This window comes from Chenopodium album, chromosome 25 (assembly GCF_948465745.1).
Source record: "Chenopodium album chromosome 25, dcCheAlbu1.1, whole genome shotgun sequence".
NCBI lineage: Eukaryota > Viridiplantae > Streptophyta > Magnoliopsida > Caryophyllales > Amaranthaceae > Chenopodium > Chenopodium album.
In genome coordinates, this window is record NC_137858.1 from 35426690 (window position 1) to 35570868 (window position 144179).

General features: G+C 34.5%; 11 protein-coding genes and 2 pseudogenes across 12 annotated transcripts; 9 read left to right on the plus strand and 4 right to left on the minus strand.

Moving 5' to 3' along the window:
- Positions 1 to 733: 733 nt before the first annotated feature.
- LOC145614422 (G2/mitotic-specific cyclin-2-like) lies at positions 734 to 4463 on the minus strand. The gene is made up of 12 exons (XM_081669477.1): positions 3994 to 4463; positions 3788 to 3851; positions 3528 to 3663; positions 3333 to 3389; positions 3186 to 3231; positions 2938 to 3093; positions 2692 to 2838; positions 2003 to 2092; positions 1689 to 1910; positions 1502 to 1600; positions 1215 to 1393; positions 734 to 1116 (listed from the first exon to the last, which is right to left on the minus strand). The coding sequence occupies exons 2-12, from the start codon at positions 3840 to 3842 to the stop codon at positions 960 to 962; spliced, it is 1344 nt and encodes a 447-aa protein (XP_081525603.1). The 5' UTR covers positions 3843 to 3851; positions 3994 to 4463; the 3' UTR covers positions 734 to 959.
- A 14449-nt stretch (positions 4464 to 18912) lies between these two features.
- LOC145615633 (U-box domain-containing protein 15-like) lies at positions 18913 to 21772 on the plus strand (annotated as a pseudogene).
- Positions 21773 to 26515: 4743 nt separating this feature from the next.
- Positions 26516 to 28849, plus strand: LOC145614061 (protein NUCLEAR FUSION DEFECTIVE 4-like). Its single transcript, XM_081669064.1, has 3 exons — positions 26516 to 26851; positions 27386 to 28170; positions 28363 to 28849. The coding sequence occupies exons 1-3, from the start codon at positions 26516 to 26518 to the stop codon at positions 28847 to 28849; spliced, it is 1608 nt and encodes a 535-aa protein (XP_081525190.1).
- Positions 28850 to 32623: 3774 nt separating this feature from the next.
- On the plus strand, positions 32624 to 37577 carry LOC145613079 (catalase-like). Its single transcript, XM_081668135.1, has 8 exons — positions 32624 to 32783; positions 32971 to 33067; positions 34832 to 35109; positions 35522 to 36298; positions 36389 to 36478; positions 36805 to 36872; positions 36980 to 37073; positions 37186 to 37577. Exons 1-8 carry the CDS (start codon positions 32769 to 32771, stop codon positions 37243 to 37245), a joined length of 1479 nt encoding a protein of 492 aa, XP_081524261.1. The 5' UTR covers positions 32624 to 32768; the 3' UTR covers positions 37246 to 37577.
- Positions 37578 to 43059: 5482 nt separating this feature from the next.
- On the plus strand, positions 43060 to 43710 carry LOC145614062 (auxin-binding protein ABP19a-like). Its single transcript, XM_081669065.1, has one exon. It carries the CDS (start codon positions 43060 to 43062, stop codon positions 43708 to 43710), a length of 651 nt encoding a protein of 216 aa, XP_081525191.1.
- Positions 43711 to 51608: 7898 nt separating this feature from the next.
- On the minus strand, positions 51609 to 55037 carry LOC145615332 (phosphopantothenoylcysteine decarboxylase HAL3b-like). Of its 2 annotated transcripts, XM_081670400.1 has the most exons (4): positions 54487 to 55037; positions 53214 to 53361; positions 52985 to 53135; positions 51609 to 51905 (listed from the first exon to the last, which is right to left on the minus strand). In XM_081670400.1, the coding sequence occupies exons 2-4, from the start codon at positions 53327 to 53329 to the stop codon at positions 51897 to 51899; spliced, it is 276 nt and encodes a 91-aa protein (XP_081526526.1). In that variant the 5' UTR covers positions 53330 to 53361; positions 54487 to 55037; the 3' UTR covers positions 51609 to 51896. The 2 variants fall into 2 exon arrangements, with proteins under 2 accessions (XP_081526526.1, XP_081526525.1); XM_081670399.1 differs by having other exon boundaries at positions 52985 to 53361.
- Positions 55038 to 62258: 7221 nt separating this feature from the next.
- On the plus strand, positions 62259 to 63248 carry LOC145614063 (auxin-binding protein ABP19a-like). The gene is made up of 2 exons (XM_081669066.1): positions 62259 to 62376; positions 62656 to 63248. Exons 1-2 carry the CDS (start codon positions 62259 to 62261, stop codon positions 63246 to 63248), a joined length of 711 nt encoding a protein of 236 aa, XP_081525192.1.
- Positions 63249 to 64240: 992 nt separating this feature from the next.
- Positions 64241 to 70125, minus strand: LOC145614064 (germin-like protein; annotated as a pseudogene).
- A 6225-nt stretch (positions 70126 to 76350) lies between these two features.
- Positions 76351 to 77074, plus strand: LOC145615545 (germin-like protein subfamily 3 member 3). Its single transcript, XM_081670616.1, has one exon. The coding sequence runs from the start codon at positions 76384 to 76386 to the stop codon at positions 77008 to 77010; it is 627 nt and encodes a 208-aa protein (XP_081526742.1). The 5' UTR covers positions 76351 to 76383; the 3' UTR covers positions 77011 to 77074.
- Positions 77075 to 101209: 24135 nt separating this feature from the next.
- On the plus strand, positions 101210 to 102263 carry LOC145615346 (auxin-binding protein ABP19a-like). The gene has a single exon (XM_081670415.1). The coding sequence runs from the start codon at positions 101307 to 101309 to the stop codon at positions 101931 to 101933; it is 627 nt and encodes a 208-aa protein (XP_081526541.1). The 5' UTR covers positions 101210 to 101306; the 3' UTR covers positions 101934 to 102263.
- A 17862-nt stretch (positions 102264 to 120125) lies between these two features.
- Positions 120126 to 124421, plus strand: LOC145614841 (catalase-like). The gene is made up of 8 exons (XM_081669902.1): positions 120126 to 120289; positions 120488 to 120584; positions 121199 to 121476; positions 122213 to 122989; positions 123233 to 123322; positions 123494 to 123561; positions 123809 to 123902; positions 124041 to 124421. The coding sequence occupies exons 1-8, from the start codon at positions 120275 to 120277 to the stop codon at positions 124098 to 124100; spliced, it is 1479 nt and encodes a 492-aa protein (XP_081526028.1). The 5' UTR covers positions 120126 to 120274; the 3' UTR covers positions 124101 to 124421.
- A 5694-nt stretch (positions 124422 to 130115) lies between these two features.
- On the plus strand, positions 130116 to 138393 carry LOC145614842 (elongation factor Ts, mitochondrial-like). The gene is made up of 9 exons (XM_081669903.1): positions 130116 to 130346; positions 130622 to 130901; positions 131003 to 131175; positions 131520 to 131609; positions 131710 to 131884; positions 132118 to 132302; positions 133170 to 133295; positions 133449 to 133537; positions 138070 to 138393. The coding sequence occupies exons 2-9, from the start codon at positions 130622 to 130624 to the stop codon at positions 138110 to 138112; spliced, it is 1161 nt and encodes a 386-aa protein (XP_081526029.1). The 5' UTR covers positions 130116 to 130346; the 3' UTR covers positions 138113 to 138393.
- Positions 138394 to 138922: 529 nt separating this feature from the next.
- On the minus strand, positions 138923 to 140734 carry LOC145614843 (photosystem I chlorophyll a/b-binding protein 3-1, chloroplastic-like). Its single transcript, XM_081669904.1, has 3 exons — positions 140473 to 140734; positions 139801 to 139862; positions 138923 to 139680 (listed from the first exon to the last, which is right to left on the minus strand). Exons 1-3 carry the CDS (start codon positions 140620 to 140622, stop codon positions 139065 to 139067), a joined length of 828 nt encoding a protein of 275 aa, XP_081526030.1. The 5' UTR covers positions 140623 to 140734; the 3' UTR covers positions 138923 to 139064.
- Between the last annotated feature and the right edge of the window lie 3445 nt (positions 140735 to 144179).

Consider the following 144179-nt stretch of genomic DNA (forward strand, 5'->3'; position numbering starts at 1 on the left):
TCTATTGGCTGGACTGACGCGCCCTGTCAGCCGATAAATGTAATTTTTTTTTTGCTTTGCTGCCTTCAAAACGACGCGTTTTGGAGGATGGTTGTTCAGACCAAACCCCAAAACTCGTCGTTTTGAGGGTGCGAAAAGTAAAAAAAAAATTGACGTTTAGTGCTTGCTGTGGGCCCCACGCTATCACTGTTCACTATCAGTTTTGCTCATAGGATGAGCAAATTTCAATATGCTCATGAGCATATTTTGTAATGCTCATTGGTGGGAAAGCAAATAATGCAATTTTGCTCATGAATTTTGCTCATGAGCAAATTTCTCCTCACTAATGGGAATGCTCGTATAACAAAGTCAATGGATTGAGAAGAATCCTCCAATATTAAATTTTGTATCAGATTCATACTTCAAGATTCTCATTTCAAATCCATGGTTTAAAGCGGATCACATATAGACTCATCAATGGGCCGGGTCAAGTCAAGACTAGCGTAGCCCGGTTCAGCCAGGCCCATTCACAAAATCAGGTGATGTCTCTTATTTGAAAGATGTTCTTGCAGCCTATCATCAGCCTATGTGACTCGTTTATATTGTTCTTTCACTACCATTATATGTTATTGCCTAATATGAAAGAAAGATCAAAGATGGGAAACTGCCAAGTCATGAAAGATATAGCAATGGGAAAAAAAGGCAGAACTAAATTCAGAGAACTTTTGGAGCAAAGTAACAATTTTATAACATAATCACAGTGAATAACTATGACATGAACTACAAAGATAATGAGTTTGTCTTAAAGATGGCTTTCAGAGGAAAGCATTTCGATCTAATATGGAACAGAGAAATTAACACAATGATCCAGCAAGAAAATATGTTCAAGCAGAAGAGGCGTAACTTCAGTGACTTTAAAGCCCTTGCGCCTGACTCCCACAAAATGTTGGATTTATTCAACTCAACCACAAGGTCGGTCCCTATGTCCACCCGCTGAACCCAATCTCTAAGAGAAAATGAGCAGGTTCGCATTTTGCAGTGTACCCATATTTGGATGTGTTGTACTTCCGATGCACACCAGTAAGTTTTCCCGTTGAAGATTTCTGATGGAAAGTAACCATCAGCCTGGAGCATTCCCTGTAGTAACCCAAAACAAAACAATAAACATGACAATTTGTCGGCTTACTCTGGCAACTTGAGAATTGAGATAACAGGAATGGAATACAAATGCTTACAGCAATTGGTCTAGAGCATAACCAGTGTGCCACTCACAGGTCTTACTCCAATACTTAGACCCACTCAGAGTGCACATAGCACTAAATACTGCAGCTGCTGCAAGAAGAGAAGGCGGGAATCTCAGCATTTCATGCTCCACCAAGCAAAGTTCAATCAAAAAGAATGACAGGAGTTCGATCTGGTTAAATGTCCACCCATAGAAAAACCAAGAGTCAGAAATTAATCACCAGTAAAAAATTGCAAGATGCTAATAAATAAGTTGAGTTCCCCCCACTTGGAAAAATACCTTCTTGTCTGCTTCAGCTGCTTTAAGGTACCGTTTCATGAAGACATATGGGGTTGGAATCGACAAATTAAATTGTAAAGAGTTGATCATCAGTTTCTCCTGTTACAGGACATGGAAGCAATCAATGATATATTTGCTTGTAATGCCGAATTTACAGCAGCAGTAGCACCAATCTGCATATGCTTACCATTTCAAGTACTTCTTGCCTGCTGTAAGCTTTGTCAGATATCAGTATAAGATCTTCAACAACTGGAACCGATACCTCTTCATATTTGCTTGCCAGAAGCATAGCTGTTACACCTACTAGTTGGAGTTTCTTTCGCACTACTGGCTTAAGAGCTAAAAAGCGATCAATCAGGTTGACTGTCAGATATAGCGTCTCCTCCATGAGCTCAAACTTGTAATGGACCTTTAGTTCAACATCAGACAGTTAGTGGGGCCATTAGATATAGTCAACTCCCTCTGGACTATAGGAAACTAAGTAATGCTTTGCAAAATTACCTCAATCAGCCAATCGATGAGAATGGCTCTCATCTTTTCGTTAATGTCAGGTTGCCTGTCCATATAATTCGAAGGAACACAGCTAGTATTCTGCATAACAAAGATAGCAGTAAGCGTGATTTACAGTCATCAATAGAAATTAGAAAGCACATAATCCATACTAGCTTTGTCAAACACACATTAATGCAGAATAATGCTCAACCAACACAAGATTGCTATTCCACCTAAAATACATTATATTTCTAAATCAATCAGTAAATTGAAGAATTCAGTAGATAGTCTTTGCATAATGCACCCTATCAGTTGGGTCTTTCCCAGAATAACAATTACAGATTGACTAAGGCTGTAACCTGTGCAAGAAACTACTAAGTCAGAACTCGTGCAAGATAGGATCGCTAATTATACCATTGGATTTCACAGCACTGCCTTATTTCCACTAGCAATAGTTAAACATCCCATCACTTGAAAAAAATATTTCGAATAACAGAACATACATGATAAACTATGTGCATTTCAGGGAGACATCAGAAGTAACCTTAGTGGCCTTGTCCTATCAAACACAGGATGATCTATGAGCATTTAAGGAAAACTAAAGCCAACATTAGCATCCTAACAGCAAATGTTCACATCTCGAAATAGTCGGAGAAGAACTGATCTAGAATGAATGAATGGTAGAACAGGCTATATACCTCCACTTTCTTGTAATAGGTATAGATATCATCAACATATTCGGTTACTGCTAGCGGATTATTCTGATCACCACTATCAATGTCTAATATTGACCCATCAATGTCCAGCATCGGCCCATCAATATCCTCCATTTCAACTTCTTCATCCTAATATCAATGCAAATAATAGACCAACCAATCTAAAGTCAGATCATACAGTGTATAAGTTGACTAGTATCGCGTTCTGACATGAGTGTCGGATCATACCATACGATCAATTTCATCGAGCATTGCTTCAGTGTGTTGCACAAACATTGGTACAGATGTATCATTATTCACCTTAAAATCATCCACATCTATAATCTCACAATCATTTAGCTCCTCTCTTGCACTTGTTTCACATCCAATTGGTTTCTTGATCTCCTTAATCAATACAAATCATTACCACAAATTCAGATTTCACTTCAATTATAATTACCATTGAAAGTAATCCTATGAAATGTACAAATAGGCACCTCAATCACATAATGCTGTGTATTAGCCATCTCCGCCGCAAACTTCCTAAACATACAAAAATTCACAACCAACACTAACATGAATATTTACACACTATGATTAATCCACATTGGCAAAACAAATGCACTAGGAAATCAGAAATTAACCTAGTGACCGGGCGGTGACCTGGAATTGCCGGAATCTTTCCAAAACCATCACCTTTCCTGTATTGCCCCAATGACAAAAACCCAATTTATTAAACAAGAAACAAACACAACCCCAATTGCTAAAACCCCAAAATAAAAAATTAAAATTATTTAAAAAAAAAAAAAAAATCTGTTAGGGTTTAGGAAATTAATTACTCAGAAATGGTTCTTTTGTTGATTCCACAAGGATTATTAAGTGGAGCTCCAATAATGTTGCGATTAATGTCTCTCAATGCCCTCCTGTTATGCCCAATTGGTGGCATTACCTTTCCACTTCTTGCTTGCATCCCTCCTTAAATCATCGAACAAGAAAAACCCAATTGCCAAATTTAGGGTTTTCAATTCCAAAATCACAAGAATTTAACAAAAAAATTTAGAAAAATTGTAAAGTTCAAAATTTTAACTTGATTGAATACCTTGAACAATTGAGTGATTGATTATTGTCGGATTGTTCTCATCTGATCCCGCCATCTTCCTCTTCTATTACATCAAAAAATCCGCCCAACAAATCAAAATGATGATCGCAAAAATGGGCTTAATGCAGAAAAATTCAATCAAGAAAAAAAGTCTAAACAAATCCAAAAACCCCAGAAAATTTAAACTAAGAAAATTAATTACTCACCCAAAAACAACAATTTAATGATGTTCAAGAATAAATGTTCAAATCAAACAGTCCGTTTTTTTTTCTTCCCAGAATTGATTGAAGAAGAGAGAGAAAGAAATCAGTCAGAAAAATTCAAACCCCATTTAAAAATCAAATTAAGATTGAACAAATTGGGAGTGTAATTCTTATTCTCTCTCTAGATTTCTCTCTCTCTCTCACTCTATTCTCTCTTTCAAATAAGGAAGACTCTTTCGAAATTTTAGGGTTCATAAACGAGAAGAAAAAAAAAAGAGAGAGGAAATTAAAGAAAAAAAAATTAAAAAAAAAGGAAGAAGAAGAAGAAAAAAATTATGGACTAACAGAAAAATAAGGCAAATTGATTAAATTATGTCGGCGAATAAATTTTTGAAACTAACGGCTAGTAAATGAGAACCGTTGATCTTGGGCTTGTGCCCTTTCTCTAACGGTTATCTCTGATCTGCTTTCAAATGTCCGCCCTCAGGTTTATTTCCGTTTTCTTTCTTTTTTTATTTAATTTAATTTAATTTAATTTTTTTTTTATTTAATTTTTTCTGATTAAGTTTGATGGTAAGAAACTTCGTAATTTAATTGGATCTAATGTTATGCGTAACACCATTGTTTCCATGTGGTCCGATGTGTGTTAGGGTCTTAGATGTTGCCATGTGTAATTGATCCGTTATCAAAATTATGATTTTGTTTTTTTCTTTAAAAAGGAGAAGAATAAGAAAAGCAATAGAATACGAAGTACCTCTTGGCCACTAAAAGTCTTAATTAAAAGTCCTTAATGAATTAATTTTTTTGAGCATATTTCTTGTCTTAGTAGAGTAGAGAATTCAATGAACTTTTTGATTGTTGGTTGCCTTTTAGTACTTTGCAAAAAAAAAAAAAAAAAAAAAAAAAAAATTAAAAATTGACAAAAATAAAAAGGACTTCATTAATAAAATATAGTTAAACGACACTTATAAACAATTTCTAGAAAATCTAAAATTTCAATAAAAGTACAAATCACCTTATACCTAGTTACATTGCAGATTCGATCAACGATCGTCTTAATAAAAACCTTCATCCAAAACAATACAATCTGTGAGTTAGCACTAAGGCTTGAGATCCACTGATTTACAATTGTTTGGATGAACTAGTACTTTGCAAATTGTGAATTTAGTTTTTGCAAATTGCATTATAATTATTCGATTATGACAGAAAGGAAAAAAAAAATAGATATTTAAGTTGTTCTTTTAAAATTTTTACGGTTTTATCCATATATAGAGAGTTGTGCGGAAAGTGTAGAAAAAGGGGTGCTAATTGAGTTAAGCAGCTCGCGAGCAACTCGTACTCGACTCTGTCAAAACTCGATCCGAGTTAGCTCGACTCGAATTCGACTCAACGACTCGAGATGTTAATAAGCACGAGTTGAGCAAGTTCTAACTCGACTCGATAAGCTCGTGAGCAACTCGATAAACTCGTGAGCAATTTGATAATATATTATTAATACAATTTGCAAATAAAGTTGCTATCTTTAAACAAATTTGACACTTATTAAGCCTTCGGTTATATTATAAAAAAGAAAGAGTAAATATTTAATAATATCTATATATATTTAATAAGGAAAACAATATAAATTGAACAAAAAAATAATAAATAAAGGCATATAATAATATAAAGACCAAAAATTTTAACGAGCAGATTGTGAGCTACTGGACTCGACTTGAAACTTTAACGAGCACGAGTCAAGCGGGTTTTATTTGCTCGAAACTTTAGCAAGCACGAGTTGAGCACGTATAAAAAGTTTTCGAGTTGAGTCGAGCACCTACCTACCCTCACCTTGTGATCAACTCGCTCGATAAGCACCCCTATTTATTAATTGGATCGCAAACAAGAATTTTAATTTTTTTTTTTTATTTTGACGAAGTTTGAAAATTTTCTTAGACCAAATTTGAAATATATTAATGTTACAACTTTTCTCTATCAACATCAAGATACTGACCCTGAAACAATACATTTTCTTCGAGCTTTTAGATAGGCTAGTCTTGAGAGAAGACGAACATATTCTAGTCTGTGCATAGTGTCTTTACGTATATGTACGAAGTACTTAGCATCCTCCATTCTTTTTTACTCGTACTTGAAACGTTATAACTTTTAACATAATAAAATTTGTACTCTGAATATCGTTTTTTTAATTAATAATTATGATAAAACATAGAAATGTGGGTCGAAAACATATCATAATAATCTTGATGTATCATATTATCAACTTTTTATAATTTTTGTAAATAAAAAATATAAACATTAATCGCTGAAACTTTTTTTTTAAAAAACAAATGAATTCATTAATTAAAAGTTATATGACATCTACAAATAAAATCTAAATTCTAAATACATAACAATGAATCAAATAATAAGGCAAGATTTCCTTCATCAAAGATACGATCGTTGAATTTAATAGATCTTGCACAGTGGTACATCTCTCGCACACATCGTTGGAATATACAATCTTTTTGGAAAGACGATATAATGATTTGTTGTAGCCGTAAGGATAATTTTCATCTAATACACTTGAGCGCATTTGAACATTTGATAACCGTTGCAATACTATACGAATTTTTTACCAACGAACAAATAATAGGGCAAAAGATGATTACTTTTTTATAAATCCTAACACACAAAATGTAACACTCCCAAATCTCCTTCTACGTAAATACTATAATAATACGTATACAAATACCGTAGAGATAGACTTGGACATATTTCCGCCATGTGAAAACGTAAGGCTTAATAAATTACTCAAATTGCAGCGGAAAAATAACTAACTTTTATTAAATAATATGAATAACTATAATAACTGTTTCAAATAACTTTAATAAAACTTGTCTAGTCATAAATAAAATTTAACTCCTAACTATGTGATCCCATCCCGACTCTAGCATGCGCACGAATAACTTCACACCTGAAATCAAGACTGCATACCAGTAATGGTAAACAGGGCGAACCAAAACAAAAAGGAAAACGGATTAGCTAAATCGCTAAGTACATATATATAAGTGCAAGACATATAAATACATTTATTTGGCAAACTTGCTTTCGAAATTACCGTTTAAAGTTAAACTTGCCACAAGTCATTTTCCAAAATTAGACTTTCTAAAATTAAACCTTCCAAAGGTAGTAATGTTCATCAATAAAAGCTTTCCAAACCAATAGATTTCCAATTTAAAAATATAATTCCAAACCAATTTTCCTAACCTAATGTAATACCCCGTATTTTTATACGTTTTTTATTTAAAATATGTATTTTTCGAAGTATTTAAGTAATTTGAAATGTTTTTAATTATGATATTTTAACTATTTATTTCAATAAGTTTGAAATATTTTATAAAAGGAAGTTTATTTAATTAATTATTTTATTAGAGTTGGGGTTTATTTTAGGAAAGTTTTTTTTTAATAAAGTCATATTAGGAAAGGGATTAGGAAGCAGTAAAGAAGGAAAGTTTAGGTAAGAAGGGTTTCTAGAGAAAAGGAGATTAAATATTCAACACTTGAGGCAAATCAAACTTTACCCAGAGTGGCGATAACCCAAGGTAAATTTTCTCTCCCTTCTCCTTATTTTTCTTTTTCTTTCTTTTTCCCCTTCCCCTTTCTTTTGTCCTCACCACCGCCGACCACCACCACCACCACCGGTGGGCCACCGGCCACCACCACCAGCCGGCAGCAGCGGCATCCACCGGCGCTGGCAGCAGCCGGCAATGGTGACGGCCTACTGTCTGCAGCTCTCCTTCGAATAAAAAAAAATTGTTCTTTGTTTTAATTTTGATTTAATCCTAGATCTAATTGTTAAATATGGGTTTTATGATTTAAAATTATGATGTTTGATCATAATTAGTATGTAATTTAATTTTCAGATTTTAATTCTAATAAAAATACCCCAATTTTGAAACCTTAGATTCATAAATTAATATATATTAAAGGATTATGATGTAGCCTGGATTAAACCTTTAATTTAAGTGTTTTAAAGTATAATTATAGCAAGTTTTCATTAACATTTAATACTGGAATTTTTGGTAGTATGATAAAAGTCAAGTTTCTTTAAGGAATTTTAATTGCCCATTAATTGGGATTAAAGTGTGTATGAGGTTTTAAATAAAATTTCAGCTTGTTTTAATTAATTTTGAGTGGTTTAATAGGAGTATATATTGCTGGAAATTTGTATGGAGCAGATATTAAAGCCACCTTATGATTTTGGTTTGTAGGAGAATTCCAATTAAGTGATTTCGCTTAGTCGTGGCGATTTTTAGATCATATTCACGGTACGTTGGCGTACTTGGCATATTTATGGATGATGTAGTAGCATGCTAGGTTTGGTTAATTGAATTACAAGTAGTATCATGCTAAGACTTATGTTTATTGTGGATTATTGATGTTGGCCTAGTGATTGAATTATGAAGCATGATTTATTTGTGATGGATTATGGATTGGAAATTATATTTTGGCATGTCTTATATGAACCACACTTTTATTGATGGCATGTTAGAATGCATGTTTAATTAAACTAAATGTTTAATTTGGTTTAGAATATTGAAAAAGGAATTTTATTATGGTTCATATAATTTTTATTGATGCTTTAAGCATGAGGAAAGAGCTATTTAAGTGTTTTTGTACACGAGAAATAAATTGTATGTTGGTACCTTAGTGGACTTAAGGTGTTTCTAACACCGACGGATAGGATTTATGGCGCTTTATGCGTTTAAGGTGTTTTTGACACCGAGGTAGATTTAAAAAGAATTCAACATTTAATTTTATGTGGTCACTAATTATTCAAGAATTAAATTGGTATGTTTGATTTTTTTGAATAATTATTGTTGATTGAATGATTATGGTTTAAGAGTCATCACCAAGTTTAATATGTAAATAACGTAAAATGAAAGAGATTACGCAACACAACTCTTGGAATGTATATACCTTGAGTATGAACATATGAGGGGAGTTATGGGGTTTTATATTTAACCATAACTTCTACTAGAGTACGAGACACTATACATTTCTTTTTATTATTATTATGCGCAGAAATTCCGCCACTTACGAGTGGTTATTGATATTGGCACGATTAGCTCCCGTGTCAGCAACCCATTATTGGGGGAGGTTAGGTGGGAAACTCGTTCGATGCATAATCAATGCTAAATAAATTATTTAGTTGTCTAGTTGAGAAGTATTGTTAAATGTTGTGTGCTTGTAAACAGGTGCATCAGGGGTGAAAGTTCGGTTTTCGGTTTGGTTTTTTGCCCAAACCGAAACCGAACCACCATAATTCGGTTTCTTGATTTTGCAAACCACACCGCACCACTTTAGCTTTGAAACCGAACCAAACCAAACCACCTAAATTTCGGTTTTCTTAAAAAAAAACCGAACCGCACCGAATTTTCATATCAAACATCATAAACATCAAATTTTGCAAAAAAATCCAAACCAAAACACACCAATTAAAACCAAACCAAACCCATTTATACAAACATAATAAAACAAGTTTTAAACCCAGATCCGCAAACATTCCTAGACATAATTACTATAATATCGAATTGCTATAATTTCGAAAAATTTAAGATAAAACCCTAATTTCATTGAACTAAAAATTGGAACAAAAATCATCGAAATATCAGAAAAAATTGGACAAAAATTAGTAGGAAAAAAAAAACACAAACCAAATTAAAAGAAAGAAAAAGAGGACAAACCTCACATTCCACCGAAAAAACGTCTAATTTGGGTTTTTAATGGTCAAATTCGACCATGAAAACTCTAGATCTAGAGTTTTCATAGTCGAATTTGACATGAAAAACCTTTAGTTGATGGTGTTCGAAATCAAAACCTTTAATATAGTTGATGGTGTTCGTTAATGGTGAAGCGAATTCGGAATTTATTAATCAAAAGCTCGATGTTTTCGTTAATGGTGGCGAGGAGAGACAAGAAAAACGAAAAGAAAAGAGGAGAATGAGACAATGAAAGCGAAGAAGAGGAGAGAGAATGGGCAATTGGGCGAAATCCGGGAAAGAGGAGAAGAGGAAAGGAGAGAGAAAGGGTGGAAAGAGAGAGAGGGAGGCTGAGAGTGATTAGGGTTTTCTTATTTTTCATTATATACCTAGGGTATTTAGTTTTGGGCCAGGGGTTTTGTAGGATTGGGCTTATAATTCAGTTTGGTTCGGTTTTGTTCGGTTTTACAATTTCCCGAACCGAAAACCGAATTTTTTTTATTTTTGACACCGAAACCGAACCACCCTCCCAAAAAACCGAACCACATTCCTTATTCGGTTCGGTTCGGTTTTACACCGATTCACTTTCACCCCTAAGGTGCATTGAGGTAAGTGTGTGTTGATAAGTGAAAGCATGTTAGTGTGTTTAAATATGCTTATGTACTCAGCTTTGCTGATTGTGTGTTTATTGGCCTTGTCTTTACCTTGGCCCTATGATGACCCATTTTTAATGGAGAGTAGTGGAAACAAGTAGAGAGAAGCTTTCAGGTGATTGAAGCATATTCATGACGGGGCATGAGTGAAGAGCGAATCATGCTAGTTTCTATTAGTTTATGATGTGTTTAATATATGTTTTGATTATTTATGATATTATTATTTGTGAGACTAACGCTCTGATACCACTTTGTAACACCCCAATAATTCTCCCTTTTCCAAACCACTTACTTTAAATAAAATAGTGGAGAACTATTGACATGTTACCGCCACGTGTTAAAACGTTAAGGCTTTATCAAAGTATCGCAGCGGAAAAACAAACTTAAGTCTTTAAAATAACATAGTTTAGAAAATGAATAAGTCAAAGCTTACAAATTGGAACCATATAAGGCCCTTATTTAAAACCAAACCAACATTCAAAATCCCAAAACATAATTAAAATAGTAAAACATAAATAAGTTCAACACAAAGAACGAATACTCTCAATCACACTAATCCCTTGACAATGCGTATGTCAAATCCCCGAACTTCACATCATCAAGCTAACCTGTGCAATACTGCTCCCCAATAATACAAGTGTAATAATTGGATCATCACAGGGTCATTGAAAGGCGAAGGCCATGACCAAAAGAAAGCACACAAAAGCACGCAATCAGCAAAGCTGAGTACATACAAGCTACAACGTACCAAACCTAGCATGCTCAATTAATTAAAGTAAATAACATACAATGTGAATTCAATAATCAGGACTCCACACTTAAACAATTCAATTGACTCAACATACTTACTAACTAATTCCAAACACTTGACTCTTTATATATAATTTAATTAATTTAATTAATTTAGTTTGGAGTAAGCAATAGACCAAGTTGTCCAATCCACCAAATCATTTTGGTCCCAAATGACCATTTGAAATAAAAGTTTAGCGCGATGCAAGAATGGGCGCGACTCCATTCTCACAAAGTTAGTCTAGGATCCCATCTAACTTTCATTATAAAATAAAATGTAAATACCAAAAGAGAAGAGGACATGTTGATCAAACAAGCCTCGAAAAGCCACGGGCTACCACCGTATACCCCAACCCATAATTGTCAATACTCTAGAAGTGCACGCTTTCCAGAGTTTTATTGCTCATCCATGTTTCACTTTACGTGATTACAATTTTAATTAATAGCCGACTCATTCAAGAAGACCATACATAACATTCATACATCAATTCACTTTTAATCTTATTTAGGACAGTGGTGATCACAACACAAATTGACCTTTAATTCCATTAAACTTCCAAATTATCCAAAATTGTTGAACATAGTCAACCCACCTAGCCATTTCGGCTTAATCCACCTTTACTCAGCATACTAACAAGTCATGATTGAGTAATAAATAAATAAATAATAACCTTGCGGAATAATTAGTAAATTCATTCCACTTAAACCATTCAATTCCAATCCTTTAATAATCCAAATGTGGTTAACAAACCAGTCCAATAAAATATGTTTGTATCAACATTCCATACAAACAATTAATCCAATATAATTTCACATACTTGCATCCATAATTCCATACAAGCATAATTAATTCACCAAAACATGCCTCATAAACATAAATACATGATTTAATTAAATATATAACCAAACAATTTCCATCCAAGTGTTCTCTAATCATGAAACTAAGTTCTTTCCTTTTGATACCTAAACATGATACTACTTGCAACGAAGTAGACATGTACGTACCTCGTATAAACAATCCTTTGTGCCACTTTTAATCACTTAAAATTTTCCTAGGGAATAATCACTTCCTAGAAAACAACCAACAATTAATATTACTAACCCAAGTAATTTCCAACAATATAATATGATAAAAAAACTTATTAGAATAAAAAAAAACATATTTATATGCTTAATTAACTTTAAACATAATTAATTTTATTAATCAAACTCAAGGATAAAATTTTAAGCATAAAAAACTTCGTTAAAAATGAAAAACTGCCCGAAAATCATATTTAGAGGCAGAATTTGGCCACGAGAGGGTGGTGCTCACTACCAAAGGTAGTAAGTCTTTCTTAAAACATTGTTTCCACATGGAAAACACTACTTTTTTTTGTCAAAATCGGATGAGTTCAGAACCTGATCGGGATTAAAATGGGATTAATATTAACGAACCGAAATCTAAACATTAAAACACGAATTTACGAGTTCAAAATAATCTGGAAACTAATTAGTAGTATAATCACCAAAATATCAAAACATCATTACTATAAAATCCCTAAATCAATTGTTCATAAAACCCTAAAATCATGATTTTCAATAATTAAAAACCCTAGGTTATTAAATTTACAAAATCTGAAAATTATAACATTTATAAAATCTGAAATTATAAAGTTTAATCATCAAAATACAATTTGATACTAATTAAATTAATTTCAAACAATAAAATCAAAACCCATAATCAATAATTATAATTACACAAATTTATAAAACAAAAGAGAAAGAAAATAAGACTAACCTTTTGTGTGGGGAAATTTTGGGGATGTATGGGGTATTTATAGGAGAGAGAGTGGTGTAAGGTTAGTTTTAAGATTGGGCCTCATAAAATTAATAGGCCAATTAAGAAAGTAAAGTGGGTTTGGTTTGTTTATTGGACATAAATTATTGAAGAAAGGTTCATAAAAAGTTTCATCAAACCCAAAAATAATTTGAAACTTTTGAAATTAAATCCGAAAAGAATACAAATAAATATTATGAATAAAATATAATTTCATTAATAATATATTTAAAAATACGGGGGATTACACTGTTACCTGCAAATTTTTAACAACCTCCAGAAACTTACCAACTGCTTGTCCAACTTAGTCTTTAGTTGGCGATTAGGGAATGGTAATTTGATAACTGGTGGTGCTTCCCTACTCTTCCCCTGGGGTGCATCATTTCCTGAGGTTGTACCCTGCAAGAATCATCAGATTTATTAGTATCATCAATTTTACCCTGGAGCCCTGCAGAGGCATTTGGTACAACGGAATCAGGATTAGCAATATTAATTAAATCAGGTTCATCCTCTTTGGCATTGGGGGCCCATCGTAGTGTGAACCACTCCTTAGGGTGATTGCATTAGCATGTTCCGTAGGTTGAATTCCCTGCGCTGGTAGGGCTCCATGCTGACGAGATTGAAGGGTAGAGGACAATTGGGCAATTTGGGTGTCCATGTCTTTATTATGTGCTATAATAGAGTCAATTTGTTGGTCTCTACTCTCCATATGTTTTTGCATACTGGTCAGCATTGCCCTAATTTCTGATAAAGCAGGGTCAGAAGATGTAGTAGGGGCTTGTGATGGGGGTTTCTAGTTAGCATGAGGGTGGTAATATTTTTGCTGTGGAGGGGGTGCTTGTTGTGGTTGTTGTGGAGGTGGAGGATTTTGAACATTAGTGCTACGGTAAGATAGGTAGGGATGGTTCCGATAGCCAGGATTGTAGGTGTTGGAGTATGGGTTATTTTGCTTGTAAGTTTGGAAGGCATTAACTTGCTCCATCGAACTCCTGCAATCTTGTTCATAATGACCTACATTTCCACAATTTTCACAGAAAGCATCATTAGCATTATTAGAAATAGCAGAAACATTAGCAACAGAATTAGGATTGTTAGTAGTAAGGCTATCTAATTTCTGGCAAATAGAAGTAAGCTGAGCTTGCATAAGGGTTACTGAATCAACGTGATGCTTGCCCTTATTAGCATAACCTCTAGTATTCCCATATTGGGAATTATGGATTGCCATATCTTCAATAACCTGACCTGCATCATCAACATTTAAATTCATAAATCTACCGCTAGCTGCGGAGTCTAAAATTGTCCTAGATGCATTTCCTAATCCATTGTAAAAAGCTTGAATTAGCTGCCACTTTGCCAAGTTGTGGTGGGGACACTCCCTCTGCAGATCCTTGAATCTTTCCCAAGCCTCATATAATGCTTCATCTGGCTCTTGGGCAAAATTCTGAATGGCACTCCTCAATAAAGCTGTTTTCTCTGCAGGGTAATATTTATTATAAAAATTTAAAGCAAGAGTCTCCTAGTTAGTAATACCAAGTGCAGCTCTATTCAAACCATTAAACCATAATTTAGCTTTTCCACATAAAGAAAAGGGAAAAAGAATCTCCCTGATTTGATCCTGCGTTACCCCATTCTGCCTAATAGTATTGCAATATTGACAGAAATCTGCAATGTGAAGATTAGGATCTCCCCCTTTGCTCCACTGAACTGCTTTCTTTCTATCATCGTTATGAACTAGGGCTTGATCTCGAACTGGACTCCCTCGAGATCAGGTGTAGGAGAAAGATGTTGAAAATCCGTCAGGGATGGCTGCGAATAATCGCTAAGCTTGCGAGGTGGAGGTGGTGGTGGTGTACCCATCTCTAGTTCTGAATCAAAAGAGTGCTCCGAATCACTAGAATTAGGTAATGGGTTTCTAAGAATATCGTTACTACCAGAACCTGCCAGGATCTGCCTATAAAAATTCTTGTGTCTATGAAACGAGCGCTCGATCTCAGGATCGAATGGAATGTAACCTGATATGGAACACTTGGGCATAAACAAAGAACTAAAAAGACATATATTAGAACTACCTCAAAGAACTAATGTCCTTTGAGGCAAAAGAAAAATAATCTAGACTAACAAAAACAATTAGAAATAAAAATAAAACCGTTTCCCCGGCAACGGCGCCAAATTTTGACAAGGTAAAGTCGTATCCCCTAATCAAAAGCAATACCTAAGTCCTCTAACTAAAGTAGATAGGGAAGTAGGGTCGAATCCACAGGGAAACTGGTCTTTCTACTCCTAATTAATTAATATAATCTAAATTATTAAGGTAACCAATTTATTGTGTTTAATATGAAACTATACTACGGAGATTAAGTTTAGGGAGAAAATCAATAATAAGAAGGCCTAGGGTCACAGGTTCACCAATAATTAATATTCCGGGATAAAACATAACAATCAACAATTAACATTGCACAAATAACATGATTAACAGGCTCTCGCAATTTATTAACCAACATAGATCTAACAGGCTCTCGCAATTTACTAGATCTAAATTCCTATTGAAAATAGCCTTTAATATCAAATTAACATCTGCTCGATTCATCAATTCAATATTGCTAAACATTCACAATCAAATTACATCTGCTCGATTCATAATCTAATTGCAAAGAATTAAAACAATTCAATAAGAAATTATCATGCAATATCAATAATCAATAATAACAAATTATCCCTTCATATTAATTATGGATCCCCATAAACCCTAGAAAGAGAACTACTCAGACATAATTAAAACTAAACAAAACATAATAATTAAACAAGTCATGAAGAAATTGAATGAATAAAATACTGAGATTAATTAAGAGAGAAATCGTACCAAGACGGCGTAATTACAATGGAGTTTAAGGAACAAGAGAAAATAAGTCTAGAGAGAGAAAGTCTAAGTAGGGAGAGAAGGAATTAAGAACTAGAGTAGGAGAAGTGAAAAAGAGGTCCCTAATCTTGCCTAATAAAATCACATTAATACTAAGCAAGCCTTATTCGCTAAACAAAACTGATCGGAAATAAACAAACCCCCAAGACTACTCGCGCCCGGTCGGGCAGTGGCTCGCCCGACCGGGCCCGTCCTTTTCTTCTCAAGTGTTATCTCGCGCCCGGCCGGGCGCGTGCTCCGGGCGCGGGAATTCTCATGCGTTGCTTCGCCCCGCCCGGCCGGGCGCGCCTTCGGGCGCCCCTATTGTGGTTTGGGCTAGGCTTTTGGGCCTCCGAACTGAGCCCTTAGTCACCGATTGATACCTCCGATCGGTATTGGGCTATCGAACGTGGTCGCGGTCTTCCAACACTTGTAGATGCTCCTCGAAAACCCGGGAAAATGCTCCAAGTACGCAAATTCCTACAAAACTCAAGCAAAACTACCAAAGCACTGGAAAACACAAATTAGTAATAAAAGTGGCTCGAAAGAGCCAAAAACACTACTAATTACGACCAAGGGACGGGGGTAAATATATATATAAAATGAACACATCAATATCATACAAAGCTCATGGTCTTACTTAACCAGTCCCGGGTAGAGGGACAATTAAAATATCAAATGCTCAGGCTCATAATGAGCAGCAAATTAATTCAATCAAGTGATTTATAAATTATACAACTTTTATTAAATCAATCAACACTTTTAAAGATCAAATCGTTAAATCGTAAAATTATGTATTTTAACTCATCATAAAAATCATAAGTTTAAATATTCATACGCAACATTTATTTAAACAATCATTGGTGTATAAAAAAAAACAATCATTAAAATAAACATTTACCAAAATATGCATTCTAAGGTTGTATCAAGGACCTAGCCACCTATACGTACCTTGATCACGAGAACAATTAAGGTACGATCACTAAACTTGACCACGATCGAGGGACTCCTCCTACACAATTAAAATACCTTAAATAATATAAGGTTAACAAAATTAACAGAAAACTATAAACACCATTCTACTTGTGCATAAACTACCTAAATATTAACCTTGTTTATTTTCAAACCACAAATTATGTTAATATTAAAATATTGATTTTGGTATTAAGGTTGCAACGTTAGAATCAAGTAATACATGAGTTTTCCTTATAAGAATGACATTAATATAATAGTATAAGTAATACGAAGTAATAATCATGGTAATCATTATATTTTGTAAGCTTGTGGCAAGGAAAAGGGGTGAAAGAAAAAAGTGCTATTACACCTTGTGGCAGCAGGTTACGACATCAACCCACGACAATAGTTGGGTGGAAATTGGTGGCAGAACAAAGTGGCAGCAGTGGTGTTTGTAGGTGGTGGCAGACACGGTTGTTCGGTGGCAGCAAGCAAGAAGTGAAGGAAGGGTAAAAGAAAAGAGCCTGTATCTTTAGGCAAATAAGAGAAGCAATTTTTGATTAAAGTACTTTAACCAAATTAAGACTAGATTAGTATTTGGGTATAAAAGATGAGTAAAAAAAACTTAAATAAAATTTCATTTGAATGGAGGATTGGAAGAAAGAAGATAGGAATAAGATGATAAAGAGGGTTTAATGGCTAAGTAACGAATAAGATAGAATTAAATCACATAATCATTTTTTTTTTGTTCCAAGTTCTTTGGCCAGCTACAGATAAAACAAAATTTGACTTTTATTAAAAAAAATAAATAAATAAAAACGAAAATCATAAATAAAATAATTGAATTAAATAAATATTTTAGATAATATCAAAACTAAAATTAGTTTTATAATAGATTTTATTCTTGAAATTGTTAATATAATAACATACATATTAAATAAAATATGGACCGACCTTTAAACGATAATTAAATCTATATTATTAATATAGAATTCTGAAAATAATTAATTATTCAAATGATTAAATACTTATTTTTGGTGCTAAAATTTAAAATTCATTTTGGCTCCAAAACAGTTTAGGAACTTTTCAAAACATTTTCTAAAATACGGGGTATTACACAAAAGAAAAACCGATAAATAAAAAAAAAAAACTAATGACTCCACCATGCATAGGGAGACGGACAAACATCTACACCACTCGTATCAATTTATTGAAACCTGAATTGCAATCAACACTAAAAAAAATTAAGGGAAAGGGGACGGAAAAAGTCTAGCTAATTTCCAGCCTAAATGGCCAAAAGTTTAGAAAACCCTAGAAGAGAGGAGGAGCTGATCGAAAGACTCATAATTGTGATTATTAATCGTTGAACATAAACATTAATTAACAAACGTGTAAAAAGAACCGTGTCTCTATTTACTTATTGGAAAAAAATATTGCTACTGTGCGTTCAAAGGCTAACCTAAACGATGCACGCATTTATATATAAAAATTGATAGTTAATTACTATTATCATAATATAATTAAATGGATGATAACTTAATCACATTAATTTCTCAAAATCAAAACAAAAGAATAAAGAGACAATAATTAAAGGATGCTAAGTTATAGCAAAATGCTTGTATATATAACATCAAAAAGGAGAAAAAGCTTGTAGCATATATCTAAGTCAATTTAAAGATAACGAACTTTCAACTAACATTTAAAAATCATTTATATTCATCTCAGCCTCACAATCTTAAGTAAAATAATAACAACCTCTAAATGAAACCAACCGAAATAACCGCTAAAATTTCCTTTTCTCAAGCATTATCATCAAGAACTAAACTTCATCATCACCTTCTCAATCCATTTGGTTTTGAGTTTCTTTATCTTTCAATTTATAGTTACCAAAAAAAAATAAAAAAAAATAAATTGATACTTAAGTAATCAATCAAATTAAAGATTTTACATATCAATAACAAGATGTTTAAACCCAAATTTTCTAAGTCATCTCCAAACTTAACATTAAATTGTCCGATCCCAACCTTAGGGATCGGAAATAATACAAAAAATGTAAGCCCCACGGAAATCATTATGCTTGAAGAGGATAATTTTATGATTTTTACTCCGAAAGAAGGCAAAGACATTATTCATGATTTAATGGTTTTGATAGAATCACTTGGATTAATGGGTGATTATAGAGTTACTCAAAGGAAGGAGAGCCAAAACCTCGTTCGACGAATCAAGATTATGCATGTTCTTTTGGAGGAGATTAGGGACATTAATGAACCTCTTTCAAATTCAGCTCATGCCTCTTTTTGTAATCTGCGAAGGGCTCTTTTATCTGCTAAAAAGTTATTAAAAACTTGTTCCGAGGGTAGCAAGATTTATCTGGTTAGAACTAATTCCAATCAATTAGCTTATTTATTCATCTTTCTACATATATATACACGCGCGCATGCAGATACACTTTTAATTTTTATAAGAGGGGGTCTTATAATATATAATTCATAATAATGTATATTTGATTGATCTATTTAAAACCGTTTTCCTTTAAATTTGAAATGTGAATCTTGTACATTAGGCCCTTGAACGTGAGACAATTACGGGAATTTTTCATTCAGTGAATTCGAAATTAAGCCAAGCTTTAGATGACATTCCTTACCAAGATCTAAATATATCAGAAGAGGTGAAAGAACAGGTAAATTTTGTACAATCACAAAGAGCTAAATATTCTTTTCTATACCAACATTTGACCATAGATTTTCGATCATTAAGGTTAAGCATAGTATAATACTCTATATAACCATATTTGTAACAAGAATTTTGTAATTTTGACTTACATGATTTCGCACGTAAAAACATTGATAAAATAATAACAAGAAAAAATTTCATGAATATTTGTTTTAACAGACGGAATTAATGGGTCACCAACTAAGGAGAGCCAAAAGAAGAACAGACACACAAGACTTGGAGTTGTCCATGGATATGATGGTTGTGTTTAGCAAAGAAGATGAACGAAACGCCGACATTGCCATCTTAGAGAGGCTAGCAAAGAAGCTAGAGTTAGGGACATCCGAGGAATTAAAGGAAGAAACTAAGGCTGTGAGAAGGCTTGCAAAGGATAAAAGAGCTGAAGAACATATATGCAAATTATCTTAGATGTGCTTAATAAATTCAAACAAATTGCTGGAATTGAAGAAACTAATCTAATGCTTGAAGATCAAGCTTTAAATAAGCCCTTAGAACAACAACAAATTATCAAGAGTCCTACTACAGAAATTCCCCAAGAATTTCTTTGTCCAATCACTCTAGAAATTATGACTGATCCTGTTATTGTTGCCACTGGACAGGTAACTCTATCCTTTTGTTAGTTTCATTTATTTGGTTTTCATTTGAAAGTCAAAATTTTCTCTACCTCAAATAATATGTGATAATTTACTTGTATAAATGTAACTAATATATGAATGATCTAAAATATGGTTGAATCGGTACATTCTTGATTGGACTAATACAATACAGTAAACAAGGTTTATGTTTTAATCAAGCGAAATGATTATGAAATTCCACTTTTTTTTCCCCGTAAAATAAAATGAGGGATAGTTCAGGTGATTATTAGAGCTTCCCTCCCGGTTCCATGAAAATAAAGTGGTATATATCACAGTATTTGGATTTTAAATCTGAAGCCTTATTTCGACACAATAATAATCAAAACATAGTGTTAGTTTTTACATAAATTTATGAAAAGAAAAACTATGATGATTTGGTACTATAATTGATCAAAATGATATATGTGTTTAGATACAATATACCCTTAGTTCTAGTTATTTTAATTTTTGTTAAGCTAATTCTTTTTTTTTTTTTGTTACGAAAAATGTAGACATATGAAAGGGAAAGCATCCAGAAATGGCTAGACTCAAATCACAGAACATGTCCAAAATCAGGACAAGTATTAGAGCACCTATCCTTAGCCCCAAACTATGCACTTAAGAATCTCATCACACAATGGTGTGACAAGAACAAGGTTCAACTACCGCGAAAAAAAGATCAATCCTCCCCTGACATAGCAACCGATGACCCTTCCTCACCCGAACACAAATCCACCGTCATTCCACTCATCCAAGATCTCTCCTCGACTCACCTAGATGCTCAACGGGAAGCAGTCCACAAGCTCCGATTGCTCTCTAAGGAAAGCCCTGAAAACAGGATCCTTATTGCCGAGAGTTCAGGGATCCCTCCTTTAATCCAACTCCTGTCAAACCCGGACTCAAAAACCAAAGAACACGCAATTACAACGTTACTCAACTTATCAATTGATAGCACGAACAAGCAGCTTATAACTGAGCACGGTGCAATCCCTACAATCATAGAAGTCCTGCAAAATGGTAACGTAGGATCCAAGGAAAACGCAGCAGCTACTTTATTTAGTCTCTCAATGTTAGACGAAAATAAAGTGACTATTGGGTTATCAGATGGGATACCTCCGTTGGTAAACCTGTTAGCTAATGGTACAATCAGAGGAAAAAAAGATGCAGCAACCGCGCTCTTTAACTTAATCCTAAACACCATGAATAAAGCCAGAGCTGTTGAGGCAGGGATAGTAAAGCCCTTGCTAAATTTGCTTGAAGATAAAGAGCTAGGCATGATCGATGAGGCCCTCTCGATTTTGTTGCTCCTTGTTTCACATCCTCAAGGAAGGCAAGAAATCGGACAACTTCAGTTTATAGAGGCATTGGTTGAATTTATGAGGGGTGATGGTACACCTAAAAATAAAGAAGGGGCTGCAGCTATATTGCTCGAGTTGGGGTTGAATGGTGGATCATCCTTCTTGCTCGCCGCGCTTCAATTCGGAGTTTATGAGTGTTTGGTTGATATATCACAGAATGGGACTAATAGAGGCCAAAGGAAGGCTTGCTCCATTTTGCAGCTTATGCGCCAGTATGAACAAATTCCTTGATTATGCTATATGTTAGGTAATTTTGAAAAAAAAATATATTCTAGCTAATAGTGATAGAGTATAAAACATATTCCTAGGGCTCAACCATCAGCTTAAGCTTTTGGTTGAGATGGTCCTCTAACAAATAGCTATTGTAAGTAGTATATCATGACATCATGTTTGATCCTATAGTAGTTAGTCATTGTACAGTTCAATTTTCTTATATTTTTTTTCAATCTTTTTTGTATAATAGAATGCATTCCTTGTTGTATATTGTAATGCTCAATGAATTATACAGTATTAATTTTGGACAAATTGAAGGTAATATTTCTTGAAATTTTTGAGTCAACTTGTGTTACGTGCATTGTTAATTGGTCAAATCGCACGAACTTCATTTCTAGGTAATTAAGCTAAACACCTTATCTTGAAGAAAAATTAATGAGGAAATACATGTTGATCTACTAGATTAACAAAAATTGTCAATCATAAGGGCATTTTAGGTTTTTCCTTCATTTAGTATTGTACAATTTGGTAAAAGTATAAGCATAATTAGACTAAATTGCGAACCCACCACTGCCAACTCACAATCACCATTACCATTTTCCAGTTAAACGATTAACCCAACCACCACCATAAACACTAAACTTCATGCCCTAACGCAACGTTCACAATCACCACCATTGTGATGCCCTTCTTGTCGGCAACCACCAGCAAGAAGGCATCGGTGGTGGCCATGATATGAAGTCCTTTCTTTAATTTTTTAAAAATAGCTCCAAGGGTAGCATTAATGGAGGAGGATAACAACCCTTCCCTTTAGGGTTAACCATGTCCTTAATTTCACCTTTTTAACATAGGAATTTCGTTTAATTTGACGACGAAGCCGCCATGATGTCGTCAGTAGAAGATGATGGTTTCAGTGAAAGGTAAAGACGATGCAGATGGTGTTGGTGGAAGGAGGAGGTGATGCAGATGGTGTCGACATGGTGGAATTGGTGTTGTCGGTGGAAGGAAGTAGGAGGTGTCGGTGGAAGGAAGCTTCTGCTTTGATGACTAAGCATAACTAAGTAGTGACTAAGTATAGATTGACAGAATTTGTTGATCTGGGGCTCCCTCAAAATTAATTATCCCAATTATGTATGCTAATTTCTAAACTTGACGAATTAATTGTATGATGTAGTATCCCTTACTTGATTCAAAAAACATTGAAGAGCCATAAGTGTATTATGTCTAGTATCAATGTAGCTTAATTTGTTGAAGCAAACTTGTAGGTAAATAGTGTTAGTAACATGAAAAACAATCAAAGGTAGAAGAGGAAAGTAAACAAGGACATGTATTTAGTAAGTAATACACTAGCTAAGACCTTGTTCTTTTGAGTTGCTATAGTTTGCTCTACTAAAATGTATTCTACTCTACTCTGTTCTACCGACACTTGTTGTGACCTGCTTGCTCAAAAGCACACTAGAACAGGGCCTAATACTTGTATCTTGTATGATTTTTCCCTCTATAAATTGGTACCACATTCAACAGCTAATGTCAAGTGTCAACAAGATACTACCACTATTTTTATTTATTGGTTTATTATTGTGCATTTTATAACCGGGAATGTAAGTACTCACCCCGAGTGTAAATTCATTGATTGTGACTTGTATGTAAACTACTTTGATTATAAAAGGTGGTCCGACCCACTGGCGGATCTAGGGGGTACATAGAGTTACAGTTGTACCCCCATTTTGCCAAAAAAAAAAGAAAAAAGTCTGGTAAGAAAAGAGACCGCCTTTATCAAAGAGGTGGTCTCTTAGGTTCTGTTATGTAGGTAGTTATTCACTTATTCAGCCCGCCTTTTTGTGTAACATCAAAGAGACCGCCTACTTAAAAAACAGGTCTCTTAGCCTCTTTGGGTGATATTTTAATTTCTCCAGTGGGAGATTTGTATTTTTTCAATAAAAGAGACCTGTTGTTCCAGATAACAGGTCTCTTAGATAATATCTTTTTTTTCAATAAAAGAGACCTGTTGTTCCAGATAACAGGTCTCTTAGATAATGTCTTTTTTCTTTCATTCCCCAAGCATATTTAGTTACTCAATAATAAGACTTATTGTCGGAGGATGGGATGTATTGTACACGCCATTAGTAATACAAAGTAAAATGATTTATGATTTATTAATTCAAAATTTAGTTAGGAAAAAATTATTGCAATTTACATTATTTTGTAAATTTTTTTTTTATCGAAATTCATTTCGTACCCCCATTTCACAAATCCTGGATCCGCCACTGGTCCGACCATGTTACTAATTTCAATGATAACAAAAACTCTCCTGGATCCAAATATTGTTTTGGACTTGTAATAATCTTCGACCACATGCTTGGGTTTTTGTGTTATTTTCAAAAAAAACAAACACTATACTTTTTTTTTGACAGGTAAAAACACTATACTTAGGGCCTGTTCACATTTACTTAATTTCAGTTCAGTTCACTTCACTTCAGCTCCAATCAGTTCACTTCAGTTCCGTTCATTTCCAATCAGTTCAGTTCAGTTCCTAATTTCCTTCTCTCATAAAATATTCATTTCATTTCAGTTCAGTTCAGTAAATGTAAACAAGCCCTTAATTACTTTTGAAATGAACAAAAAAAGAGTTCATATCTTTTTTAACCCCGTTTTTTAGTTTAACTCCTTTTTTTAGTTTTAAAAATTGTTGACAAAGAAATTACAATTTTCGAAATTACCAATAATAATTATTTAACTCCTTAAGTTGGAGGGCTCATCTTTTTACTTTTAGTTTTTAGTTTTAAAGATATTTTAAAAAAAATAATAATAATAAAAAAAAAAAAGCCATGCTTCTATGTTTGTTGACTTTTTAAGGTGTGTTCATATTTTTTTTCAAAATTACAAGATATGCCCTCCAACTTAAGGTGTTTATTTAATCATATCTTCTAAAGTTAACCCAACGTTGGTAGTTGTGTTAGATGTGAATTATCACACTTTGAAGAGAAACTTCACGCCTAAATTGGGTTAGAGTTATATAAGGGTATTGACATTAAGCATTTTTTTTACACATTTTTTCATCTATTTTTCTTCTTTCTTATAAATGTAACTATTGATATGTCAAGCTCTCCGTGTATTCCCTCCGAGTTTTAATGAGTATCACACATACCAAATTCGGCCGTGTTTTAATGAGTGTTACACTTTCTTTTTTGGCAAAAAGCTACATTAAAATATTAATTTCTCAATCTCCTCTCATGGTCCCCACTCAAATCCAAAACTACTTTTTTTATTATATCTTTCCTCTCACATTCATTACTTCTCAATAAAATATTATCTCCACTATCTTTCTTTTACAATTTTTTAATACTCCAACTACCCCACTTACCTCTTATTTTATTTAAGTCAATTAAATTACCTAAAACTATGTGTCGGTCAAACTGTAACACTTTAAAAAACACAGAGGGGGTACTTCTTTTTCTCATCCGCTTCTTATTATTTTTCTTTTTTTCTTTTTATTACAATTGTTAACATAAGAGGGTAGGGGTGTTCATAAATCGGTCCAGACCGAAAAAATGGACCTGACCACCCCGGATCGATTTAATTGGTCCGGTCTTCGGGTCTTGAAATTCATTTTCCCGGTCTTCGGTCCGGCCCGGTCCAAAACCCTTTAAAAACCGATTTAGGCCGGATCGATTCTTTTTATTAAAATTTTTTGTGAAACCTTAAATAATGTTTAAAATTATCCTTAATAAGTTTAGAAAACTTTAACTTTATAAGTTTTTTTTGCATTTTATATACAAAAAAAAGACGTGAAAATGACGTTATAATATAGTTTTCCAATATTTTTTTTTGTGTTTTCCTTAACTTTATTAAAAATTTAGTATTCTTTTAAAAAAAATTCTTCAATCGGTCCAAAGCGGTCCGGTCTGGATTTTGGATCGATTCTTTTAGTCCGGTCCGAGTTCGGCCCTAATTTAATCGGTCCGATCTTCGATTCTTAAAATTCTAATATTTTGTCTTCGGTCCAATTCGGATCAATCCGGTCCGGTCCGATTTTAGACCGATAAACAGCCCTATCAGAGGGTATAATTAGTTAAATACCTTATATTAAAGGGCACAACTTGTAATTTTAAAAACGACATATTTTATAAACTCAACAACCTCGAAGGTATTAAACCCAAAAGATATCAACAACTTTCTTACAAAACGAGTGTATTCGGTGCTTGATGTTTTCTAAACTATAGATTATAGAATGATGGGTCAATTTTCTAGTCAAAATCCATAAAATAATGAAAAAAAAACCATTAACTAACCAACCTCACGTTGTTCATCCCCATAGAGTGATTCACCAACATCATGTTGTGCATGATGTTAATTATTCCCCATGGAAGACATCCATGGAAGCTTCTGGTAGCATAGTTCCCAAAATAGACCTCCCTCAACTTAAATGCAAATTGATGAATGTATTTATCCTTACCATCAACATTAATTCCATCAATTATACATCCAAATCCAATCCAACCTTCTTAATTGTTTTTGTTTAACACCTATTCAGCTATAAATACAGCAATTATTCAGCTCATCTCAATTCCAATTTAATCATTAATCACACATTCAAATTCATTGCATGCAATAATCAAGACTGCAAATTTGCAAATGTGCCAAAAACACAGAGTGAAGGATAACTCAAGTTATTAGAGCTTCCTCCTGTTACAGGATCTGGGATCGATTCTCATCATCCGCCCTTACCGCTCTCTAAACACCCAGGGAAAAAAAAAAAGAATGGTGAGACAATCAAAGAGTATAAGGACATTTTTGAACAACAGATGGCTGGTATTTGTAGCATCAATGTGGATCCAATCGTTTGCAGGAGTTGGTTATTTGTTCGGAAGCATTTCACCAATGATCAAGAGTACAATGGGATATAACCAGAAACAACTTTCTTACTTGGGTGTGGCTAAAAACTTAGGCGACTGCGTCGGATTCTTAGCTGGTGCTGTGTGTGAGATTCTGCCGTTTTGGGGTGTTTTAACAGTTGGGGTGCTCCATACTTTTCTTGGATATGGATTTCTTTGGCTAATTATCGCCAAACGATTCACTTTTTTGCCTTTGTGGGTGGTAAGTTGCTGATTTTTTAACGCAATTTAATGACTAATTTTGTACATTTGGTATATAACTCAAATGTATCTGTTTCTTAATCAATTTTTTCCTGTTATGTATTCAGAATGTTATAAGTTATGATGATGTTATGATTAATTTGGTATCGCATTAACTTGCATTTTAGTAGTTTCTTCTTAATTTGTAGTTGCTCAAATTTTATTTGATATGATCAAATGTGACAAATCCTGACAATTAACTAATATTTCTCCTTGGTTGTTGATGATAGGTCAACCTTTTTGCTCTTCAATACTGGTATATAGGCCTCGTTTGGTAATTGGCTTTTCTAAATACGGGTAATGCCTAAAAAAACAAGTTGGTCAAATAAGTCAAGTGAACTAGTCAATAAAACTGATTGACAAATAGCTGAACAAGATAATAATTACTGATTTTGTCATAATCTATTTTCATGTTCAAGATTTGATTATGAGCATGTCATAAGTATAGTTTATGACTATGATGTATGACATATGGTCTTCCTCCCAATTGTTGCAGCTATTCATTGCCATATTTGTGGGAACAAATGGTGAGACTTATTATAATACAGCTGCTCTAGTATCATGTCTGCTAAACTTCCCTGATAGCCGAGGCCCTGTAGTGGGGATACTAAAAGGATTTAATGGCTTGAGTGGAGCGATTTTAAGCCAAATTTATCACTTCTTCAACACTACGAATCGTGACTTCCTCATATTAACGATAGCCATTGTTCCCTCGATTGTTGTTCTTTCTCTAATGTTTGCTATAAGGTACGTGGAGGGTCATCGACAGAAAAGGCCTTCTGACAGTCTGAGCTTCTCGTTTGTCTATGGTGTTTGCCTCATCTTGGCTGCTTATTTGATGGGATTTTTGCTCTTTGAAGAGTACTTGAACCAATCTTTGATCATAATTTGCTCTGTAATCTTGCTCATTATCTTGCTACTTCCATCAGTAGTGCCTATCATACTGTCATTCTCTTCAGAAGTGAATGATCCAGCGAAAGAGAGCCTGCTACCTGTTGAAACCATCATTAGGGAGGATGAAAGTGAAGCTGAAGTTGAAAGAAGAGATCCTCGACTAGGGGAGAATTTTACCTTGCTTCAAGCTTTAGGAAAGGCAGAGCTTTGGCTTACGTTTGTATCCCTAATCTTGGGTTCAGGATCTGGTATTACAATCATTGATAATATGGGTCAGATATCTGAGTCTCTTGGGTATTCCAGTCCAAGAATCTTTGTGTCAATCATCAGCGTCTGCAATTTTCTTGGCCGTGTTGGTGGTGGATACTTCTCAGAGATAGTTGTCAGGTTCAGTAGTAATCTATCTTCATAAAAATCATATAGTCATGCACTCATGCTACTTGATATTAACTAGTTTATTTCAGTTTTTCATCATCATCTTAATTACTGCCAGATAAAAAATAAGTTTGGCTTAAGCACTTAGGCTCAAAATCACAATAAACACTGCTGATATAATGCTAAATTTGCTTCTCTTATCAGAAAATACGCGTATCCTAGGCTTTTGGCTTTGGCAATTGTTCAAGCCATCATAGCAATCGGGCTTTTATATTACGCTCTGGGATGGCCTGCAGCAATTTATACATTAACTGTGCTAACTTCATTTGGCTACGGAGCACATTGGGGGATCGCCCCTGCAGCAGTTTCAGAGATGTTTGGTCTAAAATGCTTTGGTGCTTTATATAACTTCATTATACTTTCAATGCCTACTGGATCATTGATTTTCTCTAGCATCCTTGCTAGTCGCATCTATGACTACTATGCAGAGACACAAGGTGGGATTGTAGACCCCAAAGTCGATTTGCAACTAGGAGATGAAGGTTCACATACTTGTATAGGTAGAATATGTTATTCCATCACTTGTGCTATTTTGACAGGAGTTGTTTGCATTGCTGTTGTACTTAGTCTGATTGTTGTTCGACGGACTAGGAGTGTTTATACTCATCTTTATGCGAAGTCACAAGCTTAATTAATGGCTTATTGTGGTAGTAATTGTAGAAAATTTGAAAGTGCATAAATTCACAAGTGGGTTCATCATACCCTTTGTTTTATGTTTTATTTATGTCTTCTGTTATTTTTTTTGGTAAGTGTCACAGTTTGATCCGTATATACGATTTTGGAAACATAAAGAGTTAAAGAAAAAGAGAAGGGACGAACAATGAATATGCTTGTATAAGAAATTATGAATAAGTTAAGTCAGAGGTAGTATTACATTGCACTACCTAGTTTTCCATTGTTTAAATTAATTGTATATGTTAATGAGGATATTGATATCAATAGGAGTAATATAGATTTCCTCAGCACAATTTTCCATAGATATTTTCCATTGATTTTGAAGGGAGAAAAAAAATGAAATCTAAATGACGCAATTATAATTATAAGGATTTCTACACATATATGAATGGATGATTTATTAAGTTTTTATCCGTTTCTCTCAATAAAGAAACATGGTCAAATTGAAGATTTTCTAAATTATTTCACACCTTTGCTTAATTTTCCTCATTAATTAAAACTAAGTTTTTTTTTTTTTTTTTTTTTTTTTTTTTTTTTTTTTGACAAGATTGATTAAAACTAAGTTACCATAAAAGTTAAATAGAAAGACATGAAGTCATTTTTATAAATATATGGTCAGAGCATCTACATTCCTCTGCCCAAGTTCTCAATTAATCAATGGGGTGTTAAAAATACCGCCGTCCAAATTTATCGCCACCGTCATCATTTCAAGCAAACTGACGATTTTGCCCTTATTAACTTTTTTTTTTCCATTTCATTCTCTAACATTAGCCCATCAACCAAAACCGTGTCAACCACCACCTTCTACACTAGACGGCTACAACGATAACGAAAGTCGACAAGAAATGGATGGTGATCGAGGTGGCTCGACGGAAAAAGAATCAGGGGTCAACTGCAGCTCCACGGTAACCGGATTTGACCTCCGGTCATCGTGGACGGTAACCGGATTTGGGCTCCGGTCGCCGTGGACGGTAACCGGATTTGGGCTCCGGTCACCACGGTCAACCGGAGGTCAAATCCGGTTACCACGGTCAACCGGAGGTCAAATCCGGTTACCGTAACCGGATTTGGGCTCCGGTCACCACGGTCAACCGGAGGTCAAACCCGGTTACCACGGTCAACCGGAGGTCAAATCCGGTTACCGTCCATGGTAACCGGAGGCCAAAACCGGTTACCGGAGCCCAATTAAAAAATTGATTAGTTTTCTTCAAAAAAAAAAAAATTAAATAAATAAATATGGTGGCCGGTAAATGGAGGTGAAAACCGGTTATCGGCTACAGTCAACCGGATTAGGTTGCCGGTTACCGATGCTGGCAACCGGTTTTCACCTTCGGTTACCAGCCACCTATTACATAATAAAAAATAATAAATAAATAAATAAAAAGCAAACTGGAAACTACTTACCTCCTTTCCACCCATTCCGTCGTCGAAATCGCCACCGCTGCTTGAGCTCGCCGCCAATTGCTTCCCGGTAATTCTCAAATATGTGGTGGTTGTGTGGTAAGAAAGGTGAGTGGTTGGTGTTTGAGAAGAGAGAAAAAAAAATAAGGCTGAAAAATGGGTTTGGGTTTAATAAGGGCAAAATTGTCAGTTTGCTCGAAATGATGGCGGTGGCGATAAATTTGGACGGCGGTATTTAGCATTTCACTTAATCAACCGGACACTGTAATAAACATCACAATTGGCTTCAAAAACCTTTTTTTTAAATTAAAATTACATTTTATTGCCAATAGATTTATGAACATATTTGGAAAATATCTTCTTAGCTATGATACTTTCAAAGATACTGAAACAAGAATTATTTGGATAAATTGAGAAGGTGGTGGTAATTATAATACTTGTATTAGTTTTATACTTCGTAAAATTTTGTTTTTCAAAATGTCGATAGTCACAAAGACACTAATGTAAACAAGATTCATTTGCAAAGCTTATTATGTATGAATAGTCGGCTTATCTTTTGGGTGACACTAGTAGAATATGTTGGTTTTACTTAAACAAATTTATCTTATGACATATTAGACTGATTTAATAACTTTTTCATTTCTTAAATTTATGTTATTTGAACTTACGGAATATTTGAACAAACCAGATTTGAAATAAGTGAAAATAAAGTGAACAAAACATGTCTGTCTAATAACGAGTGGTGTTGAGTGTGTGGCTAAGCTCACACAAAGGAAGGCCCATTGTGATTATAAAAAATCTTATCAGTTGGGTATATTCAAGGTTTCACACTAGTCAGCAACAACTTCCAAAAATAAGTTGTCAAATTTGCACACAATTCACACAACATTGTTTTACGTGGAGTTAGTGTAATGGTTCATTTTAGTTCTAACAATGAGTGATAAGTGGCTCTCGTTTTCTTCTTAGTATTTTTGGCAGAGATTTCCTGATAAACCTCCATGGCTCAATGCCTTGGGGCCCAATGGAAACATCCTCCTCGATGTTCTCATATTTTTTTTTTCTGTCAAACTAATTTATTGTCAAAATAGAAAATAAATAAATAAATAAATAAATAAAAAAGTTTTGTGAATATAAAATATACAAAATACTCTGTTCTATAGAAAAAACACTATTGGGGTCTTTAGAGCACAAAACCTCAATTAATTTTTTTTTTCCAAATATTTTAATTTTATTTGGAAATCAATTTTGTCAAAATTAAACTACTAGACCAATAACAAATAACATATATTCTAGCATCACTTCACTTGTATATTTTCTTATTGCAAAACATTATGAGATTAGCTTAAAGTGGTCAAAGTGATGTAATAGAATTTGGTGTAACTAGTAAATTAAACCTCTGATAACCACCGTTAGTCTTAGTAATGTATTTTGGTGTAACATACATTCAAAAATATAATGGATGTTTGTTTTCTTTATGGTACTTGTTTTTGAATTTTGATAATTCTTATCAATCAATTTGTTTCTTTTTAAGGGGATTTCAACATGTGTAGATTGATGTAATTAAATTTTCGATATTCAGCTTATTCTCAGTTTATCATTTTTTAACTTCTATATATCATTGTTATGGTTAACATATTTTTATTATAAAAAATTTAAATTAGATCAAATTTAATATAAATCAGATTATTATAGAGTAATAGAAAAATATCATTATACTCTAAACCAAATAAACGTAAAATATAATACTCGATAAAAAAATAAAAAAAAAACACAAAATAACAAAAATTTAATACGAATTAAATAAAAATATGTTAACAGCTAATCAAATGAAACATACCCATACTAATGTAATACATACTCCCATTGTTTTGACACCACTTTTTATTTTTGGCCGTTTTTAAATACTTGATTCATTTCTTTATTTGGAAAACTTTTACAATATTTATTTCATTTCTCTCAATTAGTGTGACCCAATGTAATTATATTTATTACCTTTTGATTTTCCATCCTCCAATTTACCTTTTACCAACTTCAAATATTTAAAAACGGAGGAATATAAATTAAGACCAGATCAGATAATGAAGATTACGAAAACTAAACATAAGCTAATCCAAAATGATAAAATCGTGAGGGGAAAGTAATAACAACCCCTTATTAATAGGCCTCGATCTGTCTTATTATTCCAAAATGAGTAGCAGCTAACTTGTCAGATTATTATTCAGAAATTTAGTAGCGGCGACGATAATTTCGGATATATTTATTTCAGAAAATAAAATAATTTCACTCTTCCTTATCAATATTATCCAGCTCTGACTCATTTTACGTCACACTTATTTATATATTTATACACCATACACCCCTTATTTTTATTTTCCTAATTAAAATTTGTGTGTTCACCACATTACCTTCTCCTTCATCTCTATCTCTTTCTCTCTCCTCTGCAAGATCAACTCTTCCTTTCTCTCTCTACCGCCATGGATCCTTACAAGGTTATCACTCAATTACTGCTTCAATACTCCATTTCAGACGCTTTCTGTTTCATTGATTAATTGTATTTGGAGTATTTATTTTGATTTTGATTTTCATTTTGTTGAATTTCATGTTTGATTGAATTTGTTTGATTTTAAGATTGATTTTGATTTTGAATTTGTTGTTTGATTGAATTTGAATTTGTAGTTTCGGCCATCAAGTGCGCACAATTCATCGCACTTCACCACAAATTCTGGTGCACCTGTTTGGAACAACAACTCTTCTTTGACTGTTGGCAACAGAGGTTATTTCTTTTCTATTGATATATTTTTGTATTGATTTATTTTTTATTAAAGATTAATTATTAGTTTAGACTGGTTATTTTTGCTTTTAGCTATATCTTTCTTTAGATTGAGTTGATTGCTTTTGTTTTTGATGATTTTAGCATCCGAGTTTCAATTTTAGGATTTTTTGTTTTTTTTTAAAAAAAATTGTGATTATTTAAAACTATTCATCTAAGTTAGTTGAATCAATATGAATGGTACGAAATTGGTATTTGTTTGAAATTGTTGAAACCTGTTCAAATTGGTGGGAATCGCAAGAATTTGTGGAAAGTAATTTTTTGAAAATTTTAATTGAAATCACAGTTAGATGTAAAGCTTAAATTATTTTCAAAAATAATAATAACAAATGTAAGCTTAAATTACATGAATTCAAATTGTAGAAGTACTCACAAATACGGAATGAAAGTTAGTTTTTTCATCATACTGAGAATTATAGAAATTAAGTACTGTACCAACAACTAGGTAGATATCATAATAGGGTGTAAGGTTCTACAAGAAGCAAATCAGTTTTACGTAATAAAGGAGAACAAGAAAACAAAGATAGTTTATACGAAGTGCAATTTTAGCTTAATTTGTTGCATACTTATAATGGATGCCATTGTTTCTTGGTTGCTATTGACTTCTTTAAATCAAAGTTATTACGAGCTGTTGATATCTTCCTGCTCTATTACTAATTGCAAAACTTAATTAGGAGACCTAGATGAGTTTGTTAATGGTTGCGTACTTAACAGTGAAAGAATTAAAGTAGTTGGGATACATAGATATGAGTCATGAGTTTGGTGGACAGAAGTGAGGGAAGAAATGTGATGACAATGCTGTTACCAAGAAAAGGCTATTGAAGAGGGAGAGAAGGTGTTAAGTTCCCGGAGTCACTAAGTGTGATCAGTGTAAAGGAGGTCTAAGGATATGTGAGTTATCGAAAGATGGATTTAGTAGTTGTCATTTTTAACTATAAAGCAACTCCATTAAGTTACTTAACAAAAGTGAGTTCAATTCTTTGCCATATGTAATTTGTGCATCTCATGCTTAATGTTGGATAACAAAAAGTTAGGAAATGAGACAAAAAGTTGAGCAAGTAAAAAAAATATATATAGTGCAATGTTTTGATTTCTAAGCTTAAAGATACTATTTGACCTCTCTGAGACTAGATCTCATTTTAGGCATATATGTCAGAACATGTTCTGCAACTTACAAAGTGGTCAACTTTTCCAAATGTTTTTATTTCAATTGACTGTATTACTAGATGCAAATTAGTTTTAGCCAATCGAAGTAATAGTGAATTTAGTGATTGCTAAAATGCATGGTAGAGTTATTTGTTGGATCCACAATAACATGAGAAGACTTGTATACTTAACCAGTAATAAGGCTATGTTCTGCTCAACTTTATTGGACTTTTGAAACAACATAAAGGGAATTCGAGATAGAATTATAAAGAAATGTGTGCCCTGTATTTAGTTTTAATCAAGCTTCATTAGTTATTTAGGTACACTACCTAGTCCTCAAAACCAACATAGCCAAATACCTCAATTGGGATAAGTAGCTGAGTGAAACTGCTATCAGCCTTTTCAACTAGGCACTTCTACTTTTTCCCATTTTATTTTTTATTTTTTATTTTTATTTTTTTTACCGCAGCACATTAGTGATGTATTCGTACTGTGATGACATAGTTTACAGAGGATGTCTGTAATGGGTATGGGCTATGCTGATGTATACTTTCTGAACAGGCCCCATTCTTTTGGAGGACTATCATCTTGTGGAAAAGCTTGCTAACTTTGACCGAGAGCGTATACCAGAACGTGTTGTTCATGCCAGGGGAGCGAGTGCTAAGGGATTTTTTGAAGTTACTCATGATATTACACACCTCACATGTGCTGATTTCCTGCGTGCTCCTGGTGTCCAGACACCTGTGATCGTTCGGTTCTCTACTGTTATTCATGAACGTGGTAGTCCTGAAACCCTCAGGGACCCTCGTGGTTTTGCTGTGAAGTTCTACACCAGAGAGGTAAGGGCCAACTCTACCAAATTATTATGGCCTTATTGTGTTAATTTTTCCATTCTTGGTGGGGGTTGGTCGCATTATAACACTTACTACGCTGTTAATATCTACTATATGCTGATACTTATGGAATTATGCCATCTACCTAGTTTATTTTATACGCTCGTGGTCATTAAAATTTACGAAGCTTTTCTAGTTTCAAATACAATACTTTAAAAAGTACCTGGAAAGGTGGACTTGTCCATAATGCTGAATATAACCTCTTTGCTGTATGTAGCTCACTGATTTAGCGTTGTGGTTGTTCAGCTCTTATCATGACTAGATCATAAATCTTTTTAGATTTGTTTTGATGCTGAAGCTTTAGTCTCGTTTTTTGCTCAACAGCTTATATTATATTCTAATATTCTGTTAATCACAGGGTAACTTTGATCTAGTGGGGAACAATTTCCCTGTGTTTTTCATTCGTGATGGTATGAAATTCCCTGATATGGTGCATGCTCTCAAGCCCAATCCTAAAACCCACATTCAAGAGAACTGGAGGATCATGGATTTCTTCTCTCACCATCCCGAGAGTTTACACATGTTCACTTTCCTCTTTGATGATATTGGTGTTCCTGCAAACTACAGACACATGGAAGGCTCTGGTGTTAACACATATACTCTGGTCAACAAGGCTGGCAAAGCATACTATGTGAAGTTCCACTGGAAGCCAACTTGTGGAGTTAAGTGCCTGTTGGAGGATGAATGCGTTAAAGTTGGAGGAGCTAACCACAGCCATGCTACTCAGGATCTTACTGACTCAATTGCTGCTGGAAACTACCCTGAATGGAAGCTGTTCGTCCAGACAATTGACCCAGCTGATGAAGATAAATTCGACTTTGACCCCCTAGATGTTACCAAAACATGGCCTGAGGACATTTTGCCTCTTCAGCCAGTGGGTCGTATGGTCTTGAACAAGAACATTGACAACTTCTTTGCAGAAAATGAGCAGCTGGCTTTTTGTCCTGCTATTGTTGTTCCTGGGGTCCACTACTCAGATGACAAGCTGCTTCAGACTCGAATTTTCTCATATGCTGACACCCAAAGGCACAGGCTTGGTCCCAACTACCTGCAACTTCCAGTCAACGCTCCCAAGTGTGCTCACCACAACAATCACTATGATGGTTCCATGAACTTTATGCACAGAGATGAGGAGGTATTTGCTGCAGTCTTAGTTTCTGTTTCTTGCTAGTAATATTTCTGCTTATTTTTTTGCTCCAATTTCTTACTTTATGTTTTTTCTCAGGTGGACTACTTTCCATCAAGATATGATCCCGTTCGTCACGCTGAGAGATACCCCATTCCTGCAAATATTTTGAATGGAAGGCGTGAAAGGGTTAGTTCTTTTAATTGTCTGCTGCTTGTTTGTGGATGCTTCATGCTTATATATTCAGTTATACTTGCTTGGAAAGGATAAGACTCCATATTAGTATCTCATATTTTAGCAGTTGGTTAGAATTGAAGAATTCTAAACCTATAATGCACCAACTGCTGGGAGGTTAATTTAAAGAACACCAGTAATTTCTAAATTCTCTGACATGAGTGCTCATGACCTCTCTACTTTGGGTTAATTTAATCATATTATTTTGATGATTTGGGTTTAGAAATGAATATTAACTCAATGAAAATCTGATGGACTATACTGTTATCCTATTAATGCAGCAAATCATTACAAAGGAAAACAACTTCAAGCAGCCTGGAGAGCGATACAGATCAATGGACCCAGCCAGGTTGAACTCTTTCCTAGCTGCACTTGCAGAATTCATTCTTATTTTTGGCTTTCTTTTGATATGTGTATTGTTTGTGTGCTCATATATCCGTCTCATGGTGCATCCAGGCAAGAGAGATTTATCTGCAGAGTGGTTGATGCTTTATCCGACCCTCGTGTCACTCATGAGATACGCAGTATCTGGGTTTCATACTGGACTCAGGTAAGTGTCCAATTATTTCAAATTACTATTTGCCATAGCTGCAATTCTTTCTGCAATACTATATATCGAATATGAATAACGCTTTTCTTTGCAATCTGTATTATTACTACAGGCCGACAAATCTCTGGGTATGAAAGTTGCAAGCCGACTTAATGTGAGACCGACCATGTAAAGATGGTCAACATGAATACATGATTGTTATATATGGGGAGATCGAGATGAGGATTGCATTGCAAAAAATTGTATTATCTATTTACTTTGTTAAATACTTATAAACTGTCAGTAATCGGATCATAGAACATAAGTTTTTTCTATAAGTTTCTGTTGTTCTGTGTTACAGACTTGCAGTACAATGAGCTTGTGTCCTGTAATCTCGTTTTGATTTCTACTATTATTGATGTGTAACCATATTGGATTACTAAACATGGTTCTGTATCTGCTACGGAGCGCGAATATTATAAGTCTTATCTATGAACACAAGTCAGTACTTGTATCTTCATTTTATCTGCAGCTTATTTAATTTTTGTAGGTCGTTGTTTTTGTTGGGATATTTACTTGGATCCAACTTTAAAATGCTAGTGAAAATTTTCGAAAGATACTAGTTTGTTAAAATGGAGATTTCATTCCCACTAATCTTCTATTTTCACTTATTTGTACGCTTCCATTTTTTGTTATCCCCAAAATAAATTTGTGTACTTCAATTTATCACCATCGTTTTACCAAAGTCAATTTTTTTTTTTCCCCTTATTTTGTTTTGTTATCCCAAGCTGTTTTAGGAACGAAAGGAATATGTAATTAAAGGCCATGTTTGGTAAAGAGTTTTTTTTAAAGAGCTTTTAGCTTTTTGTGCCATATTAGAGGTTTGAGTACTATTTAAAAAAGCTAAATTGGGTGTTTGGCGAATATCTTATTAAAAGAGATTTTTACAAAAAGCTCATTATAAGAGCTTTTTGAAATGAGCTTATTGAACAATTAGCTTTTTGGCTATTAACTACACTAAAATAACTAACAATTAACAGCTAATTATCAAACACTTTTACACATTCAGCTATATACAACTAGTTAGTCAAACCAGCTAATATAACCAGATAGTCAAATCAGCTAATACAATCAAAACTATATCAATAATCAGTTAATTCTATTTTTTTTTACCAATAAGCTGTTAATTATATTATATAATTAGATAAATTAATGGTCAAAATTGTGTGTGTTTGGTCAAACTGTAACACTTATTAAAACACGGAGGTAGTATTACCAAACAGGGCCAAAAATGCAAGTATGCAATATTAGAAATTTATCACTATGTTACGGTGTCGGTTACTGTTTACACCTTCTTATGTAAATCCAAATTTACTTTGACACAAATTTACTTAGTCTCCCTCAAAATTATTATATATCATGTTAAAGCAAAATGATCAGGCGTTGGCCGTGTTATCTGAACTTAGCATTATTGCATCAGTGGATATGGTTGTTTATATCAATTTGTGACCAACACTGGGACCATGACTAGCTCCATAAGTCATGGTCTTATGGTCCCACCAATCCACCATTCTGCGTTTTGTTAAGCTCTCATTCTCATCATTAAAGTCATAGAAATTAAGAAATACGAGTACAAGTTTAAGGCTATCATCTTTTCAAATTGATTATATATTGTATTACGAATTTGAAGGATATACAGTAGTAATCATGATAAAAGGAAAAAATAATTATAATGGATAAAAGTATAGCCTTGAGATGTTGTTCTGTGAAATTATGACGTGTTTATACTTATTTCGTGTCAAAAAAAAAAAAAAAAGCTTTATACTTAATTATCTTCTAAATTCAATTCTTTTTAAGCCAAAAGGAGGCAAAAGAAAGGTCATACAATTGTATAAGGATCAGACCTCTTAATTAGGACAAAATACTCCTGATAATTTTTTCACCATCATTATTGACTTTTGAGGGCTTTCCCAAGCTAATGTCGGATTTGGGCTCTTTCGAAAACAAGTGACAACCAAGGTACCTATTTGCTTAAATGTGTTACCTAATTTACTACCAATTAATGCTTCAATTTACATACTTTATTTTTTAGGTATATTGATGAACATGAAGTAGTAGTAGTAGTAGTACAGCTATAATAACTTTACCAGCAATCAAATGACAATATCTATCTTAAAGTTGTCAAAAACTATCCTCAATCAACCTGAACAAAACTCGATTCAGATTTTAACTTGTATGAACAATGTAACTTAGTATGATTCAAATTTGAAATTGACTTTTCACCGAACTCAACCTAATCACCCAAATCGACACCTCTAATCTATCTTGGTGACTTCCCAAGATCCCAACCACTACGACTCTTTGATCAGCCACTAGTCATATGATATAGTATCATAACTACTCAAAATACACAAACATTATAATTAAAATAGATACCACCACACAAATCTATTACATCGCCACCCATGTATATATATAATCTACTTGGGAATTAGATTGCTTGACAAATAACAGCAAAGGGATTTGTAACATGATTTATGAATTCAGATTATAAGTTCAATTCATATATAGTTGCATAGGCACAATCATTAGTTCATTAGCAAGTTTTAGCTTAGATTAGAACATGTATATAATAGAATTGTTCAGATTTAGTTATCACATATATTATTAGCTCTTCGAGACAGAAGAACGGAGAATTTATGCATAACACGAGAAGATAATAAGAAAGGTTAAGTACGAAATGTTACCTTTTGTTACTACACTTCTTGTAGCATGTGATCTAAATTATTGTATTGTCATTCAGCTAGATCGGTTTCCTTATATCGCTTGCTTCACTTCCCTGGAAAGTTGGTGGCGCGGTGGTGGTGGTGAATCCTCGAGGGCCGGGTTTGCGGTTGTGCAGGACAAGAGAGACGAGTACTAGAGGGACTATGGGAGAAACGGGATCAAGAAAGCAGCCATGACATAGTGAACTAAGGAAGATACAAACAAGGATCATAGTTGGTGTAATAACTTGTCAACTTTGTCGCCCACTCACGTTATTATCACTTGAATGACTCTATTATTATGTTAATATATATATATATATATATATATATATATATATATATATATATATATATATATATATATATATATATATATATATATTTTAATAAAAAGCCCCTACTTCTTCAAAATAAAATGAATATTTAACAAATAGGGGGAGTAGGAGAGGGAGAGTTAGTTTTATCTAAATTTTTAGAATTTTCTTTTTATTATTTTTTTTTTTAAAAAATAAATAAATCAGAACTCATTCATTCTTGCATAAAAGTCACATATGTCAGATTTAATAAGTTTAGTTAAGTTTAAATAAAACCAGTTGAAAAAAAATAAGCTCTGATAAGGGTTATATCCAAATTCAAATTACAACTACAGTAAGTTTAATATGGTCAAATAAGTTCACATATGAGATAAGTTCAGATAAGATCAAATAAATTCAAATAAATAAAAATCATGTGAATCGAACACTTTTTTAATTTTTAGGCTCTTCTAGTTGCAAATAGCCAATCTCTATCGTTTTTCTTAAAATTTAGCTATCTACACAAATGAGTTAATAGGCTTGCTTTATTTGTTATGTTTGTTTTTAAGTAGAGTTGATGGAAATTATGTCAATGTATCTTATTATAGAAACCTTCTAATTTCCACGATTGATATTTTTTTTGTTTGAGATCCAAAATATGATGCATATTTCAAAATTAAAATCAAATAACTAAACGAGGACTCTCCAATTCCACGATTGGTATTTATTGTTTGAGATAAAAAATATAATGCATATTTCAAAATCAAAATCAAATAACAAAACGAGGAAGTCTCCAATATATATAGGTTATCATAATTCTCTTCTTTATGGAGAGATAACTCGTGTGGGATATATATGGACTCTTAGCAAAATAATATTGAAGATACTTTGTCCTCTTCTTCCGTTCTTTTATAATTGCACTACTTGCCTTTTTAGGAAGTTTCACAAATATTGCACCATTTCCTCTTTAGGAAAAAATTATTGGTGTTCACACTACAAATACCTAACATACCCTTGTTTTTTCACACTTACTTTTTAGTTTATCAATATGACACATGGACAATTTTGTATTTTTACATTTTTCTGTCTTACTTGTTTCCACTACCAAAATATTTGTACCCAACCCCTATGGTGCAATAATAAATAAAACGGAGGAAGTATTATTATTTTTTATTTTTATTTTATTTATTTATTTATTTTGTTGTTACTGTTGTTGTATTCACTTTAAATCAATCAAACTATGTTGTTTTTACATAAATAATCAAATATAGATATGATTTCCAATTGTACTAGGTTGTTCCAAAATCCAAATTCTTAAATTCAGAATATATCACACACATAAACACAATATATTTTATATAATCAATTAAAAAAGACTACCTTAATTTTCTATGTAATCACTATCCTAATAACGATGTATGTGAATTAAATACAAATGTGACTTTTATTTTAAAACAGCCAAATAAAAGAAATCGGTTGTTGGGTCTCTATTCGTTCTAAAGAAGTTTTACCTTGATACTCAATGGCTACCAACTCTTAAAAAGTTTACAATAATGAGATTTTTGTGAAAAAAAGAAAAAGAAAAACCAAACAAACAAAGTCCACTAATTAGGTACCATAATTGAGTGTGGAGCATGAGATTTTTAATAACATATTTTACTATTTGTAGCAGCCTTAATTGAATGATCAGATCATGGTAAGAAATTATCCAATAATACTGCCGTATCCCTTATGCATGAAATTTCCACTTTAAATATTCGTACAATAACTACACTAAGGTACTACGAGTAATACATAAATTTGTAAATGAAAATTCTATGGTAGTCATCCTTCCTCGCGAATATCTAACTAACGCCCGTAAAATAAACTAAAATTACAAATTTACCCTTTTAATAAAAAAATTGGAAAATTTGACTTTTACCACCAAAAAAAATCAAAAAATTGTTACCACCAAAAAACATTCTAAAAATTGTTTTTTACCACCAATATACTAACTTCTTATTGACTTTTTTTTTAAAATGTCTTGATTATAAATGTTTTACTTATGTATATTTTTTTATTTTAAATTTTGTAAAATAATAAGGAAGATTTAAAAAATGATTTCATAATTAATAAATGAATTTTAAAAATTCAATAAATGATTTATAATTAATTTTAACATTAAAAAATAAATTAAAACCAGCCAATTAAAAAATAGTATAATGGTAGTCATTTTACGAATGACTACCATAGAATCCGTTTATAAATTACATAAAAGGTGGTGTCCAAATTATAAGTTCACAAGCACTAATTTTGCCATGTTCTATTTGGCTGATTTTGTTGAAGCTCATTCACCATTATGTTTGTTGTTTAATGTATGTTTTGATTTTTATAATTACATCTACTGAATTGAACTTATTTTTACTAAACTAAAATCATGTTTAAATCATTGTTCAAAAGACATATTATAGTGGGAAAACAAATTTAATGGCTTAATGCTCTAAACTTTGAAAGTCTCACTTGAAAAAGGAGTTCAGGTACTGTTTTTAATACTTCCATCAAATCAAGGTACTAATTCACAAAAAAGCCCCAACAACATATTTAAGTCGCAATTAAATTAATTTTGTGACAAGTTTAGGATCAATAACTTTCTTAATGCATGTGAAATTTTATCCAACATATTTTACGTGTTCAACCGGAGATGTGTTAATCATCAGTAGTACTAATCATACGCTCTTGTAAATGAACACGACTAATCAATCGTTTTAAAAGGGAGATTTCTAATTCTAATTTTGATTCTGTTTTATTTTTTGAGTTTACTTCCATATTTGTGAGCAGCATAGCCCTATATATATAGAACGCCATTTCTTTGCTAAAGAGATAAAAGAACGTAAATCACAACTCTAAAACTACCATATATTAGCAAGATTGTTTCTAGCTAAGCTAGTTTGTCTTAAGATTTGCAAAATGAAGAGTCTTTTGTTTTTTGCCATCTTCTTTCTTTCAATCTCTCTTAGTCATGCTATTATTGAAGCCGATTATTGTATTGCAGATCGTAGTCTTCCTATGGGACCCACAGGATATGCTTGCAAAGATCCAGCTAAAGTCACTACAGATGACTTTGTTTTCACTGGATTTCGTGGTGAAAAAGACACCACGAATTTATTTCAAAGCAACGCAACTTTTGCTTTTGTAGAGCAATTTCCAGGCGTAAATGGTTTAGGCCTTTCCATGGCAAGGTTAGACTTTGGGTTAGGTGGAATTATCCCTGTACATTCTCACCGAACATCAGAAATGCTCGTTCTTGTACATGGGACGATTATTGCAGGGATTATTGACGCAAACAATGTTGCATACTATAAAAGATTAGAGGCCGGAGATGTAATGATTTTTCCACAATACTTGCTTCACTTCCAAACGAATGTGGGTGAAACTCCGGCTCTAGCATTTGTTGCCTTGAATGGGGCAAATCCAGGATTTCAAGTTACTTCCACTGCCTTGTTCGGTGGTAATTTACCGGCGAAAATAGCTTCACAAATCACCGCTATAAGTCCCGAGGAAGTAAGTCGCTTGCAAAACATTTTCAGCGGAGTTGACACAGCTTCATATGACGATTAATATCTTTGGGTTTTAAATGCATGGTATCACCTATTTTTACTGCAAAGTCTGGATTATATATATGGTGTCATATATATTTGTAATAGTTGTATATAAAATAAAGAACAAGGAGTAATGTTTATAACATTACTTTGTACGTACCCTATGTGTAAGAAACATGGCACAAATCTCGTGTATAATTTATTATTATAATGTAATGTGTAAGTGTTTGATTTATAGAAGATATATACACCTAAAATTCTCTACAAGACAAATATCACTCCCACACCGGTGGCTTTCTAATTGTTCTTCACATTTGCAATTCACGTGGTAAAAGTTTTAAAATATTGATTGTAATTGGTAGTTAAGATCGATACTAGAAAAGACATTGTTTTGTGGAATCCAATTTAGATTTTAGAAAAGACTTTATAATTACTAAAAGTCTATCGCTTTAATTTTTATTAATACATAATCGAATATACGTACAAAACATTAATAATTATATTAAACGACTGATTGGAGACCATGTATCATGCAAAAGTAATATATACGAAGTATCATTCTTCTTCTACTTGAATATCTTAATCCCATAAGTGGGGTCGGTTACATGAACCAACATAAACACTTCTTTGTAGGTCACCCATCCTACTCTCAATCATTATGGCTCATGTCAAGTGTGAAAAAGTTTTACACTGGTTATGGCCTTGTTTGGCAATTGGCTGTTGGCTGTTGGCTGCTGGCTGTTTAACTTGGCTTGTTTGACTGGCTGTTAGTATTGGCTGTTTGTAGTGGCTGTTTGACTATTTATTGTATGTAAACATGTTTGGTAAAATCAGCTTTTAGATATTGGCTGTAACTATGCAAAACAACCTTAAAGGGCATTATTATGTATTCTTATACATTTATTATCAGTATTATTAATTATTAATTACTAATACAAAATATTAACTACTAATTTATAATTACTTATTATTAATTATAAACTACTAGTTATTAAGTACTAATTACTAATTATTAAGCACTTAATATTAATTACATATTACTAACAATTGTTAATTACTAGTTATTAATAATTAAGTACTAATAATTACTAATTACGGAGTACTAACTATTAATTTTTAAGTACTTATAACTACTAATTTACTAATTATTAAATAATAATTATTAATTATTAATTACTAATAATAGATTATTAATTACTAATTATAAATTATTAATTACTAATTTTTTATTACTAATTACTAATTATAAATTATTAATTAATAAGTATTGATTATGAATTACTAATTATAAATTATTAACTATTGATTATTGATTATTAATTACTATTAATAAATTATTAATTACTAATTATTAATTACTGATTACTGATTACTTATTATTAATTACTAATTACTAATTATTAATTATTAATTATTAATTACTGATTATTAATTATTAATTATAGATTAATAATTATTAATTATTAATTATTAATTACTGATTATTAATTATCAATTATCAATTACTAACTACAAATTAATAATTAATTATTAATTAATTACCAATTATTAATTACTAATTATTGGTTGATAATTATTAATTATTAATTACTAATTATTGATTGATAATTATTAATTATTAATTATTAATTATTAATTATTAATTATTAATAAGTATTAATTATTAATTAATAATTATTAATTATTAATTATTAATTATTAATTTTTAATTATTAATTATTAATTATTAATTATTAATTATTAATTATTAATTATTAATTATTAATTATTAATTATTAATTATTAATTATTAATTATTAATTATTAATTATTAATTATTAATTATTAATTATTAATTATTAATTATTAATTATTAATTATTAATTATTAATTATTAATTATTAATTATTAATTATTAATTATTAATTATTAATTATTAATTATTAATTATTAATTATTAATTATTAATTATTAATTATTAATTATTAATTATTAATTATTAATTATTAATTACTAATTATTAATTATTAATTATTAATTATTAATTATTAATTACTAATTATTAATTATTAATTACTAATTACTAATTATTAATTACTAATTACTAATTACTAATTACTAATTACTAATTACTAATTATTAATTATTAATTATTAATTAATAATTATTAATAATTAATAATTAATAATTAATAATTAATAATTAAGGATAAAAAGTAATTTGTTTAATGAAAAGCCAAAAGCCAAAACCAAAAAGCTAGTAACACTAGCTTTTTGTTTTTGGCGGAAAAGCCGGCTTCCATTTACCAAGCAAGTATTTTGGCTGTTTGACCAAAAGAAAAAGCCAAAAGCCAATCAAAAAGCCAACTAAAAGCCAATTACCAAACAAGGCCTATATGTCACTAACCTACCGTAACCCTCCTCCTTATCCAGGCTTGGGACTGACTACGGGAAACCCATTAACATAGTTAAAGTAATAAATATCATTACAAGTAATATATATGTTCCATCCCTTTAGTTTACTCGATCAATACATACATTGTATTGTGCACTCATATTAAGCTAGATATATCGATATCAATAAAAATAAGTCTTGATGAATAATCATTAGTAATTTTAGAGAATAAATATATATAAAAGAAAATCGATGAAAATAATATAATTAGTTTAGAAATATAGTTTAAGCTAATCTGGATTTGGGGATCAGTTCTTGGTGGTTAGGTTCCATTCCCCTCCCAATTGTTGTTGCGGGGGGATCGAACACGGGTCTTCCCTACTAAGTGTAATCCCAATCACCACTACACCATCAACCATTTGGTAAAATTAAAAACAATGTAAATTCACGATCAGCATATGATGGTAATTTTCCAATTAAAGAATTCTAGTAGTCAAGGTCCAAGTTGTGAGTTTATGATAAAAAAAAAGTATTTTATAATTAGGTTTTTTTACCGATTAAATACCTTTAATTTGATTTTTAACTTTATTCACCAAATAAAATACCTACGAAAATTTTCAAATTCACCATATATCCATAAGTAGTTTCACGAAAATGTCACCATGGCATGCCCTTTCCATTAACTCTATTAGTCATTAACGTTAATTGTGACAAATGGCAAATATATATCAATTGATTTTTTTTTATTTTTTTATTTTTTATTATTAAAGATACATGACAAAGGTTTAAAATCCATTGTAGCCTTATTCAAAAAAAAAAAAAAATCCATTGTAGCCTTATTATTTTTTCCCAAAAAGTATTTAATTAGTTTTTTTTTTTTTTTTTTTTTTTTTTTTTTTTCTTAAGTCCATAACTAAAGGCAATCATGAGTTGGGCTGGCTTTTGCCCAAAATAGAGGCCCATTTTTGGTGAGGCTGGGCCCAAAAGTTTTGAATAAAAACTTGTATATATTATACTCCGTACTAAACATAGAAAAATAAATTTCAATCAAACTCATTGTAGCTGCACCTAATATACTAAAAAAATACGTAGTTTAATTTTATTGAAACTAATTTTAAGAATTTAGTGAAATTCAATATGATAGCATTCAACTTTTATAAATTCCACATATGGTAGGGCAAAATTTTTCTCTCTGTAGTGACATCTAAGTTTTTGTTAATTCACATAGTGCCTTATCTGGATATTTAGGTGGCTAACCCATTACTAAACTAACTGAACCCTAGCTAATACACAATTTAGGGCCTGTTCACATTTACTCAACTGAGCTGAATTGAACTGAACTGATTGGAGCTGAACTGAATTGAACTGAACTGATTGGAGCTGAATTGAACTGAACTAAGCTGAAATGAATATTTTATGAGAGAGGAAAATTAGGATCTGAATTGAACTGAACTGAACTGATTGGAGCTGAACTGAACTAATTAGAGTTGAACTGAACTGAGCTTAAATTAAGTAAATGTGAACAAACCCTTAGTTGATTTTGGCACACAAATCCCGGCGTTTGATCCCTCCCAATTTTAACATCATATTTTCTGTAAAAAAAAAAAAATAAACATTATATTTGACCCTTATAAAATAAAATAACCCTTAATACCTTGACTTATCGGACTCAGAAATAAAGGCAAGCAAATCAATGCGTTTCATTGCATGCTTATCGACTTAGGGCCTGTTCACATTTACTTAATTTCAGTTCAGTTCAGCTCCAATCAGTTCAGCTCCAATCAGTTCAGTTCAGTTCAGTTCAGTTCAGCTCTTAATTTCCCTCTCTCATAAAATATTCATTTCAGCTCAATTCAGTTCAGTTCAGTTCAGTTCAGTTCCAATCAGTTCAGTTCAGTTCAGTTCAGCTCCAATCAGTTCAGTTCAATTCAGTTCAGCTCAGTTCAGTAAATGTGAACATGCCCTTAATAATAATTTCTACGTGACAGCTCTTCTATAGCTAAGGGTTGTCACGCTAAACTCCAACCCAACTCACAACCATCTACTAAACGAACCCTAATTTCAACTTAATTAACGTATCTATCTGATTTATGTAAGTCTCAACATCTCGTCATCTTTAATGAAGTATTCATGTGATACTCCAACGAAGTCTCCACTCTGACCCTTCCACTTTCGAGTTCCTAATAATTTAAATTAAACTCATGCTTTCGTTCACTACTACAATTCAATAAAATTTGCGACCTCTCCTTATCGGATAGCAATTACTAAATTTTGCAACCGTTTATTACAAGGTTGAAAATAAATAAACGGCCGCAATAAAATCTACAATCGTCATTCAATCATAATTATGTTTTTATTTTTTCGACCATGTAAATTACGACCACCATGTTATGACCGTGGTCGAAATATTTTCAGCAACCATTTGTGGTGATCGTAAAAACCTTAATTTTAGTTGTGGTTGACATTTTCCATCCGTTCCTTAAGCGTGTACTTTTTCATGTTATTAGTTGACACCATTTGACTTTAACACTATTTATAAGCTACACTTTCACTAGCATTTGTGTTAGGAATATAGGAAAATAAATCACTTAAGGAACGGACGATTTATAGCTACAATAAAACATAGTTATGTATAGTAAGATGTTATTTGAATCGTCTCAATGTATGTTTATTAATTAATATCCACTTTTATAATTTAACAATATCAATAATTAGTGATATCTAGCGTACCGTGTTAAAATAGTATGTACCTTAGCAAACGTGATACGGAGTAATAAAAAAGTGTCAAGTTGCCAACTAAAAAAACGGAGTTAGTATAATCTTGTTTTTAATATAAATCATAAAAATTAAACAAAATATTTATTTTTTACTAGGTTGCTACAAAATCCAAATCCTTAATTTCTGTAGTGTTTAAAAAACCTTCACTAATATCTACCCCCACTTGTCCAAAAATGTCAAAATATCGGTGTGTTTTGTATGCTGCTTGTCACACCATGTGACCGCTTTTACAAGAATAAAATAACTCCTATAACATTAACCGAGTAACTCTTGTATTAATGGCTGACTAATGCCTAAAATTTTAACTGAATATTGACCTCTGTAACACCACCGAAATAACTCGTGTGACACTAACTGAGTAACCCATTTAACACTTAAGAAGTAACCCTCAAGATGTGTAGACAACCACATTTAAGAATTTGTTATTAAAAAGTATCTTTCGTGGCGAAATGATGTATCACATCATTCACATGCCTTAGCACAAATAATTAATTAATTGAAAATGACCATCATTTTTTATTTATTTATTTATTTATTTTTTGACAGAAAGAAGAATATTATCATCAATATAAATAGCATACGACATCTACTACAATAATAATAAAGATTTGTAAATACTATTTATAATCAAAATCATAACTATTTTGCATGTCGGATATAGCTTACACTCGCTCCACCACTTCAAACTTAACGTGAGCAGTAATTTTCGATGTCTTTACATCTTTTCAAGTAAACACCATCATGATTTCTTTTAAATAATAACCATTCTAATGAATTGAAAATGACCATCCTAATTGCTTTTGCATAACCATTATATAAACGTGTTTAATTTCAGAAGAGACTTTTTTTTAAAGACGAAATATTAAATTCATAACAAATCAGATCCCGACGTTCCCTGACTATTTACCATAGTTGGGGGTTTTAAATCCTCTGTCCCATTTTTCATGTTCAATTTGTGTTTCACTTAATATTATTGATTGTAATAATTACAAGGTTTCACTTCTCAAATTTTAAAAGACAAATATATATTTTAATAACCAATCATATTTAGTGAAACACCAGTGGGACATAAAATATGGGACAAATGATTTTCTCCCATAATTGGGAGTGGGGGTTTGATTATAACATATATATTTTACTAATAAATAGCAACTACCTTAAATCGCATCATAAGAAATCATCAAATAATGCCGTATATATGATCTTTCCAATTTTTTATTTTCGTTCAATAACTAATAAGGTGCAATTACTGTATTATTATTGCACAAATTCTTGATTAAGGTAGACTTTTATTAAGTTATTATAAGACAGGTGGTTAAAGTTACCCTAAAAGTATTTAAAAGTAACCATTAAAAGTTATTATTTTCCTAACATAAATTTTATATTTAGGAAAACACGTATAATATATTACATTAATCATATTAGTCTTCATAACATGTAATCATATTTTCCTAAGTTGATACGGAACCCTAACGAAAACCATTAAGTGGTAGCCAAATTTTTTTTGATAGTAGTAAAATAAAATAATATCTTAAATAGGTAAAAAAAAAAAAAAAGTGGTGCTTTTAGTGGTAGTAAAAATCAAATTTTCCATTACATAAGTTGAGGAAAAAAAAAACCGTAATTTAATTTGCAATATATAATAGTTGATTTGAAGATTCCCTTCACTTTACATTTATATATGAGGCTTTAATTTGCATCATATATATATATATATATATATATATATATATATATATATATATATATATATGAGGCTTTAATGTGTGTATTTTTTTTTTGTGCTTCACCCGATTCACCCTTTGGGTTAATTTGTATTTGGGGATCAATTCTAGATGTTTAGATTCTAGTCCCCTCCTAATTTATGTATATGTCATGTATGAATCAAATGGAAAAACTGAGCAAGAGATCGGGGAGAATGACATATTTTCTCACTATCTCCGTATAAAGTCTTTGTGTATTTTATACGCGTTCTTAGGGGTATAGAAAAAATAGATCGGACTGAACCGGATCAAACTGAAGAAAACACTCTAGTCTCCAAGTCGAGAAAATTTGAAGCCAAAACCTCTTAAAAGTTTGGTCTTAAATCAAATCAAATTTTTTAATTTACAATTTTTAATTAACATCTACTCCCTTTTTTTCTTTTAAAAAAAAAAAGTGTTACATTTATCAGATATACAGAGTAATTTTCATTTTATTTTTTTTACAAAAAAAGTGTTATTCATTTTTTTGGCAACACAATTACATTTAAATATTATATAAACTCACTACTATTTTTTTTTTTTTTAATTCTCTCTCTCATTAGCTTATTATAAGATTTTATGATAATGTGAAGGCTAATAAGGCAACCCAAATAAGGAGGAGGTTAGTAAATTACACTACTACATTTTTGACCTATTGCAACCCTCAAATCCGTTGTATTAGACGTCAAAATCCGTGGCATTAGGCCTAATGCAACGGCTATGTACTGTGGCATCTGCTGGCGTTGCAGTAGGTCTAATGCAACGACATATGATACCTAATGCCACGGTATCAATGATCCGTGGCGTTAGATCGATACCTAATGCAACGACACCATTATTGCCGTGGCATTAGCTATAATACCTAATGCCACGGTTTCATATGCCTAATGCCACGATTCAATATACCTATTGCCACGGTTCCCTATACCTAATGCTATACAATGCATATACCTAATTCCAGTATAATAACAATTAGTAAATCAATAATAATAATAATAATAATAATAATAATAATACAATTAAATTAAAAAAAATTGAATTTTATTATTATAAATTAAATGTTTGTACATTGTTATCTATAAGGAATATTAAAAAATTAATTTATCACTTGTTAAACTTAGATAAAACAATTAAAAGTTTAAACTAAATCATATTGTCCCCCAAACAATATTTTCTACCATTTTTTGGACTGTATCATCATTTCTTTCTCCTGCTTCTCCAATTTCTCAAGTAAAGCAATTTGGGACCAATTCAGGAAGCATCTTCTTGAGCTTCAGTATCCACCTCTACTATTGTTTACACATATCCAGATCTAGATCCCCTAGTAAACAAAACACACAAACAAATCAAAATAAGATTATAGAAAAATCGAGCACTAAAAAAAAAAAATGGAAAGGAACTTGAGTTGAACAATTGCAAAGATTAATTAGATATACAAAGTTCATTATAAGGTTCTTTCACTTTTTTTTTTTTGTAAGAAAGGTTCTTTCACTTAATTAAGAAGGTAATCTTCATCACATTATATCTCAGACGAGAGCAGATAGACATATATAGCAAAAAAAACCAATCACACTAAAAGCAGGCGTGTTCGCAATAGATAAAATACATTAAAAAGAGAGATTAAAATTGATTAGCAAAAAGCCCAATGCAGACGAAGATACAAGTATAGTACACTCCTTGATGAGGCCTTTGTAACCAAAAAAATATAAGTCAAACTTACCAGAACTTTCATAAAAACTAGATAAATTTCACGACATTAGTGAATGTACATACAAGTCACAAAAACTAGATAAATTTCACAGAATAACATTTGCATAACATGCAAGTCATTGTTGTCCCCATAATATATTACAAGAAACAGAGAGATCAGTTTCACCTCACCATAACAAATTCGAATTTATAAGAAGGATTAATTTCCATAAAATTTCAGAATGCCTTCATATATCCATATATTTTTATCAGATACACAAGGTTGAGTTTGAGACATTGACTTTCCCAGCAAATCATCATATACAGTCCATTTTAACTTGCATGTTTATCAACCTAAAATACTTATAATTTATGAGAGAGGGAGATAGCTGGACTGATTACGTTCAAATTATGTAGTGTTATGACTCAAAAAGTCTGAAGTCATGATAGAAGTAGCCTAACAGCCTTTAGAAAGTGACAATGTGGATGCAAGATTTTTTTAAAAAAAGTGAATATACATTCTCTCTAATCCGTAATGAGTGCTAACTGAGGTAATGCTCATCTTTTTATGAAGTGAGGTTAATGTATTAGTGCTTAACCTAAAAGAGTGAATTGACATTTCCGCAAATGGCATATCTAAATCTTGAATGAGAAAAGTGAGAAACGTGACCGGATGAATGAGATGATACATAATGGAAAGAGTTGAATTACCTTGCCAAGTGTATTTGCAGAAAGAGGGGCAATAACCATGATGTCAGCCCACCTGCAAAGCTCAATGTGAAGGACATTGCCACCTATTTTACTCCAACTAGACCATTCATCCTCATCTGTGTACAACATCAGATCTTCTGGAATTGTCACGCTGTCAATAAAATGCAATGAAGATTTAGATGTCACTGCTTTTACATCAGCCCATTCAGAAAAGCAATAACAGAGGTACCCAAACTTGATCGCAGCAACACTTCCACTTGCAGCTAGAAGGATCCTTGGTCTCCTAGGTGTGTCATTAGCCTGTACAGGTTCTATGTGAGTAGTAACATGCTCTCCTTGTGCCATGACCAAAGAACAAGCCAGCTCTGTTCAAAAATCTGAGATATATCCATAGCCATAAAGTCCCAAATCAAAACAGCGTACTTCATTCTGTCCTATTTAATGCAGCTAATAAAACTAACAGATGCAATAAAATGAGAAGATTACAAGCTACCACATTTCAGAATCAGATTACTTGAACCATCCAAAGATTGGAACAACTTAAAAAACCAACTAAAGATTGAACCAGTGAACTAATGTCATTTTTGTGTATCCGAATTGATCAGTTTTATCAGAGTTTCTCAAGAATTCCTTCTTCCTTGCAAGGTAATCATTGAGGAAATTAATCCTGGTTCTTACCTCTCTATTGGGGTTGGATCAGGTTTTCATTTAGACATTATGATCTAATATTTTAACACATATACACGACATTATGCAGAATTGAACAACTAATAGCAATGTGTCCAATACATTCAGATTAATTAAATAGTAAAGACTAAAAAATTTGAGCAGAATCTGGAAAAATGAAAACTCGAAAATTTAAACAAAAACGCAAGAAACCATAAAATTGATAATAAAAAAAATGTAGTACCGCGATAAGACTGTAGATCAGGAAGTGTATCATGAAGATTACTCACCTTAATCGTTCTCTTTCTCTCAATCAAACTAGCAAAACTCACATTGATTAATTATTCTAAGAAAACCAGACTACAGAACATTGATTAATTATTCTAAGAAAACCAGACTATGCAACAGACATATAGACAATCACCAGCCATTTGAAAATAACTAGCAAGGAAAAGACTTAGCCAAAACTGAGTAGCATCAGTTGAGAATTATGTATGACAAAAACCAGACAATACTTACAAATACCCCAGTAATAATGACAAAAGGAATAGATAGTAATAATGACAAAAGGAATACTTACAAAGTCTTTAATCAATAGACCGTGTTATTTTGGATTCAATAAGTCCATAGATAACTATTGTTCATTACATTGAAATTCTAGCCATAAATACTCTCCATTAACAACAAAAGGAATTACTATACATCAATCTTACTATCTTAGTATCTATCCTCCACTAATCCATAGTATTTATTTATTTTGCATTATTGACCCATATTCAATTGCCTTGAGACCCTTTACAAAAAATTAAAGACATTCCTGAGAAGTTGAAGACTACCTTGATGCTTTCCCTATGCTTGATTGACGACATGGAAGAGCCAAAACAGACCTGCAAATATACGATCTTCAATTAAATATTAACATTGGTAATAAAAAAACATATCCAGTACCCGTAATTTGCTTTACAATGCACAAAACAGTTCCTTTAACACCAGTTCACCGAGAAATTAATGAAAAATAGCCCAAAATTCGTAGATAGTGAATTTAAATCAAGCGCAATTAAATTGATAAAAGCTCTCTTGATAAAATTAAAGCAAATTTGACACCGAAGACTAAGATTGAAATACAACAAAGGATAAAACAACCGAAATTTCAATCGTTCTCATATCAAATTGGGGCCTTGAGGGTTAGAGTTTTTGCCGCTTCAAAGGGAAAAAGGAAAGAGAGAATGGCGGAGTATGATGAAGTGAAAATGAATGGTGTGGTTTAGCTAGAATTAAAATTGACAAAATTTCGAGCATCAATCAGGGGGCGCTGCTAGGTGGAGGAAGATAGAGGAGAGAGAATGGGTAGAATGGAGGAGAGAGAAAGGGTCGTACAGATCGAGAACGAAATAATCCCTTTTACATTTAAATGGTATAAATAGTAAGATAGTGAGCGTTGTAATAGACAGACCTATTACAACGGCTAATTCTTAGCTGTTGCGTTAGACCCTGATCTTAAACAACTATTGCATTAGACCATGCTGATGCCACGGTAACTTATATAGCCGTTGCAATAGCCTAATTTTGGGCGTTGCATTTGATAAAAAATGTAGTAGTGAAACTCGGTCCAAGAATGTTCCATAGTAAAACCAATTGGAACGAAGAAGAGTAATTACCTACAATGGTTCTAATATACTCTAAGCCAACTTATATATGTGAGGAAGAGTGTAATAATGCACTCTATCTGCCCCCATGAAACATTACATGCTCCCAAATTAAAAAGACCTCCCCAAATTAAAAAGACCTCATATGTAATGGGGAGCTAGTGTTGAAACGTAGTGAGCTTTCCTACAGAGCACATGTGAATGTAATAAAGCTAATTGGACTGTGACTACTCTTATCACCTTATGATTTTGAGATATAACCCTTTTGAACTTATGTAGTGAATGTTTTGGTCAAAAAACTGAATACCAGGTTCGACCTGGGTTGCGATAATAACAGCTAGATTAAGAAGGTGAAGGTTGCTAAATTAAGATCTAGGAAGCGAACAAAAGGAGAGGAGAAGAAGACACAAGAGATGATGACGCAGAAAACCCCAAAAATAAGGGTAAAAACTGCGGGTGGCTATGAGTCCACCAATCCACTAAGTAATTCGGTTGAACAGGCTACAATGTAGGTTACAGATTGATAATTGAATGACAATATTCCGACTAGAATACTAGGATTGTGCTTAATAGTAAGGCTTTTGTATTTGTGATGCCTTTTACAATGAATATGCACCTGTTTATAGCCTACAAAATATCCAATGAGCCCTTAATGGCTATTTCACTCAATCCCTTGGAATCCGGAGTTGAGGGCCAAAACTGTTCCTATTTTCTCTCCACGTCTCCAGGTCTTCTTCTTCCATGTTTGAATTGGTATTCTTCAACGGCAAGACTGCTTGAAGTTTTCATTGGAAGTAATCTTGGACCCTTTTCTACTCGAAGATTCTTAGGAATATCCCCTGAGAATATATCTAGCCTGCTTATTGGTACCTGAGTGCTAGCTGTGCAGTTATCATCAACCTGTATTATACCAACCTGTTACCTGTAACCTGGCCTCCTGTAGAACATAAGAATTTAGGATGAAAATTCTGGCACAACAGTGAACTCTCTCTGAATATCGGGTATGATCAAGACCCATATTTATTAATTATGTAATATCAATGGCTTTCCTAACGCATGTGAAATCTCTTCCAGCATTGCATGGTTTACGTGTTAAACTGGAGATGTGTTAATTAGTAGTATAAATAATATGGTTGTACATGAACAAGACTGTTGACTGATCAATTGTCTTGAAAAGGAAATCTTTATTTTTGTCTATGCTGTATTTTTCAGGCCACTTCCATAATTTTGTGGACCAAAATCCTATATATATATATATATATATGAAGCCATTTCTTTGCTAAGAGATGCAATAACGTAAATAAAAATCTAAAACTACCATATATTAGCAAGATTGTTGATTGTAGCTAGCTAGTCATCTTTAGCTTTCAAAATGCATAGTCTTGCGTTTTTTTCATGTTTTTTGTATCAGTTTCTCATAGTTATGCTATTATTGAAGCCGATTATTGTATTGCAGATCATAGTCTTCCTAGGGGGCCTGCAGGATTTCCTTGCAAAGATCCAACTACAATCACTATAAATGACTTTGTTTTCACCAGATTTCGTGGTGAAAGAGACATTACAAATTTATTCGGAAACAATGTAACTTTTGCTCTTGTGGATCAATTTCCAGGGTTAAATGGTCTAGGCCTTTCCATGGCAAGGGTAGACTTGGGGGTGGGCGGAATTATCCCTGCACATTCTCACCGAACATCAGAAGTGCAAGTTCTTGTACATGGTAGAATAATCGCAGGGATAATTGATGCAAACAATGTCGCATTATAAAAGATTAGAGGCTGGCGATGTAGTGATATTTCCACCGTACTTGCTTCACTTCGTAACAAATGTTGGTGAAACTCCGGCTCTAGCATTTGTTGCCTTGAATGGGGCAAATCCAGGATTTCAAATTACTTCCAACGCATTGTTCAGTGGTAGTTTACCGGAGAAAATAGCTTCGCAAATCTCCGCTATAAGTCCTGAGGAAGTGAAACGCTTGCAGAACATCTTCAGCAGAATTGGCACAACTTCATAAGACGCTTAAAATCACTGTGCTTCACGTGTATAGTAATATGGTATTACCTATGCTAGCTTTAAAGTTTGGAATATATGCATTTCAAATATATTTGTAATATTTTTTTTACGAAAAATTTGTAATATCTTTATAATAAAGAGTATTGAGTAATGTTCATAATATAGGCACACAATATGCTGACATGGTAAAATCTAATTGGCATGTATTTAATATTTTGATCTTCATTATTTAGAATTATTTTTAATGTCTATAATGTATTAAAATTGTATTAATATTATGTATTATTTTTAATACATGTGTTTTTTTTATAGATACATAATTTTAAATTATGCAAATATATTTTTATAATATTAATTAAATTTTGAAATTATACTTATAATAAAAAATCATAAAATTCAAATTATATTGTTCATCAATGTTCTTCATTCATGTCATAGATTAGCCACCTATTTTCAATAAAAATACGTAAATGAATTGTGTTGTAGCGTTTTTTTTATATAAGTTTTTCATTTTGAAGTTTTTGTTCATAAAAAGAATCTCAACAACAATCTCTTTTTTAAAATATTTACTAAGGAAGAGATCCAAGATCAAGAAACCCACTTAGAAGCACCATGGATCAAGAACCAGTTGCCCTTGTATTAGAAACTCTTGGATTTAGTCCATTTCCTCTCAAGCCTCAATTTGTCACTTTGGTCACTTGGGAGATCACTTGAAGCACACAAAGGAGTGTTATTTATGTGTGCATGACCCATTTTCTATTTTGGGCTACATTTTGCTTCTGTCTGCAGCAATAGGAGCGGGTGTGGACCTTACCAAGAGCAAGCGCTCCTACCTCAATTTTGACATTCTACCCATATTCTAAAACTGGAGGAGCAGGCGCACAACACCTACCATTGAAGCGGGTGCTCCTCCCTATTAGGCTGCATTCTGGTCTCTTCTGAAGACAAAGGAGCGGGCGCGCAATATTGAAAGAACGGGTGCTCCTGGCATTGGAGTGGGCACTCCTATTTATGGAACAGACACTCTTACCATGAAACCCAATTTTCTTTTGACATATTTACCTATGTAATTCAGGGTGTATAAATACTACCCGTTTAGTTCATTTTGGAGACAGCAGTTTCAGAATAGATTTCAGCAACATCTTCTTAGTTAGCATCTTAGTTCATTAATTTAATTGGTGAATTAGTGTAGAAACTCTCAATAATTTCAATCATTGTGGAAGTGAATTCAAGGCTTGTTTCTTTATTTTCAGCATTTGTATCCAACATTGATGCTTCAACTTAATAATTTCTGTAACTCTTCTCTAGCATTTTTTGTTTTTTTTATTTTATTATTGCAAGCTTCTTGAATCTCTTTTGATCTTGTTAATTTTCTGTTGCATGTTAATTTCATTCTAGTAAATCACTTTACCCAATTTTAGAACTACTTAGAACTCTAATTTGTTACTTTGCATGTTACTCACCATGAGTTGTGAGTAGCGCAGCTAGTCCTCTTTGCTAGGGGTTGGGTGAAACTCAACCTTATAGTTAATTGAGTGATTTTTGGAGAAGTGATATGGGTGATTTAATTTGTAATTAAATTGATTATAAGAGATTGCTTGTCAGTTCATTTTGATAGGAGTAGCTACCCTTGATTTTGGGCTTGATGATGGCATGATGTTCTTGGTTTGACATGAGAATGTGAATTGAGTTTGATTATTTATCTCCTATTGCTAAACTAATGAGGGATCTAATTAAGTTTAGTAGTTTGAGTTGTATTCTTAATTGCATGAGGTTGGTCATACATATAGTCCTTACTCCTTACTAGCTATCTCTTATTTTTGTTTACTCCCAATATGCTTGGTTACCATAGTTGAGTGGGTCCCATTCCTTAGTGCTTTTACTTATTCGATTTAGAATCCATAGCTTGTTTGTCAAATTGACGAACCTCAAACAACCAAAGTCTTCGAACTAGCTTGCGTGTTAAGATCCTTAGCAATTATGTCTCAGTCCTTGTGGAACGAACTCTTACTTATCATTGTGTTTGGTTGTGAGGTGTTTATTTATAAATGTGTTTGAATGAGTGTAGACCATTCTAGCACCCTTCATTGTCTACTCCAATTACACAGTCTGAAAAACGCCAATCATTCAACCTAAATCACTATGTCGCCGGCCACCGAGATATTGCAAAATACCTATGCGGATAATTTTTTTTTACAAATACGTAATGAGATTGTTGTTGAGATTTTTTTATGAACAAAAACCTAAATGTTAAACTAAAAAAATAACGAAACAGTAGACGACAGTTCATTTACTGAAAAAAAAAAAGAAAGGTACAACAAGATACATTTACGAATTAACAATTAACAATGATTTTGAGAATTGTTTGCTTATTTATGACATGAATAAAGAACATTGATGAACAATTTTAATTTTATAATTTTTAATTATAAGTATAATTTCAAAAAATAGTTAGTATTTTAAAAATAGATTTTAATTATGTACTTCTAAGAGAATACATGTATTAAAAAGAATACACAATATAAATACAATTTTAATATATTATGGACATGAAAAATAAAAAAATCAAAATACCTATACGAGCCAATTAGATTTCACCACATAAGTAAATTGTGCTGCCTTTTTTGAAAATTGATAATGTAGCATTTTCACTTTTTCCATCCGCTCCTGAAGCATGTATAATCTTGTTTTTAACAAAAATCATCAAAATTAGATAAGATATTTTTAATTTTTAATTAGGTTGCTACAAAAACCAAATTCTTGATTTCTATTGTACTCCCTCTGTCCCCGAAAGAACGGCTCTTTTGGGTTGATTTTGCGGGTATTAAGAAAATAAAAAAGATAGTAGTAAAAGTATATTGGAAAATGAAATTCAATGGGGTTTGCAAAAAAGTAGAGTAAGAAATTAATAAAAATATTGGAAAAACAAAATTTACATGGGAAAACTAATTTTGCACAAGTATTATTGCAAATTGGAGAATATTTTAATGCTAATGGGTCGATCATTTTGTAAAAAAAAGGAAATTTTGTCAAAAACTACCAATTAAAGTGCGTGTTTTGAAAACAACTACCTATTAAATTTTTTTTAAAAGAACTACCACAAAGTTGTATAAAATTTAAGTAGCACTACCACTTTAATAATTCCAACTAGAATATTCGGCGTGTAGGTTCTACTTTTTACCTTTACCTCATAAAATCACCATCTAATTGACTAAGTTATCCTTCATAAAGGTAAAAAGTGATAAAAAGTGAGACCCAAATACCAGAGATTTTAGCCAAAGTTGTTAAAGTGGTAGTGCTAGTTAAACTTTTTACATCTTTGTGATAGTTCTTTAAAAAAAAAAAAATTGATAGGTAGTTGTTTTTAAAACACGTGCTTTAATTGGTAGTTATTGACAAATTTCCTAACAAAAATAGGCCAAAAGGGTCAAACTTTTAAAGACGGAGGGAGTATTTTAATAACCTTCACTAATATCTTTCCCCACTTCCCCAAAGCTATCAAAAACAATATTTCGTGAATAGTGACAAAAATATGTCACATGTGACATGCCATAACACAAATAGTGAGTTGAAAATGACCATCTTAAATTTTTTTGTTTAACCATTATAATGAGTTGAAAATGATCATCTTAATTTCTTTTGTATAACCAGTCTATAAATGTGTTTAATTTCATATGAGACTTTATTAAAAGACGAAATATTAATTAAATTCAAAAGTAATCAGATCCCAGCGTTCACTGATTATTTGCCATAATTGGGTGTGAGGCATGCGGTTATAACATGTTTTACTAATTGTAGCAACTGCCTTAATTTGCATCGTAAGAAGTCATTGGATATTTGGATAATGCCGTATATATGATCTTCCAACTTTTTATTTTCGTTCGATAACTAAGGTACAATTACATGTACAACGACACAATTTATTATTGACTAAAGGAGACTTTCAATAAGTTATTGTAAAACGGGTTTAAATTACCCTAAAAGTATTTAAAGTTATCATTTTTCTAACATAAATTTTATCTTTAGAAAAACACTTATAATGTGTTATACTACATTCGTTACATATTATTTGCAACGATTAGACATTTTTCCTCTCTACTTTATATCAAATCGTTGCAAATAATGTGTAACGGAGGTAATATTAATTATATTAGCCATTAAAACATGTATTCATTAGAAAATACATATTAAAAAACAATCAAACTCATTACAAATTAAAAGTTACAAGTTATCGTTAAAGAGAAAGCTAAGTTACAATAAAAATTGTTAAATTTACCCTCAAATTGATCGTCTTTCAATAGTATTAAAGTAATTCTGCATTAAACATGCAAGATTTATTGGTTTGACAATTGCAGGTATTATATTTATTACATTTATATTTTTCTAAACTTATACTTTATGTTCATTCCTATCAATAACTACGAATTTAAATGTTCATTAATTAATAATGTTATATATTAATCATTGCATACATGCGTGCACGTACTAACGAAAACTTTTAAAAGGTAGCAAATTATTTTATTTTATTTTCTTTTTTTTTTATTTTTTTATTTTTTATTTTGGATAGTAGTAAAATACAATATAATTTTAAATAGGTAGGAAAAGTCAAAATGGTGCTTTTTAGTAGTAGTAAAAGTCAAATTTTCTTATATATAAGTTGATGAAAAAAATCTGTAATTTGCAATATATAATGAGGAAGTTCCACTTAATCAATTTGATAAACAAAATTTGTTTATCAAATGACAAAATGGTAAATAAAACAACATAAATGCACAGTCATCATGACATTTTCGTAAATATATCAACAACAGTGGGACCCATATTTGATAAAAAGTTGTTGATTTATTTACAATTGTGTCATTTGATAAATAAATTTTGTTTATCAAATTGATAAACTTGATATAGAGGATTTGAAGAGTTCCCTTTACTCTACATTTATATATGATGCTTTAATGTGCACATGTCCTATTGTCCTGTATGAATCCAATGGAAAATTTTTATTCGCTTTCCTAGCTATGCATGCAAAATCTCTTCCAGCATTGCATGGTTTACGTGTTGAACTGGAGATGTGTTAATTAGTAGTATAAATAATGTGGTCATACATGAACATCACTGATTAATTGTCTTGATAGGGAGATTTTATGTTAACTATTTCAGGTCACTTCCATAATTATGTGGAGCAAAATCCTATATATAGAACGCCATTTCTTTGCTAAGAGATGCAATAACTTATATAACAAATCTAAAATTACCATATCTTAGCAAGATTTTTGTTGATCGTAGCTAGCTAGTCATCATTAGCATTCAAAATGCATAGTCTTGCATTTTTTTTCATCTTTTTTGTATCAGTTTCTCATAGTTATGCTATTATTGAAGCCGATTATTGTATTGCAGATCATAGTCTTCCTAGGGGGCCCGCAGGATTTCCTTGCAAAGATCCAACTAAAGTCACTATAGATGACTTTGTTTTCACTGGATTTCGTGGTGAAAGAAACACCACAAATTTATTCGGATACAATGCAACTTTTGCTCTTGTAGATCAATTTCCGGGTGTAAATGGTCTAGGCATTTCCATGGCAAGGTTAGATTTGGGGGTGGGCGGAATCCTCCCTGTACATTCTCACCGAACATCAGAAATCCAAGTTCTTATTCATGGGACAATAATCGTAGGGATAATTGACGCAAACAATGTCGCGTATTATAAAAGATTAGAGGCTGGGGATGTAGTGATATTTCCACAGTACTTGCTTCACTTCCAAGTAAATGTTGGTGAAACTCCGGCTCTAGCATATGTTGCCTTGAATGGGGCAAATCCAGGATTTCAAATCACTTCAACTGCCTTGTTCGGTAGTAATTTACCGGCAAAAATAGCTTCGAAAATCACTGCTATAAGTCATGAGGAAGTGAAACGCTTGCAGAACATCTTCAATCAGCAGAATTGACACAACATCATAAGACCCGCCTAAAACCTTTGGGTTGTACATGTATGGTATCACCTATGCTAGCTATAAAGTTTGGAACATATGCATGTCAAAGATATTAAATTTATAATATCTTGCTTTATAATAAAGAATATTGAGTAATGTTCATAACATTGCTTATTTGCTTTAATTTGTACTCATCTACTACGTGAAAAAATGGCATAAATCTTGTGCAGTATGCATATCAAAAAGTAATTTGTAGTGCCGATAAAATCTTATTTTTAATTTTACAATACACTGACAAGTATCTTCAATTATGTTTCCCTAACCTAAGCTAGTTAATCCTGTTAAAAAAAAAATGTCCCTTTCAAAATAAAAAGATATTTGTAGACTTGTAGTATTACTGGTTGTTTGGGTCCAATTTAGTCCAATTGGGTCTAGTCCATAAATGATCCAAATATCCAATCAAAATCTCAAGTTCAAGGTTCAACTCTCCATTTGTACTAAAGTCAAGGTCAATCAAACATGGCAAGTCAATTGGGCCAAGACCCACTTCTCCAATATGTGCAAAGGTATAAAAGTCATCAATTCCACCATTTTACATTCACATATAACCTTAAGCAATTAATTCTCTTGCATAGCACTCTCTCTCGACACATTGTACTGACTTTAGCATCGGAGGGGCCTTCCTCGGCAACACCCCCGAGGCTAGTTTACATGTGTTTGCTGTGCAGGAAATCCTCGGCCCAACATCACTTGGACCGAGCCCAGTCTTCACCACCTCTCAGGACCTTCGGCAAGGTCCCATTGTTTTCACCTGAAACACTAGTGTAGTGGATCCGTGGACGTGTAAGAAGTTTAATAAGGAAGGAAGTTATCAAATATTAACAACATTGATTAATTGCATATTTTTTGTATAAAATGGTGGTTCTAAGCATGAAGCTCAAAAACGTTAATGTTGCAACATCAAGATTGAAAAAGCAAGAAAGATACTACGTATTTGTCTTGTCGGGACTTACTAGTGCGCTTCATTCGTAGTATGCACTACAAGAAATGAGTCGTGTACCGATGGGCAAAATCAATCGATAAATTGCTTAAAAGCCGTTGAAAACAGGATATCATATACTTTTACTCATTAGTCTTATTATACAATCTGTCATTCTGTTGTAATGCATATATATTTTGCAACCAAAATGTCATATATATTAGTTGACATTCATATATATAAACGAGACATGATATTAAACATTATAGGTGCTGCCATGCACTTGAATTTCAAAGATTCTAAGCGATGTATGAAGCCGTGCTAATTCCACCAAATATCTTATTCAAGCGTATTACTTCCTCGGGACTTATGAGGGTGATTTTCGAAGCTATTTCAGCCGGTAAATTGCCGCCGAACAAAGAGGTAGAAGTAATTTGTAAACCTGGGTTTGCGCCATTCAAGGCAACAAATGCAAGAGCTCGAGTTTTACCAACATTGATCTGGAAGTGAAGTAAGAATTGTGGAAAGATCATTACATCGCCAGACTCTAATCTTTTGTAATATGCAGTGTTGTTTGTGTCGATTATGCCTGCTATAATTGGCCCATTTATGACAACAAATAATTTCAGATGTTCGGTGAGAATGGACAGGGACAACTCCACCCACGGCCAAGTCTTGTTGGAGATAAGAGTTGACAAAGTCTAATCTTATCGTATTGTTATAGTTGTTATACGTAAAGATAGTTTTGCATATACTTTAGTTTGTTAGCTTTATACTCTATTTGTTATTTATACTTATCTTGTACCTAGTCTAGTCTTGCTGCTTGTAGCTTGTATTATAAATACGTTTGCCTCATTGAGTATAATATAACTTTTCCCAATCTTATATGGTATCTGAGCAGGTTTTGATCTTAATTTAATTTTTTTTTTCTCTTTTCTTTTACTCTTCTCCATATGGCAAACAACACTATTCCTAATGATGTTGAGCCAAGCTGCCCTCTCATCATCGTTTCCCTTTCGAATATCCTCAAACTAAATACCAGTAACTACTTATCATGGAAACTCCAGCTTGAGGCCACACTTATTGGCTATGGCTTGTTCAAATTCCTTGATGGGTCTCATCCAAAACCTCATCCTACCATCACTAATGCATCTGCTGCTATCACAAATAACCCAGCCCATACACTAGAATCTACCATTGTACCACTTGTCTCTCGTGCTTCCACAACCGAAGAAGCATGGGATATTTTAGCCCACACCTTTGCTCGTCAATCTCGTGGTCATGCCAAGCTAGTCAAAGCCAACTTTCGGCTCATCAACAAAGGTACTCAATCAGTTTCTGAATACATGAATGCAATTCGGGTGTGTGCCGATCAACTAGCCATCCTTGGGATCCAGTCAAGCCGGAGGATCTCATTGAACGAGTTCTTGAAGGTCTGCAAGATGCTAATTATCAAGCTGTGAGCTGTGATTGATGCGGTTAATGCTCGTGATACGTTGATTACATTTGATGAACTTCATGAAAAGCTTCTAATCCGAGAGGTAAGTTTGCGTACTCAACCCAATTTAGCTACTACACCCTTACCCATCACTGCACATGCTACAGCCACCCAAAATCAACATCCCCCTACCTCTCGCCAATCCGACACTAACTATCGTCCCACCACCAACCCAAAGCCTTCTGGTACCTACCAAAAGAAACAGAACAATTCTAAGGGACAAGGTTACCAAGGCAAATGCCAATGGTGTCATACTTTTGGCCACTCTCTTTACCGTTGCTCTGCTTTCCAGGAACGTTTCCCTCAAGCTCGTCCCACTCTCCCACCATCGTCCTCAAACCAACAATCACCTCAGGCTCATATGGCCACCACAACTCAAGGCAACTCCCCTTCCTGTTGGTTGCTTGACACAGGTGCTTCTCACCATGTTACTAATGACATGGCAAATCTTGCTTTACACCACCCTTATGATGGCTCAGAGGAAATTGTCATAGGCAATGGTATGGGTGTCTCTATCTCTCATATAGGTTCTTTATCACTTCCTACTACTTCTAAATCTTTAAATCTTTCCAATGTCCTATGCGCTCCAAATATGACTAGAAATATCATATCTATATCCAAATTATGCTCAGAAAATAATCTTCTGATAGAATTTTCTTCTGATTCTTTTTTTGTGAAGGATCGTCTCACGGGGGCACATCTTTTGACGGGACCAACTAGGCAGGGAGTATATGAGTTACCAGCCTCTTCATCTATCCTAGCTTTATCTACAGTCAAAGCTCCGGCGATTGATTGGCATCATAGACTTGGACACCCATCTTTAGCTATTTTTAAGAATTTAGTTTCTCAATTCAAACTTAATGTCTCTAGTTCATTTTATTTCAATTGTGACGCTTGTCAATGTAATAAGAGTCATAAGCTCCCATTTAGCCATTCTACTTTAATTTCAAATGCTCCTCTTCATCTAGTTTACACAGATTTATGGACATGTCCAGTTTATTCTTTAGATGGGTTCAAGTATTATGTTATCTTTGTTGACCATTTTACAAAGTATATTTGGTTTTATCCTCTCAAAAAGAAATCTGATACAAAAGTTGTGTTCATTAGGTTCAAGGCCTTAGTTGAGAAATATTTTGAGCAAAACATAAAAATCTTATACTCTGATAATGGAGGGGAGTATGAAGCTCTCGCCTCCTATCTTACCATTGATGGAGTCTCTCACTTAACTTCACCTCCTCACACCCCCGAGCATAACGGCTTTGCCGAACGACGTCATCGTCACATAGTTGAAACTGGTCTTCCTTATTATCTCATGCTCAACTTACCTTAGAATTTTGGTCGTATGCCTTCACAACTGCATCGTATCTAATTAACCGCCTTCCTACTCCTACTCTAAATGGAAAATCTCCATTTCACTGCCTTTTTGGCACTCCACCAAATTACCTCAAACTTCGAAGTTTCGGTTGTTTATGTTACCCATGGCTCAAACCTTACTCCTCTCATAAACTTGACCCGAAATCAAAACCATGTGTGTTTATCGGGTATTCAAAAACTCAGAGTGCTTATCATTGCTTAGACCCATCTACCAATAAGGTCTACACATCTCGTCATGTTCGGTTTGTTGAAACCGAATTCCCGTATACACGACTAGCAAATCTCCCCTTACCTTCTCCACCACCATCACCTGATACTTGGTGTTCAATAACCTTGCCCATTATTCAGCCCACTATTCCACAAGCCCACCAACAAGCCCACCATCATGACAATCCTAGTCCACCTTCTACTCCTCGTATCCCTTGCCAACCAACCCCCTCAAACCAATCATCATCACACACTAACTTTTTGCAACCTAATACTACCCAACCCCCTGCCACTACCAAATCCAACCAATTATTAGTCCCACAACCCAATGTCCACCAACATCCACCATCAGGGATCATTACAAGGTCCAAAAATAATATAAGAAAGCCTAATCCCAAGTACGCAAATAACACCTCGGTTCAATCTCGACCCAAAGAACCAAAAACAGTGGCTCAAGCTTTAAAAGATCCACTTTGGAGGAAAGCGATGGAGGAGGAACTTGAATCACTTCGAAAATTGGGCACTTGGGATTTGATTACACCGGCACAAACTCAAAATCTAGTTAAATGCAAATGGGTTTTTCGCATCAAATGTTGGAACTAATACTAAAGCGGAAGAAGTATATAATTAGAGAAACAAAAAACTGATTTTTATTCACTTGCACACTCTCTAATTCTCTCGTACATATGGTTGAATATATATAGCTAGAAAGGATAACAATAAACCTTAAAAATAGGACCCATTAAACCCATGATCTATCATGATCAATAAATCAAGGGCCACTAATACAATCCCACTAACAAACTCTACTAACTGAAATCACGTACTTTGACCCACAAATAATTCTAATAAGAAGATAAATATTAAAATCAACTAATCCTAAAACTTAGCCACTAAGTGTGCCATACATTGACTAACAAACTAACGTTTGAATCAATATCCCAACATCAAATACACTAAGGAGGGACAAATAGAAAGGTATAAGGCACGCTTGGTGGCAAAGGGGTTTCAACAAAGGCCGGGCATCGACTATAAAGAAACCTTTAGTCCGGTAGTTAAACCGGCTACAATTCGCACACTCCTTAGCCTAGCAGTTACCAAAGGTTGGCATCTTCGGCAACTTGATATTAATAATGCATTCTTGAATGGTACGCTCTATGAAGATGTATATATGTCACAACCTCCCGGCTTTGTGGACTCAAACTTCCCCACTCATGTGTGCAAGTTGAAGAAGGCCATTTATGGTCTCAAGCAAGCCCCTCGGGCATGGTACACTGAACTCACAACCTTCTTGCTTGGCTTAGGTTTCAAAAGAGCAGTTTCAGACACGTCACTATTTATCTTACATACTATGCCACATCCCATTTATCTCATTGTGTATGTAGATGACATAATTGTCACTGGGCCCAATGCATCTAATCTTGATTTATTTATCAAGAGTCTGGCTAACAAGTTTTCACTAAAAGACCTTGGTGAACTATCTTATTTTTTAGGTGTTGAAGTAATGTCAACACCCTCAGGTCTTTTTCTAAGCCAAAGGAAGTATATACTGGACCTCCTTGAGCGACTCGGCATGCAAGACGCGAAACCATGTCCTACACCGATGGTAGTTACACACACATTAACGACATCTTCGGGAACCCCTCTTGAAATTCCTAAGGATTATCGAGCAGCCGTTGGTGGTTTACAATATCTTACCTTGACTCGGCCCGATGTTGCTTTTGCCGTGAACAAGTTTTCCCAATTCATGCATTGTCCAACCACAGATCATTGGTTTGCTCTTAAACGGCTCATGCGCTACTTGTGTGGTACACTAGACAAAGGCTTTACAATCTATCGTGAGTCACCCCCTATACTTCATGCTTTTTCCGATGCCGATTGGGCAGGCAACAAAGATGATTACACTTCCACAATGGGTCATGTTGTGTTCTTAGGTCGTACCCCCATCACATGGAGCTCAAAGAAGCAAAACTCACTAGCAACATCCTCTACCGATGCCGAATATAGGGCGGTTGCAGCAACAACATCAGAGGTAATGTGGATCAAGAACTTATTAACAGAATTGGGTGTTCATTTGTCTCAAGTTCCAGTCATTTATTGTGACAATCTTAGTGCAACTCATTTGAGTGCAAATCCGGTGTTCCATTCCAAGATGAAGCATCTTGCCATTGCATTTTACTTCATTAGAGAGCAAGTACAAAGTGGTTCATTACGGGTCACGCATGTTCCTACGGGTGATCAGCTTGCTGACTTTCTTACCAAACCGCTCTCCAGACCAAAACTAGATGGTATACTAGCCAAGATCGGACTCACTGAAAGACCGTCCGTCTTGCGGGGGCATGTTGGAGATAAGAGTTGACAAAGTCTAATCTTATCGTATTGTTATAGTTGTTATACGTAAAGATAGTTTTGCATATACTTTAGTTTGTTAGCTTTATACTCTATTTGTTATTTATACTTATCTTGTACCTAGTCTAGTCTTGCTGCTTGTAGCTTGTATTATAAATACGTTTGCCTCATTGAGTATAATATAACTTTTCCCAATCTTATAAGTCTAACCTTGCCATGGAAAGACCTAAACCATTTATGGCGGGAAATTCATCTACAAATGCGAAAGTTATATTGTTACCAAATATATTTGTAATAGATTTTTCACCACGGAATCAAGTGAAAACAAAGTCATCAATAGTGACTTTAGTAGGATCTTTACATGGATATCCTTTGGGTGACCTAGGGAGACTAAGGTTTGCAACACAGAAATCGACTTCTATAGTACTAGCATGACTAAACGAGGCTGAGATAAAGAAGATGAAAATAACTGCTAGGCTATTCATCTTGAATCTAGAGATTATTAGGTTGATCAAACAATGATGCTAAGATGGCTTGACTACTTTTGTGTGTGTTTTCACGTTCATTTAGAGGTTTTTTTTTTTTTTTTTTTTGGTAACAACACGTTAACACAATCCAAAGATTAACTTTGATAACAAAGGATATTGAAACAAGTTAATTACGTAAATTTGATATTTAACTAATTTGAGATTACCATAGTCATTTGAAATTAACTACCATAGTATTTTAATGATAGAAGAACAATATATTTCATTTTAAAAACATTATAATAGTTATGTTTCAATTGACTGCTATAAAATTTTCACTATACGTACGTTTGGTTTCACATATAGCCTATATAGGGCTTTGATTTATATCCTGAATTCACTACAAGAAGATTACCTTTTTGTTGTGATTATACTAACCGTTAGTATCGATTGTATATGCTACAAAAAAATTTCCCAACGAAAAACTACATCCAATCGTGGTAATTAACTATCTACAATTGTGTTTAGCTTCACCATAGCATGCTTTTATCAAGCAAAGGCATATTCATCCTTTTACACCTTGTCCTGATGACTTTTAAACACCAACGAACCATGGATGTGGTTGTTTGTAAAAAAAAATGGAATAATCTTTATAATACAAATAGAGTACTGAGTACGCCTATTATATTGACAAAGTCACCCCTTATTAATTATATACTATTTATTGAATAGCTCGTAAGTAATAATGTAAGCTTTACAACGTTGACAAAGTAAGATAGTGATCGAAAACTTAAGGTGTCACGTTAAACAATAATCACTCATTTAAAAGGTCAGGTACGTTGTTGCACAACTGGTAGAAGTAACCTTAGCATATGGCAATAATTTGCGAATATATATATATGGTGAAGTAATTAACAAGAACAGGAACAAAGTTGAACAAAAAAGATGGGATAGATGGATACTTAGGCGATCTTGCAAAGTAGATGTTCTGGTTATGCTGTCAATCTCATCAAATTAATTACTTTGTTGTTGTTATTGATAAAATCAAACATAATAACCAATTTAGTTCCCATTTTTTCCACATTAAATTGTGCAAGTACAACGCGTAAAGGCTAGCTTAGACTACAATCCGACTAATAAACTTTAAATTAGTAAACTTTCAAAATAAATGAATTAGTTCAAATACCTTGCTTTTTTCCATGCTAGTAATACCGTGTGAAGTGTTGATAGGGCTATTTTCCAGGGTGTAGGCGTAGGTGTTGCTGGTGCTCCTTGTTGAAATTATAAATAAAGAGATGACAGAGGAATGAAAAAGAAGAAAGTGTTGAACCCATCAAAAAACTCACATGTGAGTGGAAGTGTTGTCCCACATTAAATGAGTGTATAAGTGAGAGTTTGTATTGGGATGTGTATCCCACATTGAAGATAGTAGAAAATTGCATCCACGTTATAAGGCTAAGGAGCGATTCCCCTCATTACTATATGGTTTTGAGGTGGAACCTTCTTGGTTATATAAAGTGGACACACGTAATGCGGCCCAAGACTGTTTAGCATTCTTTCCGATCCAAAGTACCACATGTTTAGTTATGATTCAATTCATAACTTGTAAAAGGATGAAAACATTGGCCTTGAATTTGAATTTAATAACGACTATGGATGATGTTTATTGGTAATGTCAAGCCAATCAGTATGTTTTCTTTTAGTCAAGCAAATATTGGACCTTTGGCCCTTTGGGATACCCGTGTAAAGATCCTTTTAAATTAAAGTCTCAACTAATGGCTTTGTTTTCATTGAATTTTGTGGTGAAAAAACCATCAAAAATATTTTTCAAAACAATGTGACACTAGCAAATCACAATACATGCATTTCCAACCTTAAATGTTCTAGGTCTTTTCATGGCCAGGTTAGACTTGGGTGTGGGTGGAGTTGTTCCAATACATTCTCACCGAACATCAAAAAAGATTGTTGTAATAAACGGGACAACTGTTGCAAGAATTATTGACACAAACAACACGACATACTATAAGAAATTAATTAGGGGCAGGTGATGCCATGATTTTTCCACAACACAAATTCTCGTATGGCCATCAAAAGGTAGGGTACTAGGGTTACTTCGTTAATGTTATAGGGGTGACTTGGTCAGTGCATATGGGTTATTCGATCAGAGTTACTTAATCAGTGTTATAAGAATTACTTTAATCGTTTATAAATGGTCACATGGTGTGACGAGGCACACACAAGATGGGCAATTTCCATAAACCTTGCTTCGCTTCCAAACTAGTGTTGGTAAAACTTGAGCTCTTGTGTTTGATGCCTTGAGTGGCGCTAATCCGGGAATACAAATCACTTCCACGGTGCTGTTTGGCAGCAATTTACCAGTTGAATATATAGCATCCCTAATAACCCTCATTTGTCCTAAGAAAGTGTACGGGAAATGATCAACTCATTACTTTATATAAAAAGCCTTCAATGTACCAATGAGCCGTGCAGGTTAATAAAAGCACACTAGCCCAAGCCTATAACCTAAAAAAGTAAGAACATTACAAAGTATTATAAATACCAAGTCACATGGTATGACACACTCTCTCTCTCTCTCTCTCTCTCTCACTTTCTCTATTTCACTTACTCTCTTATGCTTTGATTAACTCAAATGCTTAGGGTTGGCCCATAATCATCATTTCGGTTCCATCCCGGAACAGGAAGTGAGACGCTTGAACAAGATAATTGAAGGAAAAATCACAGCTTCATCATATACCGCCTATGCTATCAACATGCATGACATTACCTATGCTTCTTTTAAATTCTACTTTATGTTCTATGCATGTAAAATGCACTTGTTAAAAACCATATTGATTCTTATAATAAAGGGTGATGAATAAGTGTTTCCTTTACTGGAAATGATATGAAGTACGAAGTATAATTTTGTGATTTTATATTTGTTGTTCCCATTTCAAACCGCTCATATTAATGCATATCGTTAACTAAGAGTGTCCACTCTTTTTCTAGCTAATGGTCCAATTTTTAGTCTTCATGCATCGTCATCTTGATTAAGGTTTTCACATATGAAGTTTGTAATTAAGGTCTAGTCTAGTTTTGTATTACTACTTCGATCCGTTCCATATTATTTGCAACGATTGGACATTTTCCTTCTCTACTTTATGTCAAATCGTTGCAAATAATATGTAACAAGGTAGTACATTCTTTATGCATGGTTGAACCAAACAATCTCTTAGTAATTGCTAGTGGAATTCTTGCTTTTGTTATACTTCGTAAGTAGTATTACTTAAAAGCAAATGGAAATCTTGCTTTTGCCTTGTCCTGTTATCGATCTTTCCACTTAAGAAAATAACAGCCACCATTCTATTATTCTTTTCTTGAACAATTTGGGATTAGTTTACGGTGAGTTGAATTTGGTATTGTTAATATCAATAATGTAGCATTCATACTTTTTCATGTATTATAAAATAATGTACTCACTGTCTTTATATAGTTTTTCATATTTATTTTTTATTTTTTTTTTGGCCTTCTAATAAAATTTCAATATGAACATGTTTATTATCTAGAAGTAAATGATTATGAAAATATTTTTAAACTAGATGTAAGCTCGTACGACGCACGGTTCTAATAAATCATTTTATTTAATTTAAAATTTTGTATGTTTATGAAAAATTTTGTATGTTTATGAAGATCATTCATTAGATATATGGATAAAATTCCTAATATCATAAGATAATTTTTTAATTTTAACACTAAAATTATCTTTTGTTTTTTATTTATTTTACGTAACGCTTGAATTTAAAATCCCAAACTAACCTTATTCATTAATTTTGCTTATGTGACAATTTAAATTTTTAATTCAGAAAAAAATGACAAATATTGTTTTTTATTGATTAAAATAAGTCTTTTGCCTTTTCTTTTTTAATATACTCGTTCTGTTTAAAATGTTAGTCCCATTTATATTTTTTTAACTATTAAAAATTATGGGGAATTAATCATATGAGATTTAATTTTATTCGTCTCGTTAAGTATATTATTAAAATCAAACTTTTATAATATTTGCTAGGGGGATCGGAGATTAAAGATATTTGCGATCAAAAATTTTCATGTATATATGTAAAAAAATAAGTATTACTTAGGGTCTGTTCACATTTACTTAATTTCAGTTCAGCTCAGCTCCAATCAGTTCAGTTCAGCTCTTAATTTCCTTTTCTCATAAAATATTCATTTCAGCTTAATTCAGTTCAGTTCAGTTCAGCTCTTAATTTCCTTCTCTCATAAAATATTCATTTCAGCTTAATTCAGTTCTGTTCAGCTCAATTCAGTAAATGTAAACAGACCCTTAGTCTTTTTTTTTTTTTTTTTTTTTTTGAGAGAGAGAGAAGATAATTATTAGTTTTTTAAAATAATTTAAATTTTAATTATTCACTATTCGTTGATTTTACTTATGTGTCAAACTTCTTAAATCTTAGTCGTCACTTTTATTTAATTTGCTTAGTTGGCGAATAAATTTTTTAATTCTAAAATAAATTATTTATCTAATTTTTCATTGGACAAAATAATACCTAATCTTATGTGGCACGTTGAATGCTTCCAAAAAAAATACCTACTTTATTTATATAAATATATATTAGATTAGATTTGATTTAGGCAGTTTATTATACTAGGATACTTCATCAATTACGTCAATAAAACATTATTCCGGTCTAGGATACTCTATAATTAATTAATTATTGTACTTAATTAGAGCATCTTCAATTTTTTACTTTTATTTTTTACCAGATGTAGTGGCCGGGTATGTCATATAAAGGGGTCTCTTTTTAATAAATTTGTTTGATATTGACTTCTTTCAAATAATGAATTTTCTTACATTTTACTTTTAGCCAAAACTATATGTGATGTTGAAAAAGACATCAAATGTTTATATTCTAATAAAGATAATTTATGTGTTGCATGAAAACAAAGTCATAATAAGGAAAAGTTTGAAACTATACGAGTATGTAATTTAAATATGGGGCTAATATCAATATATGGAGGTCAAGAGGGCCATTCTTACAACTACTCCTACGGAAAATCGATTTCTGCAATTGCTACAACTTTTTTGCAAATTCAAATTGTGTGAATTAGTCCATAAATAAGTTTATTGTGTATTCATGACCAAAGTAATTACGGAGCAATAAACTTTTTACGATATGATCGAACAACAGGGACTTGAAAAAATCAACATAATTTTATTCTTTTTTTGGTGCAACACATAATTTTATTCTTATCACTATTGACTATAGCTAATTACTTATAATAAGTTGTGTCAAAAAAAAAAAATTACTTATAATAAGTATATGATCAGTGATGTTGAATTGTTCCTCAAAGAATGAAGTGTTAAATTAAATATATATATATATATATATATATATATATATATATATATATATATATATATATATATATATATATATATATGCTACAAAGTCTACAATTCTCAATAGGAGAAAAGAAAATTAAGATTTTTTTGCATGGGTAGTTAATCTTATAATGCAACTACGTGCATTGCATCTTTTAACCTTTTGCTAAATCCCTCCCCCCTTCCCCTTTTACATTACTATCACATGATCTGATTTTGTTCAACAACTACAATGACCCGTACAAATCGTCATTTGTATTGAGATTTCATGAAAAACGCACATATACTGTATATATAAAATTGTAAGAAAATGATCGGGGATAAAAATAAATAATAAAGAAAAAACACTTTATTCGCTTGACTAAAGGTTAATCCTTATATTTCTTATTGGTTTTGTTAGAATAAAATTCACATAAAAAAGGATACAATCTACACTATATAAAGTTTTCAAAATTAATTAGATTAGTCTCCGCATTTCCTCAAGTGTATGAACGCCAACATTTTTTTTTTCCAATTCTTATTTGCATTTACTAGCTAATTAAATAGTAAATACTCAGGTATATTAAAACATGCTCGGGTATATAATTGTATGACAGGATTAAGTCTAACAATCTAGAAAAAGGGTTTTCTAATTATATTTTATCTATTATAATCATAAAGGGGTTTGATTCTATACCTAGTCTACTATGGCAATTTATTTATTTTAATTTTTACTTTATTTTATTTTATGTTTTTTTTGACAGAGTCTACTATGGCATTCCTATAATATAGGACACCAATTCTTGCTAAGAAATCCAAATCAAGGAAGTAAATCCATAAAACTAAAGCTAGCTTAGCCTTACCTCACTTATTGATACTAGTTATCTATAGCTTTCAAGATGAATAATCTTGTAGTTTTTATCATTTTCTCTCTTTTAGCATCCCTCACTCTTGCTATTGAACTCGACTTTTGTGTTGGGGACCTTAGTCTTCCTAGAGGACCAGAAGGCTATGTTTGCAAAGATTCTTCTAAAGTCACGATCGAGGACTTTGTTTACACTGGATTTCGTGGTGAAAAAGCCATCACTAATGATTTTGGATACAATGTTACTCTAGCATTTTCAAATGCTTACCCCGCCTTAAATGGTTTAGGTATCTCTATGGCAAGGTTAGACTTGAAGGTTGGTGGGGCCGTTCCAGTTCACTCCCACAGAACATCAGAAGTTATTATTGTAATAAAAGGTACAATAATTGCAGGGTTTATCGATACAAACAACAAAGCTTACTACAAAACACTAGAGGTTGGTGATGTCATGATCTTTCCGGAAGCAATGCTTCACTTCCAAGTTAACGTTGGTAAAATTCCAGCTCTTGCATTTGTTAGCTTGAATGGCGCAAATCCAGGATTACAACTCACTACACCTTCCCTATTTGCCGGCAATTTGCCTGGTGAGATAGCTCAAAAAATTACTCTCCTAAGTCATGAAGAAGTCAAGCGTATGAAGAAGATATTTGGCACAGCTTAATGTACCAATATTATGTTTATTTAATCTATATAATATAGTATCAACGAACTATGCATAATTTTGCTTATATACATGCTATTTAAAATTTATAACATTTAATAATATAAGGGTGTACAAATAGGGAATGAACAAGAGGTTCCTATGATCCTATATATCTACTTTAAGCTTCCAAAGTATATTTGGTTTACGGTAGTTTTTTTAATAAAATAAAAATCTCTATTTGTAACGCATATACATCTTTGAGATGTGCTACATATTAAAATATACTTTGTAAAATTTAGCTGAAACATGTACATCCAATGTTGAAGTTAAATTATGTCCTATCAAGTAAGTATGTAATTATATGAATGAAAACCTAGCTTGTTCTAACAGCTAGATGTGACAAAGAACCGTTAGACAAATGCAAAATAAATACATAACACTCATATTTACGTGGTTCACCAACAATGTGTTGGCTACGTCCCCAAGCAGGTGAGAGCAAAGCTTTATTGAACTTGAGGAATTCCAAATTACAGATTGATCTGATAATATTTATTATCACTAGACTAAAGTACTAAACTATGAATAAACTCTAATTAGGTTTATATATAGCTCCCCAAATGAGATTGATAAATGCATTAAAAATTTAAAAGACTCGTGCAACCCTAAGGAGTTGTGTGTGCTTCGTCGCGTGCAACAAACCCCTAAAGCAAGTAATCTAACGAGCTCTCACTCATTATCGAGAGAGCCTGGTCGAGCTATCGCTGTCGCTCACCCTCCAGTGCGCCTTTAATTTTATCCTTCATGAGCTATCGAGCAAGATCTCGCTCACTCCTTGCACATCTACTATCCTCCATGAGCTATATATAGCTCACTCGCATTGGAACTATAGCTCCATATTAGTCGCAACTCAAAGGTCTCCAACTTGCCTCTGAACTACTTCGCTACCTCATGAGCTATAGGTCGCTGCTCCTAAACCCAACTCAAGGCATATTTCAGCATATAATTTTGATGTTAAAAAATTAACCCTGAAATTCCATTTAGTAGTATCGAATTCGTTCAAACCAAAATTACTCCATATGGTAATCCGAACAATAGATACAAGAAAATTTGATATAGCTAGTTAGTAATCATTTACATATACTCCTACTGTATTAATGTAGTCTTAAGTAATAGAGAATGTACGCATAATAATCTCCTTACAAAATGTAAAATATACTTAAATACTATCTTCTCCTCTAAGTGCCTCATTTTGACTTTTACAACATTTACAAACACCATTTAATCGATATTTGTGTTTTATATATAAAAGTATACATAGCCATATTAGTTCTTAGTGCTTGCCTGGTTAGAATTATTTTGATGTATAGTTTTAAAATATCAGTATACTATTTGTTAATGTATATTGTTGATTAAAGATATATCATCGATCAAAGTTTAACATTGGCAAATATACAATCAAAACGAGATACTTAAAAAAACATAGGTGAAGTATATTTATCTATATTGTTAGATTATTTAATGATTGCCCAATATCAATGGGCTGCATTATCTCTTTAATCTGTTGGGCTCTACAACTTGGCCTATAATAGAAATTAAACCCGCGCACAAGTTGTGTCCCTTGTCCCAAGACTCCCAACAATACTCTCTTATGTTGGATTAGTGATTCAAAGTAGTTCTAAGTTCTAAGGATCATGTGCGTAGTGTAGATTTGGCAATCTTGACCCAGATCCGATGACCTGACCTGAATGACCCAACTCATGATTCGAAATTGACCCAAAAACATTGACCCAAAACCCAAAATTGATCCGACCCGACACATACCCGACCCGAAAATGGAGTTGAACCGGTCCTGACCCGACACTCAAACTGACCCGATCTGAAGCTGACCCAACCCAAAATTGACCCAAAGTGTTTGACCCAGACAGACCCAATACCCGAATTGACCCAAACAGACCTGATACCCGAAATGTTCCGAACTAAAATTGCCTTACGATTAAACTTAAAATGTCTTGTACCAAAAATAACTTAAATTGTTCGTCTTCTACTGTAGCTAAGCTCATAAATTGAATTGATAGTTTTTATTATAACAATAACAAAATATATACTCCGTATAAAACAACCCGAACATGACCCGATCAGATTTTGACCTGACCCGAATATGATCCGAACATATTTGACCCGAAATTGACCTGACCCGAATATACCCGATCCAAAGTTGACCCGACCCGAACTTAGAGCTGTCAAAAGTTGACCCGACCAGAAATACCAACCCTAACCCTAACCCGTCTGAACCCGAAAATAATGGTGACCCGAACCCGACCTAACCCGACCTGAAACCAACCCTAGACCCGAGTTGACCCGAGTATTTGAGACCCGAACCCGACCATGAACTGACCTAAAGAGGACCCGACACGAATGTGACCGGTAAATTATTGACCTGAACCGAACCCGACTCGAACCCGAGAATGACCCTAACCCGTCAAAACCCAAATTCAACCCGACCTGTTACTAACCCGACTCGAAATTAAACCCGACCCGAAATCAACCCGACTTGTTATTGACCCGACCCGATTTTAAACTCGACCTATTACTAACCCGAATTTTAGGATTTAGGAATTTTTAGGATAAAAAGAGTACTCCGTATTAACTATTGAGTTTCAGGCTTTTTTTTCAATTTATTAACATGGATTCCAATTATAAAACAAAAGTGGCCTTTCTCATCGTACTTGACTTATCTCTTACATAATCCTCGTCAAAGAAAAACTGAACTGGACAGCAGCCAAAAAAAAAAAAAATAAACAAAAAAATAAAAAATACACGGGACCCAGACAATAGCAAGTCTTTCTCATCTTACTTGACTTATCTTTTTTATTATTATTATTATTATTATTATTTTAAGGGGATTCAAATTTTATTATTCACTTGTCTATTTAATATTTTTTTTAGAAAATGTTTTAAATTACGTAATTTAATTTGGAGTTTTAAATAAATTAAAAAAAATGTAACTGGACCCAATATGACTCGACCTGATATCAAACTTAAACCCTATTAATCCAATATTTGATACCCGAATTCGAACATGACCCGACTTGATTATTATAACCCGAGAATAAAAAGACTTGAAGAGGACCGATCTAATTATAACTCGAAATTTTTTGACTTGAACCACACCCGAGACCGACTTGGAAATGACCCGACATGATTATAACCCGCAAATTATTGACTTGCCAATTTGAACTCGAGAATGACCAGACAAGTTTTAATGACCCAACTTGATTGTAACCCGCAAATTATTAACTAAACCCAACTTGAACCCAAGAATGACCCAACTTGGAAATGACCCGATTATATCCCGCAAGTTTTTGACTTGAACCGAACCTGACCCTAACCCGAGAATGACCCGACTTAATTATAACCCGCAAACTATTGACTTGAATAGAACCCGACTCAAACCCGATAATGACCCGACTTGATGATGACCCGCAAATTATTGACTTGAACCGAACCCTACTCAAACCCGATAATGACCCGACCTGATTATAACCCGAAAATAATTGACTTGAACCGAACCCGAAAACGACCCTAACTCATTTAAACCCGTAAAAACCCGAATTTAACCCGACTTGTTTTTCACCCGACCCGAATGTAACCCGACCTAAACCCGACCCGAACCCGAAAAGATGTATGACCCGACGTGACCCGACTCAAGAATGACCCAACCCGAACTCGACCCACATAGGTCCTGACATTAACCCGTAATGACCCGACCCGAGATGACCCGACCCACACAAAACCAACTTAAACCCGACCCATTTACCCGAATTGACAGCTCTACCCGAACTCAACCCGATACCTAACCCGAATATACCCGATACAAAGTTGACCCGACCCGAACTCGACCCGATACCTGACCCGAAGTTGAACCGAAACCCGAATCGACCCGGCCCATACCTGACCCAAATGTTAGCTGACCCGAAATGACCCGATCCGTAAGTGATCTGACCCGAATAACCCATTTGTCAGGTCTAGCGTAGTGTATTGGATGGTAGTTTGTTAGAAGAAGACCGCATGTTATCATAATTAGTTAAGTTAATGTACGTATGTCGTAGCACAATGGATCCATGTTTACCCATTAAGGGCTTGTTCTCTTACGCTGAAATTCAGTTCAGTTCAGTTTAGTTCAATTCAGCTGAGTTCAGTTCAGTTCAGTTCAGCTCAATTCAGCTCAATTCAGTTCAGTTCAATTCAGTTCAGCTCAGCTCCTAATTTCCTTCTCTTGTAAAATATTCATTTCAGTTCAGTTTAGTTCACTTCAGTTCAGCTCAGCTGAGTTCAGTTTAGTTCAGTTCAGTTCAGTTCAGCTGAGTTCAGTTCAATTCAGTTCAGTTCAGCTGAATTCAGTCAATGAGAACAGGCCCTAAGGCCCTGTTCTTTTGAGCTTCTAGGTAGAGCAGAGCAGATTTTAGCAGAGCAGAACAGAACAGATTTCAGCAGATTAGAGCAGAGCACAGCCGAGAAGAGCAAAGCAGGGCAGAGCAGAGCATAGCAGATTGAAGGAGAGCAGAGCAGCTCTAAAGAACAGGGCCTAAGTCGTTTTGTGTTTCCTTAATTCTTTAGTAGTTAACTAGTTATCAAGTTATACTCATATGATGTATAAGTATGTAAAACCTTGTAATGCTTACTATGTTGAGTTGATCGAATACATGAAACTTTTTCTTTCCTTTCTCTATCTTTATTTATGTTGAAGTTATCCCACCAAGTAACACATGTAAGAGTCCCACATTAGTTGAAGAAGAGAGAGTTAAACACTTTATAAGGCTAAGGGGCTACTCCTCCTATTGCTTTACGATGTGACATTGGGAGAGTTCTTTTATTCCTTTTTTTTTCTTTTTGAAGAAGAAAATTGTGAGAGATCTTGAGTGTCTTTATTTTATTCTTCACGTACACAATAATCAAATTTCTAGGCCAAAATACTGGTGGTGAGTAGGCATACTTTCCATCTATATTTGGGGTTGTTCACATTAGGTTAACCATACCGTTAAGCCTTAACGGTATGGTTAACCGCTAGAGCGGTTACTTAAAAACAAGAATCGTAACCGTACCGTTAAGGAACTGTACGGTTACCGGTTAACCATTAACCAATAAAAAATTATAAATCAATATCTTTTGCCCTTCTAAGAGTTTCAACTCTAATAAAAATTTTGATATAAACAAGAGTAAGCTCTAATTATTTGATTAGAAATCAATAAAGATTATTTTAGGGTTAACTTACTTAAGTATACTTCTCTTTTCCATATATATATATATATATATATATATATATATATATATATATATATATATATATATATATATATATATATATATATATTGTTTTAACAACCGTAACCATTAACCACTATATTTAATGATTCTGTTAATCGGAACCGTTTATTTTTAACGATACGGTTAATTAACCTATAAAATGAGTCGGTTATACCGATTAAAAAATGAATGAAGTGAACAGCCCAACCAAACGGTTACGATTTTTTTTTTCACACCCCCTACTTATATTGTTCAATTTTGTTATTATCTGTCGTTAACGTTTTATTATGTACGTTGTTTAATGTTAATTAGGCAATGTGTTAGCCCTTAGTCCTCGTAGCTCTTACGCCTCTTAGTCCACGTAGGAAAGTTACTTGGATTGGGAGTATTAAATTAAGGGGTAATATATAAAAGTCAAATTAAGCAAAATTAAAGTAAACATAGGAGAGGGAGAGCTAGTGATGATGTGATAGATTGTAAGAAGATTTATATAGTGATGGTGTGGTGATAGGTGAAGAAAGGGAACTATTACCCTTATTTTGGGGGTAATAGGTTACACTAGGGGGAGGGTGGGTAACTTATCACCCTCATTTTGAGGGTAATGATTTCTCCACTCCTCTCTTTTCCTTATGTCACTACAACTTTAATTCATTCATAAACACCTTGTCTCCCTACAATAATACCTCTAATCAACTATAATTTACCTAGTTTGACTTTTATTACCCCCTTAATTTATCACCCCCATTCCAAGCACCCCCTTCGTAGCTTTCCCATCCCCTTGTTAAACCAACTTTGATAGTGTATAGATTTGTAAATAGATGTAAGTAGAGGTGTCAATTCGGATAACCGGATGGAGTTCGGGTCGGGTCTGTTCGGGTCGGGTCTGTTCGGATCGGATATGTTCGGATCAAAATTATCCTTTTAACTCGGATCGGGTCAAATTCGGGTCGGGTCAGATTCGGTTCACGGTTTATCGAGTCCGGGTCGGAAATGGGTCGGGTCAACTCCAGATCGGTTCACTTTCGGTTCGGATAAATTTGGATCGGGTTTAAAATGGGTTTAATCGGATAACTTCGGGTCGGAAGAATTTGGGTCGGGTTGATTTCGGTTCGGTCAAGTTCGGTTTGATTGAGATAAGGTTGACCCGTTGATTCATTAAATGGTCAGTTTAGATTCAATTCCTTGTGTTTGGCTGGATTTTGGTCGAGCTGACCAAATTCTATCCAAATAAGGTTATTTTTAATCTAGAGATATTATTGAGTTTTTACCTTATTATTGGTTCAATATGATTATTAATTACGAAGCACGAAGTTTTAGTTTTCTCATTTGATCAAGTTATGTATAATTTTTATCTTAAAGGAAAATTGAGATTGAATAATTATCGATAACTTATGATACCTATATAAGTGAGACCGAGCTAGTGATATATTGACGACTAATAGTTACATATGGTGATATATACAAAAAAAGAATATCAATTTTTTAAGGTTATTACAAGGTTGTAACTCTTCATCAATTGTACAATCTTACGAGGTTATGAGTTCTGTACTATTATTTTAGTTTATTACTATTCAATTTGTATAAGATATTTGTTAGAGTTGTTAGAATTACATTATTACTAATTCAATTTTTATATTAAAAACTTGACATTATACATATTGATAGTTAATTGTTACTATGTACATTCTTTTTATTTGAGCATAAAGTATTGCATATGTATGTAGTGTGTATATAACCGTACGATGTATAACGCCTATAATTCTAGGATAATGCATAGTTGTAGAGGAAGTAGTAATGAAGTAAAATATTCTAAAAACACATGGTAGAGAGAGAAAAAAGGAGAGAGATAGGAAGAGAGAGCTCTTTATGTGGACCCCACCTACTTTTTGGTCAGATTGTCTCACGTGATCGGTTTGTAGTAAACTTAAGACTCCAGACTATTTCTTTGTAGTAAAAAAGTTAACTTATTAATAATTAGTAAATATATAGTACTCCCTCCGTCCCCAAATGATAGTCCCTTATGGGCAAAAATCACGGGAATTAAGAAACTTAAATAAAAGTAATAAAATTACATTGAAAATATAAATTTACATTGGGTATGTAAAATAGTAGAGAGAGAAAGTAATAAAAGTACATTGAAAAACAAAATTTACATGGGAAAGTTAAATTTGCACAAATATTGTTGTAATTGGTGGAAGTTTTGATAAAAAATTGATATTAATGGTACTTGAAAAAAGCAAATGGGACTATCAATTTGGGACTAAAAATAGGCCATAAGGGACTATCATTTGGGGACGGAGGGAGTATAAGAATAAGAACTTGAATAAAAAGGTCAATAATCAATTATGGTCGGGATAAATTCGGATCGAGTAAAAATCAAATCGAGTTAAAATCGGGTCGGATTAATATCAGTTCGGGTCAAAACAGATCGGATCTGATCGATCATTTGTCGGATCAATTTCGGATCGGTTTGATCTCAGGTCGGGTCAAATCGGTTCGGTTTGAGTTCAGGTCGGGTTAAATCGGATTCGGGTTGAGTTCAGGTCGGATCAAATCGGTGCCGGGTTAAGTTCAGATCGGGTCAAGTTCGGATTCGGGTTGAATTCAATTCGGTTACAGATCGGGTTTGGGTCTTGAATTTCTCGGATCAAATCGGATCGATTACAGTTCGAAACGGATAATTTTTTTCGGGTCGGTTCGGGTTTGACACCTAAATAAATAAACTAATTGTCTATGGGATGGTTAGTTAGATCTCATCTCATATTATAGTTTCATAATATCAAATTTTTGTATAAGCTAAGTTTTCTAAAAAAAAAAGTATAATTTTTACTTTAATTTATATTGTAAGTAGAGATATTTAAGGTTGAACATTTGCTTTGAAATGCGTCATGTTGGCTCAAGATTTTGATGATGAGTCGGTCTAACTTATTTACATTCTAATAAGTATTTGATTGTTTGAAGTGGATGATCAGTAGATTTGACTAGGAGAATGTGAAATTTAACAAAGATAGCATGAGGAACAAGAGAAAACGGGACAAAATGATCCAAGAGAAGAGTTCCCTCTAGGGAACTAGTGCTTCAAAGTTGAAGCCTTAAGAAGAAAAGTTTCTTTGGAGGAATAGAAGCTTCGGAGTAAAGAAAAGTGAAGTTCCTTTGCAGGAACGGAAACATGGCAGGTTTCATCAGAGAAATATGAAAACTAAAATATTTTTATATTTTAGGATTTATGTAAGTATAGGAACTAAGTTAATACTCTAAGTAGTTGTGAGGAATTAGTCGTAAAAGATATTTTATGAGTGGCATATTTAGGAAAACAGTTTGTTTTAAATCTTATCTCTTGAAAACAAAAAAGATTTTATTTAAATGAAACCGTGTGGTTTGTTGTGAAAATAAAATCTGGTTTATGCTTGACTATAACTGCAAACTACTCTTCATGACTTAGTCCAACCCACAGTTTTGCACATTAAGGAGGATCATGTCATGGATTTTAGGACATGCTTTTGCTCAGTGGTCGGATATGGAGTAGTGGCGTCAAGATGCAGCAGCACATAGCGTTATTCCTAAGTAAGGTGAGTGTATAAATAGGGAAGAAGTTCAGTTGGAAAACTCACCCTTGCTCAAGTATAATTTAATTTGTCTTTTATTTTCTTAATCGAGTTAAGAGTCTTATTCCACACAAGTTACAAAGAGTGCATGTTCTTATACGTATACTAGAGTTAATCTTTTCGAGTTGTAAGCTTGTAATTTGGGAATTGGGGAGTTTGAGTGAACTCTGTTTAGCTTTAAGTGAAGCTAGAAGAAGAGAAAGAGAAAGAGATTGTCAACAGGTTAAGGGACTTTTTGCTTGGGGCTTTGAGTTCGTTGAAGAACTTGAAGTAGAGTCTTCAATAATTAGCTTGTAATAGGTCTTTGCCCTATTCTAATAAAGAGTCTTCTCCTAAAAGCCCATGTACTCATGGTTTTTCTTCTTGTTTACGGTCAAGAAATTTTCCACGTAAAATCTCTTTTTGCACTTTTAAATTCCTTAAGCTTATTTGTTTTAATTCCGTGAAAAATAAATATTTGAAACAACACGTTAATCCCCTATGATGCATTAATATCATACTCCCTCCGTCCCAAAAAGAATGACCCATTTGGGTTGATTACGCGGGTATTAAGGAAGTTAAGTAAAAAGAAGTAAAAATATATTGGAAAGTAAATTTACATAGGGTTTGTAAAAACATAAAGAGAGAAAGTAATAAAATAACATGGAAAATCAAATTTTTATATGGGGAAGCTAATTTTGCACAAATATTGTAGCAAATTGGTGGGTGTTTTAATGCAAATGGGTCATTCTTTTTGGGACAAAGTTTTGGCCAAATGAATCGTTCTTTTTGGGACGGAGGGAGTACAGATGAAGTACCGGAGTATATAAACATTATTATACAGTTAGTCATTGTCAATGAGCCATAAATAATAAAATTAAATTAGGTACATTACTTTTAGTTATTATGAAATATGTCTCCAAAAAAATTTTAAATCCGTCCTCATCCAAGTACTATGAACTAGCCAGCTAATAATAAGATAAATTCCAAATAAGATATTTTTAACTTAAAAGGTTGTTCATCAATTATGAAGGTGGGACATTTTAGATGTAAACCACACTAAGTTTTGTACTAGTAGTAGCAGCCATAGTTGAATGGCAATGAATGATATTGATTGATAAAATAATAATAGAATAATATTGTCGTTGGATACTCGTCTATTAAAAGTTTAAAGTGTCTTCACTCTATTTGATCTTCGTCACTTTAATTTGTGTAATATTTTGTTATACTTGTACATTTTTGCTGAAATATGTCATGAATTAATGACCGAATTCATACGTAATTAAATCATGTGCTTCATCTGTGGATCATTCTAAATTTGTTGATCTATTGTTTGGAATATGTTGTGTTTATCTATAATATGTATTTCCTCAAAAGCAATAAAAATTTTCATCTTGCCTATGAACGCGGCGTCAATTCGTATTATTGGTAAACACGTAAAATTATGTTCTCTGTTTTTCGATTTCATTATCTTTCTCACTTCTGTTGTAACAATCTTGTATCTTCTATTTCTTTTGTTTAATCTACCAAAGATTTTTACTGTGGACTTTTGAACTTCCCTTTAATCTAATGGTAAAGGATTTCTCATAGGCACTTTGAAGTAAGGATCTATTCCTTTAACTTAATTACCCTATAACTCAACTCCAGGCCACCTAGTAAATTGAAATGGCATATCGTGTGAGATTTCTTTTTTTTTTTTTTTTTTTTTGACAATAGCAAATTACAACAAAAACAACATAATTACACATAATCCGAAACATTAGTACGACATTCCTTGGCAATCTCGTCTGCCCTCTTTACCTGGTCCCTTTGGACTTTTAGAACTGTGCACCTTTTGAAACAAGGTACCCACTTCCCTAATACATATATACATATATATATATATATATGTATATGTATATATATATATGTATTTATATATATATGTATATACATATATTATGAGCTTTAAAATCTAATACGTAGTATAATTCATTGAATATCAAATTACAATTCCAAATTAAAAAAATTTAGAAGATATACAAGTTTAAAGTTGAAAAGATCAAACACGTTTAGATAAAGTGTTATTCAATTATCTCAACAAATATGAAATTATCATATTATGCACCTTTGTCCAAGCATTGAATTAAGGGTCATTTGCTTCTAGCTTTTCTAGAGATCCATCAATGAATGCCATGTTAGGGCTTATTTTGATTGAATGAACTGAGCTGAACTGAATATTTTATGAGAAAAAAAAAATAAAGAGCGGAACTGAACTGAAAATAATCTGAAGAGAACAAGTCCTTAGTCTTTGTAAATATGCCTTTAATTGGGGGTAGGTAGATAAACGTCGGAACTATAGAAGACTGACTAGGCACGGAGCTTCATAGGTATTCGCACGTCCGTGCCATCAGGAGGCACGTCTCAGGAGATGCATTTTGGACGTGAGGTACGTCCGTGCATCAGGAGTTTTGGCCGATTTAGATACTTTGTTCGTGGGCTTTATTTCCTTAAAAAAAAAAGTCCATCTTTTCTAGTGTATGGGTTTAATTTTAACACCCATTAGGTTATTTCCTAGCCGCTATTCATTATTATCAATCTTTAATCTGGATTGGAATTTCCTCCAGATCAATAAAACTTTTCTCTCGCTTGCCCGTGAACGTAACCAACACATTGTTGGTGAACGACGTAAATCTATGTGCTATTTATTTATTCATTTATTTTGCATTCGTTTATTTGTTCTTTCTCACATCCAATACTACATTCAATGCCAATGCCATCCCGCTTTTCCGATTTGTATGCCTTCATTAAACTTCTCTAGAACAATTAAAGTTGTTGGATTCTAACAATGTAGCAAACTAATCTTGGATTATCTTAAGTGGAATTCAAATAATTATTATGTGAATTTGATTTGAAGTTAAATAAATCTACTAAAATTGCCCTTTTTTTTTTTTTTTTTTTACAAGGAAATGAATACATTACTCTTAAGAAATGAGAGCTACTTGTATAGTAGCCAATTATAATCTTCTAGATGTAACTAAGGGTCTGTTCTCATTTACTGAACTAAGTTGAATTGAATGGAACTGAATTGAGCTGAACTAAATAGCTTATGAGAGAAGAGAATTAGGAACTGAATTGAACTAAACTAAACTTAAGTTGAAAAGAACAAGCCCTAAATACCTTATGTAAACATATGGAAGTTTGTCGTTATATAAAAGTTGTTACAAAATATCAACTTATCTAAACAACATTATTCCAGCTCAGCAACTCACCAGCCAAATAACATCATTCCAATTAACTTAGCAACTTGCGTCAACTTGCAATAACAACTTTTGTTGTATGAGGGTTATCAAGGTGTTCTATTGTATTTGTCAAAAAAAAAAAAAAAAAAAAAAAAAAAAAAAAAAAAAAAAAATAGAGAGGTGTTCTATTGTATCATTTGATCAACTGCAGGATCAAATGCTTCATGCTCCACTGAACTTGCATATGCTGTGTGATCATTCTAGCTGTGAACATTGATATGATCAATAAGTAATAGGATATTATCCATTTTGTTGTTATATATAGTAAATTAAATGATACACATAAAAGTAAATTTAATAACAATAATAACTTCATATTTATTCAAATATATAAAAATCTGATACTCCTTATATACACTACTACTCTTTAATCTTTAATTAACTGGTTAAGATCAATGACTAAGGACCTGTTTAGATTTATTGAACTGAACAGAGCTGAGCTGAAATGAACTGATTGGAGCTGAACTGAACTGAAATGAACTGAAGTGAAATTAAGCTGAAGAGAACATGCCCTAAGTTTAAATTAGTTTACATAAAGTCAAAAAAAAATTAGTTTTATTACAGTGAGCATAAGTTCAAATGTATTTGCAAATACATTCTCTTATGAATCAAACTGTATAAGAAATGTATAAATTTAGATAAGATAAGTTCCGTAGACTAGTTTTAAGTTGTGATTAGCCATATTATGGAGTATTATTGTATTAAAATGTCAATTATGGGGCTAAGATGAACATAAGGAGGCCCATTAATCTTATCAAAATTCTTTGATGTTTGCCATTAACTCCATCAACTTTTTCTCGCATGTAGCTATCACCTAATTGGCACATGTCCTTTCTTTCCAACCACCTCCAAAAATTTGGATCATCAACAATAATTTTCATTATAAAAAATAATTTGGCCCATGATCAGAAATTCAGAATGACAAAGACTATTCTTAAAATAAATTTAATTTATCGATGAAAGTTAAATAAAATATGTGATCAATAATGAACTTGTTGAAATATCGGAATCATCATTCCATCAAAAAACTTCATGGGTCGATACTTGACAATATCATTTCCTAACATGTGCAAAATATCGAGTTAATTTACAACCACTAAAGTTATTTCATTAGATCCCAACACAATATCTTAGGAAAGTCCGGTCCTTTGAATTTTAAGTAGATTATCAATTAAATTTACTAAAAGGCAATAAGAATTTTTTAATTTAAAAAAAGGGGTAAAAACTATTTGAAATTACCCTGTAGTGATCTATATATAGAAAATCAAAATAAATTTTTGTTTTATTCATATAAAAACGAACAACTTTTCAATATGGCTGGTCACACCGTGTGCCGGCACACCTGACAAATGGCTCATTCGGGTTGGGTATGGGTCGGGTCACGTTCGGGTCAAAAGGTTATCGGGTCAAGTTCGGGTAAAGTCATTTTTGGGTTTTGGGTTGATTTCGGGTCGGGTCAAGTATATGGTCAACACTTCGGGTCGAGTTCGGGTTGGGTCAAGTTTGGTTCGGGTCGGGTCAATTTTCGGGTCAACTTCGAGTCGGGTCATATTCAGGTCGATGCATTAGCTTAAATTCAACTCTGTATATATATATTTATTTATTTTTTGACGAAAAACTCACTATAATTATTAAGGCTACTTTATTCATGGAATATAGTAATTGTTTAGATTAAGAATCAATTTCAAGATCTCCTGAAACTAGAGAGGGATGCTCTAACTGATTGAGTTATACTTCACTCTCTTATTGATCTTAGTTTTAAACTTTTAATACTCTTATTATCATTTTCACTGTTGTAATAAGGTAATTTGATTGCGGTTTTTTTCTATTTCGGTTTGCTAAGGTCAAGTCTTTAACTTAAATAGATTTTGGTCATTTCAGGTATAAGATAATTTTGGTTCAAGTCACTTTGGGTTTCGAGTCTATTTGGGTCAATTAATTCAAGTTAAAGGTCGGGTCAACTACGGGTCGGGTCAAATTCGGGTCTTGGGCCGACTTTGGGTCGGGTTGTTTCAGGTCTCGGGTCGGGTTGTTTTGGGTCGGGTCATTTCGGGTTTCGGGTCAAGGTCGGGTCAGTTCCACTTCGGGTCGGGTTGATTCGGGTTTTGGGTCAATTTCGGGTCACTGGTTTTGAGTTGATTTCGGGGTCATGGGTCTGGTCATTCGGGTCGGGTCATCGGGTCTGGGTCAAAATTGCCAGGTCTAGGTTACTTGTAAGGGATACTTATTCAAGGGTTACTTATATGGTGAAATTTTTTTTCCCCGGAGGCAGATGCACAATGCTCCATGCATCCAGTTGGGTTTTTTTTTTTTTTTTTTTTAAAAAAAAAAAAAAAAAAAAAATCGGAATGACTATATAGTTGTTTTGTAAAGAATATATATCTATTTTATAAAGAACATCACATAGTTGGTTTGTAATGAACATATAGTTGTTTTGTAAAGAACATATATCTATTTTATAAAGAACATCACATAGTTGGTTTGTAACGAACATATAGTTGTTTTGTAAAAAAACATATAGCTATTTTGTAAAAAAAACATCCAATTTTATGTTCTTTGTATATATCTAATGAACATCTGTAACATTAATAAAGAACATAATGATATAATGTAATGAATATTATTTGTATTCAACCACCATAATCTAAAGACAAAATTTAAAGAACATTTCAATATAAACAATTAATATTATGTCACAAATAAAAGCAAATTATACTGACAATCAAAGAACATTATTATTAAATAGCACGCATGTTTTTTTTTCTTTTAATTATATGTTCATTATTTTAATAGTATGTTCTTTTCACTCTAAATATATGTTCATTGCATTTTAATAGTATGTTCTTTTCATTGTAACTATACAGTTATGTTCAGTATGTTTCTATAATATGTTCATTCGCTATATAGAATATGAAAAAGAACATTTTATTGTATTTTAATGTACATTGTATTATTTAGATCTACAACTTTTTCTAAATTTGTTAATTTGCTTGCTTTCTTTTTTCAAAATGTAACAATTGGTCAGTCTTCTTCAATAACTTCATATAGTTTCTCATTGCAAAACTAAAACCACATATATCACAAATTTGCACCAAAAACTTGCAAAAACTAACAATCAAACTCAAATTGAACAACTATGCATATCGAAATTGTACTTACCTTTTGTTTTCGTCAGCCATCTTGAACAATTTTGCACCAAGAAGTTCGAAATTCACGATTTTTTTCTTAAGGTTTGATGAACTTGAAGTGGTTTTCACTTTTTTCTTTTTGGGAGAGAACCCCTTTCAGAGAGAGAAAACTTTTAGAGAGAGAGTATACTTTGAAATGATTTGAAATTACTGTATGTACTCAAAATAACTCGTTTACATTAGAATTGAACAATATGTTTTTTTTCTACAACCATGTACATTATGATACAACATAATGTACATTCCGCCACGGATGCACTATGCGGATCATGCATCCGCCTGCAGGAGCCACAAATTGCTTATATGGGTTATTTATTCAAGGAATACTTGGAGGTGTTACATATTCAGGGGTTACTTAGTCGATCTCTTAGCGCAATTTTCGAGTGAGAGGAACCCTTGAGTCCTTGACGGACACGTTGAAATTTATATATAAGAGTTAAATACTTTGACAATAAGGGGGGGAAAAATTTGGTCAAATCATTTCATTAGAGATTGTATTGTAATACTTCAAAGCGATTTTTAAAATTATCATAATGTTTGGTGATTTTTAAAATTATCATAATGTTTGGTGATTTTTATAGAGATACCCTTTCTAATGTATTTTTACACATCTAAAGCAACATGCTGTATGAAAGTGGTTCTATCAGTGGCGGATCCAGGATTTCAGATTAGGGGTAGCACTAAATGCTAGAAGAGAAAAAAAATACACCTACTAACTTGAAAGTTGAAACTCAAATTAAATTATTTAAACTGGTAATAACACATCAAGTTATTTTTTTTGCATAATATATTGTAATTCTGTATTTTTTAAAAAAAAAGTTGTCATCAAATTTTAAACATCTATAGATTTTGCAATGAGCTGTTATCATGGATAAAATTATGTACATCATATTAGTTATTAAAATACTATTATTGTTGTTAACCATTTTTTTTTTTATTATGAGAGTTATTTTTATCTAATGTTTGAACATAAAGTCAAGAAAGTGAAAAGTTATTTGGGGAAGAATCAATTTTCCATGGAAACCATTTATATCTAATCTATTTGAATATATTGTCAAGAAAGAGGAAATTAATTTTGGGGAAAAAAATAATAAATCATTGATATTTTTTAGGAAAAAAAAATATCAAAACAAAAAAAACGCTTAGAAATGAACTAAAAATTCCTCAAAAAAAAAAAAAAAAAACTAAAAAGTAGGTGTATTGTGTACATGAAGAGAATCGAACAGCTGACCATTGGGCATTGGGTGCAAAAAGAAAACTTTATGCACCTACTTTGATACCACTGAAGCAACCTTAGTTATGCTAAACAATACGCATAGTGTAATTTTTATATTGTGTTTCATAGGATTTTTTGTAGACATTTTTTTTTTTTGGGAAGGGGTAGCACGTGTCCCCCCGGGTCACTATGTAGTAGATCCGCCTCTGGGTTCTATCTAAGTAGAAATTTAAGAAAATGGTTATTTAATTACCATATATGATCAAATTAAATGAAAACAAATTAAAAAATAAATAAAAGAGTAGTAAAGTACAAAATCTTTTATTAACAAATATTTCATTCCCCACATTTGAAATCATCGTAACTCCTTGTAGTTATTATTAGGTATATAATTCAAAGTTACTCAAAACACCTATCATAATATATAGGAAAATTTGTCATAAACAACCTTTTAAAGTGCCCACTTTACTTAAAACAACCTTTTAAATTTTTTTTGCAACTTCAGACCACATTATAAATTTTTTTTATCAAAGACAACCAAATGCTACTTTCCGGCCTTGATTCTATTTTCCCCAATGTTGACCACTAGTGTGCAACGCACATGACCTCATGTATTGCTTAATACACCAATTTTATTTCCCTCCAATTCACTCGTACTAAAAGAGGGATGAAAGAGAAGCAAGGGTTTTGATAGGAGCTAATTGGAGGGAAAAGGGGTGTATTAAGCAATATAGGAGGTCACGTGACTCGCACACTCGTGGTCAACGTAGGGAAAAATAGAGTCGACGCCGGAAAGTAACATTTGGTTGTCTTTGATAGAAAAAATTTATAATGTGGTTTGAAATTGCAAAAAAAAATTTAAAAGGTTGTTTTAAATAAAGTAGACACTTTAAAAGATTGTTTCTGACAAATTTTCCTAATATATATGTAGTTGAATTATTCTCATATGTACATATTTCATGAATAAATCTTACTTCGTATATGTCAATATGTCCCATAAAAGAGAATAAATTAATAATAATATATAAGCTAGAATACTCCTGTAATTATTGTTTGGTATACTCAATACACTACTATAGCTTCAGTCCTAATTAATTTTGCAAGGAGGATTGCAAGAAAGGATTATTCCACTCTTTGTTATGATGTTGATTTATCTAAAATCAAATCTAAATTATTTTGTTCATTTAAATGATTAAATTACATCACTCCATAGGCATAATAGATCACTTCCTCTTTATCCTAATTCACTTTTTTCTTAAAATCTTACATACATTGTTGTTTTACAAGGGAAAAATTAGTAAGCTACTCTAAACGAACTATTATCCATTCTCTTTAAAATTCTGTTAGACTATGATCCATTCTCTTTAAATTTCTTTTAGTTCTAATCAATGGCACATTAATTTAGTTTATTGAGTGCTCCTATATATGGAGGAATATGTGTATAATTGAGTTGAGTCATTAGAATTACGTTTACCAATATAATAAGTCGTTTGATTAACAAAGATTTATGTGACGAGATTACCTTAGGAGTTTTAATAAGATGAATCAAATACCCTTCAAATCAACATGACGTGTTAATCTCAAGAAATCTCAACTTTGAATTAAATGAAACAATTTCCATCTTTATAAGGAGGTTAGAAGCATTATAACCCCTAAAAGTTTATTTGATTTCATTGGTAATCATCATTTAATAAATAAAATAAGCAAATTTAATTAGTGTACATGTCCTACATCCCAAACTTAGAACATCCACTATATTTTACATTTCTTTCTTGCATCCACGCTAGAAGGTTAGTTGCTTGATAAAAATTTAGGCTCCTAAAGTGATGTCGATGCATCGTATGTGGTATTGAGAAAAATTAGATAATCCGTCTCTAAACACAACAAGTATAACATAAATTTGTACTAATGGTTTAATTTAGTCTAGGTCGCTGGCCTTTGAGCTTTTTAACAACGTGGTTTTACTAGAAATCTAGAACACCATTAGAAATATACACTAATACAAGTATATCACTTAGTTTTTGTATAATTGATTAATTAGATCATGTTAACGTGATAACATTACGTAATGCTCTAGAAAATTTTGGCTATCGTCTTAAATATAACAAGCCTAAAACTATGGATAATGGATTCATTACATGCATATTAGAATAAGAAAACTTTATCAAAAACTAAAATAAATATCGAGCAACGTGTTGATTGAATAAAGGGTAAAGATGGAAAAGACTTTTGGATGAACCAGTGAAAAACGCCGTCAAAATTGGCAACCTCATTATTTCATTGGGCAACTTGCAAGCTTTTTCAACTAACATTGTTAGTTAATGGATAATGCTAAAAGTCATTCTTACCGCAAATGATTTAACACTTTTTCTTTTTGTATTATTATGATTTTAAATCCATTATATCATCATTGATTCAATTGATTATCATAACAAAAATCTATCTAGATTCAGTTTATTTCTCTAATTTAGAACTTATTTGTCGTTTTGTATGTGATTTCAAAGTCAAATTTAATGGTAACTTTTCAATCTTTTCTCCGTTTTTGAAAATTAGACAACTTGTCTTTTACATGATCTCCAACAATAATTGAATGGCAAAGGTGGATGTACACTGCGGTATGCACGGGGCGTTGCCCCTCGTGTGCACCAAAAAAAAAAAAAACATTGCACAATGTGTACACTGCGCATATATCCCAAATCGACACCCCAATACTACCTCCATAATAATAAACACTGCACATTTAACAATTTTTCATTACTTATATATACTAAATTTGACCATGTTTTTTTTTGTTTCTTATTAAAAACAAACTTTAATTTATTTTTGAGTTATGTTGTTAAATAGTATTAAGTTATGCTGTTAAATAGTATTAATATAAGTTACTGTATATAATATCAACTATTTTACTGTTAGCATTTAATTATATATATTTAATTAAGGTCAGATCAATTAGTGAAATAACATATGAGTCAAATTTGATTGTGTCAATTAATTTAGAACGGAGCATGTAAAAAAACACATGTTCCTCAATAATTAAAATAACATCAAGCATAAAACAAAATGATCCTCAAGTAAATTAGGGCCTATTTTATTCACCTTATTTGCACTTATTTTGGATGTAATAAGTTCAGTTAAGACAAAAGATCGAGGATGAACTTCAATGATGAACATAAAGGCCACAACAACAAATATAAACTCCATATAAACATTAGAGATAAGACATGAACTCATATATTTTTAGAGATACTATTAAAAAGAACAGAAGAAGAAGAACATGAACTCATATGAACATTAGGGATAAGATAAATTAAAAGATATGATCTACTTATTTTTAAAGAAGCAAATATCAACTCAAATACTTAATTGAACTGAACAAGGCGTAATAAAATTAAAAAAATTAACGTTTTAATTATTGAAACTAAACACTCATCCATTAAAAAAAGAAGTTGTATAACTTTTAAATATATATCTTTGTAAACTATAAATATAACGAAGTTATATATTTTTAAAATTTGGTTGGACCTCTAATTAAACTTATATTTATAGTTTGCGAAGATAATGTTTAAAATTTTTATTAGACCTCTAATTAAATCACACAAACAATACTTTACGGTGTAGTCTTAAGCTCAATTAGGCGAGATTTAAACTGGTTTTTATCCCATATAAAAAATACAAAGAATAACCTTTTTTTTTTTATTTCAGTATATGTTTTGTGGTGCTGTTTTGTTTTTATTTCAATTATTTTTTTTTTCCAGACGATTTAAGTTTGAGAAAATTTCAAATCGATTTGTTTAAATTATTTTGAGTGTCAAATCATAGCATGCAGGTTAGGTCGTGATTCGTGAATAACTCTTATGTTAACAATGGAGTTTGAGCCAGAGAGTTATCACAACAAATTGATCTAGCCTCCTCTTTTTTTCCCTCCCTCTCCTCTGTCTCAAAACCTAGCCATTATTATTAGCGAATTTTAGAGGGGCTTTCATTAGTTTCTCTAGTATAAATCCTTAATATATATTTATTATTTTTGTCGATTATTTCAATTCCTTAATTTTGTTGTTTTAGGTTTTTAATTGATAATTCATCTTCCTTCCTTAAGGAACTTTTCTCCCCAAAAGACTAGTTTAACCTTTTTCTTTACTATTTGTATAAGACTTTTCTTAGCTTGTGTTTTGAGCACTAGGATTACATGGCCATAAAATTGCCATAAAATTAGGCAAAATTTCAAGAATCATAGCTATTAAACTTTCAATTATTACAAGCAAATTAACTGGATCGATCAGAACTATCCTTGCAGCTACTACATAGTTTGAAGTAGTGAAGTGGAGGATCTAGGGGGGTACACATAGTTTGAAGTAGTGAAGTAGAGGATCTAGGGGATACACAGAAGTACAGTTGTACCCCCATTCCATAAGAAAGAAAAAACTGATAAGAAAATAGATCGCCTACATATAATAGGTGCTCTCTTAGGTATTGTTATGTAGTCAACCAAGACAACGAATCAGCCCCCTTTTTTGTGTTAAATTCAAGAGGCCTCCTGTTTAAAAGCCAGTCTCAGCTCTTAGACTCTTAGGTGATATTTTTAATTTTTTTTCATGCGAAATTAGTATTTTGTCGATCAAAGAGACCTGTGGTAACAAATAATAGGTCTCTTAGCTAATCTGTTTTTTACCCACAACCATATTTAGGGCATGTTCTCATTGACTGAACTCAGCTGAACTGAACTGAACTGAACTGAACTCAGCTGAACTGAACTGAACTGAACTGAAATGAATATTTTATAAGAGAAGGAAATTAGGAGCTGAACTGAACTGAACTGAACTGAATCGAGCTGAACTGAACTGAACTGAACTGAACTGAACTCAGCTGAACTGAACTCAGCTGAACTGAATTTTAACGTAAGAGAACAGACCCTTAGTTACTCAATTATAAGACTTATTGTCGGTGGATGGGGTGTCTCGCACACGCAAGTACTAATACAAAGTAAAATGATTTATGATTTATTAACTCAAAATTTAGTTTGGGAAAAATTATTACAATCAACATATTATTTTGTAAAATTTTTTTTATCGAACTTCATTTTGTACATTCCCCCCATTCTCCAAAACTTGGATCCTCTTGCTTTGAACAATATATATTTATTTATATATATATGTGTGTGTGTGTGTAAGAGATTATCAATCAATTTTTCAATCCTCAATGAATGACTATTAAAAAGATACACTAGAACTGCAGTACATGCAATTATGCAAATAAATCATGCATGGCTAGTATATTAATTTCCACTTAGATTATTGGAACAAAGAAATATACCAAGAAAAATACATACATGCATCTGCTAATTCGCATTATATCCTCCCTACATTTGCATGCATGGGTGGGATTGGAAGGTAGTGGAGTAGTAAAGATGTTTAAATTTTCTTAAAGATAAAAAGTGATTTTAGTTGATAGTATTATATATATGTATATTGCGCTAATAAACTATTACGTACCCCCTCTATTTATTTACGTTTGTTGTGTTTCAATTATAAAAATGGATTTAGAGCATGTTGAAGCTTAAAGGATTTGATGATGATGAACTTAAACTAAAGCAAACTCAACTAATAAGGGATTATAAGTGTTTGATTAGTATAGGTGAAGTAGACCTTGGTGGTGGAAGAGTAACTTAAGCTAAGAAGACATGAAGAAGCCTTTGAAGAAAAGTTAAACAAAGAAGAAGAGTTCTCTAACAAGAACTAAGTTCCCTCACAGGAACGTTCCCTCACAGGAACTTGAAGATAACAAGTTGAGCTTGGTATGCGTTGAAGACAGTTTGTTCTCGAAATAACTTAGCCCGCGAAATTCCAGTTGAGAACTGGAAAACAAGTGCCAGCAGGAACTTAGTCCTGGTAAATATGTTGAGTAGGATATGTGGCGCCCAAGTAATCCACTATTGCAGATGTGTGGCGCAGCAACATTATTTTAGTTAAGATTTTATCTTCTAGATTTGTTGTTAAATATGTTAAGTAGGATATGCATGAAATCTATTAGAAGCGTGACAAAGATGCTTGGCAAATAAATTAACACGGAAAAGATAATAGGATAGATTTTAAGAAAAGATTTTCTAAATGATTTATTCCTTAAAATCTGTTTATCAAAACGATATTATTCTTTTTGATAAATATTTCTTTATCCTAATTTTTTGAAAAGATTTTCTTTAAAAAGATTTACTTAAAACCGTGTTTTGAGATTTAGTTAAATTAACTTATTTATCTTTTGAAAACCCTACTTGCTATACAAGATAGTGATCTCATTTCACAAAGTTTTCTGTGAGTTTATGCGTGAAGAAATCTTTGTGTTTAAATTGTGTAAGTTTGTCAAGCTTATAACTTTGTCATATTAGTTTCGGGTTTCGTGCATAGCTTGCCTATCATATACAAAGTATCATATACTTTGTATTGGTTGGGTTATTTGGGTGTGTGTGAGAATTTACTTTGCATATAGTTGTGAGGGCTTCCAGTGTGAATTGAAGCAGTGAGTAGTAGTACTTTGGGAGTACGATTGAATCTGAGTGTGGGACTTAGATTGGGTAGGATAGGGTCCTACTGTGTAGCAAGTTCATTCCGGAACTTGTGAGTAAAGGTCTATACTATTTGTAATAGGTTATAACTTGGTGTTAGCCCTATTATAGTGAAGTGGTTGGTGTTTGAAATCCCTTAGATAGGGTCGAGGTTTTACTTCCAGTTGAGCCCTGGAAGGTTTCCTCGTAAAATCCGGTGTACATTTGCAAGTTCATGTTTTGTTTTATATTCCGCAAAAGTAGTCACTAGGAACACACATACAATCCCCCCCTGTAGTGTTTGTCTCAAATTAACAGAGCATGGAGGAAATTTTTACTACCTGTAGTTTGGATAATATTTAACATAAGAATAACCCTCAATAACATTCCAACCTGAATGAGTTGTTCATTCCTCCATATCAAGTACTCAAGTGTCTACTAAAAGTGTCCAACAATTATTAACCTTTTGAATGTTATTTTTCTTGTCCAAAAAATTTCAAGGGTGAACTATAACTACAAGAATAATTAGACTTGTAAATCAATAAACACACTTTTAAACTTATCAAACAAACTCAACTTTACGTTTATTAGTGCAGAACTTTAACTTTAATAATATATTTTTATTAAATTTTAGTAAAAAAAAATTTAAAAAGTTGATGCTTTTATATGCTAAAATATACATTAAATTAATTTTTATAGCATATGGTATTATAACACTTGTTATTAAATATTACGAAACTTTTCTTTCACAAAAATTAAAAAAAAAAAAATATTACGAAACTTAGAATATACAATCAAACTATAAGATATGTGAATAGTATAAAACTCAAATCAATATAGTACTTAATTTGAAATTGAAGAAATTTATAGGTAAACGATAAAGTTGCTGGCCTTATCCAATGTCAACTTCAGCATCATTTCAATTCATCTTTGTATCCAACATTCATCATGAATCTACTTGTAAAACAATGTAATCATTTAATTGATAAAGAACACAATCATATCACTCGATTAATAAAATGAATTCTTTAAACATTTTTCTTAGAAAAGGGAGCAATATCTATGATTAAATGATTAGGCAACTCATATATATATAGTAGGGAGTGATTTGCCACTTTGATATGCATGAAAGTACACCAAGTAGAGACCAAAACTTCATAGTAGCACATACATACATCCAAATTACTTACCTTACCTTTCAATTAGATGGAAAATCTTTTAGGTTTCTTAATCCTCTCTCTTGTAGCATCTTTTAGCCATGCCATCCAACACGATTTTTGTGTAGGAGACCTTAGTCGTCCGATGGGACCAGAAGGATATGCTTGCAAAGATCCTGCTACAGTCACTAGCGATGACTTTGTTTACACAGGGTTTCGTGGTGAGAAACCTACCACAAATATTTTTCGAAACCATTTAACTCTTGCGTTTGCAAATGCATATCCAGCTTTGAATGGTTTAGGTATTGCTTTGGCAAGGTTAGACTTTGCTGTGGGAGGAGTTATCCCAGTTCACTCCCACCGAACATCAGAAGTTCTTATTGTAGCAAAAGGGACTATTGTTGCAGGGTTTATTGATACAAACAACACTGCATACTATAAGAAGTTAGAAGTTGGTGACGTTATGATGTTTCCCCAAGCAATGCTACATTTTCAAGTTAACGTTGGTAAAACTCCGGCTCTTGCATTTGTGAGTTTAAATGGTGCAAATCCAGGATTACAAATCACTTCGTCTTCTCTTTTTGAGGGAAATTTACCTGGTGAGATTGCTGAGCAAATCTCTCTTCTAAGTCATCAAGAGGTTATGCGGATGAAGAAGTTATTTGGCACAACTTAATAAATTATTAAGTTACCTCTTTTTCTTCTCCCATCTTTTAATTAATCTTTTCTTTATATTGCATAAATTGCATGGCATCTATCAAGCTTGACGATTTACTTTATTATTATTTGCATGTTAAGTACAAATATAATTTTATTCCAAAGGAGGGGAGGATAAAAAAGAGCCTAACTAATGTAATAATGTCCCAAGTATTTTACGTTCAACTTTCGATCTAAAGAAAAAAATGTTTGCTATGTTTTCTATTTTATTCATTACTAAAAGTTTCGTGACATGTAACCTATTACTATGTATTACGTATTTATTATTAAGTGAATTTTATGTTAACTAGAGTGTATTTTTTTTTTTTCTAATAATTTATTTATAACAATCGATATTTTGTATCCATTGTCATACTAGCTAGATACATGCTTATTTGGTTGATGTTAATCGTAAAATATATACAATCAAAAATGAAAGTTCTTGCTTTGAAGTGGAACGAAATGAAATTACCTAACTGGCAATATAATTTCCTAGCAAGTATTTTTTTAAATCAAATGAACATACAAAGGTGCTTATATAGTTATATTATATCTAGAATTGGCCTAATTAAGGCCCTGTCCTCTCCACCTTAAAAAAATAATATTAAGTAAAAATAATTTCAATTCAGTACAAATAAGTTCAGTTCAGTAAAATTCAGTATTCTTATAAAAGAATTATAATAGAAAATCAGTAAAAATAATTTCAGTTCAATAAAAATAAGTTCAGTTCAGTAAAATTAATTTCAATTCAATAAAAGTAATTTCAGTTCAGTAAAAATAAGTTCAGTTCATTTCAGTAAAATTCAGTTTTCTTAAAGAAGAATTATAATAGAAAATCAGAAAACTAATTTCAATTCAGCAAAAAAAAATTCGGTTCAGTAAAATTAATTTAAGTTCTGTAAAAATAATTTAAGTTCAGCAAATATAATTTTGTTTCAGTAAAAATAATTTCAGTTCAGCAAAAATAAGGTAAAGAAAGTGGGACCTAAATCAATGAAACTTCCCATAGAAAGTTTTACTCCATTGATAATCAAATTAAGTTGGTTGTGATTTGTGAACTTCCTTGGAAATACGACAATGCGACATCATGAAAAATTAACCATTTTTTTTTAGGAAAATGAGTGTGCAACCAAACACTCACTAGTACTTTATACTATGTACATTTAATGAAAACTTTTACTTCGTACATATAGAAGATGGTGGTGGATTATAGTGGCATATCTTCTACATGATGTGGGGTAGTGGTGGTGTTAACGGGTGGCCTGGGATGGATTGGTTGAGGTGGTGGTAGTGGGAGCTAGATGTGGTGGGTTAATGCGTGAAATTGGCCAAAGCTTAGTAATGATCCCTTCAACACAGTTGTTAACAAACTCTATCATTAGATAGGAGTCTATTGAGCCCGTGAATAAGCCCACATGTGAGTGAAATTGTTGTTCTATAACAAATTAATGTGAAAATAATGTCGGGGTGTTAGGAATTTGTCATGTACATGTATCTCACATTGAAGAAATTGAACAAAAAAACTATGTTTACTTTATAATAAGTACTCTCCTCATTAAGTCATTGTCATACAGTACTCTCGAAGGAGAATGCGGCCTATGCTCATTTAACAAAGTCAAATCACAAACTTAAGCAAACCCTCTATTTCTAAAATTTCCTTTTTTTTTTTTAAAGACACTTCGATTCCTAATTATTGTTAATTTGATTAAATTTAGAAAAAAAAAATTGACTTTTTTTCCTAATTTATTTTTAACATTATTATTATCATGTAGAATCTTATTTATTTATCTATTTTTTCAAAATTAAAAACTAATAAATCTTTAGTTAGGCTATTCAAATAAGCTAGAATCTTGATAGATTCATTACAACATGTAGTTTATAAATAAACTTTTCTAAAAAAATTGTATAAAGATATTTCGTTCACTTCAATTCAATAATATTATCATAAGCCTATGAGGTGAAGAGTTTTCTCGTTAATTGTTGATTGGATCGACCATAGATAGTAGTAGCATGTGGTGGACAAGGATGGCGTGGAGCCGAGATGAGGAGGGTGGTGTGGCATAAAAAGTAAGCATCAGGATCAAGGGTGGAAAAAATATTGTGGAGACTTAAGGGCCTGTTCTGTTCAACTTATTAATTTCAATTCTGTTTAGCTTCAATTAGTTCAAATCAGTTTAGTTCCTAATTTTCTTCTCTCATAAACAATTCATTTTAGCTCAGTTCAGTTATGTTCAGCCCCAATCAGTTCAATCCACTTCAGTTGTTTTTAGTAAATAGGAACATGCCCTTATTATCTGAGGTTGTGATACGAATATACCATGTAGGATTATTATATAAATCTCCTAGCATATCTGTGATATTTGGCATATCTTGTCAATTAATATAGATAGTGTACTTATTTATTCCAAAATCCTATTTAGAAATAAACACATAATATTATGAACGAAATTATTTGAAAATATTCTAGAAAAATTCACTTTAATAATCTCAACTTTGCTTAATTTACTTTAAATAATTCCAACAATCAATTATTCTATAATAATCTCAACTTTCAATTGTATTTACTTTCTTCAATCCCAAACCGGTTAGCAAAAGTCAATGACCTAAAATTCTAGGTCGCTTGACATGTGTCAAGATGTAAGTGGTCCAAATTATTAAAAAAAATATTAAAAGAAAAAATCAATAAAAAAATCAAAACCAGCCACCACCAGCCCACAACCACTGGCAATGGCCACTTCCATCCACAGCCAATCCCAAACCATCCCCTCCCTAGCCCCAGCAGCCAAAACCTCCCCAAAAACCGCCCTAACCCCGCGAAACCGGCCCCCTCTACCTCCCTTAGACCCCCTAAGCCAGCCAGAGCCAAAACCCTTATTTCAAAACCAGCACCCATAAAACCCGAAACAACCCATAACGAAAGCCCACATCCCTAAAACCGTCCTCATCCCCTCCCCCTCCCCAGCCCCCACCCCTGAAACCACCCTAACACCATCCTGACCCTCGAAATCACCTCCCCCATCCCTAAAACCACCAAATTAATAATGCAGCCCCTTCCCTTTCTCTCCTCTAATTGCCAGAAATTGCAATCAAAGGGAGTGACGGGAGGGTTTCCTGTGTGGAGAGGTTTTCGACGGAAAAGTGGGGCCTGGAAGTTAAAGAGGGTGGTTTGGGTGTGGGTCTTTCCGGTTGGGGAAGGACAGCCACTAGGGTGGCTGGTGGTCTTTGGTTTTTTTCTTTTTTTCCCCCCCTTTTTTTAAAGTTTTTTTTTTTTTGAAACAATTAGAATGTAACACGTGTCATATAATTTATTTGGAAAAAAATAAAATTAGGCGTAACCGGTAATCCGGATTGAAGAAAGAAAACGCAAGTGATAGTTGGAATTATTACAAATAATCAAAATTTAAAATTATTTAAAGTAAATTGAGCAAAATTGAGATTATTAAAGTGTATTTTCCCTAATACTATTGAGATAATCTATACAAATTTCTATCAACGAAGAGTAATTTTCAAGTGTGTGATTGTGTGGTGGCGTGAAAAAAATTCTACCATTACTTTCATCACACCCATCGACAAATTGACATCTTTGAAATATCTAGTGGGGAAAAAGTTAGGAAGATACAACGTTAAAAACTGCAATTGGGTTTGTGGACACCACAAGCTTCCAACTACCCTTTCAAGTGAGGTATACTTGTTGATCTTAGTCCCTTAAATAGTGATCATTTATCAACTATGCTGAAAATTATGCATTTGACAAAAACTACATACATGTCATACAAGTTTACTATACACAATGTAAAATAGGGATTTTGAACTTTTATTAATTATTTTTTTAATTAGATGTCTTAGGATCGACCATTGTAAACAAACATGACACAATTATATGTATATATATACACACACATATTCAATTAGTATGATTGAAAACTAATATACCATGAAATTGGGTGGATCACATGGTTAACAAAAGAGATAAAAAAAAAAAACTCAATTTATGGATACAAAAACTCTTTGATTCAAAGAAAAAAAGTTACATTATCATAATTGTTTAGGGTAAAAATACCCCAGGTACGTGGCCCAATCTCATAGTGACACGTGGCCTAATAAAGAGGCGACACGTGGCCCTATGAGAACGAGACACGTGTCCCCCTGTCATGGTGACACGTGTCAGCCATATCTAAATACCCTAAAGCTACAATCAGAAAGAGAAAAGGGCTCTGATGACCTCAGGCCCAAATCCCAAAAAAGCCTTGAAAGCTATAAAACGGCGCCCCCCACGACACGTGGCGACCTCTGATTGCGCAGCCAATCATGTCGCGAGATTTCAGGGCATAAACCCTAGGGGGCACATGCTCCCACCCCTATATATACCCCAATCATTTATGATGGGAGGGGTGGATTTTGATGTGACATTAATACAAGAGCACTAAAACGCTCCAACTTCTCTCTACTTTCTCTCTCTAGCCTTTTCCGTTTCCGTTCACTAACTTGAGCGTCGGAGGCGAATATTCCGATCACCGGAATATTCGTTATTTTGCAGGTGTCCGAGTCTTTGTCAGCAGAGCGCGACCAGTATCCGAGGGAATCACAAAAAACCCTGAAACATTTGGCGCCGTCTGTGGGGATACTCGTCCGTTATGGCAATAGATGGTCAGACACCTAATTCTGGACCTCGTCCAGGCGAGGATGGATATGTAGAGGACATACGTACTACCATACACTCAAGCAATCCTTTGACTGCCTCATTTGAAGAGGCCGAACAACCTCCACCTGTTACTCCAGCTGCTTTAATGGCCGAGCTGACTAAGCTCCGCAAGGAGTTGGCTGCCACCCAGCAAAAGGGGGGAGGAGGCGCCTCTAAGAAAGCCAACAACAAGTCCAATGCAACTGATGCTGGTAACACCCCATTCCGTCGTCCGCACGGAAGGTCTCCCCGAGTCCCACGGACCAACTTCTCTAGCCTGCTGGCGAAAACACAGTCGGCTGGGGGGAGGGGCAGACAGCCAAAAAGAGTTGAGACTGAGCCATCACAGCGTTTTAAGGACGCAAGGGACTACATTCGGCACAAGCAAAGGGAAAGGGCCGCATACTCTGACACGGCCTCTACCCCAACCATGCCGGATGAGGCCTCCAACCAATCTTTCTCCCAATACACCAACACGGCTGCTTCCAGCAAGAGCCATACTATTACTCCCCGTCCAATTCAGCCATTGCAATATCAGCCCCCTCAAGTCCTCAATGGGTTGATACAACCAACTCCCCAAGTTTTTGGGCAATATGGGCCGTATGGTCAGATGTTCGGCCAGACTCCCTACCTGGCTAGAACGTCCGCTCAGCCTCAGCCTATTGATTGGCAAATGCGTTTGTTGAATTTGGGAGATAAGCCGCCCCCGTTTTCGCAAGATATACTAGCATCCCCTCAACCAGCAAAAGTGAAGAGTGTACTAGTGGGTGCTTATGATGGCACGGGCAACCCAGAAGAACATGTTACCTCGTACAGGAATTTGATGTACTTGCAAAGTGTAGATGATGCTACATGGTGTAGATGCTTCCCGGCCACTCTCAAAGGGGTGGCCCAGGACTGGTTTAACAGTCTTCCAGCCGGATGCATCAATTGATTTACCACCCTCAGTTTGTTGTTTGTGGGAAACTTCTCATACAACATCCCACCAAGAAAGACAAGTCTCAACTTGGCTACAATTGTCCAAGGAAAGAATGAATGACTACGCTCGTACGTCCAAAGGTTTAACCAAGAAAAAGCCCAAATTCATAATCTTCCGGACGAAATGGCTTATTCAGAATTTCTCCGGGGATTAAGGCATAATGGTTTTAAGTTCGATTTGGTAAGAAAAAAGATTCGGTCATACGCAGGTGTATTGCGGGAAGCCGAAGCCTATATTGAGGCCGCGGAATTTTGTTCGCTCACCAAATCAGAGCAGCCGGCCAAGGGGGCTGAGAAGAAGCAATCTTCTCAGCAAGACTCGACCGGTCGAAAGAAAGAAGGAAACAAAAGAAAAGAAATCTGGGTAGCTGATGACAAGCAACCCAAGTCAAAGAAAAGCAAGACGTACAAGCCTCAGTATGAGTTCAACAAGGATGGTTACTCCATTTTGATGGAGATAAAGGACAAGTTTGAGTTTGAGAAGCCTCAACCTTTGAGAGGCTCGGCCCAGTACAGAAACAAGAACAAGTATTGTCATTACCACAAGGATGTGGGTCATGACACGAATGAGTGTATCAACTTGAAGAGACTGTTGGATAAGTTGGCCGACAAGGGTCTGCTGAAACCCTATGTGACCAAGTCCAAATTCACCTTCAAGCGGACAGACAACACGTCCGAGAAAAAGCAACAAAGTGAAAAGAAAAATGACAAGGAAGATGATGGGAATAGCACCGATTTAGGTTTTGTGGCCGTCATATCAGGAGGTTTTGCTTCAGGCCGCCCTACCATGAAAGGAATCAAGCAGGACGCTCGAAATTTGTCAAATGTGATGCAGACGGACGTTGTTAAGGCCGAGCCATTTCCTGAAGTGATCATAAGTGAGGCTGACCGTGGAGAGGTCAGAGCTTTGCACAATGATCCCATGGTCTTTGTAATGAAAATAGCAAATTTGAAGGTGGGACGGATATTGATTGATACGGGAAGTTCGGCCGATATCATAAGTCTCTCTGCCTTGAGGAATTTAAGCTTCCCATAAGATGCTCTCCAAGATATAACTCACCCCTTAGTAGGATTTGGGGGGAATATCATTCATCCAGTTGGACGGAATGACCTTCCCATCCGTTTTGGGCAGAAGGGTGAAGGAAGAGACATGGTCGTCCGTTTCCTTGTTGTAAAAGAGTTGACTGGGTACAATGTAATCCTTGGCCGCCCTACTCTCAATGCAGCCAAGGCGGTCATAGTGCCCCATTTGATGTTGCTGAAGTTTGAAAGGTCGGACGGAAAAATAGGAACAATTCAAGCAAGTCAGAAAATGGCTAAGGAATGTAATCAGCTGGCCGTGAAGCCAACAGCACGCGGCCCGAAATTGTCCGAGATTAAGGAAGAAGGAATCTCACTCCCAGCATACCAGGTCGGCCAGAAGCGTAAGGCGACCAGGGCAGAAGAAGCCTAGCAACTAATGACTGTCGGCCGGCCAGATGAGTTGAGGCCCCAGCCGGCCGGCAGCCACCAGGATATAGTGCTTGACTCCAACCACCCAGAACGGACAGTTAGTGTCGGCACTATAGCCTTGGAATTGCTTGGGGATGAGTTGGTTCAGCTGTTAAGGGAATTCAAAGATGTGTTTGCATTTGAAGTTGGTGAAATGCCAGGAATAAGTCCTGACTTGGCCGTGCACAAGTTGGTCGTGAATCCTTTGATAAAGCCTGTCCACCAGAAGAAGAGAAATCACGGAGAAGAGAGGAATCAGGCGGCCGCAGTAGAGGTAAAAAAGCTGCTGGACGCCGGTTTCATTCGGCAATGCTTTTACCCAGATTAGGTGGCCAATGTAGTTCTTGTGAAAAAGCCGAATGGGACTTGGAGGATGTGCGTGGATTACACGAACTTGAACAAGGCGTGTCCTAAGGATAGCTTCCCCTTGCCTAAGATTGACCGTTTGGTTGACTCTACGGCCGGACACGCCCTTATGAGCTTCATGGACGCATACTCCGGATTCCACCAAATTCCTTTGTGGGAAGAAGATCAAGAGAAAACAGCGTTTGTGACCGAGCAGGGGTTGTACTGTTACAAGGTTATGCCATTCGGCCTCAAGAATGCCCCTGCTACATTTCAGAGGCTTGTTAATACGGTCTTTAGAGATCAGCTCGGCCGGAACATGGAGGCATATATTGATGACATGATTGTCAAGTCAAAAGAGCCGGCCGACCATCTCAAGGATCTACGAGAAACGTTCACCGAACTCAGGCGGCATAAGATGATGTTAAATCCAAAGAAGTGTGTATTTGGTGTTGAGTCCGGCAAGTTTCTCGGATTTTTGATTGATCAACGTGGAATTGAGGCCAACCCTGAAAAAATTCAAGCCGTTCTTGACATGAAGTCTCCAAGAACAATCAAGGAAGTGCAAAGAATGACCGGCTGTCTAGCAGCCCTTGGAAGATTTTTGTCAAGATCAGGGGATAAGTGCCGTTACTTTTTTCAAACCAGTAAGAAGAAAGCCATGTTCGAGTGGACAGAGGAGGCCGAGGAAGCATTCGTACAGTTGAAAAATCACTTGCATACATTGCCTCGCCTCGTCAGTCCGCTCAAGAATGAGAAGCTATATATCTATCTTGCCATCTCCGAACACTCTCTAAGTGCCGTCCTTCTTGCTGAAAGGGACGGCCATCAGGCCCCGGTGTACTTCATCAGTCATGTCCTTCGCAATGCTGAGCTGAAGTACCCCCCAGTTGAAAAATTTGGCCTGGCCTTGTACATGGCATCAAAGAAGCTGCGGCCATACTTTTTAGCACATTCAATTGTGGTCTATACAGACCAACCCTTGAAGAAGTCGTTCTCAACTTTAGAGGCAAGTGGCCGCATGCTCAAGTGGGCCTTAGAGCTCAGAGGTTTTGATCTTGTGTTTGAGCCAAGGAAGGTAATCAAGGGGCAAGCCTTTGCGGATTTTTTGGCTGAAATGACACGGCCTGATTTTCAGCCGGCCGGGGACCAAGTCTGGAAAGTGTTTGTGGATGGTAGTGCAACAGCGACCGGGTGTGGCGCTGGTATTATATGTGAATCTCCTGAGGGAGACAAGTATGAGTACGCGTTGAGGTTTCAGTTCCAAGCATCAAACAATGAAGCTGAGTACGAAGCATTGTTGGCCGGCCTAAGGATGTGTAAAGCGGCCGGGGCAACCAAAATTGAAGTATGCTCGGACTCCCGGCTAATAGTCCACCAAGTCAATGGTGGCTTCGAGGCCAGGGAGCCGGCCATGATGAAGTACATGCAGCTAGTTAAGGATGAGGCCGAAGGCCTAGAACTTTTTTCTCTCAAGCAAGTTCCCTGTTCAGAGAATCATCAAGCGGACGCCCTCTCCAAATTGGCTTCCTCGGCATCATGTGATACTCCAAGATCAGTGTTTTGGGAAGTAAAGGAAAAAAGGAGCATTGATGCCGAGCCCGTTCAGATAATAGATAGAAGTTCAACCTGGATGGACGGAATTATTTCCTACTTAAGGGATGGAATACTTCCGGACTATCCGAAAGAGAGTTGGCTATTGAAGAGGAAGGCGGCCTGGTTTGAGATGAAGGATGGGGAGCTATTCAAAAGAGCCTTTGTGAAGCCTTACCTTAAATGTATAACTCCTGAAAGAGGGCATGATGTGTTGGATGATCTTCATCAGGGGCATTGTGGTTCACATATTGGAGGACGAGCCTTAGCTGAAAAGGCGACACATTTGGGATATTACTGGCCGAGCCTGAAATCGGACGCCATGAAAATGGTGAAAAAATGTGACAAGTGTCAGAGATTTTCAACCCTTATTCATCGTCCAGCAAATAGTCTATCAGCCATCAGTAGTCCGCTTCCCTTTGCCAAATGGGGCATGGACATTTTGGGGCCGTATACTCCTGCATCCGGCCAGAGACGATATGTGCTAGTGGCAGTAGACTACTTCACTAAATGGGTTGAAGCTGAGGCCGTCCGGGGCATTAAATGGACGGATGTGTCAGCCTTCATTTGGAAGAGCATAATCACTCGGTATGGGGTACCTCAATCAATGGTGTTTGACAATGGACCCAAGTTTGAGACGCGTCAACTCAAAGAGTGGTTGGGAGACCAAGGCATTACTCATTGTTTTGCCTCAGTCGGCCGACCATAAGCCAATGGTCAAGTTGAGGCCTATAACAAGTTGATTTCAAATGGGATCAAGCGCAAGCTTGAAAAAGCAGGCGGCCTATGCGCAGACGAGTTGGTCAATGTGCTATGGTCCATAGGGACAACAGCAAAGAGTTCTACAAGGGAGACTCCATTCTTTTTGGTCTATGGAGCTGAGGCTGTGCTCCCTATTGAAATGTATGAGCCCACTTTGCGGGTAATGATTTATGATGAGTCGGCCAATTGGGAGGCCATGAAGACCGCCTTAGATTTCCTTCCAGAAGCTAGGGGCAATGCGGCGCTTAGGCATGAAATTTATCGCTTAAGGATGACAAGGGCATATAACCGCCGAGTGTCTAAGCGGCCGCTCAAAATGGGGGATCTAGTGTTGAGAAAAATGGAAGTTGTTGGCCGTGCCAATGAGGATGGCAAGTTGACTCCAAACTGGGAGGGGCCGTACAGAATCAGGGAAGAAGTCCGAGACGGCACATATCGCCTTGAGGCAATTGATGGCCGTCAGATCCCACGGACATGGAACACTGATAACTTGAAGAAGTATTATGTTTGAGTTTTGTTTCTTTAAGTACTTAGCCAAAAAGCTGTTTATACAGCTAGGTCTACTGACCGAGCCTTGTAATTAAAACCATACGGCCACAACAATGTACTTTTGACAAAATTAATGAAAGTCAGGCATTGTTGAATTATTTGTTGTTTTACTTGTATTTATTTGCTTGTTATTATTTATGATTAACGGCCGAGTGAAATGATTTACTGAGTCGCTTCCAATATAGTAACACGGCTTATCATTCTTTTTGAATGGCCGAGGTAAAAAGGAAGCAAGGTTGCTCCCAATATAGCAATTCGGCCATGTAAAAAAAAAAAAAAAAAAAAAAAAAAAAAAAACTGATTAAATTCAGAGAGCATGGCGTCCGCCCCAATTTTAGGCGGACGATTGAGGCAAGGTATTCCAAACTTGTGTAGACAAGGGCATACCTAGGCGTTTGGCCCGGCCGATCAAGGAATCTCTAAGTTGAGATAATACTTAGGATTTCTAGGGTGCGTCCGAGGGATAGATTCAACGGACTACTCGTACAATGATAGCCGAACGGCCAATTAAATTGATTCGGTGCTTCACCTAGTCCAAGGGCAATCATTATTATGATTTGATTAACTTGCTAATCGTCATACCCTTTTAAGGTATAAAAACTACCAAGTTAATCAAACCACTTAGAAAATGGACTAGGCGAACGCCGAATAAAGGGGCATACCCCTAGGAGCGTACGACAAGGCATAATATTGAGGCGTACGAAAAACTTGCAAAAAGCAGAAAATTGCAAAAAATTGCTAAGTATGAAACAGAAGAAAAAACCTAATTGCAAAAAATTGCTAAGTATGAAACAGAATTAAAAACCGCTCAAAAGGCGGACAAAATTTTCATTAATAAGACCGCACAAAGGCGGCCGAAATGTTTACAAAACCGCTCGAACAGGCGGCCTCAAAATAAAAAGAAAAAAGAGAGAAGTACAAAATAAGCTAAGTACACAGAAAGCAGAAAAAAGAAGGAAAGCTGAGCAGACGGCTGCTGGAGGACCTGAGCTCTACTTAGCCGTGTTATCTTTGGCAGTCTCCTCCGCTGTCTTGGCGTCCTTGGCCGGGGAAGCCTTGTCGTCCCCCTCCTCCTCCTCATCCCCGTCCTCTCCGGACTCGGGGGAAGTAAAAACAACCAGCTCTGGAGGAGGCATGCCGGCCTTCTTCGCATCTTCTCGAAGGCAGACGTACTGAAGCCGCTTCTTGAAGCGTTCCTTGTAATAGGCGGCTTCACCTTCGTCCACCATCAAGTTGAAGGCATCAAAGAAGTATGCCTTAAGCCTGTCTTCAGCATTTTGCTCGATGCAGATGACTTCTTCCACGCTGATCGGCCGAGGAGTTTTAAGTTGCTCCTCATAGTCCGCAATGGACTTCTTTAAGGTCTCCACCTCGACCTTCAGCGCGTCCGCTTCATCTAGAGCAGACTTAAGGTTGGCTTGGACCAACTTCAGCTCACTTTTCAAGGCTTCAGACGCCTCGAAGCCCAGCCTCCATTTCTCCTTCTCCAGGACGGCCTCGTCCCTCTCAACCCGCATGGCCTCCCTGGCCAAGGACTCCTTGTCGAGCGCCTTGCCCAGCTTGACCAGGTCTTCAGTTTGCCGCGCAGCCTTGTCGGCCAGCGCGGTTATTTGGGTTTCAAGGTGCACCCGTTGGACGGCGGCCGTCCCTGTTACTGCGTCCTCGGCCTTCCGGATCTCCGCCCAAGCATTCTTCAACCGTTCGTTCTCTTTGTCCTTCCAATCTAGGAAGGCGTTCAGACGGAGGAAGAGCTGCGGACAGAAAAAATAAACTTAGTCAAATATAGAAAAATTTGCTAAGTGTTGGAAAGAAAAAGCATAAGGAGACAGAAATATACCTCGGCGCTACAATTCAGCATGGGGTCGAGGAAGCCTTCGTTGATCCCCCGCAGCTTGTCACGCTGCGCTTGGGGGACCGCGCGTACCATGGCCTCGCGCATGGCCTTTTTGTCCGCGTCAGTCAGTGACTGGCCGGGTACCCTCAACTGCATCTCCTATGATATATCTGCGGACGACCGTGTAAAAAGAGTTAGCTAAAATTCACAAGTAAATAAAGACTTGTAAAAAGTAAGAAAGAAGATGGCTAACCAGTGGAGAAGCTTGGAGGAGAAAGATTGGTGGGAGGAGGCGGCAAAGGAGCCTCCCCCTCATCCGGACGACTCCCTTCAGCGTCGCTGGACGGCTGGTTGACCAGCATCGTCCCGATCCAGCGACCGGTCATTTTTTCTGGGGTTAACTTCTCCCCACCGTCCGAAGGGACGGACTCTTCATGGACCTGATCAGCAACAGGTTCCATGGGCTTGGAGGCCTCGCTTTGTGTCAGCCGGGGTTGTTCTCCTTTAGACTGTGTAGTAACAGTCTGCGGCTTTGCCGTTGCCGCGGCCTTAGAAGACGGCTTGGAAGCAACCGTCTTTCTCCTTTTGGGTGCGTTCGCATCTGGAGTAGACGTGGCCGGCTGCTTCCGCCTGGCCTTCGGAGAGGAAGAGGAGGTCTGCAAAAATACAAAGTTAGAAAATTTTTTAAAAGCCAAAGTACATGATGGCGTCCGTGTGATTTGGGAAAGGAGCTCCCTTCCAGCATGCGTGAACGGACATAAAGCGTCCGTGCAAACTCAGGAAGTGGGTTCCTCCCAATATAGCAGAACGGACACAGTAAGGAATGAGAAATTCAAAAAATAACCTAAGTGTTTACCTCTTTGATTTGCTCGTACATCTTGAAACGAGCCTTGTATCTTGCCAGGTCCACCTCGGACATCTCCACTTCGCCTTTCTGGGCCGAGTCAAGCATTGCGTACGCATCCGCTGCAAAAACAAAAAGCAAAAGTGTTAGAATATTTTTCTAAAAAATTCTACGTACGTACAAGAAGTTTTATATTTCTAAGTGTCCACCTTGGGGCATGTTCTGGTACAGGCCGTACGCAGACATGAAGATAGGGTCCCTAAGCCAATTGGCAAGAGGAACCCAATGGCTAGGGACACGTTCAGTCTTGTTGCCCCGCTTGACTCGATTAACTTTGAAGTACTCGAGCTGGTGTTCGTGGCTTGGGTGGATGGGCGGCTTGTCAGGCTTGTGGTCTCCGCGTCCGAGTTGAATAGGCTCTGGACGGCACCTGTTCATGCGAAGGTTGAACTCCGCGTCCTGAGTTTTGACACGGTAGAAGCGGTGCTTCCAGTCCCTCCGCTTACTGACGTGGTCGACCACGACCATGTAATCCCTAGTTGCACTCAAGATAAGCCAACCGTCCACATCCTTTTCCAGCCGAGTAAGTGAGTGCATCTCACAGAAGACCGCAAAGTTTGGCGTGAATTTTTTGGCGATGCACGTCACCAAGTACCCAAAAATGTTCAACCAACTGTTTGGCGTCAGTTGGAAGAGGCCGATGTCATACTCGTCCAGGAGAGTCCGGACGAATGGGTGAAGAGGGAAGCGGAGCCCCACGTCTAAGGCGGCCCTGTAAACGCAAAACGCCCGTTTGCGCGGCTTCTCCTCATCCCAGGTAGCCACAGCAATGGCCTTCCTGGGCACTTGTATCTCGAATCCCTCCCCCAAATGGAGGGACTCCTTATACTTCTCAAAATCCTTCCTTAGAAACTTCAGGGCTGTCTCCCCAACTGTACAAGCATACGGGTCCCTGAAGTTGTCTATGTTGGCGACGTCTTCCTCGGCCGCTGCCTCACCTTCAGCCGTCTCACCCACGGCCGCTTTTTCAACTTCTTCTTCTTCCACTTGGTGAGAAGGGGCATTCCCAAATTCCGAAGACAGCACTCTGTCCAAATCTGCTACCTCGGCCGAGCTTCGGCCCCTTGAGCTTGGAACGCCTATTGAAGAAGGAACGTCCTCCTCGAACATTGGACGCTTGCCTTTATCTTTGGCAGCGTCCGCCCCATTTCCCGAAGAAGGGGCGTTGCGAATAGGCAGGGCGGACGGTTCGCGGATTGAGATTCCTGTTAAGGGTCTGTCCGCCCCACTCAGTTGAGGCCGAGGTCGAGAAGAAGGGGGGACGGACGAACCAGAAGCGTCCGCCCCAGGATTGGAAGGGTTGTCTTTGCAAGCTACCAGCTCGGCCCCATCCATGACCGAGCTGGCGAAATGAGGGAACCTAAGTTCCGGGGCAGGAGCGGACGAGGCGCCTTCAGCTTGAAGACGTTCCTCGAAAGAAGAAGTGACCTCCACGGCCAAATGATGGGAGCCAGTGGAGGCGGTCGTAGTTTGAGTGGTGGAGTTAGTCTCCACCATGGTACTTGGGTTACTAGGGTCATAGGGGACCCTAGGATGAACCAGACTGCCGTCTGGGTTCCTGGCCGCATGACGCTCACGCGTACGCAAAGTTCTTGCCATTGCTTGTTGGGACAAAGAAGAATAAGTGGGGGTGAGTATGTACACATCAGACATAGACTCACTCCAAGGAGGAGACACCTCTTCTCCGTCCACTCTCGATTCCTCAGTCCCAGGCGAACGGCCGGCCTCATGAGAAGAGTCGGACGAAGCCGAGTATGGATCCAGAATTGAAGTAAAAGAAAAAGAAAAACAAGGAAAAATAAAAAGGGAAAATGTAGACGGCCTACCTCTGTACGTTCTGAAAACTTTGAAGGTGGTGGTGAAGCTCTTGAAGATTGACCGGAAAACTCAAATATGCCCGGAAAACTCAAAGGAAACTCAAACTCACGGCGGCGCTCTTGAAGATTAGGGGAAAAATCACTTTCTCTCACTAGAATGCTCTGCCTTCTCTCTAGAATTCACAATTGGGTAAAGTGTGAAAATGAGAATTCACTTCCCATATTTATAGAATGAATTCATGGGGGTAAAATGGTAAAATCATTTTTCCCGCCTAAACATTCAAACGGTAATTTCTTGAGAAATTACTCGAAGAAAGGGCCAGGACGACGTTAGGGTTCTGTTAACTTGTGAAAAAAGACCAGACGGACAATTAACGGCACGTTAAAGTGAATTGAAATGAGTTAAGTGGAAGATTCAAGAATTTTACACCTTCAACACTTAGTCTCCAAAACTTGAGAAAATCTAAGAGGAAAAGCGTCCGCCCAGTTCTCAGACGTACAGTCTAAAACAGGAATTCAGACGTACGAAGCATGATTAGAAAGCCAAGAAGTGCGTCTGAAATCATGGAAGCCCAGTTTACCCCAAAGAAAAAATGTGGCCGTTCTGGGTGGTTAGGAGATAAGCTCCTCCCAGAGTATCAGAACGTCCAGTCTCATTTTTGTGGCCGTTCTGGGTGGTTAGGAGATAAGCTCCTCCCAGAGTATCAGAACGTCCAGTCTCATTTTTGTGGCCGTTCTGGGTGGTTAGGAGATAAGCTCCTCCCAGAGTATCAGAACGTCCAGTCTCATTTTTGTGGTCGTTCTGGGTGGTTAGGAGACAAGCTCCTCCCAGAGTATCAGAACGTCCAGTCTCATTTCAGTGGTCGTTCTGGGTAGTTAGGAGATAAGCTCCTCCCAGAGTATCCGAACGTCCAGTCTTATTTCTGTGGCCGTTCTGAGTGGTTAAGAGATAAGCTCCTCCTAGAGTATCAGAACGTCCAGTCTCATTTCTGTGGCTGTTCTAAGTGGTTAGGAGATCAACTCCTCCCAGAGTATGAGGACGTCCAGCCTGAAATAAGTGGACGACCACATGAATTCAGAGGTTAAGCCTCTCTCAGAATACGAGAGCGTCCATTACAAAGTATGGACGTCCAGATAAGCAAAAAGCCAAGCTCATTCCAGACTACGAGAACGTCCAGGACAAAATATATGGACGTCCACGTAGCAAAAAGAGCCTTTAATCAAAATTATATGGACGTCCAGGGCAGATGGGAAGCAAACCCAACCCAGAGTACCAGGACGTCCAGAATGCAAGATCAGAGGAGGCGGCCAGTAAGTGTACGAGCCACCCCTCTGAGGGGCAAATGTTTAGGGTAAAAATATCTCAGTTACGTGGCCCAATCTCATAGTGACACGTGGCCCAATAAAGAGGCGACATGTGGCCCTATGAGAACGAGACACGTGTCCCCCTGTCATGGTGACACGTGTCAGCCATATCTAAATACCCTAAAGCTACAATCAGAAAGAGAAAAGGGCTCTGATGACCTCAGACCCAAATCCCGAGAAAGCCTTGAAAGCCGTAAAACGGCGCCCCCCACGACACGTGGCGACCTCTGATTGCGCAGCCAATCATGTCGCGAGATTTTAGGGCATAAACCCTAGGGGGCACATGCTCCCACCCCTATATATACCTCAATCATTTATGATGGGAGGGGTGGATTTTGATGTGACATTAATACAAGAGCACTAAAACGCTCCAACTTCTCTCTACTTTCTCTCTCTAGCCTTTTCCGTTTCCGTTCACTAACTTGAGCGTCGGAGGCGAATATTCCGATCACCGGAATATTCGTTATTTTGCAGGTGTCCGAATCTTTGTCAGCAGAGCGCGACCAGTATCCGAGGGAATCACAAAAAACCCTGAAACAATAATTAATACTGCGTAGTGTGTACATATCAATTAAGATATTATCACTAACATACATATTAACAAGTGGACCAATGTTTGGGCTTGTTGCCATCAAATACGTTAATGATCACTAACGTATTTGATGGATCACTAACGTATTTGATGACAACAAATAAACCCAAACATTGGATTAAAGAAAGATCAAACTATTTCAAGGGAGATACTTATATCATTATTTAAGATTTTCAATTTAATACGGAGTATAATTTTGATGCTAAAGTGGAACTATCAACCGATATTTTGAAATTTATTTATTCCGACCAAAGATTATTTTTTTCAGTAATCATAAATCACCAACTATATATATTGTCAAAATTGAGTATGTATGCACTCTATATTGTGTAACAATCAAAATTGTTGCATTCAAAAAGGAAATAGGTATTGTTTCTTCAAGTATTTTACCCTAACAAGACAAAGCTTTAAAGTTGGGGGTTCAACCCCTTTAAAGGCACGGGAAATTACCTTTACCCTTTCTACCTCACTTTTAAAGTGTCTATTCCATAAATACTACTATATATTACGCTATACCAGTAAAAAAAAAAAAAAATTCTTTCAACAAAAAAAAAAAAAAAAAAAAAGTAAAATAATAAATAAATAAACAAGACGGAGAATTCAAGGGTTAATGGCCTAAAACACATGGACTTAAGTGCAAAAATTAGAAAAGAAAGATAGGAAGGGAAGCATGCATTGGGCCAAAGGTGGTAACAGTAAAAACACCCCCACAATTCCACAACATGGGCCAAGGCTACTGGCTGTACTCTGTTAAAAATGTCCCACAATTAATTTCCACAACTATACAGATACCGCCAAAACGGCGTTCTATCGTCATGATAATTGATAACGATGGTATACCACATTTCCAAGATACCTTTGTGGGCTTTGTCCTTAGATATTTGTCATCTTAAGCTTATCCAATTATTCAATTATCATCCAATTTTTTAAGGTCAAAATGTTGGATAATTGATTATCATACCTCAACTCTCACGATTTTTACAATTTAATATACTACCTCCGTTACGTATTATTTACGACGATTAAATATTTTTCCTCGCTACTTTATGTCAAATCATTGCAAATAATGAAACGGAGGTAGTAGAAGGTAGATATTTGAAAATAAGAACGAAATGTAAGGAAATCCCCACCTCTATGTACTTTTACTGCCTTATTTGATTTGATTCGAACCTTGAATGATTTTAACAATAAAGATAAGATTCTTACCAAGTAAGTGAAACTTAAAAGGTTTCAATTATTAATATGCATTTAGGTGTAATTTGGATGCAATTTGCTTGGTTAGTGCGGTGACTGTGACTATAAATGTGGTGGCTTGTCATCTCACTTTAAATCACACTCTTATTTTCCTACTCCAACTTCATTACACTACTACTGTTATTCCCATCTTTCTTTTTTCTCCTTCATCTTGCCATGGATCCATCTAAGGTTTGCTTAAATCGATCTCTTTATTGTAACATACTTGTTAATCTATCATTTTTTAATTTCAAGTTTGTACTAATAAAAAACCCGACCTTTGTTAATACAAGTATAATGAAAAGAACATCGAATTATGCATGAAAGTATATTAAAAGAACATCAAATTTCGAAAAGTTGGGATTGTTTTGATATGGGTTTGTTGTGCAGTACCGGCAAGCAAGTGCTTACAACGCCCCATACTTGACTACAAATAATGGTACACCCGTTTGGAACGATACCTCTGCGTTAACTGTTGGCCCTAGAGGTAACTTTTGCCTTTTCTTTTTTAATTAACTTAAACAAAAAGGATTTGGTATTAATTAATAGGTGTTTCAATATTATTATTTTTTAAAAAAATTTATATGGTAATTAGACGTACTTTATACAAATTTACGGGTTGTTTGTTGTTATTGATTACTTGTAATAAATTTTTATTGTGTAGTTTTTTACTTTCTTATATTTAGTGTCCTTAAAAAATTTAAATATACTTGTGTAATTGTGTTATGTACATACGGATTGAGGATAAATTTTGTGCTACACATGAGACTGCTTAACATTTCATTTAAAAGTCCGTTTTAAATATACTTTCTTTGTTATTTTAATTTAGTTGTTCTATTTTGATTTTAGAAACTATTCGTGTCGTTCACTTTGACCATTATTATTTGTAAAATTATGCTAGATCTCACTATAGAATACATATTATATGTATTATAATGATATTAAAAGGTCAAATTTACACATTGACAAATGTATCAAGTTAAAATAAAACAACTTTAAAACGCGGGGAATTATAGTTTCAGTGTTAGGGATCGATTGATGTATAAATGATGTACGTTTGTTGATGCACACATGCATGGTAATTAAAAAATTGATAAACAGGTCCAATTCTGTTGGAGGATTATCATCTGATAGAAAAGATAGCAACTTGGACACATGAAAGGATACCTGAACGTGTTGTACATGCTAGGGGAGCAAGTGCTAAGGGTTTTTTTGAAGTTACCCATGATATCACTCACCTCACTTGTGCTGATTTCCTCCGTGCCCCCGGCGTCCAGACCCCTGTTATTGTTCGATTTTCCACCGTCATCCATGAACGTGGTAGTCCTGAAACACTCAGAGACCCTCGTGGTTTCGCCGTCAAGTTCTATACTAGAGAGGTACTTTACTAATTTATGGCACATACGTTACATATATATAGATGTTGTTACCCCTAATTTAGGGCATGTACATGATTCGACAGCATGATATAATCAACTAACCTAACCTATGTAATGACTCTAATGAGGGCTTAATTTGGTTACTTGGTATGCTTTACTCTATACTTTCCTATTTTTGCAACACCATACGACGATGTTACCCTCTCACATGTTTGCTAAATATTTATTATTGATCGATTTACAAGATCAAACTCCATACATGCATGTACTCAGTATTGCTTGATCTTATCTGATCTGATCATATATTATGCTAGTTTGTGGATATTTGTTGGAATCTTCTCAATGAATAGATTATTAATTTTCAATTGTTAGAATTATTTATACTTATTGATAATTAAAGATATGATTGATCAAAGATTAGTATCGACATGCGTGTCCAAGAGAAATGGAGCAAGTATTTAAAAACGGAGGAAGTATATTTTTTTGCTTAAGTAGGTCTAACATAATTAATGATTATAAGTAGAGCTGTCAATTCGAATAATCGGATCGAGTTTGGTGAAGTGAGGTCGGATGAGGTTGGGTTAATTTTTAAAGTTGAGTCATGCATGCCAAATTATTGTGTCCACTTGAGTCGAAATCTAAATCGGGTCATTTTCGGATCAGGTCGGATCGAGTGTGGTTTTGACACCTCTAATTATGGGATTGAATGATAAAAATTGTGTTTGATCATTTACAGGGTAACTTTGATATCGTGGGAAACAACTTCCCGGTGTTTTTCACCCGTGATGCAATGCAATTCTTCGATCTGATTCGAGCATTTAAGCCGAACCCCAAATCCCACATCCAAGAGAGTTGGAGGTACATGGACTTCTGCTCATACCTCCCTGAGAGTCTGAACACCTTCACCTTCTTCTTCGACGATGTGGGCATCCCGATCAATTACAGACACATGAATGGTTCCGGAGTCCACACTTTCACTCTCATCAACAAAGCAGGGAAAGTAACATACGTCAAGTTCCATTGGCGCCCAACTTGTGGCGAAAAGAACTTGCTCGAGGAGGAAGCCATTAGGGTTGGAGGCTCGAACCACAGCCACGCGACTCAGGACTTATACGAGTCTATTGCTAATGGGAACTTCCCTGAGTGGAAGCTCTACATCCAAACCATGGACCCTGCTGATGAGGATAAGTTTGATTTCGATCCACTCGATACGACTAAAACATGGCCTGAGGATATCCTGCCCTTACAACCTGTAGGACGTCTTGTGTTGAACAAAAATGTTGACAACTTCTTTACAGAAAATGAGCAGCTTGCTTTTGATCCTGCACATATTGTTCCTGGGATTTACTTCTCTAATGATAAGATGCTTCAGGCTCGAACTTTTGCCTATGCCGATACACATAGATATCGTTTGGGTGTTAATTACTTGCAGCTTCCTGTTAATGCTCCTAAGTGCCCTCATACCAACATGCACCGCGATGGTGCTATGACCATGGTGCACAGGGATGAAGAGGTATATATATATTATATTATTGCTCGTTCTTTTCATCTGATTTTTACTTATATTACTGAATCGAAAAAGAATAAAACCTAAATACATTATCATTCCTATATATGTTTAATAGACGGCAATAGATTAGGTTACAGCTAGCCCAGGATTGGTTTTTATATTCTATCGGACTTTAACCATCAGTTTAAGCTTTCTAAGTTGTGACATACACGATCATCATTAAATGTTGTTTGATTATGTTTTCAGATCGACTATTTCCCATCAAGATTTGATCCTCTAAGGGAAGCTGAGAGACACCCTATTCCAACAGCAATCATACATGGAAGGCGTGAAAAGGTAATTACTTAAACTTGTTACTCCATTATTTGTTAAATATATATCCACTTGCCTTGTTTTGCCAATTTAGTCATTGCATTATTTGTTACTCCATTATTGAGTTTTGGACTTGAAAGAGACATAACAACTTTTTGACGCAAATTTCAACCTTTTTTTTCTTATTAAATGTAGCAAATCATACCAAAGGAGAACAACTTCAAGGAGCCAGGAGTGAGATATAGATCATGGGATCCAGCTAGGTGAGGCTCGTCCCTTTCTTTGCATAATAATTAAGATGTGGGCCTCGTCTCGGCCTAAAATCCGTACAGTGAATTGAAATTATAACAGACCCATACTCGTACCTAGAAATAAAAATTAGAGGAATATCGTTATTTAATGAACAGTCATGCGACATCTACATATGCCAGTAATATTGTACCTAGTCAAAAGACTAATTAATATACCGAAAAATGCTACATAACCCTTTCATGCTACCTTTGTATGTAGGCAAGAGAGATTCATTGCGAGGTTTGTTCAAGCTCTGTCTGATCCACGCCTCACGTATGAGATACGAAGCATTTGGGTTTCATACCTGTCTCAGGTAATTAGCTAATATTAATAATTACAAGTACTTACTAATACAATTACTGCAAAGTTTTGATCTATCCTTTAATATCAACATTACAACATATATAACTCATAATGTTAATGTTAATGCATTGTAATGCAACTATTACAGGCTGATAAGTCTTTGGGCATGAAAGTAGCAAGCAGGCTGAATATAAGACCAACCATGTAAACCTGATGTATGCTGGCCTGGTTGTTTACAAAGATGATCATCGTGAACGTTTACTGATGAGGAGGAGATCGATCATAGTATATATATATGTGTCTGGTCACTTTGTGAATCACTCTATTATCTACATCACGAGCTTCTGCCTTATGTTATGTCTTGCATCTTTTGTTACATGACGAAGTTTTATGGAACATAACTAATGGACTACTACTGCCTCTTTGGCCTTGTATTTGGTTTACTTTCCCTCATCTGATCTTGTAAGGGATCTTAAATGTGTGTGTGAACAAGTCTAATAATAATCAATAAGTTGATCTTTGAATTGAATGTGGCATATATAGTTGAATCTTTCAAGTTTTTTTTAAATAAAGTTCTTTCAATTAATTGTTTTTGTACAAGTATGTGGGTGAACAAGGAAAAAGAGAGAGGGCTCTTGATACCATGTACGAGTACTTGAGTGAACACGATGTTTCACCTAAATTAGGTTTTAATTTTGTGCTGATTTTGAATATGGCTCTTGATACCATGCATGTACGAGTATTCAACTTATCTAAATATTTTGTATATTTTGTGCCGCTGCCCATTTTAGAGCAGCTTTTGCTTCCAATTCAAACTTATCTAAATAGTTTGTGTGTGTGTGTGTTAGAGAGCCATAAGTGCGGATGATAAGAATCGATCTCTGGATCTTTTGAAACCAAGGACCACCATAATTAATCTTGATATATATTTACTTTTCTTATAATTCAAGTAAGATAGCTTTGAGTACCCGGGTCACGTTTACTTGTGAGCTTGATCTACTTTCCAACTTCATCATTGCAGGTAATGGAAGCAATAACACGGCATTAATTGCCATCTTAATCGTAGTTCCAACAATAGTTTCAATTGTTCTAGCAATTGGATTCATTTTCTTGTGTAGAAGATGATTAATACGTCATTTTTTTTTTCGGCAGCAGTCATTAAAACCATCCAAACCCTCACTAGAATCTTGAGTAGTGGCCTCACTGGATGGACGAAAAGATAGCATACTCAAACATATTGTGATAAGATCAACTAAATAATCCCCAAGATACCTTACTCAAATCAGACTTCATACAAACTAACTCATTCCCCCCAAAGTATGATTGCTTTAGCAAAACAAGATTTGATTCATAGAACAGTCCAAGAGGAACAACTCAATGGTGCAGAAGAACAAAATGACATGACATTTAGAACAACACAAAACTATTGCCTTAAAAAATACATCTCAAGGACCAAACAATTTATGCCTAAAAAAGTTCAGCTTGGTAATTCTACTTAGACAAAAAATTATTCTGATACAAACTGACAGTTACTCTGATCAAGCTGATAGACAAAAAATTTGAAAAGAAATGGTAATAAAATGGATAAGTGAACAAACCGAAGGAAGGCGGAGCTGGGAAAAGAATCGAAACGAGCAATAGGCAAAGGAATGTCAGGCTGCATGGCAGAAGAGTCACAACAGTACAGGTGCTTGGTATATCATCAAGAAGACAGCAAACCCGGTAGAGATCAAACTCCTCATCTTCAAGAGACTCCATCCCTTAACCTTACTCTGAATGGGAAACACCAGAAACTCACTCACTACAGATTTCTGGCGTATTATTACAGAAAAATATTCCGTTTTCTTTTTTAGTATGTATTACACAAGTTTTGAGAGCAGATGAAGAAGTCTATAAGAAAAAGAAATGTAAGTGACTAGGCAATACATTGATGCATGGGAAATAGAAGTGTTATTTTGTGGGGCTATATGAAAAAAGGGGAAAGAATGAACTTCTATCAAATCAACAAAAGAATTTTAATAAAGAGAGGCGGGTGTTAGAGACTTTTAGAAGGCAAAAGGCTTATCTATTAATGCGGAATCTACGATGCAGTCAGAATGACCAATATATGGCATAAACTTGCAGAAATGGCACAATTGCAGCATATTATGTCAACATAACATAGATTCTATATTCCAAATCTGGAAAAGTAAACAGAATAACAGAACTGTTCTGCTAATGAGCTGTAGCTCAGAAATTAGTTGAGTTGAGTAGTCTGTTACCGGATCATTCAATGATCCCTGAGAGTTGCATTTCTAATGGGAGTGTGGAGGCCTTAAGCTTCCATTGAATACTTTATGTTGGATGTCAAAGTCAGCATCAAGAGTTGGCAACTGCTAACATCCAACGACATTTAATCACCATAACAGACTAATAGGCCTCTGTAAGAAGCCAGGACATATACACACCACATGCAAGTGAACTTTGGAGTCCATGCACAATGGCATATCTTTATCTCACATTACTATTGTATACAAAGGTAAACTGGACAATACCAAAACAATTGTTCGTAATCAGGAGGATTCAGGACAAAGGATGTGCAAAACGAGTATAGCCCTTAAGCCCCTTTATATCAAATTAAAAAGGGTTGGGAGATGATTACGAAACATTTAATTCAAACACAACTTACCTAGTATAATTTAGTGCAAATTTTTCAAAATTTGATTTGTTCAATTACATCAGATAAATGACAGTAGCTTGGAGAACAAGTCACTGATACAACACTGCAAAGGTATAATTCAGATATTTCAGAAATGATATGTGAAGTACAGTATATTACAACTTTCAAGCACAATGTGTAAGATTTATAAGATGGTTTAATACATTCACATAATAACTTTTAATGCTGGATGTATCAAAGAACACCAGAAGCAATTAGGATTCAGGAATGCATACATCTATCAAGTCAATACTTAGAATACGTTAGTCAAAATCTCAAATGATTAGTTTGTGTTGCAAAATTGAAGTTTATAACCTAAGCAAGGCATGTATAGCAGAATCTACACAAATGATCAACCAGCTACATGAGACAACCAACATAAATGGATCGAGGATACTTCCTTTGCAGTTGAGGCCATTGCACATAAAGTTGATCAACCATTCTTAGTTTGTAGAGCAGCAAACCACTCAAAGAGAGTCTTTTTACCCTTGCAATACTCTCCACATAGAATATTAATGACCATCTTATACCTAGTACCTGCAGTAGCAAATAGAATCTATCTGATACATCTCAAACTATTTAGAACAATATGATACTATATTAGTCACAATTTTGATACAGGCCTAGTACAGAGCTCACCTTAAACATAAAGGCAATTGCACATAAAGGTATACAAGTTCCAATCTAGCAGGAAATATTAAAACAATATATCAACTATAAATAAACAACACAGGTTTTAATTGTCAAAAAAGTTGAGAGGGTTGAATAGATATATACCACTTGAGGCCTGATTTCAATCATCAACCACAGTGCATGAGCAATGGCAATCAGGGTTGTCCCAACAGAAGTTATATATGACTGACCAACTTCTCGACTTCTATATATCTGCATGTACTGTAGCATTCATCCCATTCTGCAATGAATTCAGAATTAGGTAAAAGTCTCTTTTAAATAAAAGGACAGTTGCAAAGATCAAATAGAAGGCAGGAAGGAAAGTTTGCCTTCGACAGTGCAAGTAAACAGCATGCTTGAAGCACTGAGGTGTGATGCAAGAAATATATAGACAAGGCACTTCCAGAGATCAAAGTGCACCTCCAGAAATCACATTAGGTTAGAGTCTGCTTATAGCTTTAATATTAAAAATTAAAAATAAATAAATAAATAAATCTTTAAATCTTTACAAATTTATGTTCTGTTTTGTAGCAGATGTTGTTAAGAAGCATTACTGTAAATTACTCATGCGTGACCAATTCATGAAAATAAATGTGAATGAGATGCACTCATGCTTGAAAAATTTGTAACCTCTTACCAAGCAAACGGTCTCAATTTAGCATTCCAACTTTCTCCAATAAACAATGTAAATTACATGATCTCTAGCAAAGATTTGAAACTAACACTGAATTCAAATCACTCGATAATCACAAAGCCAAGTGACAGAAAGGAATAGACCTTAGGAGGTGTTCTAAAATAGCTTTCAAGAAAAAGTGAAGGTCTACTAAACCCATCTAGTCATCTAGATTTTTTTTAAGAAAAAACACATAATTAATTATATGTAACAAACCTACAATTAGCCATTGGCATGGATGATGATGACAGAGCCTAGAATGGCTAGAAAGATTGGATAATCACAGGAGATAACTGATAAATTTTAGTATTTTACGAAGTACAACAAAACAGAGTACCCAAGGATTTCAGTTTTCTTAATGCTTAACATTTGCAAAAGGAGATTAAGCCCAATCTGGCCCCAAGCCCCCATCAGCCACAGAGGCACACAGAGAACAAGACAAACAGAATCCTGAAGTTTGCAACTTAGCCATTGAACCTGTTTGCAACAAAAGAAAACTTTTCATATAACCTATAACATGTTTGGTTAAAACCCCAATTGATGAGTCTATCCGGAATTCCGGATACTCTTATCCCAATTCTGTTTTAGTTCACTAATCACAAAAGTAGCCAACAACATGATACATAACAACATATATGTAACGGCCATAAATTGTGGCATTGGACTTATGAGAGTGCTACTATCAACATCACGTATACTACAATATAAACGTTCATGAATGGGACCTTCTGATGGAAAGTATAACACAAAAGTAAGGTGCAGAAATCAGGAAAGAGTGGCAGCAGAAATAAAATTACCTCATTATCTAGGCATAAACCTGTCCTTTTGCAATGCCAACAAAAGATTAATCATCTCAGCAGTGTGACCACCTTCAAGCATATATAACAACAGACATATATGCATATAATCAGGTTCAACTAATAATACAAATCAATCACAATAATGTTAAACAAAAATTATGTTTTATGCCTTAATTTCAAAAAATAAAAATCCAAATTTTGCCAAATTGATTTGAACCCATTATACCTTCATCAGCTAACCATACAATATGAATCACAATTACAACAAAAATGCACATAAATTGCGAAATTTCTGATAAAGTACGAAAAGAGATTTTATAAAAATAAATTTAGTTGAATAAGCTAACCTGAACCAAGAACAATGAGAGTGGTAAGAGGTTTAACAGTAGTAGGTGGTAATGATTTGGCGCATCGATGAAGAACATACAACAATCGAAATAGAATCAATGTGAAAACAGTGACTACAATAACTACGATTCCGTTTGATTCCGCCATTGATGCTAACCACAAAAGGACCTTACATATAGAGGAATTTCGGTTTTTAGTTTTTATTTTTTTTGGTTCTGGGTCGAATTGTTGGGGTGCTGTTACGTCGCTCCATACAAGGAAACGCTCAATTTTTTTAAAGAAATTTCATTTTTACCCCTAGTATATAAATACGGAATTTTCATTCAACGACTCGCATTTTCACTCTCTAACCTCATTCACTCTCATTTTATCTCTCTGGCTCTCTAAAAATTTTAAAAATCAAATTCTGGAAAAAAAAAATTAAAAAAAAAAAAAAATCAACCTTCATCAACAACTACCTACAAGTATACAACCACCTACAAGCACCTACACAAAGGGATGGTTGATCCGAGGCGTATAAGGGTGACTTATAGAGGATAAAACCAGGGAAAATTATCAAGTGGACAAGAAATCGCGGTATAGCAAAGGAAGTTATGAACTGAAATTAAGCTGAAGAGAACAGCCCTTATCAGTACGTAATTTGTGATGAGGTCTTTGTAATAATTGAATAACGTGCCCTTTGTTGTGAACAATAACATATAGGAAAGCACAACATGAAGGTCGAATCTATGTGCCAACGTTCAGTACCATATTACCCGAGAATTCAACATAACTAAAATTCGAGTGTTAACCTCACTTAAAACATCATTATTGTACATTTAACAACATATATATTTTTTTAAAAAAAAAACACATTAAACAACATATAGTTAGACCAATTTTGCATCATTTCTTTCACACTTCACTGCATTTCCCGACCATTAGACTGCAATTAGCCAATTACTCATACAAATATGCAATAAGTCGGTGTATCACCCGGGCCAATAATCGCTTAATCTTGAATACCCAACAGACCCAAACAAGACACAGGCAGCAAGCCATCTAGCGCAAAGGCTTGCAAAGTCTTCAACACTTTGAACCCGCAAACAACTTCTCTTCTCTCTCTCCACCAGTCCACCAGCACAGCCGTCGCCCTCCGCAAAAGTGTGCTGCTTCAGTCACTCCACAGCCATCACAACCACCATTAACTCCCTTTCTCCGACGATCCCCACTTCTTTTGTCGTCTTCCCAACCTCTTTTCTTGTTCTGCTATTGCCCTGCAAGGTAAGATTTCTGATTCCTGAATTAATCAATAATCTAACTTTGTATTTTCCATGTTTCTTCCTTTTTATTCTTGTTCCCAACTTCAATTAATGTTTTTTTGGGTTAAAGATTGTTTTTTGTTCATAAAGTTGTTTAGTTTTGTTCTAAAACCCTTGTTACATTTCCTTAAACCCTACTTATTCCTGTGTTAAATTAAACAATTATGCTAAAAACCCTACTCTTTTCTATGTAATTTGGGCAATTATGCTAAAAACCCAGTTGAAAATTTGATTCAGATGGCTTTTTCTTGGGGTGCAAGGCGCTCAATTGGGATTATTTGCAGCAAAATGCGATCTGGGAATCATGGGTTCTTCACCATTGCTGCCAAAAAAAATTGTTCTGGCATAATTGTTGATGATGTTCAGTTTAATATGGGGTTTTCTGGGTTGTTTTTGAGGAGATATTCTGCTGCATCATCATCTGATCAGATGGGTCTTATTAAGCAGCTCAGAGAAAGAACAAGTGCTCCTATTAAAGATGTTAAATCTGCTCTAGTTGATTGTAATTGGGACATTGGTAAGAAAAAGGAACTACTTCTGATATTAGGCTGATGTTTTCGAGGCGCTGTTAAGGTGTTTTTCGGTGTTTGAATTTATAATGTGATTGATTTCTTGCAGATGCTGCTCAGAAAGAGCTGAGGAAACGGGGGGTTTACCTGGCTTCAAAGAAGTCGGCCCGAGCAGCCACAGAAGGTTTGCTTGCCCTTGCTCAGGATGACACAAAAACTGCTATTATTGAGCTGAATTGTGAGACTGATTTTGTTGCAAGGAATGATATATTTCAGTACATGGTCAGTGTGGGATCCTTTCAGTTTTCATTGTTTCCTTGGTGGTCATAGTGTTTGTAATTTTATCGATATTTAGGAAACCTTAATTATGCTGATCTTAGTTTATAACCTTGCATTCATTATGCTAATCTATAGGAAAATATTGAAAATCTCAGGTTGTAATAGAACAGTGATGTCTAAGGGGATTGATACTTTGGATATGATGAAGAAAAAATTTCATCTTATTATTGAAAAATACTTGTTTTGGATACATGCTCGTGTCTTGATTTCCACTTCTTATACGAAGTATTGTTTTATTTGATTTATTCATCGTATAACTTGGTTTCATTTGTTCTCCAATCTCTCAGGCTTTATCTCTAGCAAAGTTGGCATTGTCAGCCGAGGGTTCTTCTCAGCAAGTGGCTGAAGCCTTTCCAGTGACACTTGAGTATTTAGAGGTCTGAGATTTGCTCCATTCTATTGGCCTGCTCTCCTGTTATTCATTCTTGTTTATATATGTGGATTCATTGTAACATGTAAAGTTTGTAAACGTTCCAGAGCTTGAAACTGAATCTAACACATCCAAAACTAAGTGGAGAGAAGAGTGTGCAAGAGGCAGTCGTTGAACTGGCAGCTATGATGGGGGAAAATGTCAAACTAAGGAGGGGCTTTGCATTGTCAAAAACTTCACCTGGTGTCATTTCTACATACCTTCATTCAAGTCCCCAATCAGGTAATGTGATTCAGTTCTGTTACTGCTCCAAGAAACCTGTTTAATAGTTGGGCAGAAAACTTCTGATGAAATCTTGCAACTGATACAAAAGATTGATTATTTTTAGTTGTGATATGCCTAAGAAAATAGTCATGAGTGCTATGTACTTGTTATCTAGTAGGATTGTTACACTAGAAGAATACTTTGGATATATAATCAGATGATAACTAAGCTATTCTGACGTCTTCATTCAGGACTGGGCCGTATGGCTGGAATTTTATCTTTACAAGTGGAGAACCCAAATGCTGACTTGGCTGCCCTACAGCGTGTTGGATCAGAGTTAGCTATGCATATAGTAGCTTCCAAACCCTTATTTCTCTCAAAGGAACTTGTTTCCTCTGATGCCTTAGATAATGAACGTGAAATTCTCAGATCTCAGGTATTGCATTGGGCTGCTTTGCTGATGCACATGGTCGTTAATTAATAAATGAGTTTGTTTAATCTGTAATTGAAGCCAGGGTTATCTTTGCTGTCCTGTCTACTTATATTATGACCTTGAGAAACAAAAATAAACTTGATTCTCTTAACTGTCATTTCCGTAATTCGCTTGGTTCAAATGCAATAAGATTATGTCGGTATTGTCAAATCAATCCAACTATGGATAGTTAAGAAGAAGTTACAAATGGAGATTCGATTCATGTTTGATTCTTATCTTGATAATGCATTTCCTCTATTTTTAACTAATCACAAAAATTGGAGTTTTGCACTATTAATGTACTAAATTGACCACAATTTTTGTTATGAAGATATAAAGAAAAAAAAATTATGTAAACTCTTGCTGTGTTAGTCTCAATTTATATTTTCAAAATATAAACTTGTTATTAATAGAATATGAAAGATATCAGTGTTTAAAGTTGTGGATTGACAAGCATGAACCTTCAATTGTTGTTTTTATTAACGAATGGAGGAAGTATAATGGAAAGAAAGCTTGAAGACATCAGTCCATTTTCCCTCTTTTAGTGATTAGCTTTAGGATAGATACTTCTCATGAAGAGAAAGTTATTGCGTTACTGGTTACTGCAATTATTCCATTGTGTGCTTTCCTCTAAATCCTTGGCCTGTGTTTTTCTTGTACTATTTACCCTTTACTGGCTACTTTTGCCAAGCTATTTTTGTGTTTTATATCCATTGTGTTTATGTTGCTTCTTCTTTTCAAGCTATCTTTTGCATATGAATTATCTGTGCTAACTGCTAAGTATTCCACCTATTGTTTGTTAATCTATGAGATTGCTTTCTGTTAACACAGGCAGAAGCATCTGGGAAGCCTAAGATGGCCATTGAGAAGATGGTAGAAGGACGAATAAGGAAATACTTAGAAGAAGTTGTTCTTTTGGAGCAAAAGTATGTTCTTGATGATACAGTCAATGTGAAGGTTAGTTAATCTTGTAGAAGTACTTGGATTTGGGTTTTCTTTCTTTGCCCTGCTGATTGGACTTTCTTACTAACTGTAGCCCAGAAATGCATTCTCTGCATTTGCATGGAATAAATAGGATTGTGATGTTTATCATTTTGCATTCTTCTGCAGACTGTTTTGGATAATCTGAGCAAGGAAGTTGGGTCCCCTGTAAAGATTGAAAGCTTTTTTAGGATGGCAGTCGGAGAAGGAATTGAGAGGTAAGAAGTCAGAACCATTCTATTCCTGAATTCTTTCTGCTCTGATAATCTGATGTACATTTAAATATTTAATCATTTTTTGTCATCTTTATTCAAGGCATTGTGCCTGTATGAAAGTAGAATTGCTGATGTAGGATTGTATGCTGTTACATGTCTAAACTAAATGAGTATGGCTTGTTGTTTTTGGGTGGTGAAATCTGGTGGTGATGGAATTTTGTTAAAATTTTCCAAAATGTTGAAACTAAATCAACTGTTCTTGTGTTACTTCCCTTTGAAATTTATATACTTTATTTTGGATGTCCTAAGAAATCTAATGCCTGCTTGAAAAATCTATAAAGAAACATAGTTATGTGAGAACTTGTTCATTCTTCTCAATGTATAGCTTTCAAATATCAAGTATTTATATTTTTTTATAATACGTGTGTAAAGTTATAAAGAAACAAGGCCATTAAAAAAAATACAAGGGAGTAGTAATAGTACCGATTAAAATTTAATGTGTCACAAATTTGAATGACTATTGGGTGACGTGAAAATTAATATAGGCGACATCATAGTAAACAATGTATCCATAATTCATTTTCTTATTGTTGTAGATGGAGACAATATTAAATGATTGTATGTAATGGTCAAAATTAGTAGAAAAATGAAGTGGTACAATCTTTTTTGGGACAAGGGAATAGATCCCAAGTAATCAGTGGCGGATCCAGGATTTTATGGGTGCTGGGTCACCGACTCACCATCACCAATCGACCGCATACAAATCAATAATTAATGCATATATATTCTAAAATTAAAGCTAAAAAAAAAAATCACTCCAAAATTATTAAATATCTTATGGGAGAGGAGTAAGATTTATGACAGATAATGACAAATCACCGATAAAATTACCAAAAATATTAAGAAAGATGAACTTTAACAAGTTATCTAATGAGAACTACGAAGGTAAGATATGAGGGATGAAGTTAATAATAAAAAAATAAGTTTCAACAAGTTACCAAGTGAGAACTAAGAATACGTGTTCAAAAATATATATTGCGTATGTATAATTTTGCATGTTTATTAATGAGGATTTGAGCCTTTGAGGATGAAGTTAATTAATAAATAAATTAAAAATATCTTTGACAAAATTATATTATATTATTATGTGTCCACCAAAAACAAAGAAAGAATGAAGAAAGAAAAAAACAACAATAATATAATGGAATTGCTGCTTATGGGTATCGAACTCATGACCTCCTTACAAACTTGTGAAGCCTTAACCACTAGACTATTAAGCACTTATGGTTATTTTATGTAATGTTTGATATTTAAACTTAATTTCAAACTTTTTTTTTTTTGCTGGGTCACGTGCCCCACGGTGGCTCCGCCACTGCAAGTAATGTACCCCTTAGTTTTAAAAGGCGCAAGGCGCACCAAGGCGCAAATGGTCCTTGCAGCCTAGGCGCAAGGCGAAGGCGCGCGCCTTTTGTATGCAAGGCGCATGTATTTATATATTTATTTCAAATTATATTTTACTTTGATTGTACTTGATACCAATTGAAAAGATTCATAATAAATTAAATAATGATATTTGTATATCTAAGGTAGTCTGAATTTGAAAAAAAGTCCACCATTCTTCAAATTATAACTTAAACCTTAGTTATTTTCCTTGAGGCGCAAAGGCGCACCTTACCCAAGGCGCTTTGAGGAGCACGAGGCGCGCGCCTTCCGTAGGTGTCTGAGCCTCGACTAGCTAAAGCCCATTTCCCAGAGCCTGTGCCCGAGGCGCGCTTTTTAAAACCAAGATGTACCCCTTCCCATAGTTCCCAATGATGGCGAAATTAGAAAAGGAATACATTACATGCTTGTTGTAAGCCTTGTGATTACCTTAAGAACAGGTATGAATAATATATAAGCGTTATCATGGATGTGGTCTGTGGTTACTTGATTAATGCTTGCCAAATCCATAAATCATTACAACTCTCCTCAGTTATATATTTATATAAGAATTGGAGAAAAGACCAAACCCTATTTCCTATCCTATATTTTGACTTTATTGCATGAAAAAGGTTTGAAAAATCCTTGTAGTTCCACTTAGAACTTCATCCTTATTCCTGAATGGAAAACCCTATTTGACTGGAGGTTTCAGTCAATGTTGTACACTGCTAGGCATGATTGACTTATTGCAAAATCATAAGACAATTATCACCGTCACTCCATCAGCTACTGTTGAGTACATCGTAAAAATGTCTTTCTCTATCCATGCATCATAAAATCCACTTTAAATGTGGGGGATGATGCTTCCAGATTGTCTTGTGCCATAGCTTCTCCCTGTACCTTTTTTCAAAATAAGTTATTCTCGAGGACTCGATGTATGTTTTTCTATATCAGTATAAAACTCAAGTTGCAGCATAATGAAATGGCTTATCACCGAAATAATCTTGCAGCATACTGGAATAGCTTATCACCAAAATAATCTTGTTTAGGTAGGTCTCAAGAGTAAGCCGATGGCCCGATGAAGGGAAAACTGTTGAAATCTGGTGCTATAAATACTGCGAAATTGGGGGTGGGGTTGAAAAGGGTTCTATAAATATTGTAAATGAATAGGGGGTGGTGCAGTGGCTTTTGTGATGACTCCCTGTACTTGTAAAAGGGATGCTGTCGGTACAACTCTCATTATCTTCTGTAGATATGGCTCTTTTCTTTGTGTGGCTCTTTATATATAGGCAAACCCTAGATTGCTATGCTCACTGTAATAGTACCGTACGAAACCTTAGATTGCTATGATGGGGTATAATCCTTACTAAAGTGGGTTAGGCGTTGCCATGGATGAGGCATAAGGTTGAAACCTTCTGATGAGAATCCAATAACCAATCCTATAATTGGCATCTCGCATCCTTAAGGGGCCACTCAACAATGAAAGGAAGACTTTGTCGTAAGGTGCTTTAGATACTGTGAACTGAAAAGAGGGAGAGAATCCAATAACCAATTCTATTATTGGCATCTCGCATCCTTAAGGGGCCACTTAACAATGAAAGTAAGACTTTGTCGTAAGGTGCTTTAGATACTGTGAATTGAAAAGGGAGAGGAGAGGGGGGGGGGGGGGGGGGAGCCCTTTTTCTCATTCATAGCTTTATGACACCACCTTCGGACGTTGTCTTCCTTTCATTGGCTTACTATTTGGACCTACTAAATTTATACAAGATGAAAGAAAGACTCTGTAGAAAGATGGTGCTATAAATACTATGAATGAAAAGGAGGGGTTGACTTGTTTTCAACAATCTTCCTTTTATCGGCTTACTCTTTGGACCTACGTTGACAAGGGAAATTTATACGTGATTAAAGTAAAACTATTTTGAAAGGTGGTGCTGTAAATACTGTGAATGACTTCTATGACTAGAATGGCACTGGATTTCAATTTATATACTACGTAGTCTTTGGACCAACTTCACGATTTTTTACATGCCTTTTTTTTTTTATGCACTATGTGTCCTAAGTGAATTGATCAAGAGCATTCAGCTATATGATCATTAGCCTTGTTTGGTGATTAGTTGGTAGCTAACCAATGCATTTGGTTATATTAATTGGTTTAACTAGCTGGTTATATTAACTTGTTAGACTAGTCGGATTGTTGTGTAAAAGTGTTTGGTAAATACCTACTAACTGTTCTAGTGTATTTAATAACTAAAGAGCTAAGTGTCCATTAAGCTAACTTTAAAAAGCTCCTTTTTGAGTTTTGTCAAAATGAGCTTTTGGAGCCCAATAAGCTATTTATGAAACACTCATATTAGCTTTTTCATTTAATCAATCCTCTAAAAAGCCTCTATAAGCTAAAACTCTTTTAAAAGCACTTTACCAAACAAGGCCATAGCCCTTGGCTCCTTGCCCTAAAGCCTATAGAAAAATTATTGAACTTATAGAACCTTCAGATTGTGTAAGTACACTCCCCTTTCATCCGCTGATGAACTTATTTTCAAAGGGGAGTATATATCACTTCTTCAGAAAAACTACTTTGTAAGAAAAGTGCAAGCAATTACCATTATAGTATTTTGTTAAAGCAACATTACATTTCCGACAAAAAATGCTTATATTTTTGCCATTAATCATTATAATATTTAAGTGTTCACAAAGAGTAACCATCACTATTTTTCCTTTGGTCGACAAAACTGTGACATGAGGGTGAACTTAAGCTATCTTTTATTGCTTTATGTAAATGTCTAACAGGGCTGTTTTTACATTGTAAAGTTTTGTGGATTATGACATTATGTTTTCAAAATGTGATGCATGGCGTTTTCAGCACTAGGTATTTTCAGACAAATATCTCAAATTTGAATGATTTAAAGTCGGAAAATATGTCAATTATTGAAGATGCATGACGATATTGATCTGATCACTGGCATAATATCATGTCAATGAATCATCTATGCTTATTTACCTGTCCCCTTTACACAAAATTCTCTCTCATCCTGTGCATATGTGTTAAAGAATTGTTCTGCTTGATTGAGCTTCATTTCTATGATAATCCCTGACAATTTGGTCATGTATTAATACAGTTCAGAGGCAAGTGAATCAGAGCAGGTGGCTCAGACAGCTTAGGATTTGCTTATGAGGAATGGCATATTCATTTTCTTTTTATGGTATTGGACATACCAGTGCCCGAAAATTTGGAGTTCAATAGGTAAACTCAAGATGTAGATTTTTTTTTTGGATATTTTTGTATCTAATTTTCAAGCACTGCTGAGCTAGGGCTAGTTATGTATACCCACAGTTGAATAAAAACATCCTTTGCGGATTAAAACTATCAGACATACACTGATTTCAGTGATTTGACATTGTGGCCTTGTGCATCAGAGCCCATGGTCACTTTGAATGCAACATTTTTGAAGCAAGAGAACTTAGAAGATTCTTGATCTCGTGATCTTGCCTTTGCTTCTAGTAAGCTTGCTATACCTAGTTTTAGTTGCTATTTGTAGTTTGGTTTAACATACATTTCTCAATATCAAGGTAAAAGTTTATAGGAAGTTGAATTGTCATATCTGAGTAACTTGAGCACTTAATATCTAGTGGTGGAAGACTGGAAGTAGCTTACCTATATGTATAATCAAACCGTTAAGCGCTCTTTTTAGGGTTTGCAACTCCATGGGAGTTAGACTCATGGAAAGTCTTACTCCCTACAACTAACCAAATTCCTGCCTATACAACACTGGTTTCTGTGAAGGTGTTAGCCTGCTACTGCCCTAACTCGGGCTGGGGGATTGATTCTTACTAAAAGTTCCTCCTCAGCCTTCTCCCACCCGGCACTTCCAGTGGGAGAAGCTATGACATTCATTATACATGACTAAATTTAGTATGATAGCATCAATTATTTACACAGCAAACATATCTATTAGATTGAATAACTATCACTGATAATAACTTTAATCCTTACTCCTTAGTCTGTAGATTATAGTCTTTAATTCACATAATATTTTCACATAGGAGTGGAAGAAGCAATATAGTACAAAACCAGAAGTAACCCTGAGAACAAAAGAGGAGGATAGAGAACTTTTTAGTGGAACTTGAGACTAGTCAAGATGTTGTTGTTGACTGGGTCAGCCAAGTGGTCAAGAAGGTTTTGGTATGGACCAACACCAGTAACAAGACCCTGTACAAAGTAACCCAAGATAGCCAACATAGCCAACCTTCCATTCTTCACCTCCTTGAGCTTAAGATCCTTCAAAGACTTCTCATCCTTACCGAAGCCCAATGGGTTGAAGATAGGTCCTCCGGGGTATGCCGGCTCACCGGACCCAGCAAAGCCCTTCTCTAGACCCAAAAAGTATTGCTTGCCCATGGACCCTGGGTTGTACCAGTCTTGTAATCTCCTGTGTTCGGCAAAGCCCATAAGTGCCATCTCAAAGACGAACAATGTGAATGGGTCAGCCCAGTACTCGTAGGTGCCTGCTGGTGGGATCACCCCGGTTTTGAACCATGGGAGGGCGGTCTCCTCAGGGATCAAACCGGCTTTTCCGAGGATTTCTGGGGCGATCGCACCCACTGCTCCAAGCATTGCATAACGGCCGTTGATGATCTCACCATAGGCTAACCACTTGGGCTCGATGAACCCACCGGTTCCTTCTGGGTCTGAAAGACCTAGTGGGTCGAACCCGAAGTCTCCTGGAAGACTGCATGTTTTGAAGCCATACCATGTTAAGATAGATATAAATAACATGAACAAGAAAGATTATTAAGAAACAAAAAAATCTTTGCAAAGCATCAATTATTATGAATAAAACATAATTTACCTGCCATCCAAGTAAGAAAGGCTCTGCTTGGATGCAAACCAAAGGGGCCTGTTTGCATTTTGCTGTCAACAAATTCCAAAATGGAAAAGATCAGTTCAAAATGATCAGGTACACATCATTATTCTATTATTATTATTTTTTTTTAGGAAAAAGGGAAAATTTTATGAAGATAATTTGATGGTTTGTCTTTTCAATTTATGGTGTTAAAATTATTCCTAAATAATATGAAGTTTGCCTGTGTTTTACCAAGATGAACATGCTTCATCAGATGTTTATACTGTATGTGCTGCCTGACAGTATTTTTGTTTAAAATCATAATTTTAATCTAGTTTTTTTTTTTTTTTTTTAAAAAAAATAAATAAATAAATAAATAAATAAGAAAAATACTTAAAAATCATTTAATCCTAAAATAATTTATTAAGTTACTATAAGGTGGGATTATTTGGGACAAACTCTTAGCATGTCCATTGTAAGCTATGTAGTATAATAAGTCCATTAGGATGATGAATATTTTAACTTTCTAATAAAGTTATAACAAAGAACAACCCTTAACTAAGCAAGTACAAGAATAATTAAAACATATACCAATAGTTTATCAATGCTTAATTTGATATATGCTACATTCAAAAGTGATACCGAACAAGCCCTAAGGCCTTAGGCAGTGTAACGTACCTTAACGGGTGGAGTAGAGGCTGCTTTGACGACGAAAGAGGTCCTCCTTGAAGATGAAGAAGGAGCAACACCAGACCTAGCACCTAGAATCTGTCTTGCAGTTTCAACTGATGAAGTCAAGGAAGATGACACCAAAGCTTGTGTTGCCATTTTTTAACCTCACAGATGATCAAACTATTTTAGATTAGTTTGTACTGAATAGAGTAATAATACTCACTCTATTCAATATGAGATTATAGAAAGCCAAAACAAAATTAATAAGTGGTTGAGATAGAAAGCCAAGATTATCTGAAATTCTCAGGTGGATATTGCTTCTGAGGTGGCTTTCATTTTAGCTTGTCTCAATTTCTCATTATCCAACTAGGAATCAACATGTGGCAATTAACATCTTGTGTTGGATATTCTTGATTTCCTTCATGGCCCCCTATTGCCACCTAAGTAATTATAGAGGCAGAATAAATTGGAGAATTTTCTTTAGTTATGATCTTGTGAAGCTCTTCAAAGGAATGGATAATTGCTTCTTTTGGATTTAATAGTCATAGTTTCAATTTGTATAATTAAACTTGCACCATGATTTACTAATTCGTCCTTGAAGATATTTTTAAATTTATATAAATAGGGATCATTATGCTACATATAATTCTAACTTACAGTATCAATATGAGTATGTAACAACTAATTATATATATATTTTTATACTTTCTCCCAATCCGTCTATTGGGAGTATTACACCATTTAGGGCTTTTTTTTAAAAAAATTCACAAATGTTGTACTATATCCAATTATCCATACTAGAAAGTTTGATCTCTCTTTTTATTTCACTTGTTATATCTGTTGTTTTACCTAATGCTTACCGACTTAACTTGGCATTTTATCCTTCTCTTTTCTTTTTCCACTACCTAAATTTCAATATACTCCTCTCTTAATGCACTATCATTAAAACAGATGAAGTATATATATATATATATATACTACCTCCGTTAATTATTATGTGCAATTTTGGGGTATTATTTGTGAGATATAAAATATTTCAAGTTGCACATAATAATTAACGGAGATAGTATATACACTTATAATATTACAACATTTTAAGATAATATACGTGACCATTAATTCTATTTGCGAAGAAGAAAAATAAAACAAATGGTGTGATATGAAAATCCAAAAGAGTAGAGCATTGCATTTTTGCAACCGCACAAGCTGTGGTAGGCTGGTCCGAAAGAAGGGAACTAGATCCCCCACCTAAGCCGTAGTCTTAGTCTTGTTGGGCTGATCCATAATGATGGGCTGATAAACATCCTCACTCCTCCTCCAATAGGAAGTTGGTTTTGGATCTCATTTTTATTTGAGCCATCAACTTTTTATGCTTTAAGATAACTTTTTATGTGCATTATTGTTAATTTTAATTATGAATTTTGTCCTTGCTATAACAAAGATATTAGTCTGATACATGGGACCTTTTCATTTAATACACTAATTATATGACATCACACTTTCTAATGAAAATTAAACAAAATAAAAATATAGTTGTGAAGCTTTTAATAGGCTAGCTAGGTCCCGTTCTTTTGAGCTTTACTAGACTGATATGAAATGAGCTAAACTAAATTGAATTGAACTGTCTTAAACCACGACTAAGATTGTGAAATACTATACTATTAAACAGTCCTCAGGTTTAGGGGCCATTTGGTTGGGGGTATTCATCAAAGAGAATGGGAATCAACTGCCCTCATTCTCTTTGTTGTCGTTTGTTAGGCCTTTTTTCCAATTCCCTTTACCCTCTTCATTCCTCCAAATCCCTCTAAGTTGATTTCCCACCTGACCCCCCCCCCCAATGGTAATTCCATTCTCATTCCTTAGCAACCACCACACCACCATAACACCACCCTCCTACCTACCTACACCACCGGAAAACTAGCCACTGCACCACCGTCATTTCTCCACCTTTCGTCGTCCCTCCCGCAATCCTCGCCATCCCTCCCCTCCCCCGAAACCCTTTCCCCACCCTTGTAAAAACCTAAAAAAAATCGTCCTCCCTCCCCGTGAAACAACCAACCGAACACCCAAGGCGCAAGATTCCCCACCACTGAAACACCTAGCCACCTTACCGCAACCCCTCGGCGCCCCACCGTATCCCGAAACCCCTCTCATTCCCTACTAAAAAAACCCTAAATATACAACTTTTAGGGAGAGGGACGGACATTGCTGAGCTTTCTCGAGGCTAGGGTTTTGTGGGTAAGGAGAGGGACGGCGATGGGTTGCAGTGAGGTGATTGGGTGGTTGGGATATTCACAGTGACCGAAGAAAAAGGGAAAGAAGAAGTGAATTGGTAGTTTCTTGTGGTGGTTGTGATTTTATTGTTGTATAAAACAAACAACATTACAAAACAAAGGGAATTGCATTCTATTCTTTTCCATTACCTTTGTTTAAGTCATTCCCTTTCCCTTTGATGAACCAAACGGCCCCTTAGTATCAGCAATAATTAAATAAGAATTCTAACCATTTAAGCAACCTTAGCTTAGACTTGTGATATGAATTCTACATGTTACGAAATGTTGGTGTTTATATTGTCTCTACTGCCTACTAATTATGGTCTATTGGGTTCAACTTAGGGCCTGTTCACTTCAGCTTAATTTCAGTTTGGTTCAGCTCCAATCAGTTCAAATCCTGATATCCTTCTCTCATAAATTATCCATTTCAGCTAAGTTCAGTTCAATTCAGTTTAGCTCGGCTCCAATCAGTTCAGTTCAGCTCTAATCAGTTTAGTTCAGTAAATATAAATAGGCCCTTATTGCAATTGATTGTCTGAAACTATTTTAACTTGAATTAATAAAGGAATTATTCTGTTATGATTGATTATTTTGGTTGATATTGTCATAACTTTGTGCCCTGTAAAACACTTGTTTTTCATGAACGAAACTTGTTTTTTCTATATTTAGACTTTATCAAGACCTATATTCTGTTTGAAATAATCCAAAATAAGTTAGATCGATTAAGATGAAACAAACAAATCCAAATTGGAAGTATAATAATGTAGGAATTAGAATTTGTAATGTCTTTTTTTTGAGGGGAAGAATTTGTAATGTCTAGTTAGCCAGAGTTTAGGCGCATAACTATCCAAATTAAAGTAGTATATCTTGACAGTTCATGTCCCAACTCCCAACTTAATTGGCTACCTTAATGACTTAATGTGATCTTCATCATAAAGAATTTTTATAATTCATGATAAGTATAAGGTGTCATTAGTTGGAGTCTTGGAGATTTATAAAAGTGTTACACTTGTTAATGTGTAGATCGAAGGCAATGAAAATAAATATCATAAAATTGTTGGTCTTCTCAAATAATGATGAAATAAATTAATCAAATCAGAATCTCACGAAATTTTATTTTATGATGGCCTGAAGATTCCAAAATATCTTGATTCACAAGGTTCAAGGAATCATGATTATGCCTAATTAACACCAACAATTTTGAGTTAGTTACTTAGTCAATAGACAGTTGTACAAAATTTTTCTTGATTATTATTGGTTGATTGTTTAATTATTACTAATGGATTCACATGTCTATAGAATCTTTATTGATTTTGCACGACATATCCTATATTTTTGGTACGATTTTGGAGATGCAACTTTTTCATAGAGATGAACAATTGTAGTGTTTAATTAATTATATTGTTACTTAAAATAATTTGGGAGAGCAAAACATACCTT

Bases quoted from the DNA above. Each gene is read 5' to 3' on its own strand.
- LOC145614422 (XM_081669477.1), bottom strand. From the start codon at position 3,842: ATGGCGGGATCAGATGAGAACAATCCGACAATAATCAATCACTCAATT. The intron at 3,232-3,332 runs GTTAATTTCTGA...TTGTATGTTTAG, and splicing joins GGTCACCGCCCGGTCACTAG to GAAGTTTGCGGCGGAGATGG. The intron at 2,093-2,691 runs GTATATAGCCTG...TTTGTTATGCAG, and splicing joins CCTATTACAAGAAAGTGGAG to AATACTAGCTGTGTTCCTTC.
- LOC145614061 (XM_081669064.1), top strand. From the start codon at position 26,516: ATGGTGAGACAATCAAAGAGTATAAGGACATTTTTGAACAACAGATGG. The intron at 26,852-27,385 runs GTAAGTTGCTGA...CAATTGTTGCAG, and splicing joins CTTTTTTGCCTTTGTGGGTG to CTATTCATTGCCATATTTGT. The intron at 28,171-28,362 runs GTTCAGTAGTAA...TTCTCTTATCAG, and splicing joins TTCTCAGAGATAGTTGTCAG to AAAATACGCGTATCCTAGGC.
- LOC145613079 (XM_081668135.1), top strand. The intron at 36,299-36,388 runs GTATTTGCTGCA...GTTTTTTCTCAG, and splicing joins TTATGCACAGAGATGAGGAG to GTGGACTACTTTCCATCAAG. The intron at 36,873-36,979 runs GTTGAACTCTTT...TGGTGCATCCAG, and splicing joins AGATCAATGGACCCAGCCAG to GCAAGAGAGATTTATCTGCA.
- LOC145614062 (XM_081669065.1), top strand. From the start codon at position 43,060: ATGAAGAGTCTTTTGTTTTTTGCCATCTTCTTTCTTTCAATCTCTCTT.
- LOC145615332 (XM_081670399.1), bottom strand. From the start codon at position 53,329: ATGGCACAAGGAGAGCATGTTACTACTCACATAGAACCTGTACAGGCT.
- LOC145614063 (XM_081669066.1), top strand. From the start codon at position 62,259: ATGTGCACATGTCCTATTGTCCTGTATGAATCCAATGGAAAATTTTTA. The intron at 62,377-62,655 runs GTTAATTAGTAG...TTTTTGTATCAG, and splicing joins ACGTGTTGAACTGGAGATGT to TTTCTCATAGTTATGCTATT.
- LOC145615545 (XM_081670616.1), top strand. From the start codon at position 76,384: ATGAATAATCTTGTAGTTTTTATCATTTTCTCTCTTTTAGCATCCCTC.
- LOC145615346 (XM_081670415.1), top strand. From the start codon at position 101,307: ATGGAAAATCTTTTAGGTTTCTTAATCCTCTCTCTTGTAGCATCTTTT.
- LOC145614841 (XM_081669902.1), top strand. The intron at 123,562-123,808 runs GTGAGGCTCGTC...CTTTGTATGTAG, and splicing joins AGATCATGGGATCCAGCTAG to GCAAGAGAGATTCATTGCGA. The intron at 123,903-124,040 runs GTAATTAGCTAA...CAACTATTACAG, and splicing joins GGGTTTCATACCTGTCTCAG to GCTGATAAGTCTTTGGGCAT.
- LOC145614842 (XM_081669903.1), top strand. From the start codon at position 130,622: ATGGCTTTTTCTTGGGGTGCAAGGCGCTCAATTGGGATTATTTGCAGC. The intron at 131,610-131,709 runs GTCTGAGATTTG...TAAACGTTCCAG, and splicing joins TGACACTTGAGTATTTAGAG to AGCTTGAAACTGAATCTAAC. The intron at 133,538-138,069 runs GTAAGAAGTCAG...GTATTAATACAG, and splicing joins GTCGGAGAAGGAATTGAGAG to TTCAGAGGCAAGTGAATCAG.
- LOC145614843 (XM_081669904.1), bottom strand. From the start codon at position 140,622: ATGGCAACACAAGCTTTGGTGTCATCTTCCTTGACTTCATCAGTTGAA. The intron at 139,863-140,472 runs GTACGTTACACT...ATTTGTTGACAG, and splicing joins CCTCTACTCCACCCGTTAAG to CAAAATGCAAACAGGCCCCT. The intron at 139,681-139,800 runs GTAAATTATGTT...CAAAACATGCAG, and splicing joins CTTTCTTACTTGGATGGCAG to TCTTCCAGGAGACTTCGGGT.